Source organism: Bufo gargarizans, chromosome 6 (assembly GCF_014858855.1).
Source record: "Bufo gargarizans isolate SCDJY-AF-19 chromosome 6, ASM1485885v1, whole genome shotgun sequence".
Lineage (NCBI taxonomy): Eukaryota > Metazoa > Chordata > Amphibia > Anura > Bufonidae > Bufo > Bufo gargarizans.
Window position 1 is genome coordinate 78,120,974 of NC_058085.1, and position 144,179 is coordinate 78,265,152.

The following is a 144,179-nucleotide window of genomic DNA, read 5'->3' on the forward strand; positions in this document are numbered from 1 at the left end:
TGCGCAGTGTCGGCCGGTGTTCAGCTGAAAACATCCATCCGATCACTGCGCCTGCGCATTGGCCCATAGTTTTTCCCTACCCTAACCGCCGGCGAGGCTCCTGGCGCATGCGCATTCTGCTGTGAAATTTCCCTAACCTGTCGTTGTGCGCCTGCGCGGCGCTGCACACCTCCTCACGTCATGTCCGGTGCGACCGGAAGTGACGAGGGTAGGGAAATCTCACGAACTAGGGAAGTATAACATTACACCGACCTTACTTGGTTGGATAGTCAGCCAGCCTATGCCATGATGCCAGCAACAAGCAGTTTTTTGTTTTTTTTTGGGGGGGGGGGGGCACCACAAGGTTAGCTCGCACAGGGCGCCTGAACACCTAAGGACGGCCCTGCTCTGCCCATAGAAAAGGGCAGGAAATCGGACAAGGCTTTGGGCTTCATTCAGTTTGCTTTTTCACGGACAGCACATGTACCCATTGATTTCAACACAACACGGGCCATACGCTTGTCTGAATGAGCCCTAAACGCTACAATTCTCAAATTGTTTCCACACGCAGCACGCACGGTTTTTGTCCATTTTGCAAGTTTCATTCACTCAACTCCGGGGGAAAAAAGACGGATGCCCCTGCCCAGAAATCATTCCAGCCGTCTGAACACGGTCTTAACATGGTGTGCGTCGAGCACACATCATTTTGGGGGGTCTGCATATGCTCCACTAAAGTAAAATGGAGGCAGAGTCGGGGGTTCGACTGGAGCCGCGGTCAGTCACAGAGCCCGCTCTGACTGCCACGCAGCGCCGCCAGCAGCAGCAGCACACCACGTGACTAGGCGGGGCTTGTGTCAGCGGATGTTGGTGGTGAAACTCTGTAAAAGGGGCGGGGCCACTTCGTCCAAGCCATGCGGCCTGAGGGCTGCGGGCAACAATGGGCGTGTCCAGTAGGATTTCCTATACAGAAGCACTGGGAGGGCGTGGTTTGAATAATCAAGGGCGTGGTTTTTGTTTGGCACCCGGTAATTCGGTACCGGCATTGTGTCGCGCAGACTGTAGGAAGCAGCGGAGGACGTGGGGCTGACGGTGAAAGCAGGAGCGGGCATTATAGAGCGGAGGTAACGGGGAGGAAGAGGGACGGGGGAGCACGACGACGACACGTGTCACAGAGTTACATCAGACGTGTCACACATAGGCACACAGGGATTTCTAGTGATGTCAGAGCATTGCATCATGCAGCCATGGGAAGTCACCAAGTCAGGTTTTAGCTCTGTATAGTATAGAGCAAAGCAACCTGCGGCTCCCCAGCTGCTGCGATGAACTACAACTCCCAGCATGCATTGGGTTGCAGACCACTGGGATGCATCAGCAGGTATTCAGGAGAGGCTGAGACTTGTAGTTCTGCACAGTGCGCGAAATGAGAGCCATTGCTGGCCAAAAAGTAACATGATAGCCGATCCATACAAAAGTGGGGTTGGCGCATTCAGTCCAGCATCCTGGTAGTCGCCAACAAGCTCTATGCATGGTGCTGCACCCCACATATAGCGGTATACCACATGTATAGCACAATACTGCGTGTATAACCGTGTACCAGACACATGGCAGTATACCGCACACTTATAACAGTGTACCGAACACGTATAGCAGTATACTGCGTGTATAACCGTGTACCAGACACATGGCAGTATACCGCACACGTATAACTGTGTACCACACGTATAGCAGTATACCGCACACGTATAGCAGTATACCAGACACATTTATAACAGTATACCAGACACATGACACTATACCGCACATTTATAACAGTATACCAGACACATGACACTATACCGCACATTTATAACAGTATACCAGACACATGGCACTATACCACATGTATAGCAGTATACCCTACACATATAGCCGTATACCAGACACATAGCACCATACCACATGTATGGCAGTATACTACACATATAGCCGTATACCAGACACACGGTACTATACCACATGTATAGCAGTATACCGCACATGTATAGCCATATACCAGACACTTGGCACTATACCACATGTATAGCAGTATACCATACACATGGCACTATACCACATGTATACCAGATACATGGCACTATGCCACATGTATAGCAGTATACTGCACATTTAACTGTACTGCACTTATAGCAGGATGCCACATCATTGGGACTATGCTGCACATATAGCATTATGTGGCACTATACCACACGTATAGCAGGATGCCATACATTCCACTATTCTGAACATATAGCAGTATGAATGGCACTATACTGCACACATAGCATTATGCTACACGCATGGCACTATACTGCACTTATAGCAGGATGCTACATGGTTGGCACTACGCTGCATGCATAGCATTATGTGCCACACGTGGCATTATACCACACATATAGCAGTACGCCTCACACATAGCAGTATGCAGCACACATGGCACTATACCACACATAATGTATTCTGCACTTATTGCAGTATATGCAGCAGCACGTGGCATTATGCCGCTCACATGGCACTATGGTGCAGAGAGTCACGCAATATAAGTAACCCGGGAGGTCACCATTTGGGCGCCTAAGTATGAATGCCTCCAGGAGAACTGTCAGGTAGCGGACCCCCTCAGTAGCTGTTCACATCACAGGAGAAAACAGTGACACTGACGGCACCATCACATGACGGCAGCGGCGCCCGACAGACTTCACTGGCTATAATGGTGTCCGGCGTTTTACCTGATGAAGTAGCGCTGTTTGCTGCATTGGTTTGTCCACCATTTTTAACAGTCTGCACCAGAGACCTCAAAGGATTGGACGTCTTTTAATCCAAGATGCCTGAACCTTTGTCTCCTCAGCATCCGACAAATGAACGTCAGCCGGACCTCTGATACAGATCAGACGGTCCTGCCGAGGTCGGGTAGGTTGGTCAACTTTTAGTGAGTTGGTATGTCGCCCCAATATCTGAAGGGGGACAAATAAGAGACCGGATAGAAAGGGTTCTCTACAGTATTTACAGAAGCCTATACGGGCAATAAAAACCTATCTTGGCCCGGGTCAATTTAATACTTCACTTTTATTGAACACATTGTTAAAAAGTGTCACTGTTCATTGTGAGTCACATTTGAAAAAGACACAGACAAAAACACAAAATAACTACTGGGGTGTTAAAAACACAGTTGTGGCCCACCACAAAAGATACTGTATGTCATCACATAGAGGCGATATACTAGATCGCTCACTCTAAAAATAATGAGAACAGCAGAATCAATTCTATATACCCACAAGGGGTGATATTGGTTTTTGCCGGCAAGGCTGATTTGATATTGGCAAAAGTCAATATTGAGAGACTAATGTCATCATGCCACTTGAGTGCTGATAGATTGTTTGCCAATCCCCTATTTGCCAGCATGCAGGGCTCTTAACATATGCGCCCTGGACTAGAAGGTGAATGGACCTAATAGTACCAAAGAAGTTCCTGTGAACCAAACACAACCACTATTATCTGTTAGCGGAGTGTGTGACCGCATGTCAGCGTGTTCATGACAACACCAATTGTTTAACACCCATGGGCAACAAATCGCACAATTCGTGGCACATCAGATGCCCGTTACCCCTGAGGAAGCCAGCAAGACTGGCGAAACATGTCGGGGGGCAGTTTTAGGTTTTAACCAGCAGATATGTGGCCCCTATTTGGCAATTATCATTAGTGACCCGTCTCACATCTATGACTGGTCACACTTGTAGGAGGACAGCAGTCCTGCCAGCCCTGTGTACACCATCTGATCTGTTTAATAGCACCAACAGGCGGTGGTTCTAGTTAAATACAGAACACATCAGTCTGACTGCACTGACATCATCTGGTCAAGTTAATGTCAACACCTTTAGGTTATACTAGCACAGCGATCGTCTCTGGATAGTGTTAAAGGGAACCCGTCACCAGGATTTTGTGTACAGAGCTCAGGACATGGGTTGCTAGATGGCCGCTAGCACATCTGCAATATCCAGTCCCCATAGCTCTGTGTGCTTTTATTGTGTAAAAAAAACGAATTGATACATATGCAAATTACCCTGAGATGTGTCCTGTATGTGAGATGAGTCAGGGACAGGACTCATCTCAGGTTAATTTGCATATCTATCAAATCGTTTTTTTTTAACAAATAAAAACACACAGAGCTATGGGGACTGGATATTGCGGATGTGCTAGCGGCCATCTAGCAGCCCAAGTCCTCAGCTCTATACACAAATTCCTGGTGACAGGTTCCCTTTAAACTGCACCATGATAACGTCCTGTGTTTATTGAGGGTGGATGCAACAAATCCTCCTTAATAAAGGGCAGCATTAGGTATATGCTGCCTTATGTGCTGTTAACCAGAATCGCTGGTAGCAGCATCCTGGGACGTTTGAATACACCCAGCCAACACCAAGCAGTGGCTGGGCTTGTTCAGAGCATGCCTAGTTGTATAGTGGGTGGATGCCAATAAATCCCCCGATACATCTGATGTGCCACGAATTGTGCGATTTGTTGCCCATGGGTGTTAAACAATTGGTGTTGTCATGAACACGCTGACATGCGGTCACACACTCCGCTAACAGATAATAGTGGTTGTGTTTGGTTCACAGGAACTTCTTTGGTACTATTAGGTCCATTCACCTTCTAGTCCAGGGCGCATATGTTAAGAGCCCTGCATGCTGGCAAATAGGGGATTGGCAAACAATCTATCAGCACTCAAGTGGCATGATGACATTAGTCTCTCAATATTGACTTTTGCCAATATCAAATCAGCCTTGCCGGCAAAAACCAATATCACCTCTTGTGGGTATATAGAATTGATTCTGCTGTTCTCATTATTTTTAGAGTGAGCGATCTAGTATATCGCCTCTATGTGATGACATACAGTATCTTTTGTGGTGGGCCACAACTGTGTTTTTAACACCCCAGTAGTTATTTTGTGTTTTTGTCTGTCTTTTTCAAATGTGACTCACAATGAACAGTGACACTTTTTAACAATGTGTTCAATAAAAGTGAAGTATTAAATTGACCCGGGCCAAGATAGGTTTTCATTGCCCGTATAGGCTTCTGTAAATACGTGTTTAATTAACCTTGCCCAGGTTGGTCCTGTATTTATTGGTTCTCTACAGTAAGAGCATTTAAACTGTGACCTGCTGGATACTCCACGTAACCACTGAGGCCAGTGATAGGCTGCAGTGGTCATATTGAGTAGTCTGGTATGTCCTCGCTGCAGCGCTGGATCGGTGTCACTGGAACCACATTTTTTCTCAGAAAACCCCTTTAATAAGAGAACATTGAACTATAAAGCATCCCTTGGAGGTCATGTACCTCAGGACCCCTGTGCCCTGCCACCAGTCTTTGCTCTGGCACTCGGTGGTGTGCCTGTTGCATGCCCTGTACAGTGCGTTTCTGCCATGGTGCGCCCAGTGAGAGGAAGCGTCACAGCTTTCCTCTCTGCTGCTGCCAAATATCATCGCTTCCCCTCATTGGGACCATTGACCTCGGTTGCACTCGCCAGTAAATCGCTGTGTCTGCAGTTTCCACCAGAGATGCATGCACAGCGCCTGGCTTGTCTGCGTGTCATGCGGCAGGACCAGAGTCCGGTGTGCCTGGTGCTAGATAAGCCGTGGGCACAGTCTTTATACCTAGGTACTTTCAATGTCTGCTGCCTGACTGTCGACTGAGCCCTTATTACCTATCCACTTTCCAGGGTTTGATTGCTGCTCGCCGGCTTTGTGACCTCTGTATCGATCAGACCAGGGATCATCATGAGTGTGGGGTTCATTGGCGCTGGACAGCTGACCTATGCCTTAGTCCGGGGCTTCACCGCTGCAGGTATGATGCATTCATTTTCTGCTCTGCTCTTGCACGGTCCGGCGTTGCTACCACTGCTCTTGCAAAGACCAGCGTTGCTGCTATTGCTCAGGATGCTGTTGCCACCACTGCTATTGCACGGTCCGGCGTTGCTACCACTGCTCTTGCAAAGACCGGTGTTGCTGCTATTGCTCAGGATGCTGTTGCTACCACTGCTGTTGCGCGGTCTGGCGTTGCTACCACTGCTGTTGCGCGGTCTGGCGTTGCTACCACTGCTGTTGCGCGGTCCGGCGTTGCTACCACTGCTGTTGCGCGGTCTGGCGTTGCTACCACTGCTGTTGCGCGGTCTGGCGTTGCTACCACTGCTGTTGCGCGGTCTGGCGTTGCTACCACTGCTGTTGCGCGGTCCGGCGTTGCTACCACTGCTGTTGCGCGGTCCGGCGTTGCTACCACTGCTGTTGCGCGGTCCGGCGTTGCTACCACTGCTGTTGCGCGGTCCGGCGTTGCTACCACTGCTGTTGCGCGGTCCGGCGTTGCTACCACTGCTGTTGCGCGGTCCGGCGTTGCTACCACTGCTGTTGCGCGGTCCGGCGTTGCTACCACTGCTGTTGCGCGGTCCGGCGTTGCTACCACTGCTGTTGCGCGGTCCGGCGTTGCTACCACTGCTGTTGCGCGGTCCGGCTTTGCTACCACTGCTGTTGCGCGGTCCGGCTTTGCTACCACTGCCTGCCATTGCTCCAGATGACTTGTGTCATGTAGCTTCCTTTTCACAAAGCAGAACGACCTCCATCAGTGATTGCCTCAGCCGGAGAATATGCTGTATTAGGCCCCATGCACACGGCCGTGTGCGGGCCGTGGAGTCGCGGCCTGGATCCCTCCTGAGAGCAGGAGCGCACGGCGTTACTGGTTGCTATGACGCCGTGCGCTCCCTGCTGCCGCCGCAATACAGTTATACACTGGTATAGATCATACCAGTGCATTACTGTACTGTGCCGGCAGCAGGGAGCGCACGGCGTCATAGCAACCAGTGACGCTGAGCTCCTGCTCTCAGGAGGGATCCAGGCCGTGAAACACGGCCGTGTGCATGGGGCCTTAGCAGGATAGATTACAAAAACTGCCTCTGCAGCTGCTCCACAGCTAGGGGGCTCCACTGCCGTAGGCTATTCTCTCTGCCTGGTGCTGGGTAGGTAACTCTCAGCGTGCACACAGACCATAGGCAGCTCTCATCATTGTAACTTTGCATAAACAGCAGCAGTTGGGTTGTCCGGCATTAGTAAAACATGGCGGCTTTCTTACAAAAATAGCGCCACACCTGTCCACAGGCCGTGTGTTGTACTGCAGTCCAACTCCATTGAAGTGAAGGAATGAGCTGCAAACCATATACAATCTGTGGACAGGTGTGGTGCAATTTTTGCAATCGAGCAGCCACGTTTTACCCATCCTGGACACGCTCCTCCTTCATACATATGCCCTCTTCTGGGTCATAGCGCTGTCCTGTCTTTTGTTGCAGGGGTATTGGCGGCACACAAGATCACTGCAAGCTCCCCGGATACCGATCAATCCACGGTGGCCGGACTGAGGGTGAGAGAAAGAGTTGGATTATAGATCATTCTGGTATGATGGAGAACCATACTCTGCCCTCCTTCCCCTGGCACCCAGAGGAGATGGGCACAGGATGAGGAGAGGTGGTATGCTCATGTAGGGGCAGCAGGACCCTATCTGGTCAGTGGTTGATTGGGAGGGTTGGAAATTTCCTCTATTAGTGTGAGTATTGATAACGGACTGGCATCGAGAACGTCAGGTCAGATCCGCACGTCACGGCCATGAATATAGAGGGGCAGGTTGGCATATGCTATATGTAAGCCATTCTTAAAGGGGTATTCACATCTCAGACATTTATGGCAGGCAGACGGTGAACAGAGAGGTGGGCATGCATGTGCATATGGCTAGCTATTGACTTCTATGGGAGTTGGCTGAGCAGGCATGCACATATGTGGCCACTACAGCCCTCAATTAGGAGGGCATTTTTTTTTTTTGTCATTCGGGCAAATCCCTTGAACCTGGTGTTTAGTCACCTTTCACTGGTAAGCGATAAGCTCCAGACAGGGTGATCTTCAGGTTAATCTGTATTTATTGGTGCAGTAAATGAGGCAGAAGGTAAGTCAGCTCGGGTCAAGGATCCATAAAGCTTCCTATCTCTCCTCACATTATCAGTTCCAGACTAGGCTAGTACTGACACCCACCACCAAAATCTAAATTGGTCACATTATTGTTTTGTCCCTGGTTACCTCCAGATCCAACAAGGCCACGTTCGTCCCACCGCTAGTTATTTACCTTTTGAGCTCCATTAGAGGATCTGGCAGATAACTGGAACCAATGGAGCCATGCAGACCTCATTGACCATAATAGGGTCTGTTCAGGAGTCCTTTATATTGGGGGGAGGGGAGAAGTCGCTCTTTTTGTTGGAATCTGTGGTCGATGCCCCAGACAGAGCCTTCAATGCAGATGTGAACATGCACTTACGGTTCCATTCACACATACGCAATTTCGTTCCGCATTTTGCGATGTGCTGCCCGGATCTGGAATTGCGGATCCGCACTTCCGGGTCAGCAATTCCGATCCCGAAAAAAATAGAACATGTCCTATTATTGTCCGCAATTGCGGACAAGAAAAGGCATTTTCTATGAGAATGCCGGCGATGTGCGGTCCCCAAAATGCAGAACGCACATCGCCGATGTCCGTGTTTTGTGGATCCGCAAAACACACACGGACGTGTGAATGGACCCTTAGGTTCCATTCATACAACAGTATACATTTTGCAGTCCACGAATTGCAGATCCACAAAAGAAGGATACCCACTATGGGCATCCCACGTTTTCTCCTTCTGCATGTCCCACGCCATGTCACAAATGCCTATTCTTGTATGCAAAACACGAATAGGACATGTTCTATTATTTATTTATTTTTATTTTTTTCATTTGCGGACATCTGGATGCGGACGGAGAATACAGTCCTGAACTGTGGTTCTACCTTCAAAATCATGCGGCCATGATGTTTTCTAGATCTAGGCACCTAATACCACAGTCACAGCTTAGGCTAAATTCTTACCACACTTGCCAAACCGTCCTGCAGCGCATATGCCCAGACTTGTGCCATTGTACAGCTATGAGATTGCATATGTCTGTCATTGACTACAGTGTATTCTGTGACTGCAGGATCCCAGCCATTATTAGTCTAAGTCTATGGGCACGTCAGCTCATAGGTCAGGGGTTTTTCCAAACTTAAAGGCCATGAGTGCATCACAGAACCGGTGTAAATCGGAATATTTATTTTTAGAGTTATGTTATCCTTAGGGTGAATTCACACGTGTTGTGTTTGCGACCCCATGCGTCCTACAGCCTTACATTATCCAGGTCTGCAGTGATAGTTTCCGCACTTAAAGGGGTTGTCCAGGTTCAGAGCTGAACCTGGACATCCCTCCATTTTCACCCCGGCAGCCCCCCTGACATGAGCATCGGAGCAGTTCATGCTCCGATGCTCTCCTTTGCCCTGCGCTAAATCGCACAGGGCAAAGGCATTTTTCAGAGTTCCGGTGACATACCGGGCTCTCTATGGGGCTGACAGGCAGCCCGGTGACGTCACCGGCACTGATGGGCGGGATTTGGCTCTGCCCTAGCCAGTAAAACGGCTAGGGCAGAGCTAAAGCCCGCCCCTCAGAGCCGGTGACGTCACCGAACACACTGCTGGGCGGAAGTTACCGCCCGGCAGTGTGTTATTGAAAACACAAGAGCCTGTGCCCTGCGCGATCTAGCGCAGGGCACTGGAGCGCATCGGAGCATGAGATGCTTCGATGCTAGGCTCAGGGAGGCTGCCGGGGTGAAAATAAGGGTATGTCCGGGTTCAGCTCTGAACCCGGACAACCCCTTTAACCTAGGAAGTGGGCCAGCTCCTTCACCCCGACCCCAATACTCACAATAAGACATTTATGGTGGAGAGACAGGCATACATTTAGTTTTAGGCTGGAGACTTAGAGGGCTTGTCTGAGATTTTAAGAAACTTGCCCAAGAGCAAAAAGTTAAAATGATTCATTACTTGCCTTGCTGGTCCTGCAGCGATAATGTCATCTACGTCAATCATGTGACTGCTGCAGCCAATCCCAATTCTTTGTAGGTCCGTGATTGACTGCAGCTTTTACAAGAATGATGTACATAAGGTCATTACTGCAGGAATGACTGGATTTAACAAGTCATTTTTCTTTTATATACAGTCATGGACACAAATGCTTGTTTTCACGAAGTCAGCTGCTTCAGTTTTTATGAAAAACCATGAAAATTTACTTTACAAAAACCCCATTTCCACTGCATTTCAGCACTGCCACAAAATTATCTACTGACATCATGTGATCTTCTCGTTAGCTCAGGAGAAAGAGGACAAGGCAGTTGATTACTCTGTCATGCTTATTGAATTAGAAGAGCAGTTTGAAAGGATAGTTGGGGTTTGAAATCATGGTCGTCTTCTGTTAACCATGGTTACCTCCAAGGAAACATATTCAGTCTTCATTCCTTTGCATCAAAAGGGCTTCTTATGCAAGGACACTGCCACTTGTCAGTTTGCACCTAAATCAACCATTTTTTTGGACCACTAAAGAACTTTAAGAAGAGGTTCAGTTGCTGTGAAGAAAGCTTCAGGACACCCAAAAACAAGTACAGCAAGGACCATCTGTAATTTAGCTACGGGATCTGGTCACTACCAGTTCAGAGCTTGCTCAAGAATGGCAGCAGGCAGGTGTGAGTGCATCTGCACACACCGTGAGGAGAAAGATTTTGGAGGCTGGCCTGGTGTCAAGGGCAGCAAAGAAGCCATGCAAGAAAAACATTTAGGACAGACAGATATTCTGCAGGAAGTACAGAGGGACATATGGAAAAATTATTGTCAGGAGAAGAAGAGGTGACGAGTCCCGTGTCATGTCTACAGTAAAGCATCCTTAGACCAGTGTTTCCCAACCAATGTGCCTCCAGCTGTTGCAAAACTACAACTCCCAGCATGCCCGCACAGCCAAAGGCTGTCCAGGCATGCTCCTCATCCAGTGGAGTTGGCTCACTCACAATTGTGTCCAAGAACAATGCCATGAATAAAGAATGGGATCAAAACATCCTCTAAGAGCAACTTCTCCCAACCATCCAGGAGCAATGTGGTGATGAACAAGGTTTTTTTTTTTTTCGAGCATGGTGGACTCGTTAAAGGAAACATAGAATTTTTGGTCCAGGAAACTCCCTAGACCCCAATCCCATTGAGAACCTGTAATCAGTCCTCAAAAGCAGGTGGACAAACAAAAACCTAGAAATTGTGATAAACTCCAAGCACTGGGTTACCATCAGTCAGGATATGGGCCAGAAACTGATGTCCATCATGCCAGGGCAAACTGCAAAAGTCTTGAAGGGTCAACACTGAAAATATATTGAGTCTTTGCATAAACTTAATGGATTTATTAATAAAAGTTTAAAATCTTACAAAATGCTTATAATAGTACCTCAGTATACCATAATGTACTTCATTGACTTATAGGTCAATTGGTGGCATCAGAGGCATATCTTTCTTTTCCTTTTGGAAGGAAGGCTAATTAGCGTTTTTTTTCTTCCCAGAACCTCTACATAAGGTCACACACCCCGGATCCTGACCAAGGCCTCTCACGCAGTTAAAGGGAACATGTCACCAAAAAAACAGATACTAAACTGTTAATAGTACCTTATAGTGCTGCAGAGTAGTTTCCTAATGCACTTTTTGATCGTTTAGCCGCATCTAGCCTCCTGGAGAAATCAATGTTTTATTCAGCCGCTGCCCCCTGCTTCAAGTCAGGTTTGAAGTTAAGGGGGCAGCGGCCTAGGCGCCTCGAATGCTGCTCTCCCCGCCTCCCGCATTGACACGCCGGATCTCAGTGCCAGGACCGTGCTCCCAGCCCGCATGCACAGTAAAGGGTTGCTGTAGCGCGATCCCGGCTCTGGCTCGTACACTCAGCCGGCTTCAGTTTCGCTACTGCGCATGTGCCCGCCAGCCTTACAAACTAGCGCAGTTACAGAAGATGCCGGGCGCATGCGCAGTAGCGAAACTGAAGCCGGCTGAGTGTACGAGCCGGGATCGCGCTACAGCAGCCCTTTACTGCGCATGCGGGCTGGGAGCGCGGTCCCGGCACTGAGATCTGGCGTGTCAATAAAGGCGGCGGGAGGCGGGGACAGCAGCATTCGAGACGCCTGGGCCGATCCCCACTTGAAACCTGACTTGAAGCAGGGGGCAGCGGCTGAATAAAACATTGATTTCTCCAGGAGGCTAGATGCGGCTAAACGATCAAAAAGTGCATTAGGAAACTACTCTGCAGCACTATAAGGTACTATTAACAGTTTAGTATCTGTTTTTTTGGTGAGAGGTTCCCTTTAAGCAAATTCTCTATGCTCTGCACTGATGAGGTGCTGGTGTAGCTATTTTATCCACGTTATGCTTCAAGGCCTGTTTAAATGGTCATGGAATGAGGGCTAATTTGAAGAAATTTTTTTTAGTATACCATAAGAACATCTGACAAAAACATCTAAAAACACAAAAACTGCAAACTTTGTGAAAAACTAATATTTGTGTCCGATTTAAAACTTTAGTAAATTCTTAGTTTCACGCAACTTTCTTGAAATCCTGGACAACCCTTTAGGAATAGAAAATGGAATAACAGGTTTAAGGCATGTGCTTCCTGTTGGATCAAAACCAATATGACATTACATGCTGGGTAAGATTAGGACATTGGATAAAGTTGCAGTTTATACTCATTTTACTCCTTTTTTTATCATCAGAAATTGGGTATAAATTTCACCACCAGTAACAAGGAGACGGTGAAGAACAGCGATGTCCTCTTCCTGGCCGTGAAGCCTCCCATTATTCCCTTTGTGCTGGATGAGATTGGCACTGACATTGAGGATCGTCACATGGTTGTGTCCTGTGCCGCCGGTGTCACCATCAGCACCATCGAGAAGGTAATGTCATTCTGACCACCCACTATATGCATTCCCATTGCGTGTAGCAGACGTTCTCGCTCTCAACCCTTTAATCCTCCTGCAACCCTACAGAAACTGTCCAGCTTCCACCCAGCGCCCAAAGTCATCCGCTGCATGACCAATACTCCTGTGATTGTCAGAGAGGGGGCCACCGTGTATGCCACAGGGACCCACGCCGAGGTGGAGGACGGGCATCTGCTGGAGCAGCTGATGCAGAGTGTGGGCTTCTGCACCGAGGTGGAGGAGGACTTGATTGATGCTGTCACTGGACTCAGTGGAAGTGGACCGGCTTACGTAAGTGCAGACAGAAGGGTCAAGATGTCTTAGTCCTTCTTGGATCTGAGATGTCCACTGATTCTGTTAAGGGGCTGCTTTTAATTAACATTAGATATTTTAAAAGCTGGATCTGCCTTCAAGGGAACCTGTCCTCAACTTTATGCTGACCTCACTGAGGGCAGCATACATTAGTGACAAGAATGTCGATTTCAGTGATGAGTTAAAAAAAAAGGTGGTTGCTGAGAACCAGCCTCATAACTATTGCAGCCCAGGCCTTGACGAGAGTCAAATCTACCTGAGAAGAGTCCTGGTTATTCCTAATCTCCTGCACTCTCACCCGTCTGCTGATGATTGGCAGTTCTCTCCTAGAGAGAAAGGGAGAAAACTAGATAGAAGACGGTCAGTCATCAGCAGGTATGCAGGAGAGCAGGACTTCATGAATAACCAGGACTCTTCTCAGGTGTCCGTAGTAAAGTGAGGAACCGCACTCGTTCAAGGGTGTCACCGGTGCCAATCAAGGGCTTGTTATGCCGTTTATCAAAGTAATAAAGTATTAAGGCACTTAGGGCTGCAACGATTAATCGATTATATTCGATAACTGGATTCGTTGTCGACGAATCCAGTTATCGAATAATCGCCGATTCGTTGCTATTCGGGCGGGCGGGCGGTCGCTGCATCTTTATTTTACCTTTTTACAATGACGCTCCCGCTCCTGTAACAGCCAGGCAGAGCGGACGGCGGCGTAACGTCACTCACTCACGTGACACGCCTGCTCCGCCTCCTTCATTCATGAAGTGGGCGGAGCAGGCGCGTCACGTGATTGAGTGACGTTACGCCGCCGTCCACTCTGCCTGGCTGTTACAGGAGCGGGAGCGTCATTGTAAAAAGGTAAAATAAAGATGCAAGCATCGGGGCCGGGGCTGTTAGGGGGAAGGGGGAGGGGGGATCTGTCTATGGCACTGCTATGGGAAGGGGGGTCTGTGTATAGCACTGCTATGGGGAGGGGGGAGGATCTGTCTATGGCACTGCTATGGGGAGGGGGGTCTGTGTATAGCACTGCTATGGGGAGGAGGGGGGGTCTGTGTATGGCACTGCTATGGGAAGGGGGGTCTGTGCACTGTTATGAGGAAAGGGATCTGTGCACTGTTATGCCCATAACAGTGCACATATCCCCCTCTCCATAACTACGCCGTGCACATATCCCCCTCCCCATAATAGTGTCGTCCACAGATCCCCCATAATAGTGTCGTCCACAGATCCCCCATAATAGTGTCGTCCACAGATCCCCCATAATAGTGTCGTCCACAGATCCCCCCATAATAGTGTCTTCCACAGATCCCCCATAATAGTGTCGTCCACAGATCCCCCATAAGTGTCGTCCACAGATCCCCCATAAGTGTCGTCCACAGATCCCCCATAATAGTGTCGTCCACAGATCCCCCATAATAGTGTCGTCCACAGATCCCCCATAATAGTGTCGTCCACAGATCCCCCATAATAGTGTCGTCCACAGATCCCCCATAATAGTGTCGTCCACAGATCCCCCATAATAGTGTCGTCCACAGATCCCCCATAATAGTGTCGTCCACAGATCCCCCATAATAGTGTCGTCCACAGATCCCCCATAATAGTGTCGTCCACAATTTGTTTTAATATGGCCTTTGAACATAATTTTTCAAGTAAGATCATATAAACCTCTCTGTTTTGTAATTTTGTCGTTTTTCCCGATTAATCGATTAATCGTAGAAATTAATCGGCAACTAATCGATTATTCAAATAATCGTTAGCTGCAGCCCTAACTTAGGCACTCAGGTTGAGAGTTTTGCAATTCAAGTGAGGTTTATTTCAGAATCTCTGCATCATCCATTTGCCCGTGGTTTGCACAGGAAAATGGATGATGCAGAGATTATGAAATAAACCTCACTTGAATTGCAAAACTCTCAACCTGAGTGCCTCAATACTTTATTTCTTCTCAGGTGTCCGTGACTCTTTTTTCCAGGCCCAGTCTGCAATGATTGTGATGTCGGTTCTCGACAACAACTTGCTTTTAACTTATAAATGAAAGACCGCCGAAATCCACTCACCTGTCTCTACTTTATTCTGCCATTAGTAAGGGCAGCATAAAGGTGATGACAGGTTCCCTTTAATACCTGCCTTCTCCATTATTGATCACTGTGTACATAGATCAGGAGCGGCAATGCTGCTTCTTGCTCCAGTCCTAATGATCATGTGATCTCTGAGGATCAGGTAACTGCACAAGCTGCCGGGTCTTAGCAGACCTAGATCAGCTCCGCAACAAGGCTGAACACCTCCTGGGAGTATACTCCTCCTATATATGGGGCTAATACTTCCCTATGTCCATAATTTAACAATAAGAAAACTATATATATATATCACTAAAATGACCACCAAAGGTCTTGTATGGTCTTGGGAAGTGGGGCACAAAGTAAAATTAAAAATAAAGACCAAAAAAGCCACATTTAAGCTTCTTAGTCCAACCCACGCTGACTAAAAACGATATATCCCCCTTTACAAAAATAAGCATTAAAGAAAGGGGACTTAATATGGGAAAAGAAAATGTGAAAAATACTTCTTTTTTTTTTTCATTTTCAGATATAAAAACAATAGTTAACTAGAAATTACATAAAAAATAAAGCTCAGTGCATCACCGAAAAAAGGTGCTAAATTGATTTATGTAAACAAAAAAAAAAAAAAGTTACGGCTTTCAAAAGACACATGTACTAAAAAGACTGAACATAAGAATGGGGGGGGGGGGGGGCAGCCATCTTGAACTTGTTAAGACTATAGTTGCGCCCGCACCGCTCCACAACCAGGCACTTAGCAAGCAAAACCATTGTGCAGTCTTTTTTACTTTCTGGGTTAAGAGTTGTCTGACAACGCTCATGGTCACCATTGTGGTTGTCTTGGGGATTGCGTGAGATTTGACTCTGCTTGGCTTTTCTTTTCAGGCCTTCACCGCTCTGGATGCACTTGCCGATGGCGGGGTAAAGATGGGCCTGCCCCGGCGGCTTGCTGTTCGTCTAGGCGCGCAGGCCATGCTGGTCAGTAACGTTAATTCTCTGCTTCAGCTTCTTTTCTCATGAAGACGGATTTATTGACTGTCTGATCTTTGATTAGGGAGCAGCAAAGATGCTTTTGGAATCGGAGCAGCATCCAGGACAGCTGAAGGACAATGTGTGCTCACCAGGGGGCGCCACCATTCACGCTCTGCACTTTTTGGAGAGTGGAGGATTCCGTTCCCTTCTCATTAACGCTGTGGAGGCATCTTGCATCAGAACCAGGTCAGCGTTCAGCCACCAGTATGAAAATGTTTCTGTCTTGGCTCGGGGGGCCACTGTTCTGTAGATCGGTGGGGGTCCCAGTGGTCCGTCACACAGGAATCATACATCTTGTGGATAGCTGATGCATGTGGTTTGTCCTATCCTATGAAAGGATATGAGAAGCCCTGGAAGACCGAGGCTGTCTGCATTAGATTTACCTATCCGTAGCCCCAGAGCCACTAGGTGGCAGTGTTGCACAGCTGAAAATACAGGAGATGCTTTTTCACCTACTGTAGAAATTAAAGGGGTTTTCCGAGGATATTAAAGGAGAATTCCCATCAAAGACAACGGCGGCATATCGTTAGGATATGCCACCATTGTCTGATAGATGCGGGTCCCACCTCTGGGACTCGCACTTACACCGAGAACAGAGCTGGGAAGGTGACTGAGGGCGCACTGCGCAGCCGCCCTACTTTAATTTCTATGGGGCTGCCGAAAATAGCCGATAGTGATATACCCCTTTAATATCCTCAGGACAGGCCACCATTATGTGATTGGTGTAGGTTCAACTCCCTGCACCCCGGAGTGCCAAAGCCTCTTCAAACAGCTGATGGGCAGGGATACTGAGTGTCGGACCCCCATTGCGAACGCTCGGACAACCACTTTAGTGTATTTTTAAAGTTAGCAACTGTTCACACTGTCATTCGAAGGGGGGGATCTCAGCACCCAGACCCCACCCCTAAGAGGAGTATACCAGGTAAGAATGTGAAGGCTTCCTCCTCCAGTAGGGGGTGCAGTAACTATTCCCCATTCAGATCCATTATTGCCCACCTCCGATTTATCTTCTTGCCACTGAAGTCCGTTCATGAATGGAAATATAATGTCAAACCGTCTGTTAATGGTAAAACTGTGGGAATTGATGGAAGCGTCAACACATTTTGCATCCGATTGTTAGGCCTCATGCACACGAACGTTGTTTTGGTCCGCATCCGAGCCGCAGTTTTTGCGACTCTGATGTGGACCCATTCACTTGAATAGGGCCGCAAAAGATGCGGACAGCACACGGCACTCCGTTCCGTGGTCCGCAAAAAAATATATAACCTGTCCTATTCTTAGGCAGTTATTTTAATGGCTGTCCGCACCGTTCCGCAAATTGCGGAACGCACACTGACGCCATCTGTGTTTTGCGGATCTGCAATTTGCGGACCGCTAAAAGCAAAACGGACATACGCATGTAGCCTTATTCTTATAAAGCCTGAGTTGCTATTCTGTTAAAGGGGTATTCCTTATCAGAAAAGCATGGTCATGAGTCGCCAACTATTGGGAAAAGTGGGTTCCCTTTAGTCACCAGAGGTCTGGGGACTTCTACCAGACATTGGCATATCCTGGGGATTCACTTTAAATTTCTAAAGTGGGAATGTCCCTTTAACCTCCCACTGATCGTCCTGAACTGTTTTGAACAAACACTGTTCAGGGGTTTTGTGTCCGCAGAAGAGGAGTGCACTTCTCAGGGTCGATTTCTTACACTGTCATTGGGCGACAGCCACAGTGTTGGTCTTGTTTTAAAGCTGATAATCTAGTCTTTTAAACAAGACCACAAGCATTGCACTTAGAAATGTGTCCAATTGAAAGCAGTATATACCTGCAGCTTTCATTCCTGACCCCAAATACCAATATCTGTATCTCTTCATGTACATAACCTAACCCTGTGATCTTAAAGGGAACCTGTTACCGGGATTTTGTGTATAGAGCTGAGGACATGGGTTGCTAGATGGCCACTAGCACATCCGCAATATCCAGTCCCCATAGCTCTGTGTGCTATTATTGTGTAAAAAAAAAACGATTTGATACATATGCAAATTAACTTTAGATGAGTCCTGTCCCTGACTCATCTCATGTACAAAACTCATCTCTGGTTAATTTGCATATGTATCAAATCGGTTTTTTTTTGCACAATAAAAGCACACAGAGCTATGGGGACTGGGTATTGCGGATGTGCTAGCGGCCATCTAGCAACCCATGTCCTCAGTTCTATACACGAAATCTCGGTGACAGGTTCCCTTTAAAATAGCCCCCTCCCGTCCGCTGGCTGACATCTCTGCCAGACTGGAGGAGGAAAGGCAGTGGGGGAGCCGACAGGCTTCAGGAAGAGAGAAAGAAAAGTTTCTATCTCCCTGTTTTACCTGCACATTACCCCAATAGGGGAGGGGGGGGTTAGCATGGACTTTAGTGCATGTTATCAATCCCCCTTCACCCATCAATCAGAATCTACAATAAAAAAGCGACATTTTCAGGAGAGCTTTTACAATTTTAATGTGACTGTTGGGATGTTTAAATCCCATCTCCTAAAAAGGGTTGTCTAGAATTAGAAAAAGTTTCAGCTTTTTTTTTTTTTTTACCCACGAACCAGCGCCTTATTCATCCATGGCTTGTCTTATTGTCATTCACTTGAATGGGGATAAACTGCAATTCCAGACACAGCCTATGGACAGAAGTGGCACTGTTTCTGGGGAAGAAAAAGAAAGCAGACCATTTATATAATCCTGCGTCAACCTTGTGTGTCTCTCCACCATCTCAGGGAGCTCCAGCAATACGCTGACCAGGAAAAAATCCCTGCCGCTGCCATCAAAAAGACAACCCTAAGCAAAGTGCAGCAAGAATCGCCATTGGTTTCCACCGCCTCCTCAGGAGCCAAAGTGAGTCTCTTCAACAACAAGAGGTCAGGATTGAAGAAGTTCTGAGAGAGTCCAGGAAGGAACCCTCATCAAACAAATCCACTGACGAGCTGGACGGCGGCCGTCGGCGGGGGGCACCCTGCGCCTTCCCACTACAGCCTAATATTTGGTTGTTTTTTTTTAAATCAAGAAAGTTCAAGAAAATTGACTGTAAAACATTTTATATAATTTTATCCTAATGTTCCCATAAATTCTGCTAAGACTGTGCCGCCAGGTGATGTGTTGCTGCCACGCGCACCCATCTTACCGCTCTGTATGCATTTCATAGAGCGTGCTACGCAATAAGCTCTCTATCCATATCATTTCCCATTAGCTCTTCACTGCATTAACTCATTCATAGCCAGATCTCTTGTTCTGCACCACCTTCAATACAGGCAAAGAAAAAACCGAGATGTAAATGCTTAACTGCGCCATTTATTTTTATTTTTGTATATTTACCTTGGTTTACGGCACACTAACAATTACGTCTCCCATCAAACGGTTTGTCAAGACAATAAAGCACTTTCATCCTCCGGTGTAAGAGAAAAGGGCATTCATTCAAGGTCCATGACACCCATGATCTGAGCGGTCAGTATGATGTATGCAGCGATGTCACTGTAGGAAGCTGCGTTACGGAGCTCCAGAGCAGTATTCCCGGAGTGGAGCTTCAGGTTTCTGCCTCTGGTGTGGTGATCTGGAAACCATCAGTAAGTACAGTAACACTTGCTCGTGGTATCCATGTGAACACCATGTGTGTTCTGGTGTCAACCTAACAGGGACACATTATTATTTTACAAAAAGTTGAATGAAATTTCAGCCTGCAGTCATTCATTTTTGACCCGATACCCAGTTTACTACCAGTTTCAAACTTTTCTCCCATGGACGTGTGGATCTGCGTGTCTAGGATGCTGCTGCCTTCACTAGCTCATGTATCAGCTCAGCTTCCTCCCTTCTACAGCTTTTCAGGGATGTCTTTTCCTTGTACCTCCAGACAAGGATGGTAAGGAGTGTGTGATGACCTATTGCAGGCTCTCCTCCCTCTCCCTGATGGTTTCTCTAAGGCCTTGTCCACATTTCCGTGTCAGTGACACATCTGTGGAAAAAAGCATACGCGTTTCATCTGCTAAGATGTCCGTGAAGGATCTATTGTTGGTGCGTTCTTACCATCCGTGTGAAATCCGTAATTCACTGACGTTGCTCAGCTGAAAATTAATTTCCGAAGAATCTCCTTTCCGTCTTCAGTGAAAAACAGACGCAACACGGATGTGTGTCAGCGATTTTCACTGACCCATAGACTTCAATGGGCTTGCTTGGTCCGCATCACGGATCAAAGTACTGCATGTCCCCATTATTATTTTTTTTACTGACCCACTGTCAGTAAGATAAATACTGAAATGTGAACAGACAGAATAAAATCAATGGTGTCCACAGAAAATGCAGACAGGACACGTCAGTGAAAAACTGAAACGTACTGTGAGAAGAGGGGGGTACAGCAGAGGATGATTGCACAGACTCTACAGCAACAACATGGCAGAAGACTATCAAGCGCTATTAAAGGGGTCCTCTGGGAATGATTTAAAATGGTCGCCAGCAACCAGTACTATAATGTGAGGAGGACTGGTTTATGGGGGTGAGGGGACGTGGCCTCACTACAATGCTCTACAATAGATGGTAACGATGCGATCCCGCCTGTGATAAGCCATCATGGCTGAGCAGCCTGACAGGAAAACTCACCAATATGTAAGAGCCAGAGCGTCGTGAGATCCCAACCAGTCCTGCTCACATTCTAGGTCAGATTGCTGGCAGCCATTGTAAATCATTTCTGGAGAACCCCTTTAAAGGGCTTCTGTCACTCCACTAAAGTGATTATTATTTTTTTTGGGCTAGTGAAATTAGTTATATTGCGATATATGACAATATAATTGTGTTACTTACTTTGATCCAGCAGTTTCTGCAAAAAACGAAGTTTTATAATATGTAAATTCGGTCTCTAACAGCAAGTAGGGCGGCTACTTGCTGCTAGCTGCTGCAGAAATCCGCCCCCTCGTCGTGTTGATTGACAGGGCCAGCCGGGATCTCCTCCTCCGGCCAGCCCTGTCAGTATTTCAAAAATCGCGCGCCTCTGTTGATTCGGCGCAGGCGCTCTGAGATGAGGAGGCTCGTCTCCTCAGAACTCCCTCAGTGCGCCTGCGCCGATGACATCACCGAAGTAGAAGACGTCATCGGCGCAGGCGCACTGAGGGAGTGCTGAGGAGACGAGCCTCCTCATCTCAGAGCGCCTGCGCCGAATCAACAGAGGCGCGCGATTTTTGAAATACTGACAGGGCTGGCCGGAGGAGGAGATCCCGGCTGGCCCTGTCAATCAACACGACGAGGGGGCGGATTTCTGCAGCAGCTAGCAGCAAGTAGCCGCCCTACTTGCTGTTAGAGACCGAATTTACATATTATAAAACTTCGTTTTTTGCAGAAACTGCTGGATCAAAGTAAGTAACACAATTATATTGTCATATATCGCAATATAACTAATTTCACTAGCCCAAAAAAAAAAAAAATCACTTTAGTGGGGTGACAGAAGCCCTTTAAGGACAGCACTACATGAACAGTCCTGCTGCCGCTGACCTCAGGAGGGGGCCTGACAGATTCCCTTCACCTTTTCAGTAGAGGTATGGATGGCCACGTGGGGCATTTCCGCACCAAAATCCACAAGTTACTGGACGCAGGTTTAACCCTACTCGTTTCAAAAGGGGAAATCCACATCATAAATTGACGCACTGTGGATTTAGAATTCATACTATAGCGCAATTTATTTTGCAGATGTTTTTTTTTTCACTGAATTTTTAAAATGACATCCACGTTACGGCTGGTATTGTAAAATGAAGCATATTCGCCGCACACACATTCCACGGTGAATATACCAATGGGAAGCAAATCGGCGATATACAGACTGGTGAGCGGGTGTCCGTACTGATTAGACGCCATTTACACGGGCAAAGATCAAGAAGGAACCGTCCCATCCATATGCTGCAGTCATCCCTTCTGCAACTTGCAACTGTGCTGCCTGCGCATTACACACACACACAGCTCTGCTGCCTGCGCATTACACACACACACAGCTCTGCTGCCTGCGCATTACACACACACACACACACAGCTCTGCTGCCTGCGCATTACACACAGCTCTGCTGCCTGCGCATTACACACACACACACAGCTCTACTGCATATACTTCATACAGTCTCAACCCTACTACATACACATTACAGGTGCACACAGGCACAGCTCTGCTGTCTGCAGCCTATTTACACACTTCACACACAAATCTGCTACATGTAAGTCATACAGTCTCACCACTACTACATACACGATACAGTTGCAAAGGCACTCTGCTGTCTCTATACACACAGCTCTGCTACATATAAGTCATGCAGTCTCACCACTACTACATACACAATACAGTTGCACAGGCACAGCTCTGCTGTCTCTATACACACACAGCTCTGCTACATATAAGTCATACAGTCTAACCACTACTACATACACAATACAGTTGCACAGGCACAGCTCTGCTGTCTCTATACACACTGCACACACAGCTTTGCTACATATAAGTCATAGTCTCACCACTACTACATACACAATACAGTAGCACAGGCACAGCTCTGCTGTCTCTATACACACAGCTCTGCTACATATAAGTCATACAGTCTAACCACTACTACATACACAATACAGTTGCACAGGCACAGCTCTGCTGTCTCTATACACACTGCACACACAGCTCTGCTACATATAAGTCATAGTCTCACCACTACTACATACACAATACAGTAGCACAGGCACAGCTCTGCTGTCTCTATACACACAGCTCTGCTACATATAAGTCACAGTCTCACCACTACTACATACACAATACAGTTGCACAGGCACAGCTCTGCTGTCTCTATACACACTGCACACACAGCTCTGCTACATATAAGTCATAGTCTCACCACTACTACATACACAATACAGTAGCACAGGCACAGCTCTGCTGTCTCTATACACACAGCTCTGCTACATATAAGTCATACAGTCTCACCACTACTACATACACAATACAGTTGCACAGGCACAGCTCTGCTGTCTCTATACACACTGCACACACAGCTTTGCTACATATAAGTCATACAGTCTCACAACTACTACATACAGATGCTCACAGTCTCATCTCTACTAACCCCTTCCCTTCAGCCCTTCGATAGCCCCTCTCGTGCACCCCTGGCTCTTATCTGTAGTCTCTCTCGCCACACCCTGCACACACAGCTCTGCTGCATATACGTCGTACAGTCTCACCAATACTACATACACATTACAGGTGCACACAGGCACAGTTCTGCTCTCTCGCCACACCCTGCACACACAGCTCTGCTGCACATACGTCATACAGTCTCACCTCTGCTGCATGCACATTTTACACTGAGCTAGACCGCCAGCACAACCATTCAGCTCTGCTGCATGCACGCTCCCCCCTGACTCCTCCCACGCACGTGACCGATCACGTGGCCCTGACATCAACAAACGTCCTTTAACCCACTAGGCTCCGCCATCTACCGGGGATTCAGCGCCGGAGACAAGAGGCGACCGGGTCGTCGACTTCCGGGGCTGTGCGTCACGTGACCCTCACCGGCAGCGCTCGGTCCCTGCGCCGTCCTCCCTGCACAGGATGCGTTACGTCACCGCGGCCGTGATGTCATGAGGAAGGCGAAGGGGCGGAGTTGTGATTGACAGGTGCTCGCCGGGTTTAGCTGGGGCAGGTGACAGGTCATGTTGTGCCCGGGTGTATGTCATGTGTCTCCCCCGACACCCACCACCAAGGGGTCGCCTAGTGTGATATGCCCCCTGTGTGCGCCCACCCGTCCCCTGTGCCCCCACCCTCCATCACTCCTCATCTATTATTCATCATGTGTAGTGCGGAGCTGCAGGAATAACCCTGACACCCCTTCGGCTCTGCTACATCTGAGTCGTGTACGTGCACCGGGCGGCTGCAAAAGTTTGTGAAATCAACATTGTATTATTCAAATCATATAAAGTGTAGATACAGATACAAATGGGGTCAGGATGCAACTGTAGCGAACAGTCAGCTGTGAGTAGCTCTGGTGTATGGATGCATTGTCATGATGGGAGCTGCACAGCTCTGTATTCCCACTAGGTGGCGCCATTTCATACGACTGGTCCCTATAGTAAGTGCTTTACAGCACAGCGCCATGAGCGGCGGGGCCCTGCAATGCACCTGGTGTCCGGCTTGTACGGGGGTCAATCCTGGGGAAAGGGGAGCCGCCTAATCCTACTTTCCATTGTATGGTACGGATATGGCAGATTTCATACATGTGGTTTTTGGACACGTGACATGAAATCACGCAATGGTGGTGGGCAGGGGTGCACCTAGCCTTTCTGCTGCCCGAGGCGGAAACTGAAACTCTTAGGCCTCTTTCACACTTGCGTTGTCCGGATCCGTCGTGTACTCCATTTGCCGGAATTACACGCCGGAAAAACGCAAGTGAACTGAAAGCATTTGAAGACGGATCAGTCTTCAAAATGCATTCAGTGTTACTATGGCAGCCAGGACGCTATTAAAGTCCTGGTTGCCATAGTAGTAGTGGGGAGCGGGGGAGCGGTATACTTACAGTCCGTGCGGCTCCCGGGGCGCTCCAGAATGACGTCAGAGCGCCCCATGCGCATGGATGTGTCCATGCGATCATGTCATCCATGCGCGTGGGGCGCCCTGACGTCACTCTGAAGCGCCCCAGGAGCCGCACGGACGGTAAGTATGCTGCTCCCCCGCTCCCCGCTACACTTTACCATGGCTGCCAGGACTTTAGCGTCCCGGCAGCCATGGTAACCATTCAGAAAAAGCTAAACGTCGGATCCGGTAATGCGCCGAAACGACGTTTAGCTTAAGATCCGGATTAATGCCTTTCAATGGGCATTAATTCCGGATCCGGCCTTGCGGCAAGTGTTCAGGATTTTTGTCCGGAGCAAAAAGCGCAGCATGCTGCGGTATTTTCACCGGCCAAAAAACGTTCCGGTCCGGAACTGAAGACATCCTGATGCATCCTGAACGGATTTCTCTCCATTCAGAATGCATGGGGATAATCCTGATCAGGATTCTACCGGCATAGAGCCCCGACGACGGAACTCTATGCCGGAAGACAAGAACAACGCAAGTGTTTAAGAGCCCTTAACCTAACCCATTTGCCACAATAAAAAAAGCTCTCATCGCCCATGGCCATTCTGTTGCCCCCTTCTTACCCCTACCTGGTGCTGCCTGAGGCGATCGCCTCACCTGGCCTCATTGGTGGTGCACCCCTGGTGGTGGGCTATAGGAGCTGGGGGGGGGGGGTAGTCTCATCTCAGACTCCCCATAGGCCTCATGCACACGAACGTTGTTTTCGTCCGCATCCGAGTCGCAGTTTTGGCGGCTTGGATGCGGACCTATTCACTTCAATGGGGCCGCAAAAGATGCGGACAACGTTGCTCCGTTCCGTGGCCCTGCAAAAAAAAATATAGCATGTCCTATTCTTGTCCATTTTGCGATCAAGAATAGACAGTTATATCAATGGTTGTCCGTGCCGTTCGGCAATTTCGGAACGCACACGGACGCCGCCCGTGTTTTGCAGATCCGCAATTTGCAGACCGCAAAACACACAACAGTCGTGTGCATGAGGCCATAGAGCTTTGATAGGTGCATGTCCCACCTCTGCATTTACTTTGAGGGGGGTAGGGTAGGGGGACCCCCGCTCTTAAAGGGGTTGTCCTCTTTAAGTATAATCTAGTCCAAGTTCTTTATTATACGTTCTGCTGCGTTTTATTTAAAGGGGTTGGCCTCTTTATATACAGTATAATCTAGTCCAAGGTCTTTATTATAAGTTGTGCGCCATTTTGACGGGGCCCGCAGGACCACTCCCTTTTATTTAAAGGGGTTGTCCTCCTAATAATCTAGTCCAAGGTCTTTATTATATGTTCTGCACCATTTTTATGAATCCTGAATACACACTCCCTTTTATTTAAAGGGGTTGGCCTCTTTGAATATAATCTAGTCACACGTCTGAGGCCTGAGTGCAGCCGTCTTACTAGTATATCTTTATTATAAGTTCTGCCCCTCTGTTAGAGAAGTCTTCTGTGCCGACCACATGCTGCTCCTGAACCTAAAAATGGCAACCTTACCCATCACCACCTTACTCATCACCACCATTTAAATGCATTGCACCTGGAGCTGCGCATGAGCAGATGACTGTGTGGTCCCAGGAAAGTAGCGCAGGTGCAGCCTGTTCCTATGGAAGGCGATGGTAGATGGGTCACCTCACATTCCCCTCAGCCATAAGCGCAGGCAGTTGGCACTGAAGACTTGACTAACAAGGGGACGCCACTTAAAGGGGTAGAGATATTGACGTGCTACCCTCAGGATAGGACATCAATATAAGATCAGTGCAGGTTTGACGTCCGACACAACCCCGTCGATCTGCTGCACAGCGGTGGGAACGAGCAGTGTACAGAGTGGAAGCAGAAGGCACCGTACACTATGGGGGGCAATGTGTTTTGTGACACACAGTGGGGGGAGATTTATTAAACTGGTGTAAAGTAGAACTGGCTGAGTTGCCCGTAGCAACCAATCAGATTCCACCTTTCATATTCCAAAGGAGCTGTCCAAAATGAAAGGTGGAATCTGATTGGTTGCTATGGGCAACTCAGTCAGTTCTACTTTACACCAGTTTGACAAATCTCCCCCAATGTGTTTTATGACACACAATGAATGTAGTAATCACAGAACTCATTGTGTCTTTACGGAAATCTTTTTGTTGCATATAAGGTTTGTGACACGGAAGTCATTTTGTTGCGCAGAATTCAAAAAAAAAATGAATTTTGTGTCACAAATGGCGCCCGATAGTAGTTTCCAGCGCCGGTGTACTGCAGCTCCGCTCCTGGTCACATAAATGGGAGCATAGCTGCAGTACTCCGGCACGGCCACTACACAGCGTATGGCGCTCTCTGCTTCCACTCAGTACTCTGTTAGTCTTTAGGGCCAGTACAGGTAATTGGTGGGGGTGCTAGGAGTCGGACCCCCACCAATCTGATATTGATAAAGTACCTTGAGGGAAGTTCATCCCCTTTAAGGACCCGTGAAAACGCTGTGTGGCTTCTAATAAAGACCATGTTCACCATGTTCAGGGCTCATTCACACGACTAGGGCAGCACATCATGTGCTCTCCGCATCCGTACTTCCGTTCCGCGGCCCCGCAAAAAAGATAGAACATGTCCTATACTTGTCTGCAATTGGCATTTTCTATCATAGTGGCGGCCAGGTGCAGAACGCACGCGGCCAGTATCCGTGTTTTGCAGATCCGCAATTTCCAGACCGCGAAACACTACTAAAGTATATATAAAGGTATTCATCCAGCCAGGATCAGAGTATGTATGACGCCTGCGTGATCTAAGAGTACATACAACATTGCGTGATAGGTTTTACACGTCACATGTAGGGGGGTTGCCCCTTTAATCTGTTGGTGCAGCTGTATGTGTGCAGGCAGCCTGTATACGCCTGTGTGTGTACTGTGTGCACATGCACAGGATACAGCGTGCCGCTCTCTGATACAGCGCGGTGCTGACTCAGCATGACTCGCCTGCTCGGCTGCGCTTTCCCTCCCAGCCTATTTTTAAAGTTCAATTCTCCGGGGATTGGAATTGGTTTGTCCCCTGTGAACGGGAAAAGTCCTTATTAACAGGGTCACAGATCAGGACCCGGGGGCACATGGACAGCAAGAGGTGGGGGGGGGGGGGTGAGTTCATGCGGGAACACGGCGGGTTTTGGAGGTCACACTAACGCATTGCTTCCTCTGTCTGTAGATTGCTGACACACGGTTCCCAGGGTATGACGACTCTCAGCAAGGGAAATAGCAAAGCTCTGAAGGTAAGTGGCTCCTGACCATGACATATGACCTCCTTCTTCTCTTAAAGTGGCCCCCTAAGCTGCAAGGGGGCCATGGGTCTCAGCGACAAAAGCAACCTCTTCAAACAGCTGATCGCCAGAGGTCCTGGGTGTTGGACCACCACCAATCAGATACTGATGACCTGTCCTTAGGTCATCAGTATTAAAGCGGTTGTCCAAGATTAGAAAGAAATGGCTGCTTTCTTCCAAAAACAGCGGCACCCCTGTCCACGGGTGATGTCTGGTATTGCAGCATGGCTCCATTGAAGTCGATAGGGCAGAACTGCAATATCGCACACAACCTGTGGACAGGGGTGGGGCTGTTTTTCAGAAAAGGCAGCCATGTTTTTCTAATCCTGGACAACCCCTTTAAGGGTTCTTGCACACAACCGTATGCATTTTGCAGTCCGCAAAATACGCATCCGCAAAAAATACAGATGATGTCCGTGTACATTCCGTAATTTGCAGAACGGAACAGCTGGCCCCTAATAGAATAGTCCTATCCTTGTCCGTAATGCGGACAATAATAGGACATGTTCCATTTCTTTTGCGGAACAGACATACGGAAATGGAATGCACATGGAACGGACACGGAAACAAAATACGTTTGTGCAGATGGGTTTTTTTCTGTGCTGAAAAAACTATGCAGAATCCACTGTTACTCATTTAAGTGGATTTGTGGCAGAATACACACTGTGAATGAACTCATGGCTTCTTTTTCCACGCAGCCATTTTTAAAACCAGGAGCTGAAAACAAGCACATTGTAAATTACCGTGTAGTTTTCCCATTGAAATCAGTGGAGGGTGGATAGCACGTGTTTTCGACATTTCACATTGAAAAAGCTCAGTGTGACTATTGTAACTGTAAAAATTTGTAATGATTTGTCATCTGTGTTTTTCTTGGCAGAAAATCCTAAATGGGTGCTAAATTTTTTACATTAGTTTCTATTTTTATTTTAGTCACCAAGATTTCCCCCATTTCCACCATTTTCTCTAACCTAAACTCCTGCGCTGTAAACAAATTTTCCTCTGGATGTGCCTATACAAATGAAGTGTCCTGTTGAATCTTCGCTCAGCCCCGTCCCCTGGTTCTTTGCTTGATATGAGTTATCCTTCAGTACTAAAAAGTGGCGCATGCACAGTGTATTCCCTTCTGTTATGCGTCTGCACCAGTCCCAAGCTCGCGGGTCCTCGTATTCCCTATTCATTTCACGGCATGTGCTGCACAAAAATAATTCCTCTAAACTCAGAAGGTGCAGACACGCTCTACGCATGTGGCAGGGTTCACCCGTACCGCGCAAGCGCAACATTTATTTGCAGACAGTGGATGATGCAGAAAAGTAGTTCATGTCAATTGAGAGGACCAGGGCAGGGGCTGAGCAGGGATTCAGCAAGACACTTAATTCATCCAGTTATAGATGGTTATCAGACGCTTGAGGGGTCACTTATATACAGCGCAGGAGTGTTTCCGTATAGTTTTATTTTAGGCAGATCTTTTCAACTCCCCCTCCTGTTTATTTTTAGGTAAAGAGGGAGCCAGGGGAGAATGGCACCAGCCTTACAGACGAAGAATTGGTCACCATGTCTGTGCGGGAGCTGAACCAACATCTCCGTGGTTTGTCCAAGGAAGAGATCATCCAACTGAAGCAGCGACGGCGCACCCTTAAAAATCGCGGGTATGCGGCAAGCTGCAGGGTGAAGCGGGTGACGCAAAAAGAAGAGCTGGAGAAGCAGAAGGCAGAACTGCAGCAGGAGGTGGAGAAACTCGCCTCCGAGAATGCCAGCATGCGCCAGGAACTGGACTCTCTGAGGTCAAAGTATGAAGCTCTGCAGAACTTTGCCAGGACTGTCGCCAGAAGCCCCATCAACCCTCCCAGGGGAGCGTTTCCACCAGGCATGAGGCCTCTTATACCAGGAAAAGTAGCCGCCACTAGTGTCATTACCATAGTGAAGTCTAAAACTGAGGCACATTCTTAGGGGGGAGTGGAAAAAACGATGGGGCTACTGACCTTCCATAGCGTTTCCCAAAGCACAAGTACCCAAAGAATTCCTTAGCTACCGGAAAGGTTTCCAGCAGTGGAACAAGGTATCGTCTATGGGAGAAGTTGGGTGCTTTGGCAGGGAATACAACATTTCGGCATTTGTGTCTTTGCAGCAAGTGGGAAAGTGACGAATAGTGGGAGGTCTCTCACTAAGCTTCCTCTGACCAAGTGTTCAAGCACTCAGTCCACCAGAATGGTGAGTGACGGAGATGCAGAGTCAACGCCGGCTGTAGTTTCCACACTTGAAAGAGTCCATAGGATTTGTCTGTGTTTTGAGTTTTCCCGTCCTGTCGAGCTTTCAGTGTACAGTGTGAAGTCCGGTTGTGCTCCACGTCTTGGGTCGGTATGCGCAGTCCATATACTTGAAGTACGCGGTGTTGTGGCTCCGTCTGTACAGTGTGACGTCGGGTGGTTCTGCTTCTTTTGTGACTGGTGTGTGTTTGTGTGCAGTTCTCCTGCGTGTTGTGTAGTTTGTGATGTTGGACTTTACTGCTCCTTTTTGGATCGTTCAGTTCGTTAGTAGTGTGAAGTCTTCCAGCCTGTGGGTCAGCTTGCTGTCCTGTGTTGTCAGAGTGTGTCCTCCTCCGTTGTGGTCGGTGTGCAGTCTTCACTTGGGTTAGTGAACGTGATGGTTTGTTCTCAATGTGGTGGAATATCCTTTGAAGTTGGTGGCGTTTTTGTGCCAAAAATAATATATCATACTGCATTGATGGTGACGTTGATGGGAAGAGCCACTCTGCTCGTTTGTGACTATGTTGCCCAATCCATAATTCAAGTAGAAGATCTTCGCGTGAGGCTTCCTCTCTGAAAGACAATGGGGTTCTTCCTGAACATCCATCAAAGCCTGAAAGTACAGTATGTCTGCATAGTCATGTTGGTGGGACCGTCTTGAGAGGAGCCCATGGGCCAATCTTTTTTTGGATATTCATGGTCAGGCATCACAATATGCAACCTTTGATCACGGCAGTTGCAAACTGAGGAAAACTGTGCTATGCTTAGATGACAGCTAGCCATGCTCAAGAGCTGCGTGTCGTCTGACAGCTGTTCCTCCCTTTCCCCCCATCCATACACAGATGTTTTTGGCTCGGCCAAGCATGCATGTGTTCTGAATTGGGAGTAAGCTGCTGCCATACACCTCCCCAAGAATAAAAGGATTGGGCATGTTGAAATCCAGCTACCCCATCCTTAACTCCTCCGACAGCTGCTGCTGGGGGGAGTTAGGAGGCCCCCATACACATTAGATGATCAGCCAACCCCGCTGTAATCTATTGTGTATAGTCAGGAATTGTCTATTTTATTTTATAAATCTGCCTCTGGCTATTAGGACCTGTGGAGAAATCCATACTCACCTGCTCCCCGCCGCCGATTTCTGGTCCCTGTCCGTCAGCTTCCTGTATGAATTTGGCCCACTTGCACCTCTGGAGCCAATGACTGGCCTCAGTGGTGACTTAATACATCACCAATTAGCTCAGTCATTGGCTGCAGTAGAACACGTGACCCTGACCACCCAGAGGTTTATAGGACAGGGACCAGAAGACCACAGAAAGGAGACTAAACCAAGTGGTGCAGATTTAAAAAAAATATATATATAGACAATTCCTAACAGATTATTGTGTGGTATAATTATACGGTGTGGTGCCCCTGCCAAGTCCTCATGTGAGCTCTTCTGGCCCAAAAGGATATGTGTAATAGTTAAAATCTGCTGGTTCACGTTACCGCCTTCGACTCCTGGTCTTCCATATTTCTGGTCCCATTGAGTCCATCATTCAGAAGTTGACAGTGTTGTACCTGGTTGCCGTGTAGACATGGGGTTCACCTACTTATGGAGTTGAGTACTTAGCATATCAATACTCCAGCAATTAGTGACATCACTGGATATTTTGGTGATGTCACCAATCTTAATAATTTGCACTGTAAAGTGATTGAATTACTATTGCCATCTATACAACAAGTTGGGTATCAGCCAGGAGGGATCTGGTGTGTTGTACACAGAAAGGACCATGGATGGTGAATGTGGTGGTGTAGACAGGACTAACACAAAGCTACAGTCCTCCTGCTCTTGATGCTGCCGCCGGTTTACACGTTTGGCATCTCTTATATCGGATTGTAGGTTGTGCTTCTTTTTATTATGTGCACGTCGATGATCTGCTGACGTTAAACAGACAATATCCCATTAAAGGGCTGACAGACAGTGGAGAGCCGCAGTCTACCAGATTTATCCGTACCCTGTCGCCTGCACCAGTCATGAGACTTTCTGGTAGAGGTGGCAGTGGTGTACATGCAGGACAACCTGCCCATAACATTTCATTCAGGAAGGCAGTATTAGGGTGAGCATGATGAAAAAGTTTACCCCATCCCAATTGCTGCCTATAGAACAGGGACTTAAATATTGCTGACCTATACTCATGGTATCTGATCATTGAGGTTCTAACTCCCAACATCCCACCACTGAGCTATTGGAAGGAGCACTTGGAAAAGCACTGCTGTCTCTTCCTCATGTCCACCCGTCAAATGGCCTAGGCTCCGCTCAGTCCTATTCAAGTGAATAAAACTGAGCTGCAATACCAGTCACAGCCACTATATGATGTGCGGCGCTATGCATGGATTAGTAAGAAGAGACCACAACGCATGTCCAAGTGCCTTCAAATAGCTGACTGGCGGGGGTGCTGGGAGTTGGACCCCGACAATCAGATATTGATGACCTATCCTGGGAGCGCACTGCACACGCACGACCACCTCTATGGGACTGCGAGAAATAGCCGAGCCAGCGATGAATGGTGTATAGGTAGCGCTCCGCTATTTTTTGAACTCCCATGACAGTGACTGGAGGGTGGCTGCGCTTGCACAGTGTGCTTTCATTCACTTTGGGAGCCTGTTCCGGAGATAGCAGCAGGTCCCATAGGTGGGACCCTCACCTCTCTGACATTGGTGGCCTATCCTAGCAGTATATGCCACCAATGTATGAGATGAGAAGGCCCCTTGTCTCAGAATCCCTCTCTCTTCATTTTTTTAGGGACCAGAGCTTAGTGCTGATCATATACATAGATCATACAGCAGCATCATACTCATGGAGCTTCATTTTTCAGCATTTAATTAAGGCCTCATGCACACGGCCGTTGTTCTGGTCCGCATCAGAGCCGCAGTTTTGACGGCTCGGATGCGGACCCATTCACTTCAATGGGGCCGCAAAAGATGCGGACAGCACTTCGTTGCTCCGTTCCGTGGTCCACACAAAAAAATATATAACCTGTCCTATTCTTGTCCGCAGTTATATTAATGTCTGTCCATGCCGTTCCGCCATCCGTGTTTTGCGGATCCGCGGTTTGCGGACCGCAAAACACACAATGGTTGTGTGCATGAGGCCTAAGGCAGAGCCCAGCCCCCATACTTACTGAACTCACACGACATGATGTCCGTAATACTGAGAAATAAGAATGTACACATGGGCCGTTGGAACCGCAAACATTTGACGTAATCAGGCGCTCTGTAACTATACATTGATCAGCTGAATGCATGGACGCAGAAGCTAGCTGTGCCCGTATCTTGCCATGTTCTGCCACGTCATCTGTAGATAGATAGTGCTCTTTGACTACTTCCCCCATAATACAACATCCTCGATGGCTGCATTTAGCACTGGCCTCATAAGGCCGGACATGCACTCAAGAGAGCAGTGACCAAGCAATTCATCTGACTGCTGTCATATACACTTGCATGCTACAGTCAGCTGAGCATGCATGTGTTCTCAGTAAGGGATGAAGCATTACTTACCAGCGGCTGGTCTATGTAATACAGGACAGGAGTGGCCCTCCGGAGCGAGAGGCGCTCTTTGTAGTCGCTCTTCCACTCCCCCTTTATTAACTCAAAACCCCCTATCGGGATATATAAAAAACGTGTTTTCTAAACCGGACAGCCCTTTTTTATTTAATATCTCAAGTGCTTTTATAACGAACCAGGATATATCTCACCCTATAACGTATGGGTGGGAAGATGGAGAATCGGGCATTTGTCTCTGAGGAGGTATGGAGCTGGATCCCCATGCAAGAAAACATGGATCTTGGATAATCGGGGGCTGTTTGACGCCCCTCATTACAGTATGTTCAGCCATGCAATGGTCTCACTGTGAACGTTCAGGTTTCTGCTCCTCACCGCAAGGCTTTTATGTGGTCGCACCTTCGGGAAAATCTGTCTCCGAGTCAGAGATGCAGGTTGCATCACTAACATATATACCGGTATTTATTGCTAAATTATTGTAGCATTTGCATCTGTACATACAAAGGGTATATGATGTTATTTATTCCTGTATATTTGGGATGTCCATTTCTGAGCCGTGGTCTCCAGCTGTCCAGGAGGTGCAGAGAACGGAGCGTCTCCAGGCCTGTTGGGCGCTACGGACGATGATTTGGGTGTGCCTCTGTTGTATATTATGTATGTTTGATATAAGGTCTATTTTATATTGTATATTGCCAATAAACATCTTCTAAAGAGCTGGATTCGAGTCAAATGAATGTGAGTACGCTGGCGATACAACAGAAAATAAGGGGTCAGTATTGCCTGGCTGTAAGGAAAGTCAGCAGCGTTATTAAAGGGGTTGGCCACCTTTTGGGGGGGGGGGGGGGGGTTAGCAAGCCCCCTTAATGGCCAGACTTGCAAAAGAGAAACATACTTACCTGCTCCCCACTTCTGGATCCCGGCTCCTTTTATCTCCGTCCTTGACTGCCTCGCTTGGGTTCCAACATCGGCTTTGACACTGCTGCAGTCAGTCACTGGCTGCAGCAGTGACCTGCCACCCTTGCATCACATGACCAGTTGATCTGATGCAAAGGGAGCAGGGCTCCAATGCACCCAGTGATTGGCATCAAAGCAGATGTTGACAACGGGGGACCCAAGAGAGGCAGCTTAGGGGGTGAAGCTGGAGCCAGCAGTGTGGAGCAGGTAAGTGTGCTTCTTTTTTGTCGGTCTGGCCAGGAGAGGGGTTTGCCAAAAACCAACCCTGATGCAAGGGAGGACTTTGATACCATTAGTGTCTATAGTATATGCAGGCCTTTCTAAGTGCACCCTCTAAACCCACTACGTATACCACTGCTATAGCCTTAGTGTACAGTCATAACAGCACTTACCTGCTCACTCTTATATAGGGATTATTAGAGCACCTGTACTATCCCAGTAGTACGGCTGGTCAGAGCTTCTTACATTATACTAATCAATGTATCTGTATATTGGTGTCACGGTCTCGATGTTGTTCGCCGTGACACGTTCACTGCATGCTGGTTGCCTGTGGCAATGTGTCATGTTGTCAGCATGTGTGTGCTCAGCCCCTTATATTCCTGGTTCCCTTCTCTGTCTTGTGCTGGAGGGGTTAACTATCTGGCTGCTGTGGATTTAGTTGTGTGCTAGGTGGAGCTGGGTGTGGCCTCTTGGCTCTTATAGTCTTGGTGTTGAGAGCCTGAGGTTAGATTCACTTCAGCCTTTTTTGTGGCTGGATGCAATGCTCCTTTCTGGGCATTTCCAGATGCCATGTCCTTGAGGGCTGCCTTGTGGGACATCTAGGTCCTTGCCTATGTCTACCCTTTCCCATTGTTATGTGTGGTGCTGCACTTAAGGGTTGATTATTCCGCATGGTTGCTAGACATGTCCTGTTTGTTGTACCTCCGGAAGGGGGTCCCTGGGGTTCCCCGGAGGGGGAACTACATGACAGCAAGCTGTGGCTTCCGGTAAGTGATCTTGTTGTTCTGTTTTTTGTGTTCATCTGGCCACAGGACACTTACCTGCTGCTCTGTTGTTGCTTGCTGTCTCATGCTTGTTATTAGGCCTGTTGGAGACTCTGATTTATCTGTGTCGTGGATGAATCGGCTGTCTCTTATTTCTGACTTCCATATTGCAGGGACCGATGGGGTGAGTAGGGCCCAGGTTTCGGTGCATGATCCCTCCTACCATCTGGGTTCGCTCATGCGGTTAGGAGGTCAGGGATAGGATGAGAGTGGCGATAGGAGGAGACCATCTCCCTTATCCTGGCTTCCAGGCCTAGTGGCTTTCCTAAATTTCAGACTTTGGACGGTGGCAAGTTTCCCCCACTCCTCACCGTGACAGTAGGCCTGTCAGAAGGCCAGTAGAGCTGTCATTTTGTCAGCCATCCAGACCTCCACCTACTATTATAATGAGAATTACCATGCGATTAAACCATTCCTTGTGCAGCAGCATAAACTGAGATTACCTTGCCATTGAGAACTTATCTCTCGGAGATTACTGATGCAGGAGGACAATGTGGGAGGGAAATTTTGTGCTCAAAAAAACCCTGGTGTACATGCTTTACAACACATTTATTTACCCTAAGTTTACAGCGCGTTCAAACGCGCTGTAAAACGCTCAACACATGAAAACCAATGCTTCCCTATGGGAATGGTTCTCACCTGGGCGTTTTACAGCGCGTACGATCGCGCTGTAAAACGCCCGACGCTCAAACAAGTACTTGAGCTTCTTTGGGGCGTTTTGACGCGCGTTTGTGGCCATAGGACACTGCAGTCAATGACACAAACGCGCGTCAAACGCGTGTTTACTATTACAAGAAACGCGCGTCAGAAACGCGCGTCAAAAACGCGCTTTTGACGCGCGTTTGGGAAACACTCAGGTGTGAAAGCAGGGTAAGTGTTTTAGACACTTTCAGACTTATGTTTTACTCGTTTGTAATATGGCACAATGCGCACAAAATGTGTCACGATTCTTGTCCTTTTTTGGAGTAAGCTAAGCTGACAAACAGGTGGTGTAAAGTTAGACTGGACAGTTTATAGGTGCTTCCGATTTATCAGCCACTGGGATAAACAGTTTCTCTAAGTTTACACTTGTCTTAGGGCTCATACAGACCAACGTGAGGGCTCCATGCCTGTGCTGCGGAGGGCAAATAGCGGTCCGCAATGCACGGGCACTTACTTGAATGGGTCCGCAATCCAGAGGCACAGAGCCAAAAGTCCACAGAAGCGCTGCGTAGTTCTTCCGTAGGCTTCGAATCTGTACCTAAGTTTAGCAAGATATAGGAGATTGCCGTTTGCAATATGGGCACTGAGCCCTTACGTTCGTGGGTATGAGCCCTTACTTTTAGGCTAGGTTCAAATCTCTGTTCGGTATTCTTTTCGAAGAGTGATGCCTAAAAGCGGTGTGTGCCGGCGTGGGCTTGTGTTAAAAGATTGGCATTGCATCAGCCATAACGACAGGGGGGCGAGTATTTGGGGTGTGTTGACCGTGTGTTGGGGTGTGATTTATGCTCCATGTACATCCTGAACTGGAAAGTTCCTATGAGATCGGGTGGGTGAAGACAGATCAACCCCTTGAGGTCGAGCCCACAGAACATCAATAAAAAAGGCAAAAATTATATTTAAAAAATAAATAAAAATGATAGGGGATCATTAACGAACAGATGCACTGCACTTTTGTGGTGTATATCAGACGCAATTCTGTTGCACGCCATGTTGCTCCACTCGCGCCAGGGTTTAAAAAGTGGGCGGGGAAGGGGACGGGCCAGAAGACCGGTCTCATTCATCATAGGCGTCGAAAATGGTCTAAATGTAAGACGGTAAGGAAGCTGGCTTACATTTAGAATCGGCTGTGGATACGCCGACGTTATGGAGAGGCTGGCGACATAACTTTGGCAATCCACTGCCAGCGCAGGGTTTATTAAGACCGGCGTCTAAAACACCAGTCTTCATTAATGTGCCCCATAGTTTTCTATCAATATTGAGTGTAAAAAATATCCCGCTGGAAGTCTCCTTTTAAGGCCCTTTCTGGTAAGTACAAAGAGATAAGGAGCCGGTGACAAAACCTATTTACAACTGATGACAGGAAGTAGTGGGAACTGCGGCTACTCTGGAAGGAGATGCTCAGACTGAAGGTCGAGATCAGAAACAGAATGATTATAAGGGTACGGACACACAACGTTTTTTGGCCGAGGTTTCGAGGCAGATCTACCTGCAGGAGATCGTGGTCCCACAAGTGTCTTCATCCTGTGACTTCTCAGCTACAGCTACACGGTGACACTGGTGACGGCCAAGATCGCAGGGCGGCTCTCCGGTTTACTGTGACCTCCAGCAGTGTTGGACTTCCATGCAACTAGCGTGTTGGGTCGCTGCAAACATGCGAGTCGCATTAGGATCCCATTTATTTCTGTGGGATTACCGCTACACTGCGATGCCCCTGGGATCCTGGCCGCGACCTGTGTCACCGTAGCCTTAAAGCTGAAGAAAGCATCATGGAGGTTTATGTTCTTCAAAACGGCTCATCTACAAAACCGGGGTGACATGGCAGTTACCTTCTCCTCTGGCCCATAAAACATGTTTGCTAACTTCGAATAGCAGGCTCCTGGAAGAAATGATAGCGGCAATACTTTTTCTGGGTGTGACCAGACGCCACTTTTGGAAATCCTGCCCCATCTTGCATAGCCGTGACCCATTATGTGAAGCATCAAGCCCCCATCACAGCACATGTGTTCACCAACGCCGCATAATTTTTTGCACCCTACAGTCCTACAGCGCAATGTTAAAAAAAAGACATAATTTTCCTTGTATCAAACACCACATTTCAATGGCTTGTAAATTAGTTCCAGCAAATGAAAACAAATTCTGGTTTAGAGGACCCCTTTAAGATGCTCTGTAGTGTTATCAGTGTGCCCATTGTGATGGACCATGTGATGAGCGCAGTGACGTCACCAAAGGTCCTTTTCTCCCAGGTCCTCAAAGAAGAAAGAAAGAAGACGAGCTTTGCGAACAAGTGGATGAGGTGAGTTTATTTAATTTTTTTTAACCCCTCCATCCCTAATTTACTTAGCATTCTGTATTAAGAATGCTTTTTTCCCTTATAACCATGGTAAAAGGGAAAATAATAAAGATCGGGTCCCCATCCCGATCGTCACCTAGCAACCATGCGTGAAAATGGCGCCGCATCTGCACTTGCTTGTGATTTTCACGCAGCCCCATTCACTTATCAATATAGAGCTTGCTGCTAGTGATGCGTGAAAATCACCGCTCAGGTGCACAGCCCCATTAAAGTAAATGGGTCCGGATTAAGTGCCGGCGCAATGCGTTCACCTCGCGCATTGCACCCGCACGAAATTCTCGCCGGTGTCCTTGTCAGTGACGCCACCCGACCCCTGGTCCAGGGGTCGGGTGGCGTCCTGGGCTGGTGAGCATGTGGCAGGGTGCCAAAGATGGTAGCACAGGAAGAGGTCTGTAGTCAGAAGCAGGAATGGTGAGAGGGGCATTTTGTGGTCGCCGGGCGTTCTGGCTGGGTGCCCACTGGCAGCTATGTTTGCTTTTGCAGCAAGCGATTCCCTGAGCACGGATGTCCCATACGGCAGTGTTCCTCGACTTCAGTCCTTAGGGCCGACTTGCCGGTCATGTTTTCCGGATTTGCTTAGTATTGAGCAGCTGATATAATTAGTGTCAGTGCATTCATTCTGTGGGATCTTCTGAAATCATGAACGGCAGGTGGGTCCTGAGGACTGGAGTTGGGGAACACTGCTGTACGGCAATCTGAGGCTCCCCCGGCCGGAGCTCAGAAGGCAGGATCAGGCCTCACCCCACTGATATTTGGTTCCGATCTGTCGGAAGGGCTCCTTGGTGTTGTGGAGGAGGCAGATGAGGGATGGAGAGCGGGGCGGCAGGGATAAGTCACAGATTGTGGTTGTATGGTCAGGCCACACACCCAAACTGAATGGTAAATCTTGTATGAAGTGGAACCGGCACTCAAACAGTCGGAGTACACGTGGGATTGTTTTAAATTTATAAAACTTTTATTAAATAATAACTATTTGTGCACTTCTTAAATAAGTATAAAAGCATAAAAATGGTATAAAAATGGTACACACATTCAGTTCGAGACTTGCAATAATCAAAAAGCAATCGTTATTATACTGTCTTGATAGTTCGCTGTACCATATAACACTGCATCCGTATCCCACTTGTTTAGTGTGACTGATGAATCGCAGTCTTCTATGGCCAAGCGGTTTGTTTGTAGGGCTATTTGTTTAGCTCCTTGTAGATTGACAATTTGAAACCAATAGTTAAATAAAAAAAAATCACTGCAACAGGTGCACAATGTGACTTTCAAGCAATAGTTCGTTCTAAACAGTGTATCGGTCCTCTGCCATGATTCCCTTAAGGCTCCAAGTGTGCCACCCAAGCAAGATCAATAGTCCGATATGATTTTTAAAGTCCCACCTGTGTTGGTATCGTCACAGGGGTATGGCGTAGCTCCACATGTATTTCTATCGATTGTAAGTTTTACTCACTGTGTCCCGTATGGTCTCACTATGTATATCCCGTAATCGGTTGCTGCCGTGGCGTCCCACGCTTCCACCTTTCTCCGGTATGTTTGTCTTACTTCCGGCTTTGTCAGGATCTCGCCTTTGATCTCGCGAGAATCTTGTTTCGGATAGTTGTTTCGTGAGTCCCAATACGTGTGTGTGAGTTGACTAGCGTTCTTCCCGTCTCTGTTAGGATTATCGATTCTCGGTCCTTTAGTACATGGCCATGCACCGTCTCACAGGTAACACCCAGACGCGTTTCGAGATGCTATCTCTTCATCAGTGGGTTGCCTGTGAGTGGTGATGTCTTGGTTCTTATGCTCTCATCTTGATTGTTTAATTGGTCACACTTGTTTTCGCTGTGAGGTCCCGTTCACAATTGGTTTTATTTTTTCTCTGTGATTCTGTTATTTCCTCAGTTTTTCACCATCATTAGGGATTTTGTTGTGCATCAGTTGCTTTTAAAATTGTCATATAGTATCACATTATACGATATGGCATATAATATAGAAAATATAATATAAAATGTAACATCAATTGGATGGTATACCATGTAGCATAAGACAGGAAATATAAAAAGCAATATAGAAAGTTTTTTTTTCATAAGTGTATCTCTGTCAGCCAGAAACTATATATCTGTCTTTGTTTTCTATTACTATTTTTTGATAAACTATTTCTTTTTTTCTTTAGATCCTCAATTATACCAATTTGGTATCTGCTTTTGGGGACAAATTTTTCCATGAATTTTTCTTCTTGAATGGGCTTTCTATTTTTCTGAGATTTTACAGTTTTTATGTATTTCATAGGTGGTTCATCTGCCCTTCAATAAAGATCTCATTCTGTTTCATTCAAGACAGATTTCTCATATATACAGGTCCTTCTCAAAAAATTAGCATATTGTGATAAAGTTCATTATTTTCTGTAATGTACTGATAAACATTAGACTTTCATATATTTTAGATTCATTACACACCAACTGAAGTAGTTCAAGCCTTTTATTGTTTTAATATTGATGATTTTGGCATACAGCTCATGAAAACCCAAATTTCCTATCTCAAAAAATTAGCATATTTCATCCGACCAATAAAAGAAAAGTGTTTTTAATACAAAAAAAGTCAACCTTCAAATAATTATGTTCAGTTATGCACTCAATACTTGGTCGGGAATCCTTTTGCAGAAATGACCGCTTCAATGCGGCGTGGCATGGAGGCAATCAGCCTGTGGCACTGCTGAGGTGTTATGGAGGCCCAGGATGCTTCGATAGCGGCCTTAAGCTCATCCAGAGTGTTGGGTCTTGCGTCTCTCAACTTTCTCTTCCCAATATCCCACAGATTCTCTATGGGGTTCAGGTCAGGAGAGTTGGCAGGCCAATTGAGCACAGTAATACCATGGTCAGTAAACCATTTACCAGTGGTTTTGGCACTGTGAGCAGGTGCCAGGTCGTGCTGAAAAATGAAATCTTCATCTCCATAAAGCTTTTCAGCAGATGGAAGCATGAAGTGCTCCAAAATCTCCTGATAGCTAGCTGCATTGACCCTGCCCTTGATAAAACACAGTGGACCAACACCAGCAGCTGACATGGCACCCCAGACCATCACTGACTGTGGGTACTTGACACTGGACTTCAGGCATTTTGGCATTTCCCTCTCCCCAGTCTTCCTCCAGACTCTGGCACCTTGATTTCCGAATGACATGCAACAGTCCAGTGCTGCTTCTCTGTAGCCCAGGTCAGGCGCTTCTGCCGCTGTTTCTGGCTCAAAAGTGGCTTGACCTGGGGAATGCGGCACCTGTAGCCCATTTCCTGCACACGCCTGTACACGGTGGCTCTGGATGTTTCTACTCCAGACTCAGTCCACTGCTTCCGCAGGTCCCCCAAGGTCTGGAATCGGTCCTTCTCCACAATCTTCCTCAGGGTCCGGTCACCTCTTCTCGTTGTGCAGCGTTTTCTGCCACACTTTTTCCTTCCCACAGACTTCCCACTGAGGTGCCTTGATACAGCACTCTGGGAACAGCCTATTCGTTCAGAAATTTCTTTCTGTGTCTTACCCTCTTGCTTGAGGGTGTCAATGATGGCCTTCTGGACAGCAGTCAGGTCGGCAGTCTTACCCATGATTGCGGTTTTGAGTAATGAACCAGGCTGGGAGTTTTTAAAAGCCTCAGGAATCTTTTGCAGGTGTTTAGAGTTAATTAGTTGATTCAGATGATTAGGTTAATAGCTCGTTTAGAGAACCTTTTCATGATATGCTAATTTTTTGAGATAGGAATTTGGGGTTTTCATGAGCTGTATGCCAAAATCATCAATATTAAAACAATAAAAGGCTTGAACTACTTCAGTTGGTGTGTAATGAATCTAAAATATATGAAAGTCTAATGTTTATCAGTACATTACAGAAAATAATGAACTTTATCACAATATGCTAATTTTTTTAGAAGGACCTGTATATTTGTCTATAGCTGTATGAGATAATTACGCATTTTTATGGGGGGACAGATTTCTCATAATGCTGTCTATCTCTTATCTATACCTTTGTTTATAGTTGTATAGGGTCATCCTGCATTTTTATGCAGGGACCCTTATAGGGGGACAACCTTGTCAGAGGGTTTCTATTTTTAGGGATATCAAAGATGTTTCCGTCAAAAATCCACCTACATATCGTAGCTCGTTCTTTCTATCAAGTTTCTCGGTGTAATTCTGTGTTTCCTCTAGGGCTCAATCTAGGGCTCACCACTAGGGCTCAATCTACTCAAAATCAGTTTACAATGGACATTAGGGGTTTCCTAACGTGTGATTCCTCCAGTGTTGTCTACCTTTTCCAGTGCCCCTGCCAGAAACAATATATTGGCAGAACGAAGAGACCCCTGAGGGTCAGAATTACGGAACATCTAAATAACATCAGGAAGGGATATGAAAAACACTCCCTATCTAACCATTTCAAATTGGTACATAACAGCGACCCCAGGGGTTTCTCGTTCATGGCCCTGGAGAAGGTGGACACACACTGGAGGGGAGGGAATCACATTATGAGAATGTCACGGGCAGAGTCCAGGAGAATATACGACTTTGGGAGTCTTCTCCCTGCAGGACTAAATTCAGATCTGGAAATTTTTGGGTTTATATAAAATATGGATCCATTTGTACGTATGGGGTTAAGTAGAGGAAACACAGAATTACACCGAGAAACTTGATAGAAAGAACGAGCTACGATATGTAGGTGGATTTTTGACGGAAACATCTTTGATATCCCTAAAAATAGAAACCCTCTGACAAGGTTGTCCCCCTATAAGGGTCCCTGCATAAAAATGCAGGATGACCCTATACAACTATAAACAAAGGTATAGATAAGAGATAGACAGCATTATGAGAAATCTGTCCCCCCATAAAAATGCGTAATTATCTCATACAGCTATAGACAAATATATATATGAGAAATCTGTCTTGAATGAAACAGAATGAGATCTTTATTGAAGGGCAGATGAACCACCTATGAAATACATAAAAACTGTAAAATCTCTGAAAAATAGAAAGCCCATTCAAGAAGAAAAATTCATGGAAAAATTTGTCCCCAAAAGCAGATACCAAATTGGTATAATTGAGGATCTAAAGAAAAAAAAGAAATAGTTTATCAAAAAATAGTAATAGAAAACAAAGACAGATATATAGTTTCTGGCTGACAGAGATACACTTATGAAAAAAAACTTTCTATATTGCTTTTTATATTTCCTGTCTTATGCTACATGGTATACCATCCAATTGATGTTACATTTTATATTATATTTTCTATATTATATGCCATATCGTATAATGTGATACTATATGACAATTTTAAAAGCAACTGATGCACAACAAAATCCCTAATGATGGTGAAAAACTGAGGAAATAACAGAATCACAGAGAAAAAATAAAACCAATTGTGAACGGGACCTCGCAGCGAAAACAAGTGTGACCAATTAAACAATCAAGATGAGAGCATAAGAACCAAGACATCACCACTCACAGGCAACCCACTGATGAAGAGATAGCATCTCGAAACGCGTCTGGGTGTTACCTGTGAGACGGTGCATGGCCATGTACTAAAGGACCGAGAATCGATAATCCTAACAGACGGGAAGAACGCTAGTCAACTCACACACACGTATTGGGACTCACGAAACAACTATCCGAAACAAGATTCTCGCGAGATCAAAGGCGAGATCCTGACAAAGCCGGAAGTAAGACAAACATACCGGAGAAAGGTGGAAGCGTGGGACGCCACGGCAGCAACCGATTACGGGATATACATAGTGAGACCATACGGGACACAGTGAGTAAAACTTACAATCGATAGAAATACATGTGGAGCTACGCCATACCCCTGTGACGATACCAACACAGGTGGGACTTTAAAAATCATATCGGACTATTGATCTTGCTTGGGTGGCACACTTGGAGCCTTAAGGGAATCATGGCAGAGGACCGATACACTGTTTAGTACGAACTATTGCTTGAAAGTCACATTGTGCACCTGTTGCAGTGATTTTTTTTTAATTTAACTATTGGTTTCAAATTGTCAATCTACAAGGAGCTAAACAAATAGCCCTACAAACAAACCGCTTGGCCATAGAAGACTGCGATTCATCAGTCACACTAAACAAGTGGGATACGGATGCAGTGTTATATGGTACAGCAAACTATCAAGACAGTATAATAACGATTGCTTTTTGATTATTGCAAGTCTCGAACTGAATGTGTGTACCATTTTTATACCATTTTTATGCTTTTATACTTATTTAAGAAGTGCACAAATAGTTATTATTTAATAAAAGTTTTATAAATTTAAAACAATCCCACGTGTACTCCGACTGTTTGAGTGCCGGTTCCACTTCATACATTATTTATAGCACAGAATTAGGGGTGTGTCTTTTCGAACCTGTGCACCAACTGTGGCAATTCGGAGTGAGCCATCTGCTTATTACCCACTGTTAACTGAATGGTAAATCTTAATTGCCACAATCGCAACGCAAAAAGTGCGCTCATGTCAGACTGAATTGTCCTGTGATTTTATATTTAAAGCCTCCTGCACACGTAGCATATTAGCTGTGGATCTTCAGAAGGAAAATCCGCAGCGTATTAAAGGGGTTGTGTCACTTCAGCAAATAGCATTCATCATGTATTGTCATTGTCCATATGGCCGCCTTTGCTGGCTTGGTCCATTTTACATCACATTATACACTGCTCATATTCAGGGTTTACGACCACCCTGCAATCCAGCAGCTGTGGTCGTGCTTGCACACTATAGGAAATAGCGCATGCACAGCAGCTCCCGACCCGGTCACCTCGTATCAGCGCTGCAGCGGTGGTCGTAACCCCTGGATACAAGCATAGAAACATAGAATGTGTCGGCATCTAGTCTGCCCAATATACTGAATACTATGAATAGCCCCTAACCCTATCTTATATAAAGGATAGCCTTATGCCTATCCCATGCATGCTTAACCTCCTCCACTGTATTTGCAGCTACCACTTCTGCAGGAAGGCTATTCCATGCATCCACTACTCTCTCAGTAAAGTAATACTTCCTTATATTACTTTTAAACCTTTGCCCCTCTAATTTAAAACCATCTCCTCTTGTAGCAGTTTTTCTTCTTTTAAATATTCTCTCCTCCTTTACCGAGTTGATTCCCTTTATGTATTTAAAAGTATCTATCATATCCCCTCTGTCTCGTCTTTCTTCCAAGCTATACATGTTAAGGTCCTGTAATCTTTCCTGGTAAGTTTTAATGTATAATGTGATGGAAAAATGAATCCAGCCAGCAAAGGAAGCAATATGGAGAATCATAATACATTAGTAAGTGCCTTGTATTAACTTTCTGCGGATTTATAAATGAAATTCTACATGGGAACTCGCCTCAGACTGTAGATGATCTTTGCTGGTACAAAGGCCGAGTTTTCAAGTGATTTCTGACATTTATTCCGCATCAAAAGTCATGTGAAATCTCCATCCTGTTGTTTTTCATGGAAATCTGCATTACCGTCCACGTGGCCGTGTGTTTTTTTGTTTTGTTTTTTCACACAGGTTTAAAATCCGCATCAAGTAATGACAACCCACGTCTTGACGCGGATCTAATCCGTGTGCATATCCATGTCAGTGCAAACTGCAAATCTGTAGGGTCACCTTCCAATTTCCATCACAGATTCTGGGGATTTTTCCTCACAACTGTTTGCTGTATAAAAATTATGCCGATTCTCAAATGGAAAAAGGGTGCATTTACATGAGGTGTTTTGGGCTGCACTACAATAAACCCACATGCAGTTTTGCCTAGAACTGCTCCACCTGTGGCTTTTTATTTTTTTTGTAGCATGGCTGTTATAATTCAAGCACATTAAAACATGCGGTTTTGATTAAGTAAAAAAGTATCATGTAAATACAGCCTAAGAGGTGTGCAGAAGGTAACCAATCATGTTTTAGATATCATTTGCTCATCTGTTATAGACAAATGAGAGCTAGATTCTGATTGGTTGCCAGGGGGGGCACCGCCTGCGGGCTCTCGTTTCTACACACGAGCGTTCTGTTGCTAGCCACGTGACGGCTCTTTCTGCAGAAGCAGTGATGACGTCACATCCGTTTCGGCGCCGCTCACGGAAGCGGAAGGTGTTTCTGAGCACAGAAGTTACCGGTATTATGGGCCGGGCGGAACGAAAAGCAGAAGCCCGTGAAGAAATTGTGCGGCGTGAGCAGCACCGGGAGCGGCGGAGACAGGTATTAGTGACCGGGCAGGTGTCCGCGGCTGATGGAGTCGATGATTTCTATGTTTTGACCGGCTGTCTCCCTGCAGATCTCCCGAATTTTCCACAAGCCGGCGGCCGAGCGGAGTCCCGGGGATCGGGAGCTGCTGGAGAGCTATGCGGAGCTGGTGCAGGAGCTGGAGAAGCAGGGGCTGCGGAGAGAACGGCTCCGGTACCGGGAGCAGGAGGTGGGTGTCTGCACTGCATGCGGTACCGTCCGCACCCGTGTGAATGAAGCCTTTCAATGTGTGCACCTTGCTGCTCCATCCTAATGACGGCTCTGCAGGACTGTTCTACCCTGTCAATTGTGAGGACCGAGGGTTTTCAGTAGCTCTGCTTGCAGTCAGTGAAAGTCTACAGCTTACTTGGCTGCGTGAATTTCAGCTGCAGCGCCCCCCAGCTGACACGCCGGCCCCGACCCTGATGTCTTCACGCTGCGGAAAACGCAAAACCGCCTCCCGGTGCGCGCAGTGGGGAATCCACCGCACTGTATATACCGCCATTGATTTTTCCGTGTGTCTATTTGCAATCTGCATTGCTGGAAAAAAGCGCCATGTGACGTCCAGGAGCAGCGTACAACTGGTGCGTGCCGTTAATAACCGCGTCAGCATTTTTCACACTTATTTTACGTTTCCACAGTGCATTTTTCCGGTGCAGTTGTAACTGCCCCATCTGAATACACCCAGCGGTGGGCCGGCCGGTGCCAGGACAGCTTTTTCAGCAAATGAGAATGGTTTTATTCATTTACAGAAAGCTGCGATTCATTCAAAAAGTGTGTTAGTAAATTGCGTTTAATTCCCTTCTGAGGCCTCATGCACACGACCGTTTCCATATATCCATCCGCAAACCATGGACACCCTCCGTGTTTCATCCCATTGTCGTCTGCAATACTGAAAAGAGGAGGACATGTTCTATAGGCCTCATGCACACGGTCGGATTGGGCATCCGTTTCTGATTCGCATTTCTTACAGATCACACACACGTAGCCCTTAAAGGGGTTGCGTCCCTTCAGTAAAGAGCATTTATCATATAGAGGACGTTAATACAAACCACTTACTAATGTATTGTGATTGTCCATATTGCTTCCTTTGCTGTCTGGATTAATTTTTCCATCACATGATGCGCCGCTCGTTTCTGTGGTTACGACCACCCTGCCATCCATCAGCAGTGGTCGTGCTTGCACAATATAGGGAAAACGCCGGCCTCTCTGGTGGTCGGTACCGTGGGAGCTCACATAGGCTACTACTTTTTTCTATATTGTGTAAGCACGACCACCACTCATGGGCGCTCGTAACCATGGAAACGAGCGGTGCATAATGTGATGGAAAAATTGATGCAGCTAGCAAAGGAAGCAATATGGACAATCACAATACATTAGTAAGTGCCTTGTATTACCTTCACCAGGATAATCGCTGATGAAGTAAAGCCATGGCCTAACAGCACTTAAAGGGTTTCTACCACTTCAGTTTGACCAAATTAGCTTTCAGAGACGAGCGATCTGCTAGTGTCTGATCTCCATAACCATGCAGTTCTCAGACCTTTGTGTGGAGCCGTTTCATTAAAAAACTAACTTTTATTCCTATGCAAATGAGCCTCTAGGTGCTATGGGGGCGTCTTTCCAGCACCTAGAGGCTCGGTCTACTCACACTGTATGTCGGCCCATCTCGTCTTGAATGCCTGCCTCCATCACAGCCATCGGACGAATTCACGCGCCTGCGCCGTTCACTTCTCATTGGCGCAGGCGCAGTGAGTAAATGATACGCTTCTGGTGCCGGATTCCTCACTGCGCTTGTGCCCACTACGTCACAGTGAGGAAGCCGGCATCAGGAGAGCGGCCTTCACTCACTGTGCCTGTGCCGAAGACAGAAGTGAACGGCGCAGGCGCGTGAATTCGTCCGATGGCTGTGATGGAGGCAGGCATTCAAGACGAGATGGGCGGGCATACAGTGTGAGTAGACCGAGCCTCTAGGTGCTGGAAAGACGCCCCCATAGCACCTAGAGGCTCATTTGCATAGGAATAAAAGTTAGTTTTTTAATGAAACGGCTCCACACAAAGGTCTGAGAATTGCATGGTTATGGAGATCAGACACTAGCAGATCGCTAGTGTCTGAGAGCTAATTTGGTCAAACTGAAGTGGTAGAAACCCTTTAATACCTGATTTCCAGATGTGCCTTTGTTTTATCCTCTGTAACTCCAGTTTATTGGGTATGCAAATGTGGCAGTAAGGTGCCCAGAGGGGCGTCACTCTTGCAGGAAGGAGCCCAGGCACGCCCCCTGCCGGGAGCAGGGAGAAGCTGGAATGTGATGTAGTAGGGGGAGGACACATTGTGGCTGGGGGTGTTCCTGGGCTCTTTCCTGGAAGGGTGACGCCTCTCTGGGCACCTTACTGGCTCGTCTGAGGGGTTAAATGTCTGATTGGCGTTTGCCCTGGGTGTCTGCAGTTCTAAAGGGAACCTGTCACCTCAAAAACGCATATAAAAACCGCCAGCGTTATCTTACACAAGACTAGCACGCTCATATTCATAGTCACAGGGGCATATCCATCAAGCTAACATGGTTGATAAAAAATGGCTGCACAACATCTCACATACAAACAATAGAACTGAGAAATGGGGATCATTCTAAATAAAAATGGTATTATACCTACTATAAATGGAAAAATGGAAGCTCTTTGCGCACATTTTTGATCAAACGTGTGTCGGGCCCATCTACCAGGCGTCAAGGTGGCTTCTGCAGTAGCCCCTGGTCTGTTGTTGATCATGAGTTTGATCCGGTAATCTGAAACTCCATACATGACAAAGACGATGTTTTAAGCGCCATCTTGCCAGTCAGCCTTAAGTCAAGGGGGCAGCGGCTTCCTAGCTTCATGTCAAGGTAAGCACACCCCCTGGTGTGTGATTGACATCCTGGGATTGCGCAAGTCTCTCGCATGCGCGATCTTGTCTCCTGCAGGTTGCCGGGTTTCCATCAGCACACCGCGCGAGACTTGCGCGATCCCTGGCCGCACTGCAGGATGTCAATCACACACCAGGGGACGGTTAGGGGACGTGCTTACCTTGACTTGAAGCTAGGAAGCCGCTGCCCCCTTGACTTCAGGCTGACCGGCAAGATGGCGCTGATGGCGCTTAAAACATCGTTTTTGTCATGTATGGAGCATCAGATTACCGGATGAAACTAGGGATTAATAACAGCCTGGGGGCTACTATAAAGTAATGGTGGTTTAATGTGCATTTTTTGAGGTGACGGGTTCCATTTAAACCCAGTGACTATGGCGCCTGCTGCGCTCTGGAGCAGGTGCCATTTTTAAGGGGGTTATTGTGGATAATGCCCTATTGTACAGATCAGCACCTGAACATTTTCTGGCACGTGTTAAGGAGCCCTTATAAGTCACTGTCATTGGAACAAGGCTCCCAGCAAGCGATGCTGGTGAAGGCGTCATCAATGTGAAAAGCTTGGAAAACCCCTTAAATTTCTTTGGGTCTGCAAAAACAAAAAACACACGGAAGTGTCAGCATCCCTATGTCTAGATTATTTCTGTGTTGCAGATGACAACGGTGAGAGAAAAATGCAGATGGAAGGTGTCCGTATTTAGCGGATCTGTAGTTAGCGGAATGTGCGGAAACTGACATACGGATTCATACAAGTGAATGGATCCATGTACAATCTGCAAAAAAATGTGGATCGCGCACGGATGTAATAGACAGTTGTGTGCATAAAGGCCTCAAGTCCGAGCTGAGCGCTCATTGTACGGGCACCATCACTTTACCAGCACATGTTACCTCTGGCAGGCTTCTTGGAGAATGACTGGAGCAGCAGCATAAATGCACCTCCTGCAGCTCCATTCATGCACCGGTCAGACCCTCGCTGATCACATGCTTGTCCCCTGATATATGGGCACAACTCCTTTTTAAAGTGGGCTTCCAGGAGTTAAATATTGATGACTTAACCTCCGGATGGGAGGAGATCTGGCTCCTGAAAACCCTCCTGATCAGGCTGTGGTCATTTCATGTTATATCAAGCACAGTGCCGCTCATTGTATAGTGGCCGTGCTTGGTACTGCAGCTCAATCCCATTCACTTAAAGGGATTGTCCACTTAAAAAAAATATATATTGATGACCTATCCTCTGGATAGGTTATCTATATTAGATCAGTGGGGGTCCGACACCCGGCTCCCCCACCAACCTGCTCCTTGAAGAGAAAGCAGCGCTAGTACGAGCGCAGCCTTCTTGTCATTGACATCGCAGCACTGAGCAGTGTAATTACATCTCGGCCGTTCCATTGACTTCTATTCGACGGCTCTGTAGTATGCACTTGACTGCACTGCGCAAAGACCGTTTGAAGAGACTACACAGCCTGCGCTGATACAGCGCTTTAGAAGAAAAATAATCGGTATGACCATTTTCAAAAATAAATAAAATCGTCAGACACTAAAAGGGCAAATTAATAGAATAATTAGATGAATGGTCCAGGTAGCACTTTGTGAACGTTGTGTATCCATAACTGACCCACATGATATTGCAGGCCGGAGCGCCTCGCTCATTATGCACGAACTATAGATTTTGAAGGATCTTTATACTTTTTTCTTTTAGGTTGTTGATGGACCTGAAATCCTCCAGAAGAACGTTTTGGAGCTGGCAGACGCCGTACGTGGAGCGGAGCATATGGTGATCTACACTGGGGCCGGGATCAGCACGGTAAGAAGGAGACCATGCGTCAGAAAGTAAAATCTCTGACACCTTGGGAATCTGAGGTTGTTGGGTTTAGAAAAAATAAAGTCTGGATCTGGCCGACAACCCCCCACGCCATGAAACTGCGCCACTCTTGCTCGTTGGCTCTATTGCAGCTCGTTCATTCAAGTGTCTGATTGAGCTGCAGTACCCGGCACAGCCAGCGAACAGTTGTGGCACTGTTTCTGGGAAAAATACTTTGGTTGGTTTGCTTAGGACAATCCCTGTCCATTTGCTCTTCTTTTTTTGTTTTTATTAAATTATTTTCTTCATAGAAAAGAGAAGAATTAATGTACCGAGACGTTCCCTACACCCCATTGTGGCCCATCCACTCCCCTCCCCCACTCCATCTTAATATATATTTTCATTCATCCATGGTTTATTAGGGCATAGGGACACCATAGCGGACTCCCCTTGTGAGTTAGGAGAGCCACTGCAATGAGTAGGCTCCCTGCAACCATGTCTTATGTGGCCATCCAGTAGCACTAAACCTAGAGAGCTAATTCCCATCTGAGACAATGGCGCCATATCGCTAGGACATGCCCCCATTGTTTGATAGGTGCAGGTCCCATCCATAACGAGAAAAGCGCTTGCATGGTCACCGCTCCCATTCATTTCTGTGGGGCTGATGGAAATATCCGAGTGAGAAATGGAGGGCAGCTGCGCAGTGCGCACTCCACAACTTTCGGGGCTCCGTTCTCGGGGTAGAACCCGCACCTATCAGACAGTGGGGACATAGCCTAGCGATATGCTCCCATTGCCTGAGATGGGAAAACCCCTGTAATGTTTGATTTTCTACATACTCATGATAACAATGTTGTAGAGGACCCCACAGAGAACACAGGGGCCATTTCTTCTGATCTCTCCCATTTTCAGCAGGGCAGGGGAGTCTTCAGCTGCAGCCACTTGTCCTACAGCCAGACACAGAACAGTGAGGAGGAGCAGGTTCAATGTGACTGATCCCCCGAGACACACAGGGAAGATTTATCAAGACAGGCGCTTTCTGTGCCGCTCTTGATATACCCTGCTCTGCCAGTGGATGCCGCCCATTTATGACGAAGCGCAGGCCTCCTCATAAGTTAAGTGCAGTCCATGCGCCTAAACAGAAATCTGCGACTGCAGATTTCTGGCTTCTTTGCACCAAAAAACTGGTATAAATGAAGATAAATTTGTCTTGCTGTTGGGCCGCCCTTGCCACGCACCCTTTCGGCAAAGTGGCAAGGGCGGCATCAAAAGAGACAGTCGCAAACGCACAGCTTGTGACTTCTTAAAGACCCTTTTCTCCCCCATTAGAGAAGTCTTCTTTATATATAAAATCTCCATTGTAGTCGAAACAAAATGGAATTAGTATTTTTTTTTTTTTTTTACCTTTTTAGTGCTTTTTTTTTTTCAAATAAACGCTGTTTAAAACTAAATTTTCCTTTCGGCGCTGTTTATCCAACTGACCATGGGATTGCCGAATAAACGTAAGCCAGTAAAAAAAAAACTATCACTTGAGCCGATGCTCACGTGTGCAAACGCCATGTAAAGAAAAATATGTCTATGGTATAGCGCACTACAAATGCCGATCAGAAAACTGCCATCCTGGAGGGGGCACATAATGGGTAATTGATTCCGTGTTGTATATGTTGATAGTTTTGGCGCTATGCACTTCACTGTTATCTATATGTGGAAGCCATATTGAATCACTTGTGTCTTCCTCCTGTGGATGCCGCCTTTCCCTGCACCTATTCTCTATGTATGGATTGTCCCTTATGTAATGCGTTAATAAAATGTACTTATATTTTATGTGGTCTGGTAGTTTTATGATGGGTATTTTGAACCCATCCATGTAGTTCCGTCCACTGACTAATGATGATGACATGTGAGTAGTTAATGATGCCTCCTTGATTCTGACAGGCAGCTGCTATTCCAGACTATCGTGGACCAAGGGGTGTGTGGACTCTGCTGAATAAGGGCAGGAGCGTGAGGTGAGACCAAGTGATGTGCGGAACATCTCGTATCAGACTGACTCGCACGACCGCACTCTGTCCCGGAACCACGCCCTCTATGTTGGCCACTTGGACTGGACGAGGCTCCCAAGACCCAAACTGGCTGCATTGTAATGATTTGTCATACAGTTGGCTCCTTTGTGATCGTGTACATCATCACGTGAGCACAGTACAATAGACCCACAATCCAATTGGATCCGATGATATCATAAATCACTTGGATGCAGTCAGTTGGGGTCAGGGTTGCTGCAGTCGGTCCCAGACATGCACCGAACGCCCTCCCCGCGTTTCCCGGACCATGTGAATCAGCCCTAATGGTGACTTTTATTAAGTGTTTGCCCTTTATGTTCACAGCACTGGTGATTTAAGTGAAGCAGAGCCGACCTTCACACACATGTGCATCGCCAGATTACACAAAGCTGGGCTGGTAAGAGGCTACAACTCCCATCATCCTATGATAACCTCTTTAATGATGTCTGCATAATGCACCAGAGAGGGAAAAGTGCTGAACTGATGCAGAATCTTGTGTCTAGCCCATAGGTTGGAGTGGGCGTATGTTGTATAGATCCACGGCTACCTTAGATAAAATCCATTCTGTCTCATTAGGTGCAGCATGTAGTCTCCCAGAACTGCGACGGGCTTCATCTTCGAAGCGGATTACCACGAGACGCCATCTCTGAAGTTCATGGAAACATGTATATTGAGGTACGGAGGTTCAGGCTGTTGAGACCTTTAATAAAGTGGCGTTATCTTGGTCCCATGAATGTGCCGTGCTGATTATTGGCGGCATAGCATGGAGACATGTCCTCTGCTACAACAGCAAAATATTCATCATTTGGCTATTCATCATTCTAGGACCGATGTATTGATGATGGGAGCTCTTCCATGCCCCAGTCATGACTGGTATATGTACAAGGCAGGAACTCCCCTCTGGAATACAGACCCAAAGTGTTATCTTTTCCCCTTATGGCAGATGTCCGTAAGGAAAAGGGTCAGGCATGTATAATTTTTAACCTGCCTGATGTTTTGTCTTGCAGTAGCTTGTTCTGAATGTGTACAGGGGGATTTGAAGGAATAGCTGTCGGCCAAATAGACATTTGGCCATCAGCTATCTGAGGTGCATGGGCACCTTAGCAGTAGGGTGACCCTCTCCCTGTAATATGCTGCTGTCCTTATATTCCATGATTGGTGGGAGATGATGCCATAATGACCGATGGACCCAACTACTGACCCCTCCTCTTAAAGTAAAGGGATCATGAAGCTGGGTAAATGCAGCAACCCCTTTAAATGTATTGTGAAAGAGCACCGCTGCTGATTCAGAGCAGAGCCCACTTTGGTTCAGGTGATGTGCGTAGCACGGGCGGGCAGTCGGGGGATGCTGTAATAAAATTGCAAATGGTAAGTGCACTATAATACTGTAGAAGAATACTGCCTTTTTAAAGGGATTCTGTCACCAGTTTTTGACCCCCACATTCAAAAATATAGTTATGTGCATGGAGCCCTTGTGATTCCTAATGTGGTCTTATAAGCTAAATCTGTAGGCTTATTTAGTGTAAAAAACGTTTTATCTAACCTGTCATTCATCTCGGAAAGGTGCCCAGGGGGTTGCTCATGTCTTCCAGATGCCGCCCGCACCCACCGCCGTTGGTGCCCAGCTCCTCCTTTGCTGTCATTAGCGCCGCCTCAGAATCATTTGCTACGCCTCTGGCTCTCCCTCACTCCCCCCTCCTTCTTCTCTAACATCCCGCGCGTGCGCACAGGCCTGTGCCTGATGCGCCCGTGCGGACTTCTCCGTTCGGCTTCACTGAGCAAAGTGCGCATGCGCCGGCACTTCGCTCAACCTCCCGATGACCTGAAGGCTGCCGTCATCGGGAGGTTGAGCGAAGTGCCGGCGCATGCGCACTTTGCTCAGTGAAGCCGAACGAAGAAGTCCGCACGGGCGCATCAGGCACAGGCCTGTGCGCACGCGCGGGATGTTAGAGAAGAAGGAGGGGGGAGTGAGGGAGAGCCGGAGGAGTAGCAAATGATTCTGAGGCAGCGCTGATAACAGCAAAGGAGGAGCTGGGCACCAACGGCGGCGGGTGCGGGCGGCATCTGGAAGACATGAGCAACCCCCTGGGCACCTTACCGAGATGAATGACAGGTTAGATAAAATGTTTTTTACACTAATGAGCCTACAGATTTAGCTTATAAGACCACATTAGGAATCACAAGGGCTCCATGCACATAACCATATTTTTGAATGTGGGGGTCAAAAACTGGTGACAGAATCCCTTTAAGCATAGGAAGCGGTATGAATACATACTGCACTGCCATATCAGACTGCTTCCGTAACAGGCGGAGATTAGGCACAGGAGTTCAGAAGCCACAAACACCTTTGCAGGGATTAGGCAAGTTAGGAACCTTATTGCTCTGGTACCCTTCCATAAAGAAAGGTGCCTCATATGTCCCAGGAAGAGCAGCCATTGGCTGGGCATTGGTTAGACATGCGCTGGCCCTTGAAGAGCCAGGCAGAGCGCATGCGCCCTAAGGAAATATGCAGAGCAGGTGAGGCTGTGGAACAGCAGAGAGAACCCACAATCCGGCGGCCTTACCAGCCAAGAGAGAAGATGCCAGCACCGTGGAGGTGCAGGAGCCATGAGTATTCTTGCTGCTGTGCCCACTGGGAGAGGGAAGATGCCAGCAGGCACAGACCACTGGCATCACACCGGGAACGCCATAAACAGTAATGGGTAATACAGAAAGGCTCCTTTTAAAGAGGTTCTCTGGGAATAATGACTTTTTATCTAATGCCCACAGCCGTAAATAGAAGATTCGTACTTTCCAGCTCATCCATCATGACAGCACAACAGGTTGTTCTCCTTTGACCCTCTTGGGACAGGAAACTGGTTAAAAGGTCCCTCTCACCTCCACCCACCAGTGTTCTTCCTGTCCCTACAGGGGATAGACGCAGAGAGGTTCCCTGCTCTAGGGTTGAAGAGATTCTACAAGAACTTTTAGGGCCTAAGGCTGGGACTAGGATCAGGGGTGTCCATACTCTCCTTCCAGGTCTCAAATAGCCTTGCTAACACCTCTTGGGGTAGAGGTCCCTTAGCAGCCCGGAACCCACCTGGCGGAGTCCACGCCTATAGGTGGGTTCTCTGTTGGCCTGGGTTCGATCGTTAGGTTCATCCTCCTCCTTCCTACCCTATAAGTGGCCTGCCAGTACCTCTTATATGGAGGTCCCCTGGCTTGCTCCTAACCCTGATGAAGTGGGTAATGCAGCTGGTGGTTACCTCACTATGAGCGGTTATCGGTTCATGGAGCTTAGATCTGCTGTTCCTTAATGGAGTTCAGTAGGATCGCTCCTCAGTGCAGCTGGAATGGGGCCTTTTCTCCTTTCTTCTCCCTTTTGTTCATACCAACACCTCCTGGTACGGGATCCCAAGCTTGTCCTGGACCGGTATAAAGTTAATGATACAGTTTAGTTACCTCCATCGTTGATGTCCATCCCTGCCATGTGCCAGTGCGGTCAGCTTGGCTCTGTTTCTTAAATATACTGTATAGACGTTCTGGAGTTAGTTGTTATCATATTATAACAATGAAGCTCTTGGGAGTGAATGGCAATGGGGTCTTCAGTATTGGGGGTCTTCAGTATTGGGGGTCTTCAGTGGTTATATATGATGTTACAATTTTTTATGTGGTTTTAGAGCGAGTCACTTTACGCCATAGTACTTGCCATATAGACTAGGCTTAGAGGTAAAGGGCATCCTTTTTATGGCCGATGTCATAATAAGACAATTTATTCTTCCTCTAAGTATTTAAGTCTATAAACAGAGGTAGATCTGTTGGTCAAGGCTGCAGATAAAGAGACATTTCAGTTACGACTGGGTTCACAAATTCTATCATCAAGATTTAGTTTTCTGGCAGAATCAAAAAGTTGCTGTCTCAGGTTTATTCCTGATTCTATGAAATTGTATTTTTATCTAATGATAAATATCTGAGATATGTTGTCCTTAGACTTGGTCCCCCCTATATTATAAGTTGGTACGTCTCCTGTGGTGCTGTCATGAGGGATAAGCTGGAAAAAAGGAATTAGACTTACCGGTAATTCGGTTTCCAGAGTCCCTCATGACAGCACCCGGACATCCCCTCCCTTACTGACTACTATGTAAATATTGCATATAAGACTTTCTTATGATTTTAATAAACCGGTTGCAGCCATCCTGGTGTAGTAATCTGGAAGAACACTGGTGGGTGGAGGTGAGGGGGACCTTTTAACCTCTGTTTCCTGTCCCAAGAAGGCCAAAGGGGAACAAGCTCCTGTTGTGCTGTCATGAGGGGATCTCTGGAAACCGAATTACCGGTAAGTCTAATTCCTATTTTCTGGCTCCCTGCCAACTCCGGTCCTCTGTGCTTGTTCCTGTATGTTCTTGTACCAGTCCCCAGTCTTTTTTTATATATGGCACTGCATGGGCATGGTCACATGCTCCACTGCAGCCAATAACTGGCTTCAGCTGTGATGTGCCACTTGCGGCCACGTCACCACTGAAGCCAGTTATTGGCTGCAACTCCGGAATAAAACAAGCCAGGGACCGAACGTGGACACAGCGGAGGATTGTAGCAGTGGGGAGCAGGTAAGTGTGCGTTAGAACAAGTCATTATTCCCAGAGAACCCCTTTAAAGAGACCTTGTCATTAGATTTTAGAACTTTGGGGTAATACCTTTCTAGATCTGCCCATGTCAAAATCTTCCACTACAGTAAAATGTCTTAAAAGTAATAACTCCTGCACATTATAAGTAGATGGCACACGAAGAGTCATCTGGGTGGTGCCAGCATGGTAAGAGTCGTGTGCTCCTGGCTGTGATCATGCCCATTGTGCTATAAATGGCCTCACGCGGCAGGAACACACCAGCGCCATCTGGCACATGCACAGTGAACAGGGGTGCGCTGGCCTTGGCATCACCTTGGCATAGAAGCTATCACATCAATCCAGGCAGAATGGATGGAGTTCTGGATTAAACAGCAGATACGCTGCAGAAGGCTTTGTGTGCTCCGGTCCTCAGAGGTCTCTCTTCTCTTGCAGGTCTGTACATCGTGTTCGCCACACAGGGAGTACGTGCGCTTGTTTGACGTGACGGAGAGGACAGCCCTACACAAGCACAACACTGGACGCTCCTGCCACAAGTGCGGGGGTGAACTGAGGGACTCTATTGTGCACTTTGGAGAGCGGGGGAAGTTGGCACAGCCGCTCAACTGGTTAGGGGCAGTGAAAGCTGCGAAGAAGGCGGATGTCATTCTCTGCCTCGGCTCCAGCCTGAAGGTAAATGAAGCTCTGCAAATCTATTGCATTCTCATTTTTGCATCTTTTAACTTTAGAGCTGTCACTTTCCGATTGTTGTAAAGCCTTGAAAGCTGCAGACTGTCAGTGTGCCTGTCTTGTGGTTGGGAAACATTTCGGAAGCCATAGGTGCACCATATGTAGTAGCAGCTGTATTTAAGGGGTATTTCCTTGTTCTAAAGTGATGGAATATCACTAGCCAATGCTATCATTTCACCATCATGGGGGGGGGGGGGGGGCCCTACCAATCCTTAGAGTAATGCAGAGTTGATGCAGGCTTTTGCAGCACGACGGCGTCCCGTCCACCTGGTTTCTGCCATCTACCACCAACAGTGAAAGGAGGCAGCACTGCAGACTCTTCATTCATCCTACAGGTCGGCCCCCCCATCGATCATAAAGTGAGGGTTATCCTAGTGATATGCCATCACTTTGAGATGGAATGCCCCTTCATGTAGCATATCAATATCACATGGCTTGTGTTGTATCTGAGTCTTTATGGTTACTGTGAGGTCTTCTACCCTCGATCATCACCACCCTGTGCGATCTCTCCTTTCAGATTCTGAAGAAATACCACTGTCTGTGGGCAATGAATAGACCTAGCACACGGCGGCCAAAGCTTTACATTGTAAATTTGCAGGTAAGTCTGTGTGCAAAGTTTTGCCACCACTGTTGCTGGTGGTCTTATTGGTCACCAGACTCTGCCACAAATCAGGCAGTACTGTCCCTGTGGCAACCATACAAACACCAGCAGCCACGTGCAAAACTCTGCGGGAAGAAGGGGCTTTTATGGCAACAGTGCCACCCAGTCTTCTGGGTATGTTTCCCTGCATCAAATTTAACAGGGTTTTCTGAGATTTTAATACTGTTGACCTATCCTCAGTATCTGGTGGGGGTCCGACACCCGGGCACCCCACCAATCGGCTGTTTGAGATGGCTGTGGTCCTGTAAGAGCTGCGGCCTTCTTGCAGCTCACCAAGCACAGCGCCGTACACTGTATAGTGTCCGTGCCTGGTATCATGCTCAGCCCCATTCACTTCTATGGGGCTGAGCTGCTCCTAGGTCATGTGACTGATGAACGTGTTGTCACTGGCCTAGGGAAACCTGTGATAAGGCTGCAACTGCGAGCGTCACCACCTTCTGAAACAGCTGATCAGATCCCGGATGTCAGACCCCCCACATCCTAAGATCTATAACTTTTTTTTTTTCTTTATATGGAGTTGTCTGGGGGCTTTTTTTTTATTTATTTTTTTGCGGGGACCACTTGTATTTTTCATTGATATTATTTTGGAGTAAATAGCGCTTTTTGATCGCTTGTTATTACATTTTTTTCGGTGGCAACTAAGAATAAATTAGCAATTCTGTCCTTTTTTTTTTCAATGTTTTAATTAGAGGATAATTTACCTGATATTTATGTAGTCCGGGTCGTTACGGACACGGCAATACTAAACATATTGGGAAGATTTATTTTATTTAATTGTAAAGTGTATTTCCAATGGAAAAAAAAGCTTTTTTTAAATTTTATTTATATATATATTTCCATAGCATCATCACGACGGCATACAAGGAGATTGACCCCTGACCTCTGTAGGGGCAGGAACAGAGAAAGGTTAAATACCCCCCAACACCAGTATTTGCTGTCCCTACAGAGGACAGGGCAGAGAAAGGTCTCCCTCTATGCAGGGAGATGAAGCTAGGAACCAGGACACTTTCTCGCCCATATTCATTGGGGGACACAGAGACCTTGGGGACACAGAGACCTTGGGTATAGCTATGTCCTCTAGGAGGCGTTGACACTAGATAAAGCTGTTAGCTCCTCCCCTGGTAGCTATACCCCCTCCAGCCTGGAGAGAGAGCTTCAGTTTTCTCTAGTGTCAATAGGAGGCAAGACCTCCCTGCTCTGCAGGGATCTCCTGAAGATTTTATTTTTTTCCTTCCTTTTCAGATGGGACAACAGTGGTCGCCTCGCCTCCCTGTTCTCCCGGGGTCGAGTTGCGCCAGTGCCGATTCCGCACTGCTGCCTCCCCCACAGAAGACAAAGTGGACCAGGGCAGCCTCGCTCCCCTGCATCCCGCCAGCCAAGGGGTCACCTAGGTCCGCCAAAGAGAAGACCCTCCCGCCATACCAGACGCCTGCCACTCCGGTGCCAGCTGCTGAGGAGGTGACCCTGCTGGAAAAGGTGACCTTGAGGGTCCACTTCGGGAGGGTGAAGAGAAGAGGATGAGAGAGGTGAGTACATGGGACTAGGTGAGTATGAAGACCTCTTCCCCCTCCCTCCATCTTTGACAGTCTGGGTCGCCCTATGGTTAACGGCCAGGGGGCTTTAATCAACTATGACAAGACCCCTAAAAGAGAGAAGGGGTTAATCCGGCGGGCGCCATGCGACACGCGGTCCCCCTTTCACTTGCCCTCTAGGCCGACTGTTTCCGGCTCTTAGAGGGTTAATGTATCTTCTCCCCGGGCACCTCCGGCGAAAGACTGGGCGCAGTCCGTCTCCACTGGCTGCAGTATCCTTTAATTTACTCTTTCGGGAGCAGGCGTCACGCACGCAGCTCCGAAAGGGTTAACGCCCCTGGCTGTTCGCGGACATCTGACCCCTTGCGGTAGTCTCGCGCCGAGGGGCACTTACTTAACATGGACCTCCAGCTGTCACGATTCCGGCCGCGGGGTGAACATCCCGGTCCTCCGGGCGCCGCTGCAAATTTAGGCCCCGGCTTCTCTTGGGGCCTATAGGCTTCCTTCCCCTGTTGTCATCCCGGCCGCGGTGCGGCTTCTCAGGCGGGATGTGTGTCGCGCTCCGCTCCGGGTCCCTCCACCCTCCGGCTGACTTCAGTACAGAGGGGGGGGTCCGGGATGGCTGTGCATCGGTACTTTAGGCCCTGGTTTCGCGACCTGCTAGGCCGCGACTCAGAGGGGGAGGGTGGCGGGCTGGCGCGAATTCTTCCCGCCTGGCTGCCGCTGCCCCGCCCCCATCAGCACCGCCCCTGGACCTAATGTCGTTATTGGTTAACCCTTTCCGGCCAGCCACTTCTGTTGGGCCAGCTCCGGATTATCAGGGGTTGGATGGCCTGGGAAACATAAAATTGCTTATTGCACTGTTAACCCCTTCCTGCCTCTTATCCACTTGAGGCTAGGCAGACCAGTTTAAAAAAAAAAAAAAAAAAAAAAAAAAGAGGTTAAATGAAGCTGGAAATAAATGTCTACCTCCATTCAGGCCCTACTCCCCTCAGTCATGTCCACTCTGACTGTGCGGCACAAAAATGGGCCCGTGTCCTGCCCCGGACATGTGACGACCTCTCTTACCGTAGTTTCCCACTCCGCCCTCTGGGCCGTTTGGTTGATAATCCTCCACCTGCGTAGTCCAGTGGAGGACCTCTGACAGTTCCCAACCCACCCTCAGGGGAAGCTTGGTTGATTCTTTCCACCGGTGCAATGCAGTTGAGGACCGCTGCAGTTACCAATCCACCCTCCGGGGTCATTGGTCATGATTCTCCACCTGCTCAATACAGCGGAGAGCCTCTGGAACTCCCATTCCACCCTCCGGGGTAGTTTGGTTGATAATTCTCCACCTGTTCAATACAGTGGAGAGCCTCCGCAATTCCCAATTCACCCTCCGGGGTCGTTTGGTTGATAATTCTCCACCGGCTCAATACAGTGGAGAACCTCTGGAATTCCCATTCCACCCTCCGGGGTCGTTTGGTTGGTAGTTCTCCACCTGTTCGATACAGCGGAGAGCCTCCACAATTCCTAATCCACCCTCCGGGGTTGTTTGGTTGATAATTCTCCGCCTGCTCAATACAGCGGAGAACCTCTGGAATTCCCATTCCACCCTCCGGGGTCGTTTGGTTGATAACTCTCAACCTTCGCAACTCACAGGAGGACAGCTGAAGTATTCCCGTAATTCTCCACCTGCGCAATTCAGTTAAGGATCTCTGCGGGATCCCAATCCATCCTCCGGTGCCGTTTGGTCGATATTCTCTACCTGAGCCATACTGTGGAGAACCTCTGGAATTCCCAATCCACCCCATGGGGTCGTTTGGTTGATAATTCCCCACCTGCGCGATTCCAGTGGGGGGAAAAGACTGGAAATTCCCAATCCACCCTCTAGGGTTGTTGGGTTGATCATTTTCCGCGGGTTCCTTTTGTATACGGGACCTCTGTTCCCAATCCACCCCCAGGTAGTTTGGTTGATAAGCCCCAACTGCGCGGTCCGCGACTGCTAGGGGCGATTTTCTAATGCATATACCTGCGCGCAAGCGGACCACAGCAGGTCGACTTCTCCTCGATATCTCCACACCCCCTCCCTTCCTCCCAGGGTCACGCTCGGGTGCACCCTCTCTCACGGGAGTGGGTCCGCCCGAAGTGGGGGGTGAGGAGAATCACTGATTCGGGCCTTGACGTGAATCCGAATCAATCTCCTTAGGTTGCGTCTACGGTGGCCAGTGGCACTTGTCGTGGGCATTACCCCCTTCCTTAGGCGGTATAGTTGCACCACTACGATACGGTGTTCACCTTTATACTTTGTCCCCTGCCATGGGTGGACTAGGTACAATAACACTATTTTCAGTGCATTCCCCCTTCTGTAGGTGGCGGAATTGTACCTCCACTGGGTTCTGTACCTGCCGTGTTCATTAGCTCCTTCCATTGGTGGAGCGATTCCATTCTCACTGGTCACAAGGGGTACTGTATCCATTACCTCCTGTCTCGGGTGCTAATTGCTCTCCCATAGGGTACAGGATTGCCATATGCACTAGTTTTCACCGTGGATATTAACCCCCCTTCTGGTGGGGTGTCTGCCTGTGGCACCAGTTTGGATACGGTCCGACTGTCGCACTATCCTTCCTTAGGCGGAGTGTTGCGCGTCATTGTTCTTACTACTTGCCTTACCCTCTTTCGCTAGTGATCACTAGAGGGGGAGTATCTGTACATCTTCAGATTCTGCAATTCCACGGCTCTAGGTGCCTGCGCTTATTTCATTGGGGGCGTGGCGACAGTCGGTACTTGACGGTGCTCGGTACACTTACTCTAGTACTATATGAGTTCCGCCAGTGCATACGTGGCTATTCCTCATTGTGTTCCTTGGAGCTGGTTTTGGGCAGGATTATAACTCCTGCCCAAACCCACTTGTGTCCTAGGGGCTCCCATCTCTATGGGTTTCCATTGTCCCAATCGGAAACGGTGTTGTCCGCATCAGTAGTGGTGCGTACACCATTGCACATATCTGGTTTGCGTGCCGACGGGCCAAGTGTTACACTGACTCCTTACTCTCTTCCACCATTCCTGATGTGGGAAGTGTTTGGGTTGGCACTCTGGTTTAGCTTTGCAGCCTATTCAGCCTGTGCGGGTACTAGCGCTCGCAGTCGCTACAGTGGGGCATTCTATCAGGTAGGGGTTCTACCCTGACGCTTGCTGGGCAGTTGTTCCTGTTCAGCGCCCTTCCCGGGTGGAGCGTTTAAAGTTAGCTCTCCTTCCCTGGGGCGGTATGGTACCGTGGCTTCTACCGGATTCCTCTACGGTATGGGGGTCCTGTAGTAGCCATTGCGTAATCTGGCTCCTCCTGTACGGCTCCTTCGTCAGTTGACGGATTCTTCTGTCTCCGTATTCGGTGGCGTACGCTGCATAGGCTCCTCCTTGGCGGGGTATGGCATCCCTGCTTCATCCGGTGGCTACTTCTGTATACTGCTAGTCTCGGATGGGGAACGGACTTCGTCCTTCCCCCTTCTCTTTCCGTTCTTCCTTCTCTGGCTCGGGGTTCACGGCCATTCCGCAAACCTTGGTGGTTCCTCTGTTGCTACTCCCCCTCATCTATGTGATGCAGGGTTTTTGGTTCTGTGGTTTTTTTTTTCTTTTTCTTTCGGTCTCGTTCCGGACCGACTGTTGGCCTGTGGCGTTCCTGTATTCCTCCTTCTACAGGTGACTCCTACCGTTGGTCCTGGGCGCGCTACCGGTGTGTACCTCTACCTCTCGATACTTGACTGGTGTCGGCATGTCTGTCCGATGTAGTCATGCCTTTTCGCTACGCATTCCGTGACTAGACTATGAGACTCCCCACGCCAGGATGTGCGGGGGTGCTGTCGCGTCTGTTGATGGAGTTTTGTTCCTGGAACGGGACACCCCTTCTCTTCTTCCTCCTTAAGGCAGAAGTTTTTCTCTAATCTTGGTTTGGTTGTTTGCTTCCGTCAAGCGGTTTTGCTACACCGTCGATACACGGTCGCTAACGGAGTTCTTCCGTCAATGATTCTCATATCGTCACTACCTTTGACTATCCAATGTGTTGATTCCTGGCTTGCGGTTGGGCATGCCTCATTCAGGCAGCTTCTCAGTCTCCCGTCACACCTGGTCGGCTCGGGGGGACATTGGTGGACCACTTCCGTTTCCGTGGAGCGCTTCCCCTTAGCAGGGGTGGATCCGGGGTTTTTTGCTTGGGCTTTGGTTCTTAGCTGGGTAGGTTCGGCACTGTGTGGCCTTCCAGCGTCCTCTGACCCACCCAGGGTCCTCAATTCCTTCCTACTGGGAATAGCCGTACGGTTCCTCCATGCCGTCCTCCTTTTACCGCCTTGGGATCAGACCTTGGTCTTTTTAGCACTCCGGAATTCTCCCCTTGAACCTGTCCTGGTTTTGCCAGGGGTAGGAGCTTCCCTGGGGCCGTTCTTCCTTTCTCCCGACGGTGATCTCTGATTTTCATCTCAATGAAGAATCTGGCCTTCTATCACTGCGTACCTCCCCTTCACACCCTCAGGAACAGGTGTTGGGTCGTTTGGCCGTTGTCAGGGCTCTGACTGTTTATTTGTCAGCCTCCAGTTCCTTCCGGCGTACGTGCTCGCCTTGGTTTTGTCTTTCCGGAGGGTCCTCGCATAACATTGGCGGCCTCCAGGGTGTCAATTGCACGTCTGCATTTGTTTGAACTTCTGTCCCCGGGGCAGGGTTCCACCCTTCAGTGTTGCGGCTCCTTTCACCAGAGGGGTTAGCGCTCTTGGGCTCGGATGGTTCAAGGTTCAGCCGCAGTTGTGCGGGGCGGCTACTGCCCTCCTCCGCTCATTCACAAATATTTGCCAAGTGCATACTTATGCATCGGCGGGCACCGCCTCTGGAAGCTTGGTCTTGCAGGCAGCAGTTTTCTGTTGCCTGCAGGGGCGATGGCTCCATGGGTCTGTGTTTTCTTTCCCCCCCCTTGTGGACTGCTCTTGGACGTCCCAAGGTCTCTGTGTCCCCCAATGAATATGGGCGAGAAAAGGAGATTTTTGTATAACTTACCAGTAAAATCTCTTTCTCGCTCTTCATTGGGGGACACAGCACCCACCCAGTATTGTTGTTTGGTCACAGTTGTGGCAGTTGATGGTTTGAGCCTGTTGGGTCCTTGCCATGGTTGGTGTTCTGTGTTTTTTCTTAGCTTGCTTCTCCTACTGCTTCTCACAAACTGAAGCTCTCTCTCCAGGCTGGAGGGGGTATAGCTACCAGGGGAGGAGCTAACAGCTTTATCTAGTGTCAACGCCTCCTAGAGGACATAGCTATACCCAAGGTCTCTGTGTCCCCAAGGTCTCTGTGTCCCCCAATGAAGAGCGAGAAAGAGATTTTACTGGTAAGTTATACAAAAATCTCCTTTTTTGTTTTCTTTTACCTGTGGAAATCGCTGGCATCCTGCATGGCATCCCCCTGCCCTCCCGCGGTCCCAGTACTAACGCTGGGCAGGGGTGTGTGGGGTATACTCGTTCAGGTTGATTCGGGGCCTGGTCCCAGGGCGACGGCTCCCTTCTGGCCTACTGAGGTTTCAGCAGGGCTGCGCGCCCGGCGCCTGTGGCGCATATGTGTGACGTCACTCCTGGCGCTCCGGAGGCCTGGACATTCAGTGGATGCTCTTGAGAAATCTGAAGCCCCTCACCTATTCGGTTTGGGGGGGACAGAGGCATGATTCCCTAGAGAGTCCGAACCACCGCTGCCGCCATCCGTAAGTCGCCTATGGGGTGTTTTTTTGCTTGGTCAGGGAGTCTGCTGATCCGCCTCTCCTGAAACAAGAAAGGAAGTGGGGGGGGGGGAGAGATTATTGATTTCCCCTCCCCCCCAGTCTAAGGCTACTGTTAGTCTGCCTAACACTAAGAATTCTATGGTGGGTCTCCTCTCTATCTCTTGAGAGGTCCCCCTTTTTTGCACAAATTTACAATTTTTCTCAGCTCTGGCTCCAGAGTAGACCTTCTCCTCCTTTCAGGTGTCTAAAGAAACCCAAAAAAAGATCAAGAGATCCCTCGGATGTATCTCCAGTAGTGGCAAACTTCCTGACAATTATCCCAAGAAGATTTGCAAAAATTGTATATCAAATATTGTACGTGATGAAGCACCCTCTCTGAAGGAAGAACTTAAATCTGTGATACAGGAGGAAATTTGTTCATCGCTAGCCAACCTATCTGCTAATTCCCCCCGATTTACCACAACCCAAGAGGAAGCGTGTCAGGTCACCTTCCTCTTCTGACTCTGAAGCCATAGCGGACGAGAGCATCCACTCAGCCAAGTCATTAGAAGAGGGGGAAATAGTCTCCGATTCGGACTTGGTAGATAGTGGTCGTAGATTCTATTTTTCTATGGAAGATATGTCCGACCTATTAAGAGCGGTCAGATCTGCAATGGGTGTGGAGGAAGAAGTACAACGCACCCATTCCGTACAGGAAGAGATGTTTAGAGGATTGAGAGTTAAAAAAACACGCGTTTCCCATAAACGAGAGTATTAGAGATATGGTTCTAGAAGAATGGGCAGACCCTGAAAGACGTCTGGGAGTCTCTACTTCCTTTAAAAATAATTACTATTTGATCCCGAGGAATCCAAAATCTTCAACGAGATCCCCAAGATAGATGTTCAGGTTGCTAAAGTGAACAAAAAGACATCCCTCCCTTTTGAGGATGCCTCCCAACTCAAGGATTCTATGGATCGCAAAGCCGACAGCCTCCTTAGGAAGTCTTGGGAGGCTGCCATGTTTAATATTAAAACTAACATTGTGGCTACCTCAGTTGCTAGATCTATTCTTTCTCTCGCTGGGAGAACTAGAAGACCATAAGACCATATAAAAAAAATAAAACTTCTAGAGAAGAAATCCTCAGTTCCCTTCCTCTCTTAAAATCTGCTACTGCCTTCCTGGCAGATGCCTCGGCCGAGTTGGTCCGATTCTCCGCCAGAGATGCGGCACTTTCCCAGTGCTGGTCTGGGGACAAGACTTCAAAATTAAAAGTTTGCTCTATACTCTTTTCCGGGGAGTACGTTTTTTCGGCCCAGTCCTAGATAAAATTTTAGAAAAAAACGCTGATAAAAAGAAAGGGTTTCCGGAGGATCGTCCCTTCAGGCGCCGATTTCCCTTTCGCTCTTCCTCTGGTCAAGAGAAAAGCTACAGGGAGAAAGGGAAGTCGGGGAGTTGGAGTTACCCCAAAGGGGGAAGAGGAAAAGGTCAATCCTCCTCCCACCAGAAACCATCCGACAACCAATGACGCCAGAGTCGGGGGAAGACTCAAATTTCCTGGGGGAATGGGAATCTTTTTTTTCCCAAAATCCCTGGGTCTCCAAAATAGTCGGTGCAGGCTATTGAATAGAGTGGTCTTCAAAACCCCCAAACAAATTTTTCGCTGACACGATTTCAACCCAACCTTTGGCAGGGAGTCCAGAATCTTCATCAGATGAATGTAATCACCCCAGTTCCACCTCCAGAAAGAGGCCGGGGATACTATTTAACATTATTTCTAGTCAGGAAAAAAGGCACATTTTGCATAATCATAAGTTTATTCTTTACCGGAAATTCGGGATGGGAAACCCTTGCATCTACGATACCACTCTTAAGCAAAGATGTCTTCATGTGTACAATAGACCTGCGAGACACTTACTACCATATTCCTATTCACGCCGATTCACAGAGTTTGCTCCAGTTTGCAGTCCAGGATGTAACAGGAAAAATTCATCATGATCAGTTCAAAGCCCTCCCCTTCGGGATCTCATCGGCCCCGAGGATCTTTACCAAGGTGGTGGTAGAGATGGTTGCCTTCTTCAGGAGAATGGGACTTTTGGTAGTTCCCTACTTGGGCGACTTTCTTCTGCTCAGCGAAGATCTCTATCAGGTCAACTTAGATCTGAAATATTTTCTCTCCATCCTAAACGACCTCGGGTGGATTATAAACTTATACAAGTCCGTCCTCACCCCTCAAGGAAAGTCAGTTTTTTGGGCATGATTCTGGACTCCCGAAGGCTCCCGAAGACAAGATCTCGACTCTGCAGCAAAAGATCAAATCCTTTCAGAGAAGGTCCTCCTCAGAGAGGCAATGAGTCTGTTAACATCCTGTATGCCAGCAGTTCCCTGGTGCCAGATTCCCTTCAGACCTCTTCAGTCTTGGATCCTGGGCGTCTGGAACAGGCACCAATTCGGGTACTTCAGTCTCTAAACTGGTGGAAGAACCACGAAAACGTATCCAAGGGGACTCCCTGGCAGAAAACTCCCCTAATACAAATAGTAACAGACGCAAGTTGAGACATTCTGTTCCTTAAACCCCAGGGACAGACCTTATGCCTTGGACGCCTTCGCCATCCGTTGGCATTGGAAACTATGCTATGCCTTCCATCCGCTTCCTTTAATTCCAAAGGTAATCCAGAAAATTTGCCAGGACAAGGCCACAGTGATCGTGATCGCTCCCCTATGGCCAAAGAGAAGCTGGTTTGTATCTCTCCAGAAATACTCCCTCCTTGGCCCCTTCCTATGCGGGGGGATCTACTACATCAGGGTCCAGTTCTACACCCAAACCCACAGCTTCTGAAATTAGCAGCATGGATCCTGAGACCCAGACTCTAAAACGACAGGGCTTGTCAGATAAAGTTATTACTACCTTGAAAGCCTCCAGAAAGAAGGTGACATCCGCAATCTACCTTAAAATCTGGAAGCGCTTCTGTTCCTGGAGTGGCGACAAGTCTCCACACCTGCATAGACCCAACAGGGTCTCGACCTGGGGCTTAGACCCTCTACCCTGAAGGTCCAAATCTGAGCCCCAAGTTGTTTTTTTGACCATAATATAGCTAGTCATCGTTGGGTCAGAAGATTCATTAGAGCAGCTACCAGACTCCGTCCAACAATCACCTACTGTGTCTCCTCCTGGGATTTAAATATTGTCCTTACGGGTCTCACTCTACCACTATTTGAACCCATTACCGATTGTCTAATTAAATTATTGTCCTTAAAGACTGCCTTCCTAATTGCAATAACCTCGGCCCACAGATTAGGCGAGTTGCAGGCTCTATCCGTTAGGGAACCCTACCTTTGTGTCCTAGATAGGATCATTCTCCGACTTGACCCAGGTTTTCTCCCTAAAGTTGTATCCAGCTTTCATCGGAGCCAGGAAATTACCCTGCCTTCCTTTTGTCAACACCCCTCTAATGACAGTCTTCCTTCCACTCTCTGGATGTTAGACGGGCAGTTCTAAACTATATTTCTGCTACCGGAAAGTTTAGAAAATCCGGCAACTTGCTAGTTCTCTTTGGAGGAAGGTACAAGGGCCAGAAGGCCTCCCGATCTTCTATAGCTAGATGGATCAAGGAAACTATTTGTCTCTGTTACCAAATTCAAAATCTTCCATGTCCAGGTAACATTAAGGCCCATTCCACTAGGGCCATGTCTTCCTCTCAGGCTGAGAGAGCTGGCACCTCCCTGGAAGAAATATGTCGAGCTGCCACTTGGTCCAGCATCCATACATTTATAAAACGCTACCGCCTGGATCTTTCCAGATCCTCTGATCTGTCCTTCGGACGGAAAGTCCTCCAGGCCGTGGCCCCCCCCATAACTGATATTTTTTATATCTCCTTGTATGCCGTCGTGATGATGCTATGGAAAAACCGGAATTAGACTTACCAGTAATTCTGTTTCCATGAGATCATCAAGACGGCACGTTATTCCCTCCCTACATATCTTTATCTATTTTTAACTTTGGAGGGTTTCCAGAAGGTATGAAGTAATACCTTTTTTTTTTTTTTTTCACTGTTTGTTTTTGTCACCACCGGTTACTCTGTGTGATTTTGGAAACACTGGTGTTGGTGGTGGGAGGGGGGTATTTAACCTTTCTCTGTTCCTGCCCTTACAGAGGTCAGGGGGTCAATCTCCTTGTATGCCGTCATGATGGTCTCATGGTAACAGAATTACCGGTAAGTCTAATTCCTTTTTTTTGGGGGTATTTATTTTTATTGAATTTATTTATTTATTTTTACCACTTAAGGCCTCTTTCACACGGGCAAGGGCCTGATGCAATGCAGGTGCGTTCAGGGGAAATCGTGCGAGTAAGCACGCAATTTTAGTCAGTTTTGACTGCGATTCCGTTCTGTTTTTTCCGCACAAGTGCAATGCGTTTTGCACGCGCATGAGAGAAAACTAAATGTGGTACCCAGACCTGAACGCGGACTTCTTCACTGAAGTTCGGGTTTGGGGTTCTGTAGATTTTATTATTTTCCATTATAACATGGTTATAAGGGAAAATAATAGCATTCTGAATACAGAATGTATAGTAACATGTCAATTGAGGGTTAGAAAATAATAAAAACATTACTCACCTCATCCTCTTGGTCGCTCAGCCGGGATCCTCTTCTTTGTTCTTGAAGGACCTGCAAAAGGACCTTCGCTGATGTCATCACCTTCTTCATTCAGCAGGACCTGCGCTGACATCGCCGCGCTCACCACATGGATGATGTCAGCAAAGGTCCTTTTGCAGGTCCTTCAAGAAAAACAAAGAGGACCATGTTATAATGGAAAATTATAAAGTAAATGGGGTCCCGGGTAATACATCCCTAGTCTCCTTAGCAACCATGCGTGAAGATCACACAGCCCCATTCATTCAAGTGATGTGTGAAAAACATCGCTCATGTACACAGCCCCATTGAAATGAAGGGGTCAGGATTAAGTGCGTGTGCAATGTGTTCACCTCACACGTTGCACGTGCGCGGAAAACTCGCCTGTGTGAAAGGGGCCTAATAGTCCCACAAGGGGACTATAACAGACAGCTTTTTGATTGCTTTTAAAATGCAATGCACTATCTCTATAGTGCATTGCATTTGAATGGCAATGCTTTTCTGACATTGACCAGCAGGCTGCGCTAGAGAGGCCCAGTCTGCTGGAAATTACTCAAGGCTGCATCAGACCCCAGGCAGCCTTCACACATATAGGCACCCCACGATCGCAATTGCAGGGTGCCGATGGGAGACAGAGGGAGTCCGCTCCCTCTGTCAGCACTTTAACATTTTACATGCCACGGGGAATGGCGCCCACCGCATGTAAACAGCCTGGGTCGGCACTTCTGATGGTCCAGGCTGTTAGAGCAGGGCCGTGGTTCTCATGTGAGAGTCGGGTCCCCGCTGCACGGGGGACCCATGCAGCGCTTAGACTGGGCCGCCGTAAAAAAGCCTAAGGCCCCTTAGTGACCTCCGTAAAAAGGTGTATGGGTGGTCACTAAGGGGTTAAAATTGAGCAGAGATCTGCTGGAATGGATTGTATGTTACACAGAGCATATCGCCAAAATAAAGCATGTTTCGCCAGCCAACCTGGCTTCATCAGGGGTAACTGGGTAAATTCTGTCCATTACCCCTGATAAAGCCAGGTTGGCTGGCGAGACATGTTGGGGGACCTTAATTAGTGTTTTTAGATTCCTATGTCCGAGTCAGTTCTGGCAACTAGTGTAGCAAATTACCAGTGAAGCTATCCTAGAGTAAACATTGTTTGCCACAAAGCACTATTTCATTCAAACACGTATAGGACGGTGCTGCACTGGTTCAAGCATGGGGAGTGCACCCCCGATTACCATTGCAGATGCAGCAATTAGCTTCAGAACTGACAGGGCATGAGATATTTTTAATCTAGTTTTTGCTCACATCCACTTATATTTAGGAAAGTGTTTTGTTAGGGGTGCACCGAAATGAAAATTCTGGTCCGAAACCGAAAATTCAGGATGCCCCTTGACCGAAACCGAAACTGCCTTTTTGCCCAAATAGTTTTAAAATACTTTTTTTTTTTTTATGATTTTATTAATAATTCTTTTTCATGAATTTAATAAATCATATTACCCACCCACCCATAACAGTGCCATCCACAGACCCCCACCCACCCCATAACAGTGCCATCCACAGACACCCCCCCCCCCCCCCCCCCCCCTTCGCTCCAGTACAGACTAGTTATAAAATGTGTACAATTAATAGAAAATAGCGGGGAGGGACTGGGAGGAGGAGCTGGGGGCCGGTGCGTTCACTGTGCTCCGGCCCCCAGCTCCAGTAGTTATAAAATGTGTACAATTAATAAGGATTCTATTCATGAGGCCCCCTCTGCAGTAGAACATTCAATATAGCCACATCCTACTCACAGGGCTGTTATCTTAATGCTGGCGGCCGGGCAGAGGAGCGGCAGCGTCACAACTGACGTCATGTGCCCGGCCTACTTTCTGAATGAAGGAGGCGGCGCAGGCATGTGACGTCAGTCGTGACGCTGCCGCTCGTCTGCCCGGCCGGCCAGCATTAAGATAACAGCCCTGTGAGTAGGATGTGGCTGTATTGAATGTTCTACTGCAGAGGGGGCCTCATGAATAGAATCCTTATTAATTGTACACATTTTATAACTACTGGAGCTGGGGGCCGGAGCACAGTGAACGCACCGGCCCCCAGCTCCTCCTCCCAGTCCCTCCCCGCTATTTTCTGCCGATATGGATCAATATCGGCCGAAATGGATTAGGTGCATTTTCGGCCGCTGGAATTTCGGTGCACCCCTAGTTTTAATGGCAGTAAAAGTTAAGTTTTATTATCTGGGACAAGTGAGGTTATTAGCCTAAACGGGCTTTATTTTGGTGATTTATAGAAACCCTTCCCAGATAGGGTCGCGTTTTGTTTATTGTGAGCTACACAGAACAAATGCTACTTATTTCTAGCAGTTGTCATCGGCTGCACAGTGGTTTCCTCTCAGAAGTAGCATTCTCGTGGATATACAGGGCATGTTATAGGCAGGGAAAAGAGCGCCACTGTCACCCATCAGCACCGTGTATTTCCTCAGTGGACGCCTAAAGATGCACTAGCCACCCGGAAAATCCATGGAAAATGTGATGAGGTCATGCGGCTTCTGATGGACGAGCTGAAGTTGGACATCCCAGACTATAACAGGTGATTTATTTTTATTTTATTTATTTTTTCTTCTTCTTATATCAATATGAGGGGGAGGAGGGTTGTGAGCTGAGAACCTCCAACAATCGGAAGAACAAAGGATCCCCCCGGTGGTGCCCACTCTGGTAGCACTTAGATTTTTAGATCCGTTCCCTAATCTAAACCGTATCACCTTAACTTTCCAATTGTCCAAGACATAAACACACCTGGCATCAGGTCATACCTCGCGTGGGGTTTTTCCATTAAAGGCTATGGACACGTTGAGGGGCATTTTTTAATTATTGCATTTAGGGATCGACTGATATTGATTTATTTTTATACATATATTAGTTGGTAGTCACTGAGGAGGTGGAAATTTGCATTTGGCACTAGTATATTGTAAATTATTAAAGTCCTTAGTTGGTAGTCAATTTATAATTTACACTTATAATAATTGTGCCAAATGCCAATTTCCATCCCCCGCCCCCCCCCCCCCCCCCCAATCCTTCTCACTGAATTTTTGGGTTTTTAACCCCTAGCAGACCTCAGATGAAGAAAATAAAAACTCCTCACCTCTCCTGCACCGCGGCTCCTCTTCATCTCCGGGTCCGGTGTCGCGCTCCCCTGTGTTCTCCGGCCCGTGCTGCACTGTCACCTTGCAGCGTCAGGTCATAGTGCGCGCACTACGTCCTGATGCTGTACGGGGTCAGGACAGTGCAGCGCAGGCCCCATCAAAGAAGACCAGGGAGGGTGAGTATCGGAAACGCTTGCTGCACTTCTTCCATGCTCCCGATGCATACTAGTGAGCACTTCCATAAGCGCTCACTAGTATTCACTTTATACGCATTATCAGCAAGGTTAGATGCCGATACCGATAATGTGCAAAATCCTTAATATCGGTACTTCCGATAATCAGTCGATTCCTAATTGCATTGTACTCATTTTAAGCTAAAAATCATGTTTTTAACAAAAATATGCCAATAGAGGGGTAAAATGGTATATAACCCCACCAAGACTACCAAAACCTTCAAATGAGCATATATAAGGAGGTAGTGGAGATAACAAAACTTTTTATCAGTCGGGTCTCATATTGCATATAGCAAGCACCTTCCACAAAACAAACAGCAAAGCGTCCACACCAGACAGTGTGCCGCAGATGGGGTGGATAAAGATCAATGATTTTATATATATATATAATGAAGAAAATCCGCAGCACTCCTTGGAGAATAAAATGTGCTCTTTATTCACACATATCAAAAATAGGTTCTGTGAGAGAACCAAAACATTGTCAATTTTTGATATGTGTGAATAAAGAGCACATTTTATTCTTCAAGGAGTGCTGCGGATTTTCTTCATTGTCTTCTGTCCTGAGTCAAGGGACCACCGTGGGCACCCTGGGTTACTGTTGAAGGGAGTGCTGCCAGATTTTATATATCTCTCTTTTTGAGGAAAATATAATACCATCCAAAGGTTATTCCATCATTAAATAAAGATTAGTTTTTAATTATGTAGAATAAGGCTGTACGTGGACTCCCATATTGTTGAATGGATTAGGCAGTGGCTGAGGGACAGACAACAGAGGGTTGTGGTCAATGCAGTATATTCAGACCAAGGTCTTGTTACCAGTGGGGTACCTCAGGGATCTGTTCTGGGACCCATATTGTTTAATATCTTTATCAGCGAAATTGCAGAAGGCCTTGATGGTAAGGTGTGTCTTTTTGCTGATGACACAAAGATTTGTAACAGGGTTGATGTTCCTGGAGGGATACACCAAATGGAAAAGGATTTAGGAAAACTAGAGGAATGGTCAGAAATCTGGCAACTAAAATTTAATGTTAAGTGCAAGATAATGCACCTGGGACGTAAAAACCCAAGAACAGAATATAAAATCAGTGATACAGTCCTAACCTCAGTATCTGAGGAAAGGGATTTAGGGGTCATTATTTCAGAAGACTAAGGCCTCTTTCACACGGGCGGTGCGGGTGCGTTGCGGGAACATGTGCGATTTGTCAGCGCGAGTGCAAAACATTGTAATGCGTTTTGCACGCGCATGAGAAAAATCTGCATGTTTGGTACCCAAACCCGGCTTGGGATTGGTGTTCTGTAGATTGTATTATTTTCCCTTATAACCTGGTTATAAGAGAAAATAATAGCATTCTGAATACAGAATGTATAGTACAATAGCGCTGGAGGGGTTAAAAAAAAATATATTTAACTCTCCTTATTCCACTTGCTCGCGCAGCCCGGCATCTCTTCTGTCTTCTTCTTTGCTGTGTGCAGGAAAAGGACCTGTGGTGACGTCACTCCGGTCATCACATGGCCTGTCACATGATCTTTTACCATGGTGATGGATCATGTGATGACCGGAGTGACGTCACCACAGGTCCTTTTCCTGCACACAGCAAAGAAGAAGACAGAAGAGATGCCGGGCTGTGCGAGCAAGTGGATTAAGGTGAGTTAAATTTATTTATTTTTTTAACCCCTCCAGCGCTATTGTACTGTGCATTTTGTATTCAGAATGCTATTATTTTCCCTTTATAACCATGTTATAAGGAAAAATAATGATCAGGTCCCCATCCTGATCGTCTCCTAGCAACCGTGCGTGAAAATCGCACCGCATCCGCACTTGCTTGCGGATGCTTGCGATTTTCACGCAACCCCATTCATTTCTATGGGGCCTGCGTTACGTGAAAAACGCACAAAGAGGAGTATGCTGTGATTTTCACGTAACGCACAAGTGATGGGTGAAAATCGCCTCTCGTGTGCACAGCCCCATAGAAATGAATGGGTCAGGATTCAGTGCGGGTGCAATGCTTTCAACTCGCGCATCATATCCGCGCGGAATACTCGCTCGTGTGAAAGGGGCCTTAAACGTAGGCCGACAATGTCACAAAGCAGCAGGAAATGCTAGCAGAATGCTTGGGTGTATAGGGAGAGGCATTACCAGTAGAAAGAGGGAGGCGCTCATGCCGCTCTACAGATCACTAGTGAGACCTCATTTGGAGTATGGTGCGCAGTACTGGAGACCATATCTCCAGAAGGATATTGATACTTTGGAGAGAGTTCAGAGAAGAGCTACTAAACTGGTACATGGATTGCAGGATAAAACTTACCGGGAAAGATTAAAGGACCTTAACATGTATAGCTTGGAAGAAAGACGAGACAGAGGGGATATGATAGAAACTGCTAAATACATAAAGGGAATCAACAAGGTAAAAGAGGAGAGAATATTTAAAAGAAGAAAAACTGCTACAAGAGGACATACTTTTAAACCTTTGCCCCTCTATTTTAAAACTAACATCAGGAAGTATTACTTTACTGAGAGAGTAGTGGATGCATGGAATAGCCTTCCTGCAGAAGTGGTAGCTGCAAATACAGTGAAGGAGTTTAAGCATGCATGGGATAGGCATAAGGCTATCCTTCATATAAGATAGGGCCAGGGGCTATCCATAGTATTCAGTATATTGGGCAGACTAGATGGGCCAAATGGTTCTTATCTGCCGACACATTATATGTGTAATTTTTTTGGAAAATAAATTCCATTAATCCATTCACAATGTCATGCTCTTCCAGAGGTTTTTGTAAGATTATTGGGCAGTTTCTCTGCCTACAAGATATTATCACAGATGCTTGGTTTACTTTTGCAGTTCTCAAAACTGAATTTGACTCAGCAGAGATCACATGCCTCTTCACAGCAAACATGTTATAACATTAACAGAGTTGAGAAAAAGACCTTAATCCTAACTTCTACAAACCTATGAATGCAGAATCAAACTAATATGAAACGTTATTCTAAAAATCTTCATCTACTTGCATATTATAAGTTATACCAGCAAGAATTAGTCTTTATGTAGAAAACTATGATTTAAATCCAGCCTTACTGACTAGTGATTTAAATTGTGATTTAAATCAAATCCACCCTGGCCGCAGATCAGCATTGATACCCCCGGTTACTGGGGAAATATACTCCACCATTCTGTAGTCACATGTTGTGGTAATAAATTGGAATGGTCTTACCAGTTAGGCTGAATTCACATGTCTGTGGAACACGGTCCATCAGATACTGGACTGGCATCCTGCTGAGAGCAGGAGCGCCCCCCGCGTCATTGGTTGCTATGATGCCGTGCACTTCGTGTCACCGCTGCTGTACAGTAACACACTTGTATAACTGCTGCTGTACGGTAACACACTTGTATAACCGCTGCTGTACGGTAACACACTTGTATAACCGCTGCTGTACGGTAACACACTTGTATAACCGCTGCTGTACGGTAACACACTTGTATAACCGCTGCTGTACGGTAACACACTTGTGTCACCGCTGCTGTACAGTAACACACTTGTATAACTGCTGCTGTACGGTAACACACTTGTATAACTGCTGCTGTACGGTAACACACTTGTATAACTGCTGCTGTACGGTAACACACTTGTATAACTGCTGCTGTACGGTAACACACTTGTATAACCGCTGCTGTACGGTAACACACTTGTATAACCGCTGCTGTACGGTAACACACTTGTGTCACCGCTGCTGTACGGTAACACACTTGTGTCACCGCTGCTGTACGTAACACTTGTGTCACCGCTGCTGTACGGTAACACACTTGTGTCACCGCTGCTGTACGGTAACACACTTGTGTCACCGCTGCTGTACGGTAACACACTTGTGTCACCGCTGCTGTACGGTAACACACTTGTGTCACCGCTGCTGTACGGTAACACACTTGTGTCACCGCTGCTGTACGGTAACACACTTGTGTCACCGCTGCTGTACGGTAACACACTTGTGTCACCGCTGCTGTACGGTAACACACTTGTGTCACCGCTGCTGTACGGTAACACACTCGTGTCACCGCTGCTGTACGGTAACACACTCGTGTCACCGCTGCTGTACGGTAACACACTCGTGTCACCGCTGCTGTACGGTAACACACTCGTGTCACCGCTGCTGTACGGTAACACACTCGTGTCACCGCTGCTGTACGGTAACACACTCGTGTCACCGCTGCTGTACGGTAACACACTCGTGTCACCGCTGCTGTACGGTAACACACTCGTGTCACCGCTGCTGTACGGTAACACACTCGTGTCACCGCTGCTGTACGGTAACACACTCGTGTCACCGCTGCTGTACGGTAACACACTCGTGTCACCGCTGCTGTACGGTAACACACTCGTGTCACCGCTGCTGTACGGTAACACACTCGTGTCACCGCTGCTGTACGGTAACACACTCGTGTCACCGCTGCTGTACGGTAACACACTCGTGTCACCGCTGCTGTACGGTAACACACTCGTGTCACCGCTGCTGTACGGTAACACACTCGTGTCACCGCTGCTGTACGGTAACACACTCGTGTCACCGCTGCTGTACGGTAACACACTCGTGTCACCGCTGCTGTACGGTAACACACTCGTGTCACCGCTGCTGTACGGTAACACACTCGTGTCACCGCTGCTGTACGGTAACACACTCGTGTCACCGCTGCTGTACGGTAACACACTCGTGTCACCGCTGCTGTACGGTAACACACTCGTGTCACCGCTGCTGTACGGTAACACACTCGTGTCACCGCTGCTGTACGGTAACACACTCGTGTCACCGCTGCTGTACGGTAACACACTCGTGTCACCGCTGCTGTACGGTAACACACTCGTGTCACCGCTGCTGTACGGTAACACACTCGTGTCACCGCTGCTGTACGGTAACACACTCGTGTCACCGCTGCTGTACGGTAACACACTCGTGTCACCGCTGCTGTACGGTAACACACTCGTGTCACCGCTGCTGTACGGTAACACACTCGTGTCACCGCTGCTGTACGGTAACACACTCGTGTCACCGCTGCTGTACGGTAACACCTGTGTCAACGCTGCTACGGTAACACACTCGTGTCACGCTGCTGTACGGTAACACACTCGTGTCACCGCTGCTGTACGGTAACACACTCGTGTCAACGCTGCTGTACGGTAACACACTCGTGTCACCGCTGCTGTACGGTAACACACTCGTGTACCGCTGCTGTACGGTAACACACTCGTGTCACCGCTGCTGTACGGTAACACACTCGTGTCACCGCTGCTGTACGGTAACACACTCGTGTCACCGCTGCTGTACGGTAACACACTCGTGGTCACCGCTGCTGTACGGTAACACACGTGTACGCTGCTGTACGGTAACACACTGTGTCACCGGCTGTACGGTAACACACTCGTGTCACCGCTGCTGTACGGTAACACACTCGTGTCACCGCTGCTGTACGGTAACACACTCGTGTCACCGCTGCTGTACGGTAACACACTCGTGTCACCGCTGCTGTACGGTAACACACTCGTGTCACCGCCTGCTGTACGGTAACACACTCGTGTCACCGCTGCTGTACGGTAACACACTCGTGTCACCGCTGCTGTACTGTAACACACTCGTGTCACCGCTGCTGTACGGTAACACACTGTGTCACCGCTGCTGTACGGTAACACACTCGTGTCACCGCTGCTGTACGGTAACACACTCGTGTCACCGCTGCTGTACGGTAACACACTCGTGTCACCGCTGCTGTACGGTAACACACTCGTGTCACCGCTGCTGTACGGTAACACACTCGTGTCACCGCTGCTGTACGGTAACACACTCGTGTCACCGCTGCTGTACGGTAACACACTCGTTGTCACCGCTGCTGTACGGTAACACACTCGTGTCACCGCTGCTGTACGGTAACACACTCGTGTCACCCGCTGCTGTACGGTAACACACTCGTGTCACCGCTGCTGTAACGGTAACACACATCGTGTCACCGCTGCTGTACGGTAACACACTCGTGTCACCGCTGCTGTACGGTAACACACTCGTGTCACCGCTGCTGTACGGTAACACACTCGTGTCACCGCTGCTGTACGGTAACACACTCGTGTCACCGCTGCTGTACGGTAACACACTCGTGTCACCGCTGCTGTACGGTAACACACTCGTGTCACCGCTGCTGTACGGTAACACACTCGTGTCACCGCTGCTGTACGGTAACACACTCGTGTCACCGCTGCTGTACGGTAACACACTCGTGTCACCGCTGCTGTACGGTAACACACTCGTGTCACCGCTGCTGTACGGTAACACACTCGTGTCACCGCTGCTGTACGGTAACACACTCGTGTCACCGCTGCTGTACGGTAACACACTCGTGTCACCGCTGCTGTACGGTAACACACTCGTGTCACCGCTGCTGTACGGTAACACACTCGTGTCACCGCTGCTGTACGGTAACACACTCGTGTCACCGCTGCTGTACGGTAACACACTCGTGTCACCGCTGCTGTACGGTAACACACTCGTGTCACCGCTGCTGTACGGTAACACACTCGTGTCACCGCTGCTGTACGTAACACACTCGTGTCACCGCTGCTGTACGGTAACACACTCGTGTCACCGCTGCTGTACGGTAACACACTCGTGTCACCGCTGCTGTACGGTAACACACTCGTGTCACCGCTGCTGTACGGTAACACACTCGTGTCACCGCTGCTGTACGGTAACACACTCGTGTCACCGCTGCTGTACGGTAACACACTCGTGTCACCGCTGCTGTACGGTAACACACTCGTGTCACCGCTGCTGTACGGTAACACACTCGTGTCACCGCTGCTGTACGGTAACACACTCGTGTCACCGCTGCTGTACGGTAACACACTCGTGTCACCGCTGCTGTACGGTAACACACTCGTGTCACCGCTGCTGTACGGTAACACACTCGTGTCACCGCTGCTGTACGGTAACACACTCGTGTCACCGCTGCTGTACGGTAACACACTCGTGTCGCCGCTGCTGTACGGTAACACACTCGTGTCGCCGCTGCTGTACGGTAACACACTCGTGTCGCCGCTGCTGTACGGTAACACACTCGTGTCACCGCTGCTGTACGGTAACACACTCGTGTCGATCATACGAGTGTATTACTGTACTGCGGCGGCACAAAGTGCACGATGTCATAGCAACCAGTTAAGTTTTATCTCCACTACCTCTATATATCACAGCGCCGTTCTTATCTTACTGATAAGTGTGACCTTTTGGTATTTTACAGATGGGGGGGGGGGGGGGGTAATTTTATGATCAGAAATACGCCAATATTATATAAGGTTCAGCGCCTCTACATAACTTCGGTGGACCCAGAGCATGGGCCTATTAAGACTGGCGTCTAAAACTCTGGTCTTAATAAATGACCCCCAAGGTGTATTAGGCCGGGTTCACATCGGTGTTGTGAACTCTGACTGTAATCTGGTCACTGTATCTGGTGTACATGCCGACTTTCAGCCAGACCAAAAACTTTTTTTTTGTCTGGCTGAAAGTCGGCATATGGAAAGCAGCCGATTACCGCTGGATACCATTACAGTGAATGGGGATCCGGCGGTGCAAAGTGGTATCCAGATCTGGCGAACTCCAGCAGTGTGTTCCTCTGCCGGGACAGATTGCCAGAGTTCCCAGTGCAGATGTGGACCCAGCCCTAGATGACTGGCACAAAATGAAGGTAGGATTCACACTGCTCGATGGTTAACCTTTTGTGACAAAAAGGCTAAATATTTTTAATAAAAATTTAAAAAAATATTTTTAGCCCAAAATGAGTAATAAGCAATCAGAAAAAAAAAAATTCCCTCAAGGGTGTACATAGCCCTTAACTCCATAGCAAAAAACTAAATTTTTCTGCCTAAAAACAGATGCTGACCCTGGTAAATGTGCCCCTCTGACTTTTGTGTCACATCACGACCCCCATTGCTAATCACTAGAAGTGTTGTTGCTCCACACAGCTAACCTTACACCCCCACCATGGGGGGGTTGCCCAGAACCAACAATTGTTCCCTATCCATGGGCTGGGGACCCCCTCGCACACCCTTTCCCCTACTGATCATGAGGGCTGAGGTCATCATCCCTTTTGTGGATGGAGCAGTGGTTGAGCACGCACAGGGCTGGCCTCTCTGGAACATTGATGGTATATCACTAGGACCTCTGGGTCCTGCTCCTCTCTCCAGATCGGGGCCCCACATGTGCGGCCACCGTCTGCTCACTGCTATGTGAGTTCGGAAAGTAGCCAAGCGCGCTCTGCTATTTCTGGTACCCCCATAGCTGCGAATGGAGCGGTGGCCGCGCTTTTGTGGTGTGCGCTCTCTTCACGGTTATTGGATTCCGCTAAACAGCCTTGGCTATTTTTGGATCTTCCATAGCGATCATCGAGAGCTTTCCTTCGTTCTGGGGTTAGGAGTGAGTGGGGAGAGGAAGAGAACCGGCATCTTTCTGACACTGATGGGATATCCTAGCAGATGGATCACCCCCTTGAAAAGTTTATGGGACAGACGGTAACTGGACGCTATCTCACTAGTCCATAGACTTTGAACGGGGCGGCAGTGCACATGCTTGACCACTTCTCCATCCACACAAGGGGCAATGACCCCCCCACCACCCCAGCTCTCATGATCAGAGGGGATCCCACTGATCAGACCCCCTCTTCCAGCTTCTGGTATCTGTGCCTTGACCTGACTACAGCCTCTTTTCCAGATCCCTAGACCCAATCTTTTCTATGGCCGTACCCCTGCGCCCAGGAGAAGAAGCCAGCCACAGCCGTAAGCTCATCGAGGCAGCGGAGACGCCGGATACACGGCCGGAGCAGTCCCCGCAGGCGCTCAGTGGCGGCTGGTTTGGTAAAGGATGCACCAAAGGAAGAAGGAAAGCCAAGTGACCATGTCCTTACTGCCTGTGTCATGCTGGGAGGCCTCCTCCTATCACCCATTTGCACTTTTGACCTTTTTTTTACATTCAGTGTTTTTAAATAAAACTTTCCAGTACAAACCTGTTTCCTGCCTGTGCGCTTGTCTCCCACTGTGGAAGGATGCCCGGAACAAAGATGGCCGCCCCTTCAAGGCGCGTTGGCTGTTGCTATGGGAGCGGGGGGTTTTGCCTTGCGTCATTTCCGGGGGAGGAACTGTTCTGCTTGTGGGACGTTTCCGGGTGGTTGACATTTCATTAAACTCCCCGAGATGATTCGGAACGGACACGATGACCCCGCCCTGCAGGAGACGGCATCCCGGAGGCCCGTACGGGTGTGGTGCGACGGCTGGTGAGAGGAAGAGCCGCGCTGCGTGTGTGCATAGTCAGCGTGCGGGGGCACACCTTCTTAAAGGGGCAGTACACCCCGGACTGACCCGTCATCTGATCGGGGGTGTCCACATGTGTATGCAGCTCTCCTGCCAGCTAATGGCTGGTTCCAGGGCAGCTTTCCAGCAAAGAACAGCACCACATCTGTCCACAGGTTGTATCTGGTATTGCAGCTCAGCTCCATTGAAGTGAAGGGGACTGAGCTGTAATACCACACACAACCTGTGGGCAGGGGTGGCGCTGGTTTTGGAATGAAGCTGCCATCTTTTTGTAGCCCTTTAGAACCCCCCGCCTCAAGGTCTCCACATCCCTTTCCATTCTAAGGGGGTATTTGCACGCTGCAGATTTGGTGAAGTAAGTTCTGCAGCCAAAAATGCCTTCCATCTGTGTGAACAGCGCCTTGGGCTTCTGTGCTCCATCATCTGCTATGTAAGGTCTGGTGAGGACGCGAGGTGCCGCACCCTCCCACCCGGAATTTGGGTAACAGGATCTACCCTATGGCTCCGGGATACAGAAAGGAAAAGTTCTGCAGCTTTCTAAATACGCTTAACATTTAAACTCCCCTCCGTTAATATCTGTGCTTGCTGTCAGTGAATGGGGCACGATTGTTTGCTTGCAGAGACCTGTTACCAGTGCCAGCGTTTGGTTCCTCAGTATCCGGTCTGGGGTGAACAGCTCGTGTACCCCAGTTACTGGTACATTGTAGCAACCCATCAGCATAGACAGGGAACAGATGTGTGGAGGATTGTCTAGGCCGGATCCAATTGTAGCGAATCCGCAGCTGTAAGAAGGATTAGGTCTATAACGGTTCCCGTTCACTGACAGCAGGCCAAGATGGCGAGAAATGAAAACACAAGGGTCCAGATTTCCTAATGTTCTGCCCCAAAAACCTGTTTAAAAAAGTGTCCTCTCGAGGGTTTCTACACTTTTTTGTCTGATTAGTGCATTTTGGCCAAAGTATTCAGATTCTGCAAACTGGAGAGGACATTCAGTTCCCTAGAACTCTGTGCTGTTCCTCTGTTGTTCCTCCTGGAAATGTGTAATTACGTTGACATCTGGTTTCTACCGTTCCCCCTAGTCAGAAGGGAGTGGATGATGTCACCGTGCGTAGAAACGCGCCCATTTCACCATAGGAATGGTAACTCCCAGCTGTCGATTTTATCATGCATTTCCAGGAGGAATAACAGAGGGACGCCACATTGCAGAATCCTAAGGGGGGAAAAATTGAGGTTGTGTGGTAAAATGACTATGAATAATTGGTTCTTGCTGTGGACTGATAGCGCAGTTGTCACCCCAGACTGGTTGCCTGTAGGTGCCCCGGTGCCATGTTATGGTTGGCGCCCTGGCAGAGTCGGGATTTCTTTTCTGTGCCTGTGGTGATCTGTAGAGGACTTTGCCCTTGTTTGGGGTACACGGTTCCAGCCTGGAGCTTGTACAGTGTAATTCCCGTGGGTACGACGCGTCCTGTTTTGGCGACCTTTGTGCCTGTATTATCTGTGTAGAGATAAGCGGCGTCCTCTTGGGTTCCTCTTGTCGCCTGTGTCATTGCTCAGGATGTCACAATGATGAGATCTCGTGCAGTTTACAGCTTGTGGGGTGGCCCTGGTGCCCTCTAAAATGGTAGCGGAGGTTAAAAACCTATCCTGCTCATAGAGCTCTTTTCTGTCACTGACAGCAAGCAGAGGAGGGTCTGTCATAACTTGTCATTCCACCCTCCTCTATGGAGCTATCTTGGTTGCTGTGTAGCCTGCAGCGCTGTCATGTGATTAGTGCCCAGGGAGGGGGGTGTATGCAGCCGACCGCTCCTCGTCTGCAGGGGGTGACACAACCTGTAGAGCAGCCTGTGCAGGAATGTGGAGATCAGACCCCAGCACGGGCAGTGCGGAGGGTGAGATCACATGTCGGCTATGGCCAACTCTGTGCCGAGCTGCATAATGCACAGAGTGCTGCAATCACAGGCTGCTCCTGCCGGGCAGAGACGGCACATGGCACCGCCACATCCCGCACACAGCGCCACCATATCCCGCACACGCGTGGTCCCTTAGAAAAAATCCAAGAGATGAAACGTACAAAGAGAGCAGATAATAGAGGGGTAGAGATGCCCGCAGGGGGGCAGTCAGCGCTCGTGCCCCTGCCCTGTCATTACAGCTGGAGGTTGGGGGGAGGTGAATAACCGTGAATATGGGCTTTATATGAGAAATTACTTCTGCGGCCACTCGGGGGGCTTATAAATATGGCTACGACAAGCGGGTGCCAGAGCAGGTTGGCATCCGTCCATACCACAAAGGGCGTTGACAATTCCTGCTGAAAACAGGCTGATCCCTCCAATGGGACTGTAATGTGTATGAGGGAGGGGTGGGGGGGTCGGGGGGGCTTAAAGTGTAGATTTACTTTTAAAGGGACATGATCATCAATCTTTATCACGTATTGCCGCATATATGATTATTCCCTGACTGGTTTATGTTTAAATAAAATGCTGGTTTTCTGGATCAGCTCCACCTCCTGTCTTGGCTCTTCTAACTTCCTTTTTGTTTGGACTTTTACTACCCCAGACAGTCTTATTTAAAGGGGTTGTCCGGTTTCAGGAAGGAAAAAAAATATATATAAAAATAAAATAAAAGACCATTACTCGCCTAGCAAATTCCAATATGGGCAATATAATAATATTGGGGGCACTATGGGGGCTAAACAATCATACCGGGGGCCATATATTTATACTGGGGGTACTAGTTCGGGCCAGTATATACAGTACAGACCAAAAGTTTGGACACATCTTCTCATTCAAAGAGTTTTCTTTATTTTCATGACTATGAAAATTGTAGATTCACACTGAAGGCATCAAAACTATGAATTAACACATGTGGAATTATATACATAACAAAAAAGTGTGAAACAACTGAAAATATGTCATATTCTAGGTTCTTCAAAGTAGCCACCTTTTGCTTTGATTACTGCTTTGCACACTCTTGGCATTCTCTTGATGAGCTTCAAGAGGTAGTCACCTAAAATGGTCTTCCAACAGTCTTGAAGGAGTTCCCAGAGATGCTTAGCACTTGTTGGCCCTTTTGCCTTCACTCTGCGGTCCAGCTCACCCCAAACCATCTCGATTGGGTTCAGGTCCGGTGACTGTGGAGGCCAGGTCATCTGGCATAGCACCCCATCACTATCCTTCATGGTCAAATAGCCCTTACACAGCCTGGAGGTGTGTTTGGGGTCATTGTCCTGTTGAGAAATAAATGATGGTCCAACTAAACGTAAACCGGATGGAATAGCCTGCCGCTGCAAGATGCTGTGGTAGCCATGCTGGTTCAGTATGCCTTCAATTTTCAATAAATCCCCAACAGTGTCACCAGCAAAGCACCCCCACACCATCACACCTCCTCCTCCATGTCTCACGGTGGGAACCAGGCATGTAGAGTCCATCCGTTCACCTTTTCTGCGTCGCACAAAGACACGGTGGTTGGAACCAAAGATCTCAAATTTGGACTCATCAGACCAAAGCACAGATTTCCACTGGTCTAATGTCCATTCCTTGTGTTCTTTAGCCCAAACAAGTCTCTTCTGCTTGTCGCCTGTCCTTAGCAGTGGTTTCCTAGCAGATATTCTACCATGAAGGCCTGATTCACACAGTCTCCTATTAACAGTTGTTCTAGAGATGTGTCTGCTGCTAGAACTCTGTGTGGCATTGACCTGGTCTCTAATCTGAGCTGCTGTTAACCTGCGATTTCTGAGGCTGGTGACTCGGATGAACTTATCCTCCGCAGCAGAGGTGACTCTTGGTCTTCCTTTCCTGCGGTGGTCCGCATGTGAGCCAGTTTCTTTGTAGCGCTTGATGGTTTTTGTGAATGCACTTGGGGACACTATCAAAGTTTTCCCAATTTTTCGGACTGACTGACCTTCATTTCTTAAAGTAATGATGGCCACTCGTTTTTCTTTACTTAGCTGCTTTTTTCTTGCCATAATACAAATTCTAACAGTCTATTCAGTAGGACTATCAGCTGTGTATCCACCTGACTTCTCCACAACGCAACTGATGGTCCCAACCCCATTTATACGGCAAGAAATCCCACTTATTAAACCTGACAGGGCACACCTGTGAAGTGAAAACCATTTCAGGTGACTACCTCTTGAAGCTCATCAAGAGATTGCCAAGAGTGTGCAAAGCAGTAATCAAAGCAAAAGGTGGCTACTTTGAAGAACCTAGAATATGACATATTTTCAGTTGTTTCACAGCTTTTTTGTTATGTATATAATTCCACATGTGTTAATTCATAGTTTTGATGCCTTCAGTGTGAATCTACAATTTTCATAGTCATGAAAATAAAGAAAACTCTTTGAATGAGAAGGCGTGTCCAAACTTTTGGTCTGTACTGTATACTGGGGGTGAGTATATGTCCTGGGGACATTAGACAGGGGCATAATACAGTATATACTGAGGGCGCTGCAGGGGCTGACGTAAGAAAAAAATAAAATAATGAAATTCAGTTTTTGGCTACATGCACACGACCGTGGTGTGTTTTGCGTTCCGCAAAACATGGATGGCATTGGTGCGCGTTCCGCAATTTGCGGAACGGCACGGACAGCCTTTAATATAACTGCCTATTCTTGTCCGCAAAGCACAGACAAGAAAAGGACATGTTATATTATTTTTTTTGCCCACGGAACGGAGCAACGGATGCACCCTAAGGCCTCTTGCCCACGAACGCAAGGGTCCCGTGCTGTGGATGGTAAATTGCAATCCACAATGCACGGGCACTGACCGTGGGACAGCCGCATGCGGATCACAGACCCATTCACTTGAATAGGGTCCGTGATCTGTCCGTTCCGCTAAAAGGTAGAACAAGTTCTATCTTCTTGTGGAACGGAAGCACGGAACGGAACACCACTGGAGCATTCCGTAGTGCTTCCGTGGGGTTCCGTTCCGTGCTTCCGTTCCGCATCTCCGGATTTGCGGACTCATTCAAGTGAATGGGTCCGCTTCCATGATGCGGAATGCACACAGCTGGTGACCCGTGTATTGCGGAACTGCCTTATGTGGTCCGCAGCACAGGCACAGAGCTGTCACGTTCATGTAAAAAAGGCCTAACTCTCTTGGTCAGACCATCACTGGGGCCAGAGAGCTCCTCCTGCAGCGGCTCAGTTAGAGTATCACACATTACACTAATCGATGCAGTGCTCTTCTGTTTGTGTCCTGATCCAGAGCAGTCCAGTGACTTATAGAGCCGTCTTACCATTATCACAGTTTTACACCTACTATTATCATGGGGATTACTCTTCAGATAAGATCTTCCCCTCACAGCAGCAGTAAACTGACTTTGGATTACCTATTTATAGAGGAAGTACTATCATTTCTGCAGACTGCTGCCATAGTACACAAGGGATACAAATGAGCTCTTAACAAGCTCCACCTCTGATACCACCAGATGTAAGGCAGCTATCCTATAAGTCTGTGTTCGACCCTTTAAATGGGCTCTGAGACATGATTTGGATATTAAAGAAGCCAGCACCTCATCTGCAGACAGCTGTTTCAGGGTGATTGTCCCTCATCAGTACAGAGCAGAGAGTACTGGCTGAGAGGCCTAGGTCAGGACTTGAAGGCATGTGTGTGTGGGGGGTACTATGTCTCCTAATGGAGAGCACCTTAATCGGTGTGAGGAGACTTATAGGCCATGCATACTCTGCACTCTGATGAGGGGCAATCACCCTGAAACGGCTGTCTGCAGATGAGATGCTGGCTTAATTATTATCCAAGTCATGTCTCAAGGAATATTTAAGGGGTCGAACATTGACTTATAGGATAACTGTCTTACATCTGGTGGCCTCAGAGGCGGAGCTTGCTGCAAGCTCATTTGCATCCCTTCTTCCCAGAATTCCAGAGGAGCATGTATGGCCTATAAGTCTCCTCATGCTCTCCCCAAGGTGAAGGACAGTATTTTTCTATGGTACAGTACTGCAAAAATGAAGAAAAAAGTAACAAAAATTACAAACTCTTGGAATATTACGTTTAAAACAATATCCCTTCCCGATGGAAGTGTCCGCTGTATCCATGAGGAGAGCAGGGCACCCCCCCTCTGCGCTGATTGGCTGGTTGCCAGATGGAAATCAGAAGGAGATCTTGCCAGCAGGGTCTCTTGTGGTGCAGCCTTGGGCCTCTCATTTCCCATTTTTAATTTGCACTATGTAGACCTGTTGCAATGTCCTCCCCGAGGGGTTTGATGACTCTTATCTCTCTCAGGATCACAACCCCTATGAAGTTGCAGCATGAGATTGCGTATAGTTTGGTGAGGGGCGGTATACGTAGAATTCCTCTATGAAGTTCTGCTTGATGTTCAACCAACGAGAGCGTAGAGCAGGCATCCTCAAACTGCGGCCCTCCAGCTGTTGCAAAACTCCAACTCCCAGCATGCCCGAACAGCCTACAGCAGGGCATTGTGGGAGTTGTAGTTTGACAACAGCTGGAGGGCCGCAGTTTGAGGATGCCTGGCTTAGAGTAATTGCAGAAATCCCGATATCTTTCAGTTTTGTGACCTATTTTACAGGGAGATGAGTAATGTGGATTTTGACGTCTGATTTCCAGTGGCTGTCTCCGTTCCTCCGTCACTGGTTTATGTTGTCAGGAGCAGAGTGGATAAAAATCATTTATTTTTTTTTATTTATTTTTTTATAAAATGCTTAGTTTTTTTTAATTATGTAGAATAAGGCTGTATATGTGTATTTTTTGGGGTAAATACAAATGTCCATTAATCCATTCACAATGTCATGCTCTTCCAGAGGTTTTTGTAAGATTATTGGGCCGTTTTTCTGCCTACAAGATATTATCACAGATGCTTGGTTTACTTTTGCAGTTCCCAAAACTGAATTTGACTCAGCAGAGATCACATGCCTCTTCTTCACAGCAAACATGTTATAACATTAACAGAGTTGAGAAAAATACCTTAATCCTAACTTCTACAAACCTATGAATGCAGAATCAAACTAATATGAAAAGTTGTTATTCTACAAATCTTCATCTACTTGCATATTATAAGTTATACCAGCAAGAATTAGTCTTTTTATGTAGAAAACTATAATTTAAATCAAGCCTTACTGACTAGTGATTTAAATCAAATCCACCCTGGCCAGGAGTAAATGACTGAGAATCCTCTGTTTTCTTACAGCTATGACATGGTACATTATGGGCACTCCAACCAGCTGCGCCAGGCACGGGCTATGGGCGACTACCTGATTGCCGGGGTGCACACAGACGGTAAGTGAGGTCAGCCCCATTCTATGTGCAGGGTGGAATTTAAAGGGGCACAAAATGTAAAATAAAAAAGCATAAACAGCAAATAATCCCTTAAAGGTGTTGTCCAGCGTTGGGGCTCAGTGATGTGACACATGGGGGACATATCAGCACTGCCACCAGTCATTGGCTGCAGCGGCACATGTGTCCCGCCCGTCACACCAGAGCGGGGACCAGAGGAGCTAGTATTTAGCAGTGGGGGAGTAGGTAAGCATGCTCCTCTAAGGGTTCGTTCACACGACCTTTGGTGTCCTGTTCCCGTATTGCGGACCGAATTTGCGGATCCGCAATACACGGCACTGTTCTGCTGTCATTCCGCATCACAGATGCGGACCCATTCATTTTAATGGGTCCGCAAATCCGGAGGCACGGAACACTACGGAAGCACTACGGAGTGCTTTCTGGGGTTCCGTTCCGTGCCTCCACACCGCAAAATGACAGAACATGCTCTATCTTTTTGCGGAACCGAGGGATCGCAGACCCATTCAAGTGAATGAGTCTGCGATCCCCGTGCGCCTGCCCCAGGCGCAGGCAGTAGGCGGTACTGCGCCTGTGCGAGATTTCAGCCCGACTAACTGAAGATTCAAGGTGCCTGGTTTGAATGAATTAGCTGACGTACCAGAGGGGGCGGCGCCATTAAACTAGACTGTGGGAGGTTACTACATAGCGAGGAGGCGTGCTTGGGCTATACACTAAGGCGGGCTAGGCACTGCAGGGGGGCGTTACTGGGCTCAGAGGGTGTCCTATTATTGTCTGCATTACGGACAAGGATAGTAGTGTTCTATTAGAGGACAGCTGTTCCGTTCCGCAAAATATGGAATGCACACGGATGTCATCCGTATTTTTTGCGGATCCGTTTTTTGCATACCGCAAAATACATAAGGTTTTGTGCATGGGCCCTAACTCAAAGGGACCCCAGTCCTTTCATTGTTGTGATTGGAGGGGTCCTAGAGGTTGTACCACCACCGATGCACTGGTTACTATCCGTCCTTGCCGTTAGGCGCTCCCTGCTCTGGCTCCTGCAGAACTAATCTTTCCAGTCGAGCACTTGACTATCAGGATGCCACCGGCGGCCTCCATATCTTAATTCTACATGTCACGCTCCCCCGGCTCTTCTTACTTCTTTCTGATCATTCTGCCCGCTGCATCTTGGTGATGAGAGTCCAAGATTAAAAATCCCATCCATGTTCTCCCTCCTCTGGCGTAAAAATATCGCATGTCCTGTGTGGGTTGTACGGATATCATAGATGAGCCCAGATTGGCTCCTGTTCTTTCTAACGTGACATTTTGCTGCCGGGGGCCCTTTCCGCTATCACTGGTAACTGGAGTGAATGACAGAGGGTATAATGGAGGAATAACTCTCTGATGGCGGGGGCGGCTCATGTATAATGCCTTTTACTTTTAGAGGAGATCTCCCGCCACAAGGGCCCACCCGTCTTCACGCAGGAGGAACGCTACAAGATGGTACAAGCCATTAAGTGGGTGGATGAGATTGTCCGCGCCGCCCCCTACGTCACCACCTTGGAGACCCTGGACAAGTATAACTGTGACTTCTGCGTCCATGGAAGTGAGTAACTTGGAATAGTGAAGAGATTGTGACTGCACCCTGATGGGGGTGAACGTTAAACCCGTGTAATAATAAGACACTGGGTCATGAAGTGTCTTATTTAGGAAGATTATAGGTAGGGGGTTAATGAACGCACGCAGAAGGCGCTGTTAGACGTCTTGCACAGGGTCGTATATCATATTTGCACTTCCAGGATATCCTCTCATTAGCAGGAGACTTCTTCATCTAAAGGGAGGGAAGTATATAACTTAGGCCCCCTTCACACGACCATATTTTTGGTCTGCTTCTTTTTGCGGATAGGAAGCGGACCCTTTCATTTCAATGGGCCCGCAAAAAATGTGGATTGGACACCCTGTGCTGTCCGCATCCGTATGTCCATTCCTTATTTCCGCAAAAAAGATAGAACATGTCCCATTGTCTGTTTTGCGGACAAGGATGGGCATTGTTACAATGGATCTGCGAAAAAAAGGATGATCAATGGACGTCACACGGACGCCATCCCTATTTTTTGCTGACCGAAAAATACATATCATCATGTAAATGCACCCTTATTTTATTTAAAGAGGCTGTCCAGGATTTTTAGAATGATAGGCCATCAATATCTGATCAGCGGGGGTCCGACACCAAACACCCCGCGGATCAGCTGTGGCGCCAGTCTACATAGCTCCATCTATCTTGGTAACTGCAGTTACTCCAATCACTTGAGTAGAAGCAATGCTGCACTATGCCGTTCTGTCCACTTCACAATGGATGGCGCTATGTAGTTTCGGGGCCTACTCCTGGCGTTAGGGGAACAGCTGATCGGCGGAGTGTTAGACCCCCTCCAACCGGGTATTGGTAGCCTGTCCTGAGGATAAGAAAACCTGGACAACTTGTTCTGCCCACTTCTTCGTTATCGAATGACCACATGATGAGATTTTCGTGTTTGATTCTTAAAGGATTTTTCGGAGACATTTTTATTGATGACCTTTCCTCTGGATAGGTAACCGATATCAGATCAGCGCAGGTTCGACCCCCCGCACCCACACCGATTTAGGTTTTTGAAGAGAAGGCTGTGCTGGCATGGTGCACAGCCTTCTCTACAAAAAAACTATTCGGTGGGGGTGCAGGGTGTCGAACCCGCGCCAATCTGATATTGGTGACCTATCCTGAGGAAAAGTCATCAATAAAAAAATATATCTTGGAAGACCCCTTTAAAGGGGTGCAGTCAGGACATATTGATGACCTATCCTCGGGGTATTTCATCAATATCTGATCAGCGAGGGTCCGACTCCCGCCAATCAGCTGCTTGAAGAGGAGCTGGCGCTCATGCTATCATGACTTCCTCTTCCGAGATGACGCGCAGTGTAATCTGGAAGAGGAAGTAGCGACGGCACAAGCGCCGCCTCCTCTTCAAACAGCTGATCTGCGGGGGGAGTGGGAGTCAGACCCCCACGATCGGATGCTGATGACCTATTCTGAGGATAGGTCGTCTATATTGCTGGCTGCATATCCCCTTTAACGCACAACCATTTCTTCTCCTGCTCGGCAGATGACATCACCCTGACGGTGGATGGGAAGGACACGTACGAAGAGGTGAAGAACGCTGGAAGATACAGGTCAGCAGTGGTCGCCGGTTGTCAGAGAGCTGTGGACTAAATGACTTTGATGACATTGGGGGTCTCGTTTTTCCTTCCAGGGAATGCCAGCGCACACAGGGGGTGTCCACTACCGACCTGGTGGGACGTATGCTGCTCATGACGAAAGCCCACCACAGTGTAGTGAGCAATGTGAGGCTCTGACGTGTAGAATGGAAGTGCGGTACTGATCCATGTCCAGGTTTTCTAAGCTGTCCACGTTTCCTTCCACAGGAAGCTACTCAAGATTACAAGCTTCACCAAGACAACTTTGGTAAGGTGGGTAACGCGCTTTCAGATATGTCACATAGGCGATGAATCTTATGCTGACTCCCATCACCTACTTTCACACTAGCGTTCGGGGCTCTGCTTGTGAATTCCGTTTGAAGGCTCTAACAAGCGGCCCCGAACGCATCCGTCCAGCCCTAATGCATTCTGAGTGGATGCGGATCCGCTCAGAATTCCTCAGTCTGGCAGCGTTTGTCCTCCGCTCCGCTCAGCAGCGTTCGGGTGTCCGCCTGGCCGCGCGGAGGCAAACGGATCCATCCAGACTTACAATGTAAGTCAATGGGGTCGGATCCGTTTGAAGTTGACACAATATGGCTCAATTTTCAAACGGATCCGTCCTCCATTGACTTTCAATGTAAAGTCAAAACGGATCCGTTTGCATTATCATTTATTTATTTTTTGTTCATGGTAATGCAAACAGATCCGTTCTGAACGGATCTAAGCGTTTGCATTATAGGTGCGGATCCATTTGTGCAGATACCAGACGGATCCGCACCTAAACGCAGGTGTGAAAGTAGCCTAAATGGACCTGAAGTCTCTCCTGTTGTCAGCAGGACGTGTCCTTACACAAGGCTGTGTATTACACTCCTTATCGACAAGCAAATGGTACCACCCTGTTGTCAATTTATTTTCTACATTTCCAGGAGGAATAACAGAGGAATGACTTAATGCTGAGTTACAAAGATGCCCCAGGACTGATATTTTATTAACATAAAGGTGATCCTCTTTAAAGGGATGCTTTTACCAGGACACACACCTTTTAAAGGGGTGGTCTAGCCCCATGAAAATGTTTATCTATAGCTTATAATGTTATAAAATAACAAAACCAGTAATATTCACCTTACCAGTCCCCTGCTGCTCCTGTGCCGATGCTTCATGGGTCTCCCGCCAGCCTCCATTTACCCGGCTCCAGTTATGTTGTGTCATCTCAACATGTGACTGCGGCACACTGGCTGCAGAGCTGATCTCAGTGAATGGCTGCAGTGGTCATCACTCTAGCCTCGGCACAGGAGCGGCAGGGCATCAGTAAGGTGAGTATTACTCCTATTGGAGTAACCTGTCCACAATATCGAAAAAGTTGAAGAACGGAAAAAAAATTGGAGCGAAAAGAAGCAACACGAGCTAAACACCATAACAAAGTCCTTTATTATTGGAAAGTTAATGTTTTTCCCCGGATGGTGCACACCTTAAAGTTATGGGAAAAAAATCACACCTTTTTAGTATTTTTTCTCATTTAAAAATGGAATAGAAATGTGTAGCCCAAAATGGTACCAGGGAAACTTAAAAATCAAGCCCTCACACCGCTCCAACAGGGACACAAAAACAAATCAAAAAGTGCTCTTACAGAGTAAAAGTAGAAGATATAAAAAATCTATCCACCCAGTATGTGGTATTTGTGATCTTTTGCCCATGCGGGAGGTATCGCACTGGAAAAACACATAGATGTCTATATGTACGCTTCAGGGAACATAAAAAATCTATAATAGATAAAAATTGAGCCACTAGGATAATTGAGCACATGCATGAACATGCAGAGATAAAGTCCAGAGCCCAGTAAGAGGGGGGGATAGAAAACGCATCCTTCTCCAGCGAGAAGCCGCATGGCTAATTAGAACGCAAGCTATGGGACCTTTAGGGTTAAATGATTTGGCTGTTTTTCATTTGAATGATTGGTTTTAAAGTATACTGTATATGTTTTTGTATATTCATGTGCACATATACCGGTGACGTGTATGGGAGGGAGGTATTTCTATCTCCCCCCACGTCACTGGAGGCTTCATTCACACCCGTGCACTGCTCTGTGTCCACTACCTTCTATTAACTATAAAATAAACTGCAATTCAAGATTGATGGTGAGCACCGCAGTGCTTTTTTCTGGTTTTGGACGCTAAAAAATATATACATTTAGCATTGCTATAATCGCATTGACCTGCGTTGCCCTGTCCCCTGCGTTGCCCTGTCCCCTGCGTTGCCCTGTCCCCTGCGTTGCCCTGTCCCCTGCGATATCCTGTCATTTTGTGAGTTATGGCTTTTGAGATATAAAGTACCAAACTGGGCTGTGTCCTGAAAGAGCACCTATCAGCAGGATCAACACTAGTAAATCGGGCACCATGCCAAGAAGGTCTAATCCTACCTGATTTATGCAGATCAGTTGCTTCATTCAAGAGAGAAAGTATTCTTAATCTATATGAAAACGAGCAGTTAAAAGGGTTTTAAATACTGTTGACCTGGCCTCAGGATAGGTCATCCGTATCTGATTGGTGGGGTCTGACACCCGGGACCCCCGCCGATCAGCTGTTTGAGAAGGCTTCCCAGTGAGCGTCGCGCCCTTTTCTCAGCTCACCAAGCACAGCGCTGTACATTGTATAGTGACCGTGCTTGGTATTGCAGCTGAGCTTCGTTCACTTCTATAGGGTTGAGCTGCACCTAGGTCATGTGACTGATGAACGTGTCGTTACTTGGCCTAGGTTAAGCAGAGAGAAGGCAGAGGCGCTACTGTGAGCGCCTGTGCCTTCTGAAACGGCTGTTCGGCAGGGGTACCGAGTGTCGGACCCCCACCAATCAGATACTGACAACCTATTCTGAGCATAAGTCCATCAGTATTAAAGTCTCGGAAAACCCCTTTAAGTGCACTGAGGGCGGGCCCAAGCCACTCCATGCACCCTTGCTCTTCCAGCTTCCTCTCCCAGCTCCTCCCTGTCCTCGATTGGCAGGGATGGGTTCCTGCATAGGCTTCTCACCTGGATGTGTCAGTCCAGAAGGAGAGGGAGGGTCTGGGAGAGGAGCAAGGATGCACAGGGTCAACCTGGTTTAATAGGGTTGATTCTGCTGACAGATGCTTTCTAGAAGATATATATTTTTTTTTAATAGATCTGGCCAGAAATACTTGGAATGCCTAGTCGGCCAGTTGCTGGACTTAAGCCAATCACTGGTTGCTGCCTCAACCAGTGACTGGCATTTCCGGCGTGGAGGGTATGAGGGCCCGCTGGAGGCTCAGAGAGGTGAGTAGTGCATGACGACAAGAGACTCTCGTGGTTTCTTTGAATTTCAGGCTCCAGCCTGATCCCAGGAGTCGTGTTACTGCCAGTCTAGTGCATTAGTGGATATAAGGACCATTAATTATTTATGCTGGTGTAGCTGGGATACTTACTGACACCAGAGCTTATTGCTATAGCAACAAATGGATGCAGCACAGGCCGTCATGTGGTAGGACAACACAGCCGTGGTCTCGTAGTCATGAAGTGACCGTCTTAAAGAGCATCTGTCAGCAGTTTTGTACCTATGACACTTGCTGACCTGTTACATGTGCACTTGGCAGCTGAAGACGTCTGTGTTGGTCCCATGTTCATATGTGTCCGCGTTCCTGAGCGAAAGCATGGTTTAATATATGCAAATGAGCCTCTAGGAGCAATCGGGGCGTTGCCGTTACACCTAGAGGCTCTGCTCTCTCTGCAATTGACAGGGCCAGGTGTAATGATGCACAGAGCCTTTAGGTGCAATAGCAACTCCCCCGTTGCTCCTAGAGGCTTATTTGCATATATTAAAACATAATTTCTCTCAGTAATGCGGGCACATATGAACATGGGACCAACACAGATGCCTTCAGCTGCCAAGTGCACATGTAACAGGTCAGCCAGTGTCATAGGTACAAAACTGCTGACAGATGCCCTTTAAAGGGGCTATTCAGATTGTATAGTGAATAGTTCTGTAGTGATACACTTTGGGAGAGATTTATCAAAAGTGGTCTAAAAGAAAACTGGCACAGTTGCCCCTATAAATCCAATGAAAGTTGGAGTCTGATTGGTTGCTATGGGCAACTGAGCCAGTTTTCCTTTTACACCAGTCTTGATAAATCTCCTTCCTTATTTCAGTCAGTCCCCATTTGCAAGGACTCTTCACGTGGTCACTTCAATTGGGAACATTAGATGAGACTTGTCAGAGCTGTCCCATACCGACCAATCATATTGCAGCTTTCATTTTATCTGAGCAGTTTAGGAAATGAAAGCTGCGCTGTGATTGGTTACCCATTGGTTTCTGTAAATCTCAGATAATAAAAAAAATCGCTCTCGTTTTGTCAGTTTCTGCCCACGCAGCTGAGGGTTTGTTGCATTGTAATAGTCTGGGCAGTCTTAAACGCAGCCTCTCTGCACTGATGTACGGAGACCATTTTCTCACCTGTGTCTTAATGGTTGTGTCACGCAGGACGCCAGGGGCAGCAGTCCATACACAGGAGTCTCCCAGTTCCTTCAGACGTCCCAGAAGATCATGCAGTTTGCCTCGGGGAAGGAGCCGGCACCAGGAGACACCATTATATACGTCGCTGGAGCTTTCGATCTCTTCCGTATCCTTTGATAATAGATGCTAGCATTATATATGGACCAAGCCCTCATTCTGAGAATATAAAATCTGAAACTCTTAGCCAATATATTTTGATCAAAACACATCTGTGCCCACCTACCTCCACCAAGGTGGTCTCAGTCAGGCGGGTCCTACACTAAACCTACCTAAGCCGTTGGGCTTCTATGTTCAGGAGCGCAGACCCCGCACATATAGTGTGCTGCTCCTAGTAACCTCTATGTGCATCAGTAACTGGTGGGAGGAGGAGCGCACACACCTACATGTACCACCTAATCAAGGTCGCCTATGACCACTTTATCTCGCTGTGATTTTGTAGTAAAAAGGTCACAAAGAGGCACGGAGCATCATCAATCATGTTACTGCTCCGTGTCTCTGCTGTCCGGAGCGGGGCTTGGCACTCTTTCACGCAGCGGATTCCACGCACGACATACGCTCGTGTGAAAGAGCCCTATTTGATAGAAAGGGCAAAAGTGCAGAGGAAAGCTACTCCCAGGATAAAATAGGAGCGCATTCACACCTGAAGGGGCCACTCCCTCAAGCATATACTACAGACTAAACAGAAATCACAGAACAAAGATAAAAAACAGAAAAAAAAACATCCTGCCCGATCTTTCCAGCCAACTGCTGCACATGAAATTTCTTTGGCGTTGGTGACTCCTTGCGCTTCCGTTACACGGACTCTTGTTTGCTCTCAGGATCATGGTGGTGGACCCATGTTTCAGCACCTGTAGTAATCTGAGAATAGAAGTTTCCCGGATGTTCTCTAAGCATGTCTAAATTCTCTTGGGTAAATTGCTGACAACAAGTTTTCTGCTCAGGCGTCAACCTTCTTCGCACTGACCTTTTGACATCATCAATCCATCATGAATGATACTGGAAACGGTGCCAACTGAAATGCCTAATTCATGAGCTAGAACACTGGCTTTGACCCGACAAGCTTCCAAAATCATGGCCTCCACTTTACGGCACACTTGCTCTGTAGATGCTTGGACGAGTCGCCCTGAAAGGGGTGTCATCTTCAAATGATTCCCTACCCCATTATAACTGCCTGGCCTCATCACCATATACAGAATCCTCCTTTCATGGCTTTTTTTAGGCTTCTTCCTTTGTAAGGAATTTACTCACCGATCGAAGCTCCAAATCCCTCGCTTTCCTTGTAGACCCGCACCTTCCATACTGTCATTTCCAGTGCTTTCATCAGCCTGAACTGCTACTGTGTGTGTGTTGCATGTCCATACATGTCTGAACCTACACAGAGCAGCTCGGCTCTCTAACACTGACAGAACATGCTGGGGTAGATAACTTATTGATCACCCCTCGTGAATCAGTGCTCTTCTAAGAAACGAGCAGTGTCTAGAACGGGGAATCACGCTCACACACGGAGCTCCGAGACTGGTAAGCCATTTTTATACGTGCAAGCTGTGCACAAGGTTGCAGCTTTGAGCTGTCTTCTTCTTCACCTCCGGTCCCCGCTGGAAGTGTGACATACTGTCTGCATGCACGTCACTGCTGCCAGCCATCAATTGACCAGTAGTGGTGATGTACGTGCAGCCGGCAAGTCACACTTCTAGTCCAATGGGTGAAAATGGAGATTGTCACCAGCGCTCCGGTTCCAACAACAGTCTCAGAGACCCCTCATGTAGGGCTTATAAATGCGGCCTGGGCTGCCTTTACACAGAGATAATTTGTAGCCTTCGACCAATAATGCAGTAGATTCCTGCAGTCCCTGCTGCTGTTTATGTTAGTTTTGGGTATAGGTAGGTCGAGAGTAAAGCTGGCCGTATACAACAGATTTTGGGACAGCCAAAAAGTCTGATTTAGACCAAACGGCGTCTTATCATGGCACAAACAAATATGACAGATCCTGAGTGATGCCAGTTATCTACCAACCCCTACGCCTTGTTAGGTTTATTTGCTTCTGGTTGGACAATGAAGTTGAAAAGTTGTTCATTCCAAACAATAGATCTGCATCCTGTCAGTGAACGCCCAGACCAGGCCATAGTCAATCAGTCATTTAGTCCAAATTGACATTTGTTACTTATGGCATCGCCATCCAAGATGCCAACCATGAAAGACGGATCATTTAGAAACTAGTCGTCCGAAACCCCAGTTTAGGGCGCGGCAGGCATGTCTCACGGATTTATGGGCCAATCTGTCTTGACAAATTCTATATCTTTGACTCTGCGTCCGCCCTGTTCACGGTTTTGGATCCTTCATGACTTCCTGCAGATATCGGTCACATAGATTTTCTGGAGACGGTCCACAGCTTGGCGGAGAAGCCGTACGTCATTGTGGGATTGCATTTCGACCAGGTAACTAAAATCACAGGTTTGGCTCCTATCAGTGGAAGGTTTTGTCATTTTTACTGACCGTCTGTCCTTGCAGGAAGTAAATCACTACAAGAGGAAGAACTACCCCATCATGAACATCCATGAGAGGACTCTCGGCGTTTTGGCCTGCAGGGTGAGAATAAAGAACAAAGTAGATCTGCAACTGATGAGCCAGATTTTGGTGGGGACAGAATGAAAATGGTGAATATGCAATGACCAGATCCATGCCCTTGCTGTGTTAATCGGGACAATTCCTTTTCACTGTGCAGATCCACCATTAAAGGGGTTTTCTTACAATACAAAGGTATCCCTTATCCAATGGATAGGGGATAAGTCTCTGATCGTTGGGGTCTGAATACTGGAACTGGATCACGAAAACGGGAGCCCCGTTCCCCGATGTGAATGAAGCAGCACCACCGCTCCATTCATTCTCTATGAGATTGCTGAGCACTGTATCTCCGTCACTGCCACAGTCATTATGCTCAGCCTGCTGCCCCATTCATTCGGCGGAACAGGACCCCCATTTTGGTGAATGGTGGGGGTCCCAGTGTTCAGATCCCCCACTTATCCTGTATGTAGGGGGATACCTTCTAAGACATTGTCCGCCCTGTGGCTCCTACAGGCTACCTAGTCCTGTAATCTAGGGTCTGCTGGTAAAATAATTTCATGCAGTATTCATCAAACTAGCAGATTTTTTATTTTTCCTTTTGATTATTTCGTTCACCGTCTTCTTAATTCCTTTCCATGCAGTACGTTTCCGAAGTGGTTATCGGAGCGCCATATTCCGTCACTTCTGATCTTCTGGATCATTTCAAGGTGCGTTAAATCCGGGAAGTAGGTTGGGACAGGTTCACATAAAGGGGTATTCTAGCCAAGTACAGTTAGGGCATGGCTCTATAATTTCATCAGTGGCTGCAAAAACTGGGGAAGCTGCGGAGAGCTACGTTCCTGCAAGTCCCCCAGAATATAATGGAGCATGTCCTCGCCCCAGAAAACTTGTCTGTGGGATATATTAGGCAGCAAGTGAACAGGCAGTTCTTGAAGTTGATGTGTTGGAAGGGTAAGGCCCTCAGCGACTTTGTCAGGGACAAATTATCATTTTGCAAAATGGCAGGTATTGTGAGGTGTTCCCAGTATACAGCGGTCAGTACCTATGAAAAATGGAAGCACAACCAGTGAAATAGTCATGGGTGCCAAAGGCTTAATGGTGTACTGCGGAGAACAAAGGCAAATTGACGAACAATTTCACAGGATGAGAAAAACAAGGCTGCTATCTTCCAAAAACGGTGCCACACTTGTCCTTGTGGTATTGCAGCTCTGCTCCATTCCGTTTAATGCTGGCTACAGTACACACAGGGCATCGCAGCTTGCTGTGTAGCCACAGACTGGTGCCCATGCCAACCCCTGTCCACTGCTGAAAGTACCCACAATGGGCTCATAACACCACACAACAACAACAAAAAAAAACTTTGTCTGCTACTGGGAAAAAAACCATTTGTCCTTATACTAAATCGAGTGTGCGGATTGCAAATCCGAAGTCAGAATTGTTGTAATACATTCACGAAATGTTGTGCATAAGTAGTATGCCTAGATGAATTAAGCACTTGGAAAGCATTGAAGGGTTTGGAATAAAACGAGTTTTACTCCAACAATTACCTGATCTACATCAAAGTTTGCGTAGTAAACAGTGTATGAAAATGTCATGGAATAACAACATTTCAAAAAAAGTCTAGTTTTTACAGTTTAAAAGTCTTACTTGAGCAAGGCCCAGCATTTGCGTTTGTGAACGGTCATCTTTTCCCGTTGCTAAAACCAGCAGTAGTCCCCCATCATGTTGGGATTCCAGTGGCCTTGATACCTGTTCTCCATTGTAGAAATATCTTTATGGATCCGCTCTCCATGTTCGTCACTTACGTGTCCCAAATTGGGTGGGAAAAAGTCAAGATGTGAATGTAAGAAATGCACTATCAATGACATTCAGCAGCCAAGTTGTTCATATGCTGTAAGCATATTGTCTCGTCTGTTCCCAAGGAAGTTCTGCACTACGAGCACAAATGCCTCCCAAGCTGCAAGACGCACTCACTAAGGCTAGGTCTACACGACGACATTTGTCGCGCGACATTTTGTTGCACTAATGTCACGCGAAAATTTTTATAATGGCAGTAGTCTATGGTGTCGCACTGCGACATACTGCGATGCGACAGTGGCAGAAAATCCATTTGAGATGGATTTTTCTGCGACTGTCGCGTCGCAGTCGCATGTTGCAGTGGGACACCATAGACTACTGCCATTATAAAAATTGTCGCGCGACATTGGTGCAACAAAATGTTGCGCGACAAATGTTGCGCCCTATTTGTCGCGCAACAAATGTCGTCGTGTAGACCTAGCCTAAGTCGCACAGACTTCAAATTGGTATCACTGAAAAGAAGACATCGTCCCGCAAAAAATTAAGCCCTTACACAGCCCCGTACACATAACTACAAAAAAGTTATAGGGGTCAGAATATGGTTCTTAAAAAAAAAAAAAAAAAAATTCTGTATTAAAATGCAAGAAAAGTTAGACAAGTGTGGTATCGTTGTAGCCATACTGACCTGGATAATGAAGATAACAGGTCAATTTTACCGCATAGTGTACAGTGTTTTTTCCTCCCCACATCCTACTACATGGTATGCAACCGTAGATGGTGCCATTAGAAAAAAATAAGCCCTCATAAGGCTATGTTAAAAATAGAAAAATGTAAAAGTTAGGACTATGGGAAGGCGGGAAGTGGTAAAACGCAAAAATGGAAAATCCTAGGGTCCTTAAGGGGTTAAAATCTAGACGTGTCAGGCAAATTCTTAGTTCATATTTGGAATCGGTGCTCATTTTAGTATAAATCACATGTTTTTCTCTCAGTAGCAAAATCATTGTTGCGCGGTATAATCATCAGAACTGGACCATGGAGCAATGGAAGAAGGTGACCTTGTCTGAGGAATAACATTTGGCATCATGTAGGCGGCCGGGTGTTTGTGCCACGTGTACTACAGTTAGAAGACAAGCCAGGAGAGGCAGTGTTCTGATGGGAAGTCTTGGGTCCTGGCATCATGTGGATGTGACACGTCATCTACCTATGATGGCAGCAGCTTCTGTCATCAGGGTGATGCCTGGCCACATTCAGGAACAGTTTGAGGAACATGACAGGAGTTCAGAGTGTTGACTTGTCTCCAGGTTCCCCAGTATTTTGGATGATTGTAGTGTAGTTCCCGCAGGAGAGCGCTCAGTCAGAATTCATTGCGTTGTAATGATTCTTTTTTCAGGTTGACCTTGTTTGTCATGGCAAGACGGACGTTCTTCCCGACAAGGATGGATCTGACCCTTATGCAGTGAGTATCTACTGCTTACAGTTTATGCCGCAGTTATTGTTTTCTCCGATATTCGTACGCCTCATCCTTCCCTCGTTTCTCTTATATTTCTAGCCCAGAGGTTTGTGGAGCAATTTGATTTCACGTGTCATATTTTTTTCAGTTTATGAAGCAGCACTTCATTTTCTGTTCCCCTCCGGGCCCCCTTCTTATTTGCTGTCTTCCCTACTTGCTGTCCCTGTCAGGCAGCGCTCACTATACCGCTCCTGTCATTAAAATGTACCGCTATTTCAGGAGCCGAAACGCAGAGGAATTTTCCGAACAGTCGACAGCGGGAACAACCTCACAACAGATGATATTGTGCAGAGGATCATAAAAAACAGGTCAGTATTATCCTGTTACTGTATCTAGGCCTAGCCCAACACTAGCAGCCACATAGAATGCAACCTGCCCACCTCAGCATCATTTAGGGGTTGCACAGAGGGCCACCAGCAAACAGTTCTCTCCCTTGAAAGTTCTGCTGTTCCAGCACCACCCATCCCTGTCATTGCCATTTGGGGTCCCCGCAGGACCAGAAGTGATGAAGTCACATGACCACTGCTGCCAGTCCGTGGTCCTCAGCGTTCTTATGTGCAAGAGCGACACATGCCTCTAGCATCGGTCATAGGACCTCATCCCTTCTGGGGACCCGGAATGGCAGGATTTTTGACAGGTGGTTGTTTTTTGAGGTTTCTTTTAAGCATACCTAGTCGCCCAGGTTTTAATTTTGCTGTTATGCGGGGCACACTGGGGAGAGAGGATTAAGCCCCTGCCAGACACCTCTGGTGGCTGCTTATCTCCAGTGAGAACAAAGAATAGGACAGGATTGAATCTAACAGCCCCATCCTTCCTTCTGTCCTTGCCTTTTGCCCTAAGGGGAGAGTTGGGACACTCCCAAATACATTAGATGTCACTCCCACCAAAGAAATCCAGCAATGTTGTATTTCTTGCGACTCGCACGGCAATTCCATTCATTTCTATAGGATCGCCGCTACTCTGCGATTCTGGGTGTCGCCATGTAGCCGCACCCTAATCTCAATATATCTGGGAACCTTTTATTGTCCAGCGATCGGGGTGCTATGCTGCAGCCGGGCACACAATGTATTGTCAGGAGAGCAGCGAGTATCTTCATTAACCCCACCTTTGCATTACAGTGGTTGTAATTATCTCCTATGAAACCCCTCCTATAGGTTGGAGTATGAAGCCCGGAATCAGAAGAAGGAAGCAAAGGAGCTGGCAGTCGTGGAAGCACAGCAGATGCGAGAGAGAATCATAGAGGGCAAAGAAAACTGAGCGCCTGCTCCTCGTACTCACACTGCTATCCTCCGCTGTACTACAACCTGCACTCATCCATCATACACACAGAGTCCTCTCATCTGCGTTATACCAGTCATGTCCAGCAGATGGCATGCACGCCTTAAAGGGGTTTTTCGGGATTATCATATTGATGACCTATCCACAGGACAACGGTGGAGGTCTGACTCCCGGGACCCCCTCCGATCAGCTGTATGAAGCGTTCACAGCGTTCTATGAGCCCTAGGCTAGTGGCGTCCCATACATTGGTCTCATGGCCTACGCACAGCCCCAGCTGAGCTGCAATTCCAAGCACAGCCGCTATACAATGTACGGCGCTGTGCTTGGCGAGCTGCATGGTGGCTACAGCACTCACAAGAGCATGGCGCCCTCCACAAACAGCTGATTGGCAGGGGTGCCAGGAGTCGGGCATCTCATATTGATGATCTATCCACAGGACAACGGTGGAGGTCTGACTCCCGGGACCCCCTCCGATCAGCTGTATGAAGAGTTCACAGCGTTCCATGAGCCCTAGGCTAGTAGCGTCCCGTACATTGGTCACATGGCCTACGCTCAGCCCCAGCTGAGCTGCAATTCCAAGCACAGCCGCTATACAATGTACGGCGCTGTGCTTGGCGAGCTGCATGGAGGCTACAGCACTCACAAGAGCATGGCGCCCTCCACAAACAGCTGATTGGAGTCGGGCATCTCATATTGATGACCTAGCCTGAGGATAGGTCATCAGCTTGTGAATCCCTTTTAACAATTATAGGCTAGGGTTCTCCCTAACATGCTGGCACTGCCACTTCTAACTACATTGGCATCTTAAAAACAAGATTTTTTTTAGGTAATTTATTAAAATCATGAGAAAATTCCTTTTATGTAAAGCTGCAGAGAGAGCTTTCTTTTTAACTATAAGAAGCGGCCTCTTATCTTTTTATTAGTGTGCGGTGCCACTGGCATTTCACAGGGACAAGATTGGCATGTCTAAGGGCACAGCACTGCTCGTCTGGAAGAATTCAGCGTGACCGGTCCCTTGTAAGGTCTAATGCGCACAACAAGAAAAAATAATTTTTAGAAGTTCTGATGGTTCTATTTTGCGATGCTAGGATCAGAATAATACTGAAGGAGGATTACACGGCACTGCTCCTATGAGTCCTGGTTTAGGGAGAGGAGCAGGGTCTTCTGTGTCCCTAAGGCTGGCCATAGACGTCAGATAATTCCTAATTATCCCCAATCATGGGTCCTGTATCCCCCCATGTGAATGGAGCGGTGGTCCAGCATGCATACTGCTGCCCCATGCAGGCTCTAGTGGACTGACGGAGATGGCTGTCTGTGGCAGTCCCATAGACCTTCAGTGTGGTGGCAACGTGCTCCATTCAGAGGACATGGAATCCCAGTTTATCATGATTGGTGGGGGTACCAGCAGCTGGAGCCCCACCAATCACACACATCACCTAACCTGTGTACTGGTGATAAGGTTCAGTCAAGGGCCAACATATCATACATAATCCATAGGAACTTTCTGATATAACTTATTATTTCACTGTACGTATAGCTGATGGTTATAAAGGAAGGAAAGCCCCCAGCATCCTAAACACTGGTGAGGCTCCACCACCCGTCTATACATAGCTCAGATCCTGCTAACGACTCTACTCCTAGGACAGTGGTTGAAAACATCTGGCTGTCCAGCGGTTAAAAAACTACAACTCCCAGCATGCACTGAAAGAAGCCAACCATCTTGGCATGCTGGGACTAGTAGTTTTACAGTAGCTGGATGCACAAAACAGCCAGACATGGAATAAACTTTAACTGGTTTTAAAATAAAGCTCAATAGTCCTACTATTTAACCTCTATATTCTTTAGTGAAATCAATTCTGTAGCAGATGAAGACTGATAATCGTCTCGTAAATCTGTACTCCTATCCGTACACGCTCCCCCCCCCCCCTCCCCATATACACCCGGTTCTGCCTATACCATCATATGCCATTACTCCTAAATATATTGACCCCCCCAGAGTCTTGTCTATGCTTAATGACAATTTGCAGTGGTCAGACATTTATCAGAGTGTTAAATTAAATGATTATAATTGTTAATCTTCGTGTATGTGTTTTCACTGGCAGCGGTGCGTGTGCGCAGTGGGATGGATGATGGGCTGTACGGGAATTGTGCATATGGTAGATAATGACGACATGAACGGCATCACTGAAGCGGTGACATGTTTAATGCAGTTCAATCATCACTATTACTTCTGATATGTCAACGGTTGTGGTGGTCCAGGACCTGACAGATCAGGCACTTACCGGCAGGAACCTGTTGCCTTCAGATAAGCAATGGAAGAACCTCCTGATCTATTACAATATGGGGAGCACCATGTCTATAGCCAGCCTACAACACCTAATCTCTTATGTTGCTGCCTGGCTCTGACAGAGCACCATGACAGGGCCGGACAATCCCCTGGGTATCACATGGGGACCTGCACCTATCTCCAGAACAGGTCCCCGGATCTCTGTCCTGTGTGGTGGAAGAATAATGCATTCTCCACACTGAGAAAGCATTTAACAGTGGACGCTCAGTGTCACTCTCTGTTCATTTCGGTGGAGGTTTTAGGTTTCTATATTTGCTTTTTATAGCAATTACATAATGAGGTTGTCTGTAGGTTTTAAATAAGAGGGGGTCCTTCTTATCTTAATACAGAGTTACATCCAGTGCAGTGGTAGACCCTTGAGCATTGTGCAAAGCACAGGTGGTGGACAGTACAGGCGGTGGAATGTCCTGGGGGGTGGACAGTACGGGAAGTTAGACTGTGCTGGGGACAGACAGTACAGGAGGTGGACTGTGCTGGGGGCAGACAGTACAGGAGGTGGACTGTGCTGGGGGCAGACAGTACAGGAGGTGGACTGTGCTGGGGGCAGACAGTACGGAAAGTTAGACTGTGCTGGGGACAGACAGTACAGGAGGTGGACTGTGCTGGGGGCAGACAGTACAGGAGGTGGACTGTGCTGGGGGCAGACAGTACAGGAGGTGGACTGTGCTGGGGGCAGACAGTACAGGAGGTGGACTGTGCTGGGGGCAGACAGTACAGGAGGTGGACTGTGCTGGGGGCAGACAGTACAGGAGGTGGACTGTGCTGGGGGCAGACAGTACGGGGAGGTGGACTGTGCTGGGGGCAGACAGTACAGGAGGTGGACTGTGCTGGGGGCAGACAGTACAGGAGGTGGACTGTGCTGGGGGCAGACAGTACAGGAGGTGGACTGTGCTGGGGGCAGACAGTACAGGAGGTGGACTGTGCTGGGGGCAGACAGTACAGGAGGTGGACTGTGCTGGGGGCAGACAGTACAGGAGGTGGACTGTGCTGGGGGCAGACAGTATGGGGAGGTGGACTGTGCTGGGGGCAGACAGTACAGGAGGTGGACTGTGCTGGGGGCAGACAGTATGGGGAGGTGGACTGTGCTGGGGGCAGACAGTTTTTTGTTTTCGAGCTATCATCTATCTTGCGTTGTTTAGGTCTGATGACTTTCCAAACTTTTAACCTTCCTGACTTTGTACGGCTAGTGCTGGTATTTGTAGCCGGAGCTTTGCCCACAGAAGGCGACCTCCCACCAGTTCTGATCTTTGGTGTCTGATGTTGATTCATTCACAACCTTCAATTATATCTGCAATTACTGATCAGCGGTTCCTCCCCTGTTTTTAATGAGAGCTCGAGGTAGCAGAAGCCTTGATGATCTGGAGACCTTCTCCACCAAGCTCATTACCACAGGTGCCTAGTCTAGAGAATCGGGCAGCTGAGGGGATGGAGCACTCACGTCAAGCGCCCTTAGAGGGCTTATTTCTATTTTGTCATTAACACTTAATCACTCTATTCTGTAACTTTCTCCTAGATTTTGTATGTCAATTCCTTGCATTTTTATATTAGTTTGCTGTCCGTGAATGAGAACACTTCCAGAGGCAGTAAACCTGTACATACCTAGATTAATCTTGCTCTCGGCTGAGTAGTGCGTGCATTGATTCCAGTCTAAGCAATGCTATGGTAGCTAAAGACTTCATTTCTCAGGTGGAAAACTCCTTAAAGGCATGTACACCTTTGGGGGCTTTTTTATTATTATTATTGCATTGTACTTTTTTTTTAAGCTAAAATCATTTTTTCAATTGGTCTTTATTAACAATATGGAACCCTTTTTCTGTACAGAGCGGAGATGCTCTACTAGCTGCCTGTGGATTTTCTGTCATCTGGAGAGCTGACAGGCTCCTTATCTCTGCTCACTGACATTATAGCTCAGTTCTTATCTTACTGATAAGAATGAGGCTTAAATGAGTGTTTATATTATGCCCCTAACAAGTGCGACTGGATGGTGCTACAGAGTAAAATAGAACTGGCTTAGTTGCCCATAGCAACCAATCAGATTCCACCTTTCTTTTTTCACAGCTCCTTTGGAAGATGAAAGGTGCTATGGGCAACTAAGCCAGTTCTACTTTACGCCAGTTTGATACATTTCCCCCTGTTCATATGCTATATTACTGCAAATGAACATCATAAAGGGGGCCCCCAGCTCAAGACCCCCCTGTAGGTAATTGATATGTATAGCGAGTACAAAAACTAGCTTTTTTTTTGTTCCAAGGGCTTTACAACGGAGCAGAAGACACTCATTATGTGTGAAGGAGAGGTGATTTAACCACTTCCCTACTGCCGTATAACTACAGTAGTGTCGTTTTAAGATGGCTCCCTCTCCAGAGAGGAGCGAACGCCATAGTTGGTGGGTTTTTGCTTTAGGGGGGCTGTCGACGTGTCCCAAAATGCCTTTACTATTAAAACATAAATGTATTTGTCCTACATAACAGAGAAAAAAAGATAATTGAATAAAAAGTGATCAAAATACACACGTCAAAATGGTATCAAGGTTAAGATTGCCCCACAAAAAAATGAGCCCTCGCACATAACTATAAAAAAAAAAGTTACCAGAGAGTGAAAACCAAAACCCATAAAACTGTTGTGGATTTGTTTGTTTTTTCCCAATTCCACCTCATTTGAATTTTTTTCCAGCTTCCCACTACATCGTATGCAATATTAAATGGTGCCGTTGGAAAATGCAATTTAATTTGTCCTGAAAAAAAAAAAAGGATAAAAATAAAAGATATGGCTCAGGGAAGGCAGGGAGTGAAAATCCGAAATTTCTCCACCAAGCCTACAGTTTGTGAATATAACCTGACTTGATTGATTATGGTCTCCAAAGCTGGCAATCAAAGTCACAGGTTCTGTTTTGCGCTGCGGATTGCGGACGCCATTCAAGTGAATAGATCGGCATGCGGCTGCCCCACGGTCGTGCCCGTGCATTGTGGACCGCAGCACGGGCCCGGCTGGCACGGGGTTGTCTAGGACGTTATTATTGATGGCCTGTCCTCAGGATAAGCCATCACTAGCTAATCAGCAGGGGTATGACACCCTGAACCCCCACCCATCAGCTGTCCCAGAGTAGCTCCAGCGCCAGGACGTCACAGCTTCACCCATTGTGTAGTGGACAGAGCTGGTAACGGCAGCCGTGCTCCCATTTACTTCAATGGGAGCAGCTCTGCAGTACCCAGCTCCGGTTACAAGACGATGGATGGAGCCGAGTAGTTCTAGCACCGACTTTTAGCAGATTGGTCGAGTGTCGGACTCCCACCGATCAGGTATTCATGGCATGGTCTAAGGATAACTCATCTTGGACAACCCTTTTCTAATCCTTCTTGTGATTTTCTTATTCTCTTTAAAGTATTAAAAGTCATATTCCTTTATTGGATAGCAAACTACTCCACTCACAATTACTGGGGTTGCCGTATCTGTCGTTACTACACTTTCCCCCCCAAAAAAAGGGATCAGAGACCTAACCTTGATTTGAGCTGTCAGACCTGCATGTACGTGGAAGAGGCAGGTGTCCGTGGAGGATTGCGGGGGCGAGAGCTGCAGCAGAATGTCAGATTAACCCTGACCTGTCATTAATAAGAATAATTCACCCTGACAAATGACTAATCCAGGAATGGACACGTGAAGGAGTCTAGCCGTATAATTACCACTATAATGGAGACGCTGGTGTGACAAATCATTGCTGCGTCCGGTTCATTACCAGAGGGTCATCCTGAGCCCACAGGGGCAATGAAACGTGTGTGGTCACCAGATTTCAAATGATGGTAAGGAGCATCTCCACCTCAAAATACCTGGAAGCCCATTTTATGGTCTAGAGATGTGACCCACCTACCCCCCCCCCCCCCCAATTGATCAGCTGATTGAAAGGGCTGGCGAGCGCGCTGCCCCTTAGGGCTGTTTCACACAAGCAAGGTCATCGCGGGAATCGTACTCCGTGTGTGAGCGTGATCCTCCGTTCTGGACCTGCAGTAGCGCACGGCATTATAGTGATTTATAATGTTGTGTGTCTCTGCTTGACCTTACTACAACAGGATCATACTGACCATTTATGTAAGGGCTCGTGTATACTGGGCACCTAGATATCCTGGGCACTAAGGGGGGGGGGCACTGGATGTCCAGGGGGGCATTATTTATACTAAGGGCACTGCAGGGGTTGGGTTAAAAAAAAAATGACAACACACTACATCCATTTTTAATGGCCGTTAAAAACGAATGCAAAAATGCCATTAAAAATGGGTAGATGGCCAGAAAAAGGACCAAAAATGGCCGTGATAAACCGGTGACCGCATTTGTTTCAGACCGGCTCGCAGCACAGGCACAGGAAAGGGCTTACCTGCGCCTCTCCGGACTTGTGAGTTAAGATGGCAGCTCGCATGTGTTCGCGGGCGTACACAGTGAACTGGCCATCACTGACGGTGAAGCCTTTGGTCTGACTGACGACCCAGTCCATGATACCAAATAATTTACACAGGAAATAAGAGGGCATGGCATGGACATGGTCATGTCATGTGACCACAGCCCAGAACGGAAGATCGGAGTAATAAAGGTAAAGGAAATACATTACAAAATTACAGCTGCCTCCATAAATGATTATTTTATAGGATGTTGATGCAAACTGGAAAACCCCTTTAAGAGACATCTGCTGCTTTTGATTGGCTCTAAGATAGGGATGCCCAACCAGCGGCCCTCTGGCTGTTGCAAAACTACAACTACCAGCATGCCCTGATAGCTGTAGGCAGTCCAGGCATGATGGATGGTTGTAGTTTTGAAACAGCCGGAGGGCAGCAAGTTAGGCATCCCTGCTTTAAGAGGACTGCCTAGAGCAGTGATGGCTAACCTCCGGCACTCCAGCTGGGGTGAAACTACAACTCCCAGCATGCTCCATTCATTTCTATGGAGTTTTGAGAACAGCCAAGCAAGTGTGCATCTTGGGAGTTGTAGTTTTACCACAGCTGGCGTGCTGGAGGTCAGCCATCACAGGCCTAGACCATGAATCAGCCCCCTCTAGCTGTTCAGAAACTACAACTCCCAAGAATGCTTCATTCACTTCTGTGGGAGTTAGAAGAACAGCAGAGCATGTTTGCACATGCTGGGAGTTGTAGTTTCACAATAGCTGGAGTGCCTAAGGTTGTCGATCCCTGGCCTAGACTGTATCCACCTCTCTTCTATGAGATTAGGGATGTACAGCCTCTGGATGCAACAAAAAATGTTTTCATCCACTGACAGTAAACGGAGATCTTGAGATAGAAATGAAACATCAAGTGTATTCCAAAGTTGCAGAATTTATCATTAGATAGCGATTAAGGTTTAATTACAAAAAAAACCTGGAAAACCCCCATCGTGCACTCGTCGTCCACCCCCCACATAATGCTAAAATGTGCGCTTTCATCCGCCCCCGTCCGTCCCCGTCAAGGTGACAGCCTGCGGTATGGAATCATGTACAGTTTTCTTAGTTATTCCAATCAGAAAGTGGAAAATTACTTTGGAATTGATCTGATGATTAAAGGCGCACATTAGATGCACCGTGACCCTCGTTATCTGCTTCTTAATTACCGCGCCATGGACCAGCGGATAATGTCACCGAGACTCCCTGAGACGTGTGTGTGTGGGGGGGGGCACTTTTATATCTTCTACTAACAAAGTGTCTGATCATCGCTCCTGGGCGCCCATACATTGACGGATGACCGCTCCTTTACTGGAATACACGGCTGCGGTTCTCGCCCCCTGGAGGGCGCTTGGCGTCGAGTCCCTGGCAGGTGTCTGGTGATGGGGAGATGTTCATCAGAGGGAGACGCCCGGGAACAAGATATTATTTATGCATTATTTGGACGACGGAGATTATAAGCGCAATTAGATCGGCGCTGACATAAATCAGATCTAGAAGGCGAATAAAACCGCACGAGAGAAGGTTATTTGTATGTAAATTCCAGCAGCTGGAGACCGGGGGGGATTTGTATTACTAACAGACTAGACCTGTCACATCCACTCAGTATTACCTCATAGATCTGCCCGTGTGTGAGGTAATGGACCAGCGAATTCTGCTTTTCGCATTTTCTTTAGATACGTATGGAGTGCAGGTGTTTGCCTGTTTATTAGCCACGTCCTTGGGTGGGCTACATCTACGTGGGGGATAATTATCGTAGATGGTTGTTGTCAGACCGAGGAAGGCTTTGAGCCAAATTTTCGGCATTTTTTCGCACTCCGACTCAGACGCCAGCTCCTTTACAAAAGGCTCAGGTATTAGTAATAGGCACTTTGGTTAAATATGTGCTTCATTATGATGTCATATTTTTATGTCAGAGATGGAATCGGTGCATTTCCACTCGGCGACCCTGACTCCACAGCCCTGGTAAGTACGCTCCACTTCACAGGGGCTCATACCGGTTTTTCACGTGCATGATACAGGCTGGAATCACATGTGCAGGTTTTTAAATTTTTCAAAGCCAGAAGTGTATTCGAAAAGAAAGAGAAGTATACATCTCTTCCCTTCTGCATCCACTTCTGATTTTGTCTCTGCGTTCAAAATTGCGTATACCGCCATAGTGTGCTGCACCTGTCTTATCACCCGCACACACTGATGCACCCAGATACAAGAAGGTGAGTCATGTGTATTTTTTATTTCGACTTTTTTAGCCAAAGCCAACATTGGGTTCGAAAGGAATGAGAAATACACTTCTCTTCCCTTCTGCATCCACTTATGATTTTGTCTCTGCATCCGAAATTGCGTATACCGCCACTGGTCTTTTCACACGCACACATTGACGCACGCACACACAAGAAGGCAAGTCATCCGTGTATTTCATTTATTAGTCGAACCATAATGTTCTAATGCAGCAGATACAGAATCAAGTACAAATCTACACAAACGTCTGGCCCCTAATCTAAAGCTCAGGGGTCCGGCGGAATTAGGAATGGCGCGTGGCAGTCTCTGGGGTGGCGGTATGGTCAGGGGTTGAGGCAGTCGGAGCTGTCCAGCGACAGGTAAATCTGAGCTTTGCACTGGAAGGTGCTGGAGGTGTCGGGGAGCAGCTCGCAGCTGTGGAGGTTCGGGGAGACATCTTTTACACACAGAGCCTGCGGAGAAAGAGAAGAGATGATGAGATTTATATAGCACCGACATATACCATAGCGCTGTGACAAGAATGTGGAATATTTATATATAATATAGATAGATGATGGTAGATAGATATACCATGTATACAATTCTCTGAGCTCTGTTACTGCAGGCATGCTCAACCTGCGGCCCTCCAGCTGTTGCAAAACTACAACTCCCAGCATGCCTGAACAGCCTACAGCAGCGCATTGTGGGAGTTGTAGTTTTACAACAGCTGGAGGGCTGCAGGTTGAGCATCCCTGCTCCACAGCATACAAAGGTTGTGAACATGGAGAAAAGATTTGCACCCATTGGGGGGCATTGACTATTATGGACTTGGTTTTTACTTTAAAAAAAAAAGTGGCCAAAATTATGGATAAGTGAATGCTGAAGCTGAGATATGAATAACTTCCCCTATGGAAACCCTTAGTGTAATAGTCTTGAAACAACCAATCAGGATGCTGCTTTCATTTTCCAATGGGTCTCTGGAAAATGAAAGGTGAAATCTGATTGGTTGCTATGGGCAACATCTCCCTGTACTCTCCTGATCAATATTCCCCAGTGAGAGGAGTAGTTAAGTGGTCAAGCAACCAATCAGATTCCATCTTTCATTTTTTAAAGGAGCTGTCAAAAATGAAAGGTGGAATCTGATTGGTCCCTATGGTCAACTAAGCCAGTTCTACTTTACACCAGTTTTATAAATGCCCCCCTTAGTTATCATTTGTAACCTAAAAGAGTCCTTGCACTTAAATTCAGGGCTCAGCAACCTTCCTCCCTCCAGCTGTTGTGAAACTACAACTCCCAGCATACGTACTCACTCGGCTGTTCTTGTAACTCCCACAGAAGTAAAAGGAGGATTCTGGGAGTTGTAGTTTCAGAAGAGCTGGAGGGTGGAGGTTGCTGATCCCTGCTTTTGAGAGTTGTTGTCTATTCCCCCTGACCTCCCGCTTGCACGTGCATGCTCAGTTTGACTGAGCATGCATGTGTTCTTAATGGGGAGAGGGGAATAATCGGCTGCCAGACTCCTCCATCTTGAGATTGATATGAAATAAGAAATGCCTGATCTTTCTTCCCCCAGACATCTGCCATTGGGGGAGTCTTGGGATACCGCCACACACACATAAATGGACGGCTGGTCCCGCCGAAAATCAGCAGGTTCAGCCGACGTTCATCTAACATACGGCTGTAATCACATGTGCAGTTTTTTTGTAGCCAAAGCCAGAAGTGTATTGAATAGAAACTGGAAAAATAAAGGAAGGACTTGTCCTTCTCCTTCTTTCTGGATCCACTTCTCGCTTCGACTCAAAAGACTGCACAGTGTAAAGGAAGACTAACCAGACCCATTAACAACAATGGCAGTTCGGACCAGGCAACCAACCCATAGGGTACAACAGATACTCACCATACTTTTGAGAAGCGCTCCTTGCCGTTGGCTACCAAAGTTGTTCAAGAAGTTGTCTTCCATGTTCTCGGCGCTCTCCCCCGCGTTTTCAGGCTCTGAGCGCCGAATATCCGGAGATCTGCGGATACCGGACAGCAGCCCCGACGCTCTTCCCACAGAGTAGTAGCTGGGGCCGGTGGACTGCTTGTACCAGGCGTTGGCGCGTTGGCAGGAGAGCAGCAGAGCGAGGGCGCTGCATATCACGGTCAGACGCAGCGAAGAGCGAGAGCCTAGAGACAGCATGGCGAAGACGTGGAGCTCTGGGCTGTCGTGAGGAAAGAGTTCTAAAGGAGGAAAGAGTAGCAGACTTTTATAGAGGAGAGGGGTGTGCATGCCAGCTCAGACCGGGAGGGGAGGATGGCGAGGTGGGAGATGACGGGGCGGGGGGGTGGTGGAGGGATGTTGTTATCCTCATATTAAGCCCATGACAGCTCTCTGATCAGTCAGTAGATCTGAGGAGAAGCCCAGGGCGAGGGATATGGAGATGTTCTGCCAAGTGACAGATATCATTTGAATGGTTAGTAAGTGATAAAGAATCAGTACTTCTGATTGCAATATGACAATGACCCAAAAAGCCGGTCTACGCGGTGACAGATGCTGCGTGCACAGCTCCCCAGCTAACCAGAAGTGATTGGGAAGAAGCCGCATAACTGATTCTGTCAAGTGAGAACATATTGGAAACATATTGTGTCCCTGGGAGACACTGCGGCAGATCGCCGTATGTGTGCGCTGTCACGCCCCCCCATCGCAATCTCCCAGACCATTACTCCTCGTATCTCCAATATCAGCTGCCCCCTGATCTGACACTTGCGGATAATCCGACATCTGATGAATCGATTGCTTCTTATCTCGGTCAATGTGCTGTGACTCACAAGATGTTTTTATTTCCGGTAGCATATAGGGCGGCAGACAACGTAGGACATAGAAGCGCTAAACAAAATCCTGCTGTGGCGTCCAGTACTAAAAAGACTGAGCGGTGTGAACGGTGTCCCAGGTTCCTTGACTACAGCATGGGCCCCTCAGAGGAATGTATTTAGAGGTCCCATTATCATTTAAAGGGGTTTTCCTCTGGATGGGCCATCAGTTTCTGATTGGTGGGGGTCCGACACCCGGGACGACCACCGATCAGCTATTTGAGAAGGCACAGGTGCTCGCAGTAGGGCCGCGCCCTTTTCCTGCCTAGTCATGTGACCTAGGAGCAGCTCAGCCCTATAAAAGTGAATGGAGCTGAACTGCAATACCAAGCACAACCACTATACAATGTACGGCACTGTTCTTGATGAGCTGGGAGGAGGGAGCGACGCTCACAGGCGTGTCGGTGCATTCTCAAACAGCTGATCACTGGGGTCCCAAGTGTCGGACTCCCACCGATCAGATACCGATTACCTATCCGGAGGACAGGCCTTCCCTAAAATCTCAGAAACCCCCTTTAAATATGTTTCCCAAGTTATAGATATTGATTCTGTCCTCAGGATAGGTCTGATTGGAGAAGGGTCTGGCAACAGTTTGCAGCAGCCGCAGAGAACAGAGCCGGAAGTACAGCTCCATCCACTGTGTAGTGGCCGTGCTAGGTACTGCAGCTCAGCTACCATTCGTTTGAACTAATGCCATAAGATTACCAGTCACAGACTCCCCAAACCAGTGCCAGATCCTGTGCATCCATAATAGTACCTGCCGCAGTGCCCCCATAACGTTGACCGTCACAAGGCAAAACAACTGTGTCTGCCACAATAATAGTGACAGTCACAGTGTGCCCATTGCAATATCTGATGCAGGGCATAAGGAACAGCTAACTACATTCCCCTTGTATTGGTGTCAACAACTGCACTATGCCAACTCTCCCCATATTATTGCTGGCTGAAGTCATAGTGCCAACCACATGCCCTTTCTTCTTATCTTGGAGAGGTGTCTAGCTGCCAGTCCAAGCATAGACGTAGTGAGGGGTTGACTGGTTGGGTAGACAGGGCGGGCGGTCACTGCTGCCTGCAGAGTGGCACCTACTTCTGTAGCCATACTCCTGCACATGCCAGTATGCACCATCTAATGTGCGGGGAAAGGCACTGCTCCCTGCCGATATTACAGGGCTCCCAATGTCAGTGTGACAGCGTTCAGGGGCTCATTCTGTCCTTCATCCTATTTTATGATTAGGGTTATCCACAAATTGGGATCTGGGACATAGAAACATAGAATGTGTCGGCAGATAAGAACCATTTGGCCCATCTAGTCTCCCCAATATACTGAATCCTATGGATAGCCCCTGGCCCTATCTTATATGAAGGATAGCCTTATGCCTATCCCATGCATGCTTAAACTCCGTCACTGTATTTGCAGCTACCACTTCTGCAGGAAGGCTATTCCATGCATCCACTACTCTCTCAGTAAAGTAATACTTCCTGATATTAGTTTTAAACCTTTGCTGCTCTAATTTAAAACTATGTCCTCTTGTAGCAGTTTTTCTTCTTTTAAATATTCTCTCCTCTTTTACCTTGTTGATTCCCTTTATGTATTTAGCAGTCTCTATCATATCCCCTCTGCCTCATCTTTCTTCCAAGCTATACATGTTAAGGTTAATCTTTCCTGGTAAGTTTTATCCTGCAATCCATGTACCAGTTTAGTAGCTGAACTCTCTCCAAAGTATCCATATCCTTCTGGAGATATGGTCTCCAGTACTGAGCACAATACTCCAAATGAGGTCTCACTAGTGCTCTGTAGAGCGGCATGAGCACCTCCCTCTTTCTACATGGTTCCTGGTATCCCGCAGCACATTTGCCCACAGATGTTGCAGCTGGGCCTCTAGATCCTGCACACATAGGTTGCTGAAGCTGGTGACCCAGCTGGTCCTATAAATGTGCACTTGACAATAAATCTGGTGACCGGGCAGCCAAGGAAGTGTTGCAATATGGAGGAGGCATTCCTGGGAAACCCTTGCTGTGTTTGTGGGCGAGCATTATCCTGCTGAGAAATGCCAGTTGGAAGTCCTGCCATAAGAGATAACACACGTGGTTGTAGGATGTCCTGCACATATCGCTGAGCTGTTAGTGTCCCTCGTCTCTCTACTAGAGGTGACCGATGGGAGAATTCGATGGCTCCCCAGATCATCACACCAACAGATGGGGCAGTGTGTTGCTCCACAGCAAAGGCAGGATTGAAGTGCTCACCACAAGGCTTTCATACACAAACCCAACCATTTTAGGATCCCAAACAGAACCTGGATTTGTCACTGAAGGAGATATGGTTCCAGTGGTAACGAGACCACTGAAAAAGAAAGCGACGTTGCCTGGCTGTCAATGGTAGGACATGTAATGGGCGACAACACCAAATTTCCTTGTGCTAAGTACCTGGAAATTGTCCGGCCAGAGACCGGGGTGTGTGATGAAGACGCCACCAGTGTCTGGATGGTGAACAACGAAACTGTGGGAGCTGCTCATGCTTGTCGTAGGATCCTCTCTACTTGTGGTCTGTCTGGCCATCCGGATCCTGTTCGCCATATGTGCATGCCCTCACGTAACCACCTCTCCCAACACCTCCTACAAATCATCAAAATGACAATCCTGCTTCTCTCAGTCCAATAATGTGCTTCCTCTCAAAATCTGTCATATGGACAAAATGTCTTCCAGTGCATTGTAGAGTCATGTCTGGCAGTCAACGATCTGTCACCATGAGGTATACTACCCAAAAGTAGCCTCTGAGAACCTTTTTATAGTGCAGTGAGAGAATCGCTTTTACATCCTCTTGTGGCAGTAATTGTCTAATTCAGGCATCCTCAAACTGCGGCCCTCCAGCTGTTGTAAAACTACAACTCCCACAATGCCCTGCTGTAGGCTGCTACCTGTAGGCTGTTCGGGCATGCTGGGAGTTGTAGTTTTGCAACAGCTGGAGGGCCGCAGTTTGAGGATGCCTGGTCTAATCAGACCAGACCTGTAATCACTGACATATCTGCTTGAGACATAACTGCAAGCTGTGTCCGTGCTGCATGCTAATTTTTGGGGCAACCATTGACTTCCTTTTGCAGCCAAGTATAGAACATGTTCTGTCTTTTTGCGAAACGGGGCATATGAATCTGGAAAGCCCAAGGATCATCTGTGTGCTTTCCACATCCGTGTGTCCACAGAATAGAATATGCCCACAAAATATGGACCCATTGAAAGAAAAATGTGGATGGCACATGGACCACATCCGTATTTTGCGGATCTACAGTTTGCGGGCCATAAAATGGACATGGTCAAGTGCATGAGGCCTGAGGGTGGGTTCACACATAGGTATTTAATGCTGTTCTGCGCTTTTGTGTAGTGTATTTATTTAACCTACAGTTTGTTTACTTTTTGCATTTTTTTAGATGTCATCTGCAAGTCTGTGGGAACTAAAAAAAAAGGCAGGAAACACAAAAAACACCACTTAAAGGGGTTATCCAACCCCCATAATGCCCAGGCCCCTCCTACTGGTCATACCTACCCTGCTCCCCGTGTCGCTTCTGATGCCCACACGGCCGCCGCTGAATCTCCCTGTCGTGTGGATCAAAACATCCGGTGACGGGGGGAGGAGCCAATAACAAGCCGCAACGGGAACGAGCCTCCACAGTATCGCAGGTGACGCTAGGGAGGCTCGCTCCCGTCGCAGCCTGCTATTGGCTGCCAACCTCGCCCCCGCCGTCACAGGATGTTTTGATCCACACGCCAGGGTGATGCAGCGGCGGCCGTGTGGGCATCAGAAGCGACGCGGGTGCCGGGGAGGGGGGTAAGTATGACCAATATGAGGGGCTAGGGCATTTAGGGGGGCATTATAGGGGTTGGATAAAAATGCAGCATGTTTATGTTTTTGGCAGAAAAAACATGGTTCACACAGAAAGAAGAAGTCATAGAAGCCACTCAGATTTTTTTCCATATTGCATGTCGTTTTTAAGCGAGCAACAAGAGCACAAGGCGCGCGTTCTCCACATATTAGAGAATTACTCTCCATCTGACATGTTTGCAGCCACTCTTCCTCATGTATGAAATATTCATCGGCCGCCCTGCAGCGCAGGACCGCACAGCTGGCACCACTAGCCCCCTCCCCAAGGCACAGAGGGAGCCCAGCTGTTACTTACAAGCAGTTAACGGGATAATTTGCCTCCGTTATTTACGCTCTTCGGAATCCACATTTCTTTACAGCTCTCAATGGTTCCATCAGGAGATTTCCAGGCAGGCGTGCGCTCATTATAATACCAAGAAACCTGATCATCGCACCAGTCACTAGGAAATGTTACCCGGGCACAGGGGCAGCATTGTGGTGTTGTAGAGGTGCCCTATGTGCCACCTTAGACTGACCAGAAGCCTGGGTATGAATACTTTAGAAACAAGAATTTTGCACAGCTGATCCCTCCTGCCCCATCCTCAATGAGATGGTGGATTTTTAGGGTGCAATCTCAAACCACACTCGAGTGTGTCGCAAACTTGTACGACCATTGATGGATGCGGGTCGGCATGGCTTGCCAGCATGGGGTCCTGGCTCCATACTGGGGTACGGCCACACAAGGCTGGTGCACTGTGGATTCCGGTGCAGAAACGCTACTGTGTTGTAGCAGATTTTACCCTACGCAATGGAAAGGTAGAAAACTGCCACAGAAATCCACAGCAAAAATTGACATATCGTGGATTTGTTAAAATCTCCCCCAGATCTGCACAATAGTCCATAGGGACTGTTCATACCATGAAAAATCCACTGCGGGCTCTGCAGCAGAAACCTGAGACTGATCGTCGGATTTCTGGCGTGGTTTTGCATTTTGCTTACCGTAGATCGGATTTAGGTCTGACACTGACATTTTCTGCTCCTCACTGAAATAAACACAGACGCTCAGCCGAGTATACATATGCACAGTGTACACGTAATAGCACTCTTAGGCCTCATGTACACATCCGTGTGCATTTTTGCAGTCCGCAAAACATGGATCCGCAATAAAACGGATGACATCCATGCGACGTCTGTGTTGCATCCATTAGGTTTTTTTTTACGGATCCATTGTCACAATGTTCTATAGGACATGTTCTATATTTTTGCAGAACGGACATGCAGACATACTGAAACGGAATGCATACGGAGTCATTTCCGTTTTTTTCCGTGGACCCATTGACGTGAATGGTTCCCCATACGGACCTCTAAAAAAGAATGGGGCCCTAATTTCCACAATCCCCATTCAGGTGAACGGAACAGATTTTCGGTCGCGGAATTTCCTGCCACAAAATCTGCGGCGTGTGACAACACCCCAAGGCCACGTGCACACGTTGCGGAATATGCACAGTTTTTCCGGGCGGATTCCCATGCAGAAAGACTGCAGCGCAGTACAGCACCAGCAACGTGTAGAAGATTACACAAATCGCATCTACACTCTGCAGATTTTTTTTCCGTGCAAAAATTGACCTGCATTGCGGATTTCAAAATCCGCAGCATGTCAATTACGTTTACGGTTTTAGCTGTGGATTTTACCTTTTTCAACAGAAGGGTGAGATCTGCGCCACAACCGCTACAAAATCTGCAATAATACAATGCGGATTTTGGTGCAGATATGCTGCAGAAACGCACATAAATCCACACGGAATTTCGTGTGGATTTTATGTGCGTTCACTTGCCACCGTGTGCAGGTGGCCTAAGGGAGCCTTTACACGCTAAGGACTTTGTTGCAGAATTTCCAAGCCTCATTCAGGTGAATGAAACAGATTTGCAAAAATCCCCAAAATCCGCAGCCTTTGAAGGCGCCCTAAATGTTCACCGAACCTGCCGCTTTCAGTGGGACAAGCCAACCATCTAAAGTGTATAGGGGGGTCTCCAGACGGTAGAAGTCAGAGGAAGTAGGGATCAGGTAGTTGGTTTTCAACATGGTGGCCAGTTTCACACGAGCGTGACACAGGCTCCTGTGACACAAACCTACAGCGTTATAATGATTTATAATGCTATGTGTTCCAGCCCGACCTTGGGTCTACCAAACTGTACTCACATAATGTTGTCAGTACAGTTCAGTACAGGAATTCACAGTATTATAAGTCATTAGAATGCTGTGAGTTTGGGAAATACTGCCAGACTGGATAGGAAACTGGCCGCTCTGGGAGACATAAGCCTTCGCCAGCTTTCTCCTCTTTCCCTGTTCAGGACACATGCATGCTTGGCCAAACCATACATGTAATGTGTAAGGAGGCGCAGGGCGAGGTGGCTGTCGGCAGAAGGAATGTACGGCGAGCCCAGGCTGATTCATTCTCAGCGCTTACTTTCCCGAAGACATTTTTATCCAAGTGAGGTGTTCTAGAGATACCATGGGATGAACGGGGTTTTCCTTGAAGCTTCTCCCAGATTTGAAAATGGACCCAAGTGAAGGATGAAATAGATATTTACACCATGTTTCAACCCAAAAAATGTGGCTACGTTAAAGGGGTATTCCATAATTTTAATATAGCGGAATTATCCTCAGATCGGTGGGCATCCGACACCCGAGACCCCTGCCGGTCTCCGCTGTCTCACAGTATCTCCAGGACTGTGTAGCTCTGCCCTTTGTGCAGTGGAGGGAGCTGGTAACCGTGGGGCGGCACAATGGACGGAGCTGTGTAGATTGGGCACCGACTTTCGACTCTAGAGCTACCCTGACCCTGCTTTCACACCTGAGCGTTTCTCAAACATGCGTTTTACGCACGTTTTTGTCGCGCGTTTTTATGCACGTTTTTTGCAATAGTAAACACGCGTTTGACGCGCGTTTGTGTGATTGACTGCAGTGTCCTATGGCCACAAACGCACGTCAAAACGCCCCAAAGAAGCTCAAGAACTTGATTATGCGTCGGGCATTTTACAGCGCGTACGATCGCGCTGTAAAACGCCCAGGTGAGAACCATTCCCATAGGGAAGCATTGGTTTTCATGTGTTGAGCGTTTTACAGCGCGTTTGAACGCGCTGTAAAACGCTCAGGTGTGAACTTAGGGTGAAAGAGCTGATCGGCAGGGGTGCAGAGCGTCGGACATTGATGGCCTATCCCGAGGAGAGGCCATCAATATGAAAATCCTGGAGTACCCCTTTAAATGGAGTTGTCTGAGACGATCTCAAACAACCCCTTTGAGAGTCTGAAGACCTTCTTTAGCTATAAAACAGATTATTAGCTGCAGTAATCCATGTCCTCGAGGGGATTCTCTTATGCCGTCTTACACAGAGTTGGAGCCCCCCCAATCATATAACATGTCTAACGTCAGACCAAACAGCCATCATTCCCCACTGAGGATAATTAAGACTATGTCGTCTTATAAACATGTCGCCTTAGTCATGTAGTGTCACGCTGCGGTGGTGAATCAGGTACCATTCAGCCCCTCCCCCGCTATATGCTTTTAAATACTGTATATTACTGGGGGAATAATCAATGACTGCGGAGGAGGCAGATTCTAGAGGTTTCTAATACTTACACCAGACCCCCAGTTATCTAATGTGGATTAGAAGTGTGGTCACCAAGGTTGAGGGAAAGAAGGATCGGGATTTTAACATGCTGGCTAAAGCGCCACCGCAGATGGCATCAGTACTGGTTTACATCTAATCCAGGGATGCCCAACCTGCAGCAAAACTACAACTCCCAGCATGCTTGGACAGCCTACAGCCACTAGGGCAGGGATAGACAACCTGTGGCTCTCCAGCTGTTGCGAAGCTACAACTCCCAGCATTCCCATGCTGCCTACAGCTATCAGCCTACAGCAGTTGTAGTTTTACAACAGCTGGAGAGACGCAGGTTGGCCTTCCCTGCACTAGGGCATGCTGGGAGTTTTAGTTTTGCAGCAGATTGAGCATCCCTGGTCTAATCCAATGTGGAAGGAAGATTCAATGGTTAAAAAGGAGCCGGGACCAAGAAACTGCTCAGGAGGAATAAGGCGGACAGAACCAGGAGGTATAACCAGAGGTTGGGGCAGAATCACCACACCTCGTCCCAGTGGTCGGACCCCACCATTCAGATACTTATCTCCTATCTTGGACTGCGTGACCTGAAGATCGCCATGTTGCTCTGTGACATCATCTTATGATTGTCAATGGGGTTGTGATGCTGCGACTGCAATGAGACAGCCACAAAAAAAATCCAATATGGTTAGATTGTGCCTGCGTCTTCACGGCCATGTCACAGCCTTCCAATAGTCACCTGAATGTTTGTGGCAGCCTAATGGCGGAACCACCCTTTTAGGCTACACAGCGATCCTGGCAGCGACACCAGCAGTGCGGCCACAGCCAGGGCCGGTGCAAGGATTTTTGTCAACACAAGCGAATCCAGGGCGCCCCCCCCCCCCCCCTTCTCTGCGCCCTCAAGCAGCCGCTTGGGCTGCCTTATGATAGAGCCGGCCCTGGCCACAGCATTTAAAGGGGGTCTCAGCCCGACTCACAGGTTGCTGTGACCCCAGAATCATAAATGCTTCTTCCGTGAGTTCAGCAACGCAACAGTCACGCTGCGCTGCTACAGCGATCGCTGGTCATGTAACGCGTGTCACAGCCTTAACCCCTTAAGGACATGGCGAGTTTTGGTCCTTTACTCCCTACCTTCCCGAAGCTATAACTTTTTATTTTATTTTATTTTTTTATATCTTTCCTTACATAAGCCATATGAGGGCTTGTTTTTTGTGGGACAAGTTGCACTTTCTAATGGTTCCATTTCATATTGCATACGATGTAGTGGAAAGCTAGGAAGAAAAAGAAGGAAATTCCCTGATAGTTTTATGGGTTTTGTGTTTACGCCGTTCCCTCTGCAGTAAAAGTGACCGGTCACCTTCATTCTCTGGGTCAGTACGATTACAACAACACCATATTTCGATTTTATTTGTTTTTCAGTATTAAAAACACAAGAAAAACTAACTTTTTCTTGTCATCGCCATATTCTGAACCCCAAACTTTTTTCTTTATATTTATATATATATATAGTTACATCTACGAAGTTGTGTGCGGGCTCATTCTTTTGCACAGAGGTCTGTAGTTTTTATCAATACCATTTTGCAATGTGTGCAGCTTTTTGATCACCTTTTATTTTATTTTTATTTATTTTTTTGAGGGGGTTTTTGAGTGAAGTAGTGAAAAACAGCCAAAATGTAAACATTTATGGGGTTCACCATATAGGATAAATACATTTTATATTTTAATATTACAGGCATATTGGGACACAGCGGTGAAAATTATCTTTATTTTTTGTTTATTTTTATTATTGGGAAAGTGGAGTGATTTGAAATGTTTTATTTTTTACGCATGACTTAAACATGCAGTCATTAGATCGTCCCATAGACTGCACTGAATTACCATGATCTGTGTTATGAGCTACTGCTGTGGTAGCCTCGGATCCTTCACAGGGACTGAGGCTACCACAAGAAATGAAAGCCGCCTCAGATGCCGTGGTCACACCCGACCACGGCATCTAAGGGGTGAAATATCCGATTAGTGTCAGGCTACTTTAACACTAGCGTTTTTACTGGATCCGGCAGGGTTCAGCAAAAACGCTTCTGTTACTGATAATACAACCATCTCCATCCGTTATGACCGGATCCGGTTGTATTATCTGTAACACTGCTAAGACGGACCCGTCATGAACTCCACTGAAAGTCAATGGGGTACGAATCCGTTTTCTATTGTGTCAGAGAAAACGCATCTGTCCCCATTGACTTACATTGTGGGTCATGACAGATCCGTCTTGCTCCACATCTCAGGACGGAAAGCAAACCGCAGCATATAAGAATGGAATGCATTTTGGAGCATTCATCTCGCTGGGGTATGCCACCAATGGCCGATAGGAGCAGGTCCCAAAGGTGGAAGCTGCACCTAGCTCTAGAACGGGGCCACCAAAGCAAACATTAACGCTAGTGTGAAAGTAGCCTTAGCCCTGTGTGTCTGCGGTTTTAAACCTGGTGGCTATGGCGCCCGCTGCGCTCTGGAGCAGATGCCATTTTTAAAGGGGTTAGTGGGGATAATATACAGATCGGCACCTGCATATTTTCTGGCGTTGTTTTCTGCCACATGTTAAAGCGCCCTTATAAGTCACTGCCATTGGAACGAGGCTCGCAGCAAGTGTGGTGGTGAAAGGGTTAATTTCGCACCAAACTATGATGAAGTTGAAGTCGGATGAATAAATGTGATGAGTAACTTCAACAGTTAGGAACAGGAAGGAATCCAATGTCATTTTAGTGAATTCAATGGATATGCCCTCAATAATTCCCACTCCTCCGGGACCAATCTCCACCGACTGTCATTTCTTGTCTCGATAAATGGTTCCCAGCAGTTTCTCCTTCGGAAAGGAATGAGTCAATGTGTTTTATTCAATTTACAAGGCAAAATTACAAATCAGTTGTCACAAACAGAAGGGTAATGATGTCATTTCTCTGCAGAACACAGGGCGGTGAAGGAGCGGGCACCGGGGGTGGCACACGTGGATGGGGGAGGGGAGATGGCCCCGCAGGGACACTTCCTGCAGGAGGGATTTGTACATTACACAGCTTCAGTAAACTTTGTGTCTATTCCTGTAACATATGAGACTCTCCGGCTGTGGGAACTACAACGACCAGCATACCCCAGAGTACTGCCATGTAGTAACCCAGGCATCGCAGGGCGACCTACTCCTTGAACTTCCATTCCTGCCGGCACATGGGACAATGCTGCTGCACTTGCTGGGAGTTGAGCCACTTCAGGATGCAATGCATATGGAAGCAGTGGGAACAGTGGCCCCAGACCAAGGGGCAGTCATCTCCAGGAACCTTGCCTGCAGGGGGAGAAACCACAGGGTCAGAAGCCAGAACCGGCATGCATTCATCTCGCTGGGGTATGCCACCAATGGCCGATAGGAGCAGGTCCCAAAGGTGGAAGCTGTACCTAGCTCTAGAACGGGGCCACCAAAGCAAAGAAGAGTGCCCTGCGCATGTGTGGTGTTCTCTCCATTCACTTCTACAAGAGTTCCAAAAAGATCCCAGCGAGAGCACGTGGCTGTTTTTGGAAGCCTATAAGAAATGAATAAAGAGAGCACACCGCCGGCGCTCTCCGGTCACCTCTGTGGGAGTTCCGGAAATGGTCGGCGCTCCCATAGAAGTCAATGGAGGGTGGCTGGGCTTACATGGTGCGCCCTCGTTCACTTTGGGGTCCTCCTTCTTAAGACACCTCTGGGAACTGCTCCTATCAGACATTGGTGGCATTTCATAGCGAGATGCCACCAAAGTGTGAGATGGGCCAAGCCTTTTAGGGGGCTCATCAGCCGACAACCGAAAGCAAAGACACATCAGGGGATGCCAGTGGCCGGTCCGCTATACAAGCTGGAGGAGAGCAGCAGCGTCTATGAGGACGTGAGCGGTCAGCGCTGGGACAGGAGGAAGTTAAAGGGGCATTACAATTACAAATAGTCATGAGCAATTTATAGATTATTTATATTGGGGGTTTGACCGCTGGGACCCCAAAAATCACCAGCAGAGTGAGAAGAGTCTGGGTTCAGGCGAGCAGTAGGGGAGGGGGGGGGGGGGGGGGCACAGTGGTCGGACATTGTGGACAGGGACCAAGGGGGTAATTTACTAATCTGAAAAACGCCTAAATTAAGCGTATTTCAGGTGCAGATGGCGGCGCAAATAACCGCTCATGCCAGGTCTAAAATTGACAGCCTGTACCTCTTAATAGCTTGGATGGATTCACGGCCCTCACAGGACCTTATTATTAAAGAGGGTTGTCTCACTTCAGCAAGTGGCATTTATGATGTAGATAAAGTTAATACAAGGCACTTACTAATGTATTATTATCCATATTGTTTCCTTGCTGGCTGGATTCATTTTTCAATCACATTATACGCTCCTCGTTTCCATGGTTACAACCACTATTCAATCCATCAGTGGTGGTCGTGCTTGTTCACTATAGGAAAAAGCGACAGCCTCTCTGGTGGCCAGGACCGTGGGAGTGCACACAGGCCTGTGCAAGCATGACCACCGCTGATGGATTGCAGGGTGGTCTGTAACCATGGAAACAAGCAGTGTATAATGTGATGGAAAATGAGTCCAGCCAGCAAAAGAAGCAAATAGTAAGTGCCTGGTATTAACCTTCTCTACATGATAAATGGCACTTGCTGAAGTGAGACAAGATAAAAGGGGTTATCCAACACTAACAAATGCATTTTTTAGTGTCGGATAACCCCTTTAATAATAAAAACATTTATTTATATAGCGCCACCATATTCCGCAGTGCTTTACAAATTAATAGGGTTCATGTACAAAACAAAAGTAACCTGCTAATATGCAACTGAAACACTAGAAGTCAGGGCCTGCTCGCAAGAGCTTACAATCTATGAGGAATTGGGGGGGTGACACATAAGGTAGTTAATTGCGATAGGATTTGTGCCATTATTGAACTGACAGGAGTGGTGCCGGGCGATCTGCTTCGGGTTTGGGACTACTAGAGGATCGAGTTTCGGCCAGAGGAGTTGGGGGGGGGGGGGGTGTTTAGTCAGGGAATAGTCAGTTTAGGTAGCTTGATAAGCCTTCCTGAAAAGAGGTGTTTGTAAGGCACGTTTGAAGGTGGAGAAGTTGTGAATTGACCTAGTATTCCAGAGAGTAGGTGCAGCTCGAGAGAAGTCTTGGAGACAGGAGTGAGAGGTACGAATTATGGAGGGTATTAATCTTAGGTCGCTAACAGAACAGAGAGCACAAGTAGGGTGGTAGATGGAGATGAGGGAGGAGATGTATGGAGGGGCAGCACTGTGGAGAGCACGAGTAGGGTGGTAGGTGGAGATGAGGGAGGAGATGTATGGAGGTGCAGCACTGTGGAGAGCACGAGTAGGGTGGTAGGTGGAGATGAGGTAGGAGATGTATGGAGGTGCAGCACTGTGGAGAGCACGAGTAGGGTGGTAGGTGGAGATGAGGGAGGAGATGTATGGAGGTGCAGCACTGTGGAGAGCACGAGTAGGGTGGTAGATGGAGATGAGGGAGGAGATGTATGGAGGGGCAGCACTGTGGAGAGCACGAGTAGGGTGGTAGATGGAGATGAGGGAGGAGATGTATGGAGGTGCAGCACTGTGGAGAGCACGAGTAGGGTGGTAGATGGAGATGAGGGAGGAGATGTATGGAGGGGCAGCACTGTGGAGAGCACAAGTAGGGTGGTAGATGGAGATGAGGGAGGAGATGTATGGAGGTGCAGCACTGTGGAGAGCAGGAGTAGGGTGGTAGATGGAGATGAGGGAGGAGATGTATGGAGGTGCAGCACTGTGGAGAGCAGGAGTAGGGTGGTAGATGGAGATGAGGGAGGAGATGTATGGAGGTGCAGCACTGTGGAGAGCACGAGTAGGGTGGTAGATGGAGATGAGGGAGGAGATGTATGGAGGTGCAGCACTGTGGAGAGCACGAGTAGGGTGGTAGATGGAGATGAGGGAGGAGATGTATGGAGGGGCAGCACTGTGGAGAGCACGAGTAGGGTGGTAGATGGAGATGAGGGAGGAGATGAATGGAGGTGCAGCACTGTGGAGAGCAGGAGTAGGGTGGTAGATGGAGATGAGGGAGGAGATGTATGGAGGTGCAGCACTGTGGAGAGCAGGAGTAGGGTGGTAGATGGAGATGAGGGAGGAGATGTATGGAGGTGCAGCACTGTGGAGAGCACGAGTAGGGTGGTAGATGGAGATGAGGGAGGAGATGTATGGAGGTGCAGCACTGTGGAGAGCACGAGTAGGGTGGTAGATGGAGATGAGGGAGGAGATGTATGGAGGGGCAGGACTGTGGAGAGCACGAGTAGGGTGGTAGATGGAGATGAGGGAGGAGATGTATGGAGGTGCAGCACTGTGGAGAGCGATGTGGATGAGAAGTTTGAACTGTATTCTGTGGTGGATGGGCAACCAGTGAAGTGACTGGCACAGACTAGTGGCATCAGTGTAGCGGGTGGATGGATAGATGAGCCTGGCTGCAGCATTTAGGACAGACTAAAGGGGGGAGAGTTTAGTGAGAGGAAGAGCGATTAGTAATGAGTTGCAGTAGTCAAGACAAGAATGAATCAAGGCAACAACAAGAGTTTTTGCCATTTCCACCGTAAGAAAAGGGCGAAATCTGGCGATATTCTTGAGGTGCAGACGACAAGAGCGTGTAAGTGATTGAATATAGGGAACAAAGGAAAGATCAGAGTCAAATGTGGCCCCAAGACAGCAGGCATGTTGGAGTTATGATATTGCTGCAGACAGGAATTTAAATATCAAGTTTAGGCAAGTTAGTAGATGGGGGGAAAGACAAGAAGTTTGCTGCGTTTTGTAGTAGTGCTAGAGTGATGTCAGGGGACGAAGTGTATAGTTGGGTGTCGTCAGCATAGAGGTGGTATCGAAAGCCAAATCTACTGATAGTCTGTCCGATGGGGGCTGTATAGAGGGAGAAGAGTAGAGGACCTAGTACTGAGCCCTGCGGAACGCCGACATCAAGAGGAAGAGGAGAAGAGCCAGCGAATGATACACTAAAGGAGCGGCCAGAGATATAGGAAGAGAACCAATAGAGGGCAGTGCCCTTAAGGCCAAGTGAGTGGAGCTTGGCGAGGAGGAGTTTATGGTCAACGGCAGGCATGCTCAACCTGCGGCCCTCCAGCTGTTGTAAAACTACAACTCCCACCATGCCCTGGTGTAGGCTGATAGCTGTACGCTGTCCGGGAATGCTGGGAGTTGTCGTTTTGCAACAGCTGGAGGGCGGCAGGTCGAGCATCCCTGGTCTATGGTATCAAACCAGTGTCTAAAACACCGGTCTAAATAAACGTGCCCCCAAGTGTTGCTCTGCGGATAGCCCCTTTAAATGCGATCTTGGCATAGAGCCATTGACATGCTACTGGGCAAAAACCATTTGTCCTATACTAAATCGAGTGCGCGGATTACAAATCCCAAGTCAGAATTGTTGTAACACATCACGAAATGTTGCTGTGCATAAGTAGTATGCCTAGATGTATGAAGCCCTTGGAAAGCATTGAAGAGTTTTACTCCAACAATGACCTGATCTACATCAAAGTTTGCGTAGTAAACAGTGTATGAAAATGTAACGGAATAACAACATTTCAAAAAAAAATAAGTTTTCTAGTTTTTCAGTTTAAAAGTCTTAGGCTACTTTCACACTCACGTTTGGTGCGGATCCGTTCAGATAATACAGCCGTCTGCATCCGTTCAGAACGGATCCGTTTGTATTATCTGTAACATAGCCAAGACGGATCCATCTTGAACACCAACTGAAAGTTAATGAAGGACGGATCCGTTTTCTATTGTGCCAGATTGTGTCATAGAAAACAGATCTGTCCCCATTGACTTACATTGTGTGTCAGGACGGATCTGTTTGGCTCCATTTCGTCAGACAGACAAGCAGCGTTTTGGTGTCCACCTCCGAAGCGGAATGGAGACAGAACGGAGGAAAACTGATGCATTCTGAGCGGATCCTTTCCCATTCAGAATGCATTAGGGCAAAACTGATCCGTTTTGGACCGCTTGTGAGCGCCCTGAACGGATCTCACAAACGGAAAGCCAAAACGCCAGTGTGAAAGTAGCGTTACTTGAGCAAGGCCCAGGATTGTTAGAAGTGCTTCAGGCATCTGCGTTTGTGAACGGTCATCTTTTCCCGTTGCTAAAACCAGCAGTAGTCCCCCATCATGTTGGGATCCCAGCGGCCTTGATACCTGTTCTCCATTGTAGAAATATCTTTATGGATCCGCTCTCCATGTTTGTCACTTACGTGTCCCAAATTGGGTAGGAAAAAGTCAAGATAGAAATGCACTATCAATGACATTCGGCAGCCAAGTTGTTCATATGCTGTAAGCATGTTGACTACTAATTCATAGTTTGCAGCTCGTCTGTTCCCAAGGAAGTTCTGCACTGCGAGCACAAATGCATCCCAAGCTGCAAGACGCACTCGCCAAGTCAGAATCTTGCGCTGATCATAAGTAGTGTATTTGCCACATATGTAGCAGAAATTGTCTGGATCATTAACACATTTGCATTTATCCATCTTAAGTTTCAAAACTGATAGCGCTATAACAGATCACTATCAAAATCTGTCCCGCTTGCCTTATATACTAACTGCTGACATCAGCCTGAGTGCGTCCAGACAGGTCCATTGGAATATCTCCAATCTAATGCATTCATATTATAACTGAATAGGCTTTGCATGTATAACTTAACCCTTTAAGGACCTCTGCTGTACATGTACAGCAGAAGTCCGGTCCCCAAACATGGCGCCCGCTTGCATGTGCAGCAGGTGCCATAGCTGCCGGGTTTCTGCTATTTTAAATAGCAGAGACCCGCGGCACATATATGCGATCAGCCATAAGGCTGATCGCATACATTTTCCCTTTCAGATGCCGTGGTCAAATATTGATCACGGCATCTGCGCTGTCCGGAAGCGGAAGTCGCGCACTTTCGCTGCGGTAACAGTGTTCCCCGGCTGAGATCGGGTAACCTGTTACATTGATCAAATAGGCTGAAGCCTCAAGAAGGCAACGGTGGCTATTAGATGACTATACCAATACAGGCCACTAGGTGGCAGCATTGTATTGGTATAGTGCAAATTAAGTGTTCAATGGTGTCTATATAGATGAACACATAACTGACAATCTAATAATTGCCAGTTATTGTCACCCAAGGTGACTTAAAAAAAGTAAAAAAAAAAAAAGTTCAAACTTACCGCCTTTTCCTTAAAATCAAAATACTTAAACAATAAAAATATATATATATATCATGGGCATCACCACATGTGAAAATGCCCATACTATTAAAATATAACAATATTAATGGTATACTGCAAATGGCATAACGGGTAACAAAAAAAAAAAAAAAAAAGCCAATTTGCCATTTTTTGTCACTTCAATTACCCAATAATATTTTAATAAAAAATTATCAAAAAGTCGCACACACTTCAAATTGGTATCACTGAAAGAACAGATCGTCCCGCAAAAAAGGAGCCTCACACAGCCCCGTACACATAACTACAAAAAAGTTATAGGGGTCAGAATATGGTTATAAAAAATAATTTAATTTTTTCTCAAAGGTTTAAAAATTTCAGAAATTAAAAACACAAAAAAGCTTTATACAAGTGTGGTATCATATTAGCCGTAACTGACCTGGAGAATGAAGATAACAAGTCAGTTTTACCGCATAGTGTACAGTGTAAAAAAAAAAAAAAACTTTATTAGAATTGCATTTTTTCCCAATTCTACCCCATTTGGATTTTTTTTCCCACTTCCTACTACATGGTATGAAACCGTAAATGGTGCCATTACAAAGTACAACTTGTCCCGCAAAAAATAAGCCCTCATAAGGCTAAGTGAAAAAAGGAATAATAAAAAAGTCAGGACTATGGGAAGGCGGGGAGTGAAAAACGAAAAAAAATGGAAAGTCCCAGGGTCCCTAAAATCTAGCCATGTCAGGCAAATTCCGAGTTCATATTTGGAATCGCAGAGCTCATTTTAGTATAAATCACATGTTTTTCTCTCAGTAGCAAAATTATTGCTGCGCGGTGGGAGACCCAATGTACGGTGGGTGCGCCGCCATCTATACGACGTATGACTGTGAGCAGAACAAGACTGGGCCTGAGGAGGGGTGACTGATGAAGTACATGGCTGTGAGCTGGCACAGGCTACAGCACTCTGGTGGCAGGGGGCATACACTTACAGTCTGGGCAGCAGCCATTAAAAGCCATACGACAGATGCCGCAGTTCTCGTCGTTCGCCACCCACATCCAGGAGGCGACGCCATGCCAGGCCTTAATGTGAACCTTCATCCTGCCCTGTGTCTTCCCGTCACACAGAACCGCTTCTCCTTTAAATCATCAGGCATCAGCTACTCAGGTCTGGTGCTCACACTAGCGTCTAGCGTCCTCGATTGGTTATGGCTGTAAAGGGGCGTGGCTTAATCGGAATCCCTCGCGGACATGATTGATGTGGGTATAACCAGCACGATTAGTGGGAGAATTCAGTCACAGAGGACTTTCTTGCAGTCGCGATAACCGCGATATCTAAGACCTGATACACGAAACGTGAAGCGGAAGAACTGCACGGAATACAATGCAGAAGCTTTATGTGTGGTGTTATAGCGCCTCCTGCTGGCACAGTGTTTAGGAGGTGACAATGGTGATGTAGGGAGGACGTACCAGGACAATGAGACTGCGACCTGCTGCCAGATTCCCCTATAACACCTCCAGTCACAGATACCCCCATAACACCTCCAGTCACAGATACCCCCATAACACCTCCAGTCACAGATTCCTCCATAACACCTCCAGTCACAGATTCCTCCATAACACCCCCAGTCACAGATCCCCCCATAACACCTCCAGTCACAGATTTCTCTATAACACCTCCAGTCACAGATTCCTCTATAACACCTCCAGTCACAGATTCCTCTATAACACCTCCAGTCACAGATTCCTCTATAACACCAACAGTCACAGATTCCTCTATAACACCCCCAGTCACAGATTCCTCTATAACACCTCCAGTCACAGATTCCTCTATAACACCTCCAGTCACAGATCCCCCCATAACACCACCAGTCACAGATTCCTCCATAACACCTCCAGTCACAGATTCCTCTATAACACCTCCAGTCACAGATTCCTCCATAACACCTCCAGTCACAGGTCCCTCTATAACACCGCCAGTCACAGATTCCTCTATAACACCAACAGTCACAGATTCCTCTATAACACCCCCAGTCACAGATTCCTCTATAACATCTCCAGTCACAGATTCCTCTATAACACCTCCAGTCACAGATCCCCCCATAACACCACCAGTCACAGATTCCTCCATAACACCTCCAGTCACAGATTCCTCTATAACACCTCCAGTCACAGATTCCTCTATAACACCTCCAGTCACAGATACCCCCATAAAACCTCCAGTCACAGATTCCTCTATAACACCTCTAGTCATAGATTCCTCCATAACACCCCCAGTCACAGATCCCTCCATAACACCTCCAGTCACAGATTCCTCTATAACACCCCCAGTCACAGATCCCTCCATAACACCCCCAGTCACAGATCCCTCCATAACACCTCCAGTCACAGATACCCCATAACACCTCCAGTCACAGATACCCCCATAACACCTCCAGTCACAGAAACCCCCATCACACCTCCAGTCACAGATCCCTCCATAACACCTCCAGTCACAGATCCCTCCATAACACTACCAGTCACAGATACCCCCATAACACCTCCAGTCACAGATCCCTCCATAACACCTCCAGTCACAGATCCCTCCATAACACCTCCAGTCACAGATACCCCCATAACACCTCCAGTCACAGATACCCCCATAACACCTCCAGTCACAGATCCCTCCATAACACCTCCAGTCACAGATCCCTCCATAACACTACCAGTCACAGATACCCCCATAACACCTCCAGTCACAGATCCCTCCATAACACCTCCAGTCACAGATCCCTCCATAACACCTCCAGTCACAGATACCCCCATAACACCTCCAGTCACATATTCCTCCATTACAGCTCCAGTTAGATCCCTCCATAACACCCCCAGTCACAGATTCCTCTATAACACCTCCAGTCACAGATCCCTCCATAACACTACCAGTTACAGATCCCTCCTTAACACCGCCAGTCACAGATACCACCATAACACCTCCAGTCACAGATACCCCCATAATACTTCCAGCCACATATCCCTCCATAACACCTCCAGTTACAGATTCCTCCATAACACCCCCAGTCACAGATTCCTCCATAACACCTCCAGTCACAGATACCCCCATAATACTTCCAGCCACAGATTCCTCCATAACACCTCCAGTCACATATCTCTCCATTACACCTCCAGTCACAGGTGCCTCTATAACACCGCCAGTCACAGATCCCTCCATAACATCTCCATTCACAGATCCCTCCATAACACCACCAGTCACAGATCCCACCATAACACCCCCAGTCACAGATTTCTCTATAACACCAACTATCACAGATTCCTCCATAACACCCTCAGTCACAGATCCCTCCATAATACCTCCAGTCACAGATACCCCCATAACACCTCCAAACACAGATCCCTCCATAACACCTCCAGTCACAGATCCCTCCATAACACCTCCAGTCACAGATCCCTCCATAACACCTCCAGTCACAGATCCCTCCATAACACCTCCAGTCACAGATCCCTCCATAACACCTCCAGTCACAGATCCCTCCATAACACCTCCAGTCACAGATTCCTCCATTACACTCCCAGTCACAGATACCTTCATAACACTCCCAGTCACAGATTCCCCCACAACACCTCCAGTCACAGATTTCTCCATAACACCTCCAGGTCCCTCTATAACACCTCCAGTCACAGATTCCTACATAACACCTCCGGTCACAGATACCCCCATAATACTTCCAGCCACAGATTCCCCCATAACACCTCCAGTCACGTATTCCTCCATTACAGCTCCAGTTAGATCCCTCCATAACACCTTCAGTCACAGATCCCTCCATAACACCTCCAGTCACAGATCCCTCCATAACACTACCAGTCACAGATACCCCCATAACACCTCCAGTCACAGATCCCTCCATAACACCTCCAGTCACAGATCCCTCCATAACACCTCCAGTCACAGATACCCCCATAACACCTCCAGTCACAGATACCCCCATAACACCTCCAGTCACAGATCCCTCCATAACACCTCCAGTCACAGATCCCTCCATAACACTACCAGTCACAGATACCCCCATAACACCTCCAGTCACAGATCCCTCCATAACACCTCCAGTCACAGATCCCTCCATAACACCTCCAGTCACAGATACCCCCATAACACCTCCAGTCACATATTCCTCCATTACAGCTCCAGTTAGATCCCTCCATAACACCCCCAGTCACAGATTCCTCTATAACACCTCCAGTCACAGATCCCTCCATAACACTACCAGTTACAGATCCCTCCTTAACACCGCCAGTCACAGATACCACCATAACACCTCCAGCCACAGATTCCTCCATAACACCTCCAGTCACAGATACCCCCATAATACTTCCAGCCACATATCCCTCCATAACACCTCCAGTTACAGATTCCTCCATAACACCCCCAGTCACAGATTCCTCCATAACACCTCCAGTCACAGATACCCCCATAATACTTCCAGCCACAGATTCCTCCATAACACCTCCAGTCACATATCTCTCCATTACACCTCCAGTCACAGGTGCCTCTATAACACCGCCAGTCACAGATCCCTCCATAACATCTCCATTCACAGATCCCTCCATAACACCACCAGTCACAGATCCCACCATAACACCCCCAGTCACAGATTTCTCTATAACACCAACTATCACAGATTCCTCCATAACACCCTCAGTCACAGATCCCTCCATAATACCTCCAGTCACAGATACCCCCATAACACCTCCAAACACAGATCCCTCCATAACACCTCCAGTCACAGATCCCTCCATAACACCTCCAGTCACAGATCCCTCCATAACACCTCCAGTCACAGATCCCTCCATAACACCTCCAGTCACAGATCCCTCCATAACACCTCCAGTCACAGATTCCTCCATTACACTCCCAGTCACAGATACCTTCATAACACTCCCAGTCACAGATTCCCCCACAACACCTCCAGTCACAGATTTCTCCATAACACCTCGAGGTCCCTCTATAACACCTCCAGTCACAGATTCCTACATAACACCTCCGGTCACATATATCCCCATAATACTTCCAGCCACAGATTCCCCCATAACACCTCCAGTCACGTATTCCTCCATTACAGCTCCAGTTAGATCCCTCCATAACACCTTCAGTCACAGATCCCTTCATAACACCTCCAGTCACAGATTCCTCCATTACACTCCCAGTCACAGATACCTTCATAACACCTCCAGTCACAGATTCCTCCATTACATCTCCAGTCACAGATTCCCCCATAACACCTCCAGTCACAGATTCCTACATAACACCTCCGGTCACAGATACCCCCATAATACTTCCAGCCACAGATTCCCCCATAACACCTCCAGTCACATATTCCTCCATTACAGCTCCAGTTAGATCCCTCCATAACACCTTCAGTCACAGATCCCGCTATAACACCTTCAGTCACAGATTCCTCTATAACACCACCTATCACAGATTCCTCTATAACACCCCCAGTCACAGATCCCGCTATAACACCTTCAGTCACAGATCCCGCCATAACACCCCCAGTCACAGATTCCTCTATAACACCACCTATCACAGATTCCTCTATAACATTACCAGTCACAGATCCCTCCATAACACTACTAGTCACATATACCTCCAGAAAACTACCAGTCACAGATCCCTCCATAACACCTCCAGTCACAGGTCCCTCCATTACAGCTCCAGCCACAGATTCCTCCATAACACCTCCAGTCACAGATTAATTATAATTGTACACAGCCGCAAATACCAATTAAAGCATTCCTTTTTTGCAACGCAATTGCTGAAGTTATTATATCTTCCATTACAGCTCCAGATCCCTCTATAACATCGCCAGTCACAGATCCCTCCATAACACCTCCAGGTCCCTCTATAACACCGCCAGTCACAGATCCCTCCATAACACCTCCAGGTCCCTCTATAACACCTCCAGTCACATATTCCTCCATTACAGCTCCAGTTAGATCCCTCCATAACACCCCCAGTCACAGATTCCTCTATAACACCTCCAGTCACAGATTCCTCTATAACACCACCTATCACAGATTCCTCTATAACACCACCTATCACAGATTCCTCCATAACATTACCAGTCACAGATCCCTCCATAACACTACTAGTCACAGATACCTCCAGAAAACTACCAGTCACAGATCCCTCCATAAAACCTCCATTCACAGATTCCTCCATAACACCTACAGTCACAGATACCCCCATAATACTTCCAGCCACAGATCCCTCCATAACACCCCCAGTCACATATCTCTCCATTACAGCTCCAGTTAGATCCCTCCAGAAAACTACCAGTCACAGATCCCTCCATAACACCTCCAGTCACAGGTCCCTCCATTACAGCTCCAGCCACAGATTCCTCCATAACACCTCCAGTCACAGATTAATTATAATTGTACACAGCCGCAAATATCAATTAAAGCATTCCTTTTTTGCAACGCAATTGCTGAAGTTATTATATCTTCCATTACAGCTCCAGATCCCTCTATAACACCGCCAGTCACAGATCCCTCCATAACACCTCCAGGTCCCTCTATAACACCGCCAGTCACAGATTCCCCCATAACACCTCCAGTCACATATTCCTCCATTACAGCTCCAGTTAGATCCCTCCATAACACCCCCAGCCACAGATTCCTCCATAACACCTCCAGTCACAGGTCCCTCTATAACACCGCCAGTCACAGATCCCTCCATAACATCTCCATTCACAGATCCCTTCATAACACCTCCAGTCACAGATCCCACCATAACACCCCCAGTCACAGATTCCTCTATAACACCAACTATCACAGATTCCTCCATAACACCCCCAGTCACAGATTCCTCCATAACACCTCCAGTCACAGATCCCTCCATAACACCTCCAGTCACAGATACCCCCATAATACTTCCAGCCACAGATTCCTCTATAACACCTCCAAACACAGATCCTTCCATAACACCTCCAGTCACAGATCCCTCCATAACACCTCCAGTCACAGATCCCTCCATAACACCTCCAGTCACAGATCCCTCCATTACACTCCCAGTCACAGATACCTTCATAACACCTCCAGTCACAGATCCCACCATAACACCCCCAGTCACAGATTCCTCTATAACACCAACTATCACAGATTCCTCCATAACACCCCCAGTCACAGATTCCTCCATAACACCTCCATTCACAGATTCCCCCATAACACCTCAAGTCACAGATACCCCCATAATACTTCCAGACACAGATTCCTCCATAACACTTCCAGACACAGAAGCCTCCATAACACCTCCAGTAACAGATCCCTCCATAACACCTCCAGGTCCCTCTGTAACACCGCCAGTCACAGATCCCTCCATAACATCTCCAGGTCCCTCTATAACACCTCCAGTCACAGATTCCTACATAACACCTCCGGTCACAGATACCCCCATAATACTTCCAGCCATGCCACAGATCCCTCCATAACACCCCCAGTCACATATCTCTCCATTACAGCTCCAGTTAGATCCCTCCAGAAAACTACCAGTCACAGATCCCTCCATAACACCTCCAGTCACAGGTCCCTCCATTACAGCTCCAGCCACAGATTCCTCCATAACACCTCCAGTCACAGATTAATTATAATTGTACACAGCCGCAAATACCAATTAAAGCATTCCTTTTTTGCAACGCAATTGCTGAAGTTATTATATCTTCCATTACAGCTCCAGATCCCTCTATAACATCGCCAGTCACAGATCCCTCCATAACACGTCCAGGTCCCTCTATAACATCGCCCGTCACAGATTCCCCCATAACACCTCCAGTCACATATTCCTCCATTACAGCTCCAGTTAGATCCCTCCATAACACCCCCAGTCACAGATTCCTCTATAACACCACCTATCACAGATTCCTCCATAACACCTCCAGTCACAGATCCCTCCATAACACCGCAAGTCACAGATACCCCCATAACACTACCAGTCACAGATCCCTCCATAACACCGCCAGTCACAGATTCCTCCATAACACCTCCAGCCACAGATTCCTCCATAACATCTCCATTCGAAGATTCCTCCATAACACCTCCAGTCACAGATACCCCCATAATACTTCCAGCCACATATCCCTCCATAACACCTCCAGTCACATATCTCTCCATTACAGCTCCAGTTAGATCCCTCCATAACACTGCCAGTCACAGATCTCTCCAGAAAACCTCCAGTCACAGGTCCCTCTATAAAACCACCAGTCACAGATTCCTCCATAACACCACCAGTCACAGATCCCTCCATAACACCTCCAGTCACAGATCCCTCCATTACACTGCCAGAGATCCCACCATAGGGGATGATGAGACCCGCACACCCTGTTTTAGTGGTGGGTGCCCACGGAGGACGATAAAACGTCACGTAGCACAGAAAAGAAATTCGTGGCACACCAGAGTAAATTTGATGCAATTTAATTCATTGATGTTTTACATCATTTCATTTCATAACTTCATGTATATATACATAATTGATACATCCGGATCGCAAATTAGGCTTGTACACCGCCAGTCACAGATACCCCCATAACACCTTCAGCCACAGATTCCTCCATAAAACCTCCATTCACAGATTCCTCCATAACCCCTCCAGTCACAGATACCCCCATAATACTTCCAGCCACAGATCCCTCCATAACACCTCCAGTCACAGGTCCCTCTATAACACTGACAGTCACAGATTCCTCCATAACACCTCCAGCCACAGATTCCCCATAACACTGCCAGTCACAGATCCCTCCATAACACCTCCAGTCACAGATCCCTCCATAACACCGCCAGTCACAGATCCCTCCATTACACCGCCAGTCACAGATCCCTCCATTACACCGCCAGTCACAGATCCCTCCATTACACCACCAGTCACAGATCCCTCCATTACACCGCCAGTCACAGATCCCTCCATTACACCACCAGTCACAGATCCCTCCATTACACCGCCAGTCACAGATCCCTCCATTACACCACCAGTCACAGATCCCTCCATTACACCGCCAGTCACAGATCCCTCCATT

At 47.6% G+C, this 144,179-nt stretch overlaps 6 protein-coding genes across 8 annotated transcripts; 4 read left to right on the plus strand and 2 right to left on the minus strand.

The window, feature by feature from the left end:
* The first annotated feature begins 947 nt into the window (after positions 1-947).
* Positions 948-19,649, plus strand: PYCR1 (pyrroline-5-carboxylate reductase 1). The gene is made up of 8 exons (XM_044297035.1): positions 948-1,100; positions 5,705-5,829; positions 7,319-7,389; positions 12,642-12,821; positions 12,915-13,136; positions 16,088-16,180; positions 16,257-16,420; positions 18,978-19,649. Exons 2-8 carry the CDS (start codon positions 5,763-5,765, stop codon positions 19,138-19,140), a joined length of 960 nt encoding a protein of 319 aa, XP_044152970.1. The 5' UTR covers positions 948-1,100; positions 5,705-5,762; the 3' UTR covers positions 19,141-19,649.
* A 3,785-nt stretch (positions 19,650-23,434) lies between these two features.
* Positions 23,435-33,327, plus strand: MAFG (MAF bZIP transcription factor G). 2 transcript variants are annotated; one of them, XM_044297037.1, is made up of 3 exons: positions 23,435-23,880; positions 27,994-28,057; positions 29,600-33,327. In XM_044297037.1, the coding sequence occupies exons 2-3, from the start codon at positions 28,019-28,021 to the stop codon at positions 30,050-30,052; spliced, it is 492 nt and encodes a 163-aa protein (XP_044152972.1). In that variant the 5' UTR covers positions 23,435-23,880; positions 27,994-28,018; the 3' UTR covers positions 30,053-33,327. The 2 variants fall into 2 exon arrangements, with proteins under 2 accessions (XP_044152972.1, XP_044152971.1); XM_044297036.1 differs by lacking the exon at positions 23,435-23,880 and adding an exon at positions 27,182-27,912.
* A 2,306-nt stretch (positions 33,328-35,633) lies between these two features.
* Positions 35,634-84,152, plus strand: SIRT7 (sirtuin 7). 2 transcript variants are annotated; one of them, XM_044296304.1, is made up of 12 exons: positions 35,634-35,828; positions 38,831-38,880; positions 46,985-47,142; positions 47,219-47,356; positions 51,759-51,863; positions 53,796-53,866; positions 54,242-54,314; positions 54,494-54,592; positions 58,954-59,190; positions 59,765-59,845; positions 74,238-74,344; positions 83,868-84,152. In XM_044296304.1, exons 3-12 carry the CDS (start codon positions 46,993-46,995, stop codon positions 84,046-84,048), a joined length of 1,242 nt encoding a protein of 413 aa, XP_044152239.1. In that variant the 5' UTR covers positions 35,634-35,828; positions 38,831-38,880; positions 46,985-46,992; the 3' UTR covers positions 84,049-84,152. The 2 variants fall into 2 exon arrangements, with proteins under 2 accessions (XP_044152239.1, XP_044152238.1); XM_044296303.1 differs by lacking the exons at positions 35,634-35,828; positions 38,831-38,880 and having other exon boundaries at positions 46,256-47,142.
* A 134-nt stretch (positions 84,153-84,286) lies between these two features.
* On the plus strand, positions 84,287-108,675 carry PCYT2 (phosphate cytidylyltransferase 2, ethanolamine). Its single transcript, XM_044297147.1, has 13 exons — positions 84,287-84,426; positions 91,622-91,710; positions 93,152-93,313; positions 94,845-94,911; positions 94,992-95,082; positions 95,164-95,208; positions 99,421-99,559; positions 101,806-101,888; positions 101,962-102,039; positions 102,657-102,722; positions 105,203-105,268; positions 105,542-105,630; positions 106,477-108,675. The coding sequence occupies exons 1-13, from the start codon at positions 84,347-84,349 to the stop codon at positions 106,577-106,579; spliced, it is 1,158 nt and encodes a 385-aa protein (XP_044153082.1). The 5' UTR covers positions 84,287-84,346; the 3' UTR covers positions 106,580-108,675.
* Positions 108,676-115,769: 7,094 nt separating this feature from the next.
* On the minus strand, positions 115,770-117,793 carry NPB (neuropeptide B). Its single transcript, XM_044299907.1, has 2 exons — positions 117,476-117,793; positions 115,770-116,054 (listed from the first exon to the last, which is right to left on the minus strand). The coding sequence occupies exons 1-2, from the start codon at positions 117,755-117,757 to the stop codon at positions 115,926-115,928; spliced, it is 411 nt and encodes a 136-aa protein (XP_044155842.1). The 5' UTR covers positions 117,758-117,793; the 3' UTR covers positions 115,770-115,925.
* A 10,978-nt stretch (positions 117,794-128,771) lies between these two features.
* ANAPC11 (anaphase promoting complex subunit 11) lies at positions 128,772-136,266 on the minus strand. Its single transcript, XM_044298045.1, has 2 exons — positions 136,110-136,266; positions 128,772-129,230 (listed from the first exon to the last, which is right to left on the minus strand). The coding sequence occupies exons 1-2, from the start codon at positions 136,216-136,218 to the stop codon at positions 129,085-129,087; spliced, it is 255 nt and encodes an 84-aa protein (XP_044153980.1). The 5' UTR covers positions 136,219-136,266; the 3' UTR covers positions 128,772-129,084.
* Between the last annotated feature and the right edge of the window lie 7,913 nt (positions 136,267-144,179).

Coding starts and splice junctions, on each gene's coding strand:
- PYCR1 (XM_044297035.1), top strand. CDS start 5,763: ATGAGTGTGGGGTTCATTGGCGCTGGACAGCTGACCTATGCCTTAGTC. Junction 5,830..7,318: donor CCGGGGCTTCACCGCTGCAG/GTATGATGCATT, acceptor CTTTTGTTGCAG/GGGTATTGGCGGCACACAAG. Junction 13,137..16,087: donor GTGGAAGTGGACCGGCTTAC/GTAAGTGCAGAC, acceptor TTTTCTTTTCAG/GCCTTCACCGCTCTGGATGC.
- MAFG (XM_044297036.1), top strand. Junction 28,058..29,599: donor GAAATAGCAAAGCTCTGAAG/GTAAGTGGCTCC, acceptor GTTTATTTTTAG/GTAAAGAGGGAGCCAGGGGA.
- SIRT7 (XM_044296304.1), top strand. CDS start 46,993: ATGACGTCACATCCGTTTCGGCGCCGCTCACGGAAGCGGAAGGTGTTT. Junction 53,867..54,241: donor AATAAGGGCAGGAGCGTGAG/GTGAGACCAAGT, acceptor TTATGTTCACAG/CACTGGTGATTTAAGTGAAG. Junction 54,593..58,953: donor ATGGAAACATGTATATTGAG/GTACGGAGGTTC, acceptor CTTCTCTTGCAG/GTCTGTACATCGTGTTCGCC.
- PCYT2 (XM_044297147.1), top strand. CDS start 84,347: ATGATTCGGAACGGACACGATGACCCCGCCCTGCAGGAGACGGCATCC. Junction 93,314..94,844: donor TGACTTCTGCGTCCATGGAA/GTGAGTAACTTG, acceptor CCTGCTCGGCAG/ATGACATCACCCTGACGGTG. Junction 105,631..106,476: donor CAGAGGATCATAAAAAACAG/GTCAGTATTATC, acceptor CCCCTCCTATAG/GTTGGAGTATGAAGCCCGGA.
- NPB (XM_044299907.1), bottom strand. CDS start 117,757: ATGCTGTCTCTAGGCTCTCGCTCTTCGCTGCGTCTGACCGTGATATGC. Junction 116,055..117,475: donor GAGCGCTTCTCAAAAGTATG/GTGAGTATCTGT, acceptor CTTTCTCCGCAG/GCTCTGTGTGTAAAAGATGT.
- ANAPC11 (XM_044298045.1), bottom strand. CDS start 136,218: ATGAAGGTTCACATTAAGGCCTGGCATGGCGTCGCCTCCTGGATGTGG. Junction 129,231..136,109: donor TAATGGCTGCTGCCCAGACT/GTAAGTGTATGC, acceptor CTCCCCCTGCAG/GCAAGGTTCCTGGAGATGAC.